We start from the raw sequence: 144,179 nt of genomic DNA, 5'->3' as shown, positions 1-144,179 counted from the left end.
TTTTACATATTTTAGGAGACTTAAACATTTCTACAGACATATTGTGCCTCATTATTCTGCCGTATCATACAGTGTCACTTAACTACATTGTTTGCTATTGTTTTATACTCATTTAAAATAAAAATGAGATCCAAAATTTGTACTGTTTTATGTATCCTCTTTGGCTATGTTTCTTATTTTGGAGTAAAGTGTCTAAAGCGTTATAACTGTGGCTATCATCATTACTTACTTTTACAGAGTACACTTATACTATTGTATTTTGATGATGATTCAGTGAGATGCCACTACGTACATGTTTCTTCTCCAAGAAGACAATCCCTGAGTCCATTTTAACAGGCCCATCTTTGTGTTTCACTCTGGCAAATTGTGTCTTCTCCCTGAGCCATCATTTTGCTGATTTAGTTGTACTAATTTTTGTTCTAAATGTTTTTTCAAATATCTTTCTAGGCCATATGTTCTGATGTCTATTTTTAATTTATACCGGTTCTGATTTTAAACACAAAGTCAAATGTATTTCAAAGAATGCAAGCACTTTGCAAGTTTAACGCTACAGCCGGTGCTAGACTTTCCAGAGGAGGAAGGAAGGGACAAATGAAGATGGGTCTGTGATTGAAGGAGTCCACTCTGTGCACTGTCAAAGGGTCATGTAGCAACTAATCTCTCCTTGCTGCATGAGGCATGATGTGTCTCAGAGCAGTCTCCAGGTTTGATGTGCCTCTACCTTGTCCCTTATTGCATGCTGTTCCTTAAAGGAACAATGTAGCTCAGGGGTTCTCAAACTTCATTGTACCATGACCCCCTTCTGACAAAACAAATTACTTCACAACCCCAGGAGGGGGGACTGAAGCCTGAGCCCACCCAAGCCCCACTACCCCGGGTGTGGGGGCCAAAGCCTGAGCCTCACCATTCTGGGTAAGAGGGCCAAAGCTGAAGCTCAGAAGCGTCAGCACCAGGAAGGAGGCCTGCAACCTGAGTCCAGTCACCCAGGGCTGAAGCCTTTGGGCTTCGGCCCTGGGCAGTGGGGCTCGGGCTTCAGCCATAGGCCCCAGCAAGTCTAAGCCAGCCCTGGCGACCCCATTCAAAGGGGGTTGGACCCACTTTGGGATCCCAACCCACAGTTTGAGAACCTCCGATTTAGCTCATAGTTTGGCTTTCTTTTAAATTTCTTTACTACTGTACCTACCTTGCCTTTTAAAGTGTGCTTCCAAAAGTCAACTGCTAGCTATTTCTCTCCCGTGTTCTGCAGAAAGCCAGCTGGCATTGAATGCTAGTGGCAAAGGAACAAAAACAAACTTTTCAATGCTATTTGAAAATGTTCTAGGAGCTGCTGCTGAAGCTGTTCTTTATAGCTTTTGTCCCACAGCCTGAGAGGATACTTTTAGGCTGTTGCTAGGTGGCAATGTTCCTTAAGTAAAGAGATACTGATAATGACTGAAACTCTTTTTTTTTTTTTTAAAGCAAATGGAAATAGTGATGTAATGTCATCATTAGGTGGCTTTATCATAGTTTTCTTGGACGCTTACACTGTGACAATCACACAGGAGTATTTATTATTTATATAGTGTGTGACAGACCCAGACCAGTGGGGTACAGGAATCTGGTAGAGGGCAAATATACTGGTCACTGGATGAGTAGTTTTCTGTTCCCTGAGTGACCAGAGAAGGGGCTGCACTAGAGTAATCAGGAACCTGCTAGAACCAGTTAAGGCTGGCAGGCTAATTAGAACACCTGGAGCAAATTAGGAAGAAGCTGCTAGAATCAATTAAGGCAGGCTAATCAGGGCACCTGGGTTTTAAAAGGAGCTCACTTCAGTTTATGGTGTGAGTGTGAGGAGTTGGGAGCAAGAGGTGCAAGGAGCTGAGAGGGTGTGCTGCTGGAGGACTGAGGAGCACAAGCGTTATCAGACACCAGGAGGAAAGTCCTGTGGTGAGAATAAGGAAGGTGTTTGGAGGAGGCCATGGAGAAGTAGCCCAGGGAGTTGTAGCTGTCATGCAGCTGTTACAGGAGGCACTATAGACAGCTGCAATCCACAAGGCCCTGGGCTGGAATGCGGAGTAGAGGGCAGGCCTGGGTTCCCCCCAAACCTCCCAATTGACCTGGACTGTGGGTTCTTCCAGAGGGGAAGGTCTCTGGGCTGTTCCCCAACCCACATGGTGAATCTCTGAGGCAAGAAAATCCACCAATAAGCGTAGGACCCACCAAGATAGAGGAGGAACTTTGTCACAAGTGCTATAACAAAAAATGGCACTGACACGCTCAAAATACGTGAAACAAATCCCCAAATCTCTGTAAAATAATCAGGGCCATCCAAAAACATGAACTGACTTAGTCCAGTTGAAAAACAAAAACTGGCCTGTGAATTTTATCACTAGTTTACTTTGAGTGATTCAAAGATATAGGGAATTTGGTATAAGTCAGGAGGCTGTTCCAATCATAAGGTGGAGCATGGAAAAAAAGCATAAAGCCTGGAGTGGGAATAGGAGACGGGGACAAGATCTGCCTCTGAATAGTAATGGTGCCTAGGGGTTAGTCCATTCATGTGGCATGGCCCTTTATGATTTTGAAAGGTCTGATAGATACACAAGGACTTAGGAGATATTGAGAGAGAAAGTGGTTCTGGGAATAAGTAGGTTTTGGGAGGAAATCCTGTTTCTTTAAGGACCCAAGAACAGCAGCAGCCCTGAAAGGGCCTCTGTCTAAGGTGCCCTGGGTTCTAATCACAGCTCTGCCACTGTCTACTGCATGGCCTTGGGCAAGTCATTTCACTTTGCTGTGCCTCTGTTTTCCCTCCTACACTGTTTCTGTCATGTCTGTTTTGAGGGCCGGAATTGTTTCTTATTATGTTTGTACAGCACCTAGCACAATGGAATCCCAGTCTCAGGGTTTTAAGCACAACTATAATACAAATAATAAGTAATAATAACACCCCAAAGTTTTCAGTCTAAATCAATGTGATGTCAATAAAATCTCTGGGCAAAGGAAGAAGGGAGGATAAGAATCTTATGCAATTGCTCTAGATTACTATATGCATTTTAAGGGTTATCTTTCTTTTTTAAATTTTTGTTTGATATTTATAAACAACTGTAGTGAGGCGGTGTGGTTCCCTACCACCCCGGAGACAGACCAGCCACGTCTGCACCACTGCACCAGTGCAACTGACCAAGATGGGACCTGATGACGACCCCGAAGCGTTTTTGGTAACTTTTGAAAGAGTAGCGCTGGTTGCAGGGTGGGCCACTGACCAATGGGCCACTCTCTTGGCCCCGTACTTAACCGGGACAGCCCAAACAGCGTACACAGGGCTGTCTACGAAGGATGCACGGGACTACAACCAGGTAAAGGCAGCATTTCTGGACGCCCTGGACGTCAGCCCGGAAACCTTTTGGCAGCGGTTCCAGAGCCAGACCTACCCCACTGGCACCAGACTCCAGTTGGTGGTCCAAGAGCTGAAGGAAGCATACAAGCAGTGGTTACAGCCAGAGGAGGACCGTGGACAAGGTCACGGAACAAATTATTTTAGAACAATTTGTACACATCCTCCCGGCGCAAGGAAGGGCCTGGGTGCTTCGCCATCGGCCAGCGACACTAGCCGCCGCCATCGCTTTGATGGAAGAATTCCTCACGGCCGAAGCGCCTGTGGGGCTATCTTCCAGAGCCCACCCCCCAGGACCAGAGTGCCCTAACCCTGAAAAGAAAGGGGGCGCTCAGACCAAAGTGAGGAGTCTCCCCCGCGGGCAAGAGGCTCACTCGGGGCTTCGGGCTAGATGCCCCAAACTCCCACCTCGACAAGGATCCGGGCCCCCTCTATCAAGTGTCCTAAGGACTCATCGGAGTCCCGCCAGGAGCCTGATGGGAGCCCCCACCCGGGGTGGTTGCCCAGAACTCAGGCCCCGCTTTGTATGCGGGAAATATGGACACGTACAGCGAGACTACCCTGAGATGGACTGCAGCTTCGGCCACGTCTGTGCGGGAGAGACCCGGGCCCGGCTGCCACAGGTCCCCAAGATCACGGTTCCGGTAATTGTCGGGGACTACCCAACCCTGGCCCTGATCGATTCGGGCTATGGCCAGACACTAATCCATCAGACCTTGGGGTGATTCTGGGGCGAGGCTGGCTGGCGTTCGAGGAGATCCTCTGCTCGAACCCTGTGCTGGAAGGAGATTGCTCCGAGGCCAACCGGAGGAGGACGAGGAGACCCCAGACCCCGAGGGAGGTACCGAGGAACCCAAGGACCCCCTCCCCCCCTGTCTGGGCTGACTATCAAACCCCAACTTAACACTGACTTTTGCCGCAATCAAAGAGCAGACCCCACTCCTAGTCGGGCCTACGGACAACTAGCCGCTGTTGATGGGGGCTGTGATCGACCCCCATTGCGCAAATCAGTGGCCCCGGTTTGAGCTACACCATGACCATCTTTACCGGGTGGTACAAGATCCCCGCACGGGAGAACCTCAGACCCAGCTGCTGGTGCCTCGGTGCCACCGATGAGCAGTAATGAAGGTCACACATGACATCCCTGCTGCAAGGCACTGGGGCCATGAAAAGACCCTCACCCGGATTTTGACGCGGTTCTTTTGTCCCGGCGTTCACCAGGAGGTGAGGAACAATTGTAGCTCCTGCCCAGAGTGCCAATTAGCGGTTCCCCTATGGGTACCTAAGACCCCTTTGGTTCCCATGCCCATAGTAGAGATACCATTTGAGCAGGTGACCATGGACCTGGTGGTCCCGCTCCCGAGAAGTGCCATGGGATTCCAGTATGTGCTGGTCATCGTTGATTATGCCACCCGTTTTCCCAAAGCCGTGCATTGCGGAGCACCACTGCCCGGACCATCGCTGGCGAACTAGTGATGGTCTTCGCTCGACTGGGTCTGCCCTAGGAAATCCTAATGGACCAGGGCATCCACTTCACCTCCCAACTGTTGCAGCAGGTATGCGAGCTTCTGGGAGTTAAACAGTTATGCACCTCCATCTACCACCCACAGATTGACGGTGGAACAATTTAATCAGACCCTGAAGGAGATACTGTGCAAGTTCCCAGCAGAGGAGCTACACCGGTGGGACCAGCTACTTCCGACCTTGCTGCTGGCATCCGTGAGGTATCCCAGTCATCAACAAAATTTTCCCCATTTGAGCTACTAGATAGCTGCCGCCAGCGAGGCCTATTAGACTTAATGCGAGAGACATGGGAGCAGTCTCCATCTCCAACCCAAGGCCTCCTGGAGTATGTTCTCCAGCTCCAGGAGCACCTCGCTCAGGCCGGAGCCCTAGCACGCAAAAACTTAAAAGCCGCGCAGGATGCCCAGGCACGAACCTATAAACGAGAAGCGCAGGTCCGTGCCTTTGAGCCAGGTGATCAGGTCCTGCACCTCCTACTGTCGAGTGAATCGAAGCTGCTGGCCCATTGGCAGAGACCTTATGAGGTGGCCCAGAAGGTCGGGGCCTATGAGATCCCCTATGAGATCCACCAGGGGATGGTGCAAGAAGATCCAGCTATTGAAACCATGGCAGGAGCAGGAAGACCGATTAAATAACCCTTACCCACTGGAACCAGAGTTGGGTCCCCATGCGCCCCTGACAGAGGACCCCTCAGGCCCCCAGCTCGGCAACATGCTCATGGAGAAGCAGCGAAAGCAGGCCCAATGTCTCCTGCAGGCTTTCAGGAGAACCTTTATGGTCCTACTCGGTTACACGACCCTGATCCATCATGCCATCAGGACCGAACCAGGGAAGGTAATCCGGGAGATGACCAGACCCCTGCCACACTGAATGTGGCACGAGGTCAAAGAGGAAGTACAGGCCATGCTAGCCCTAGGAGTCATCAAGCCGTCGCAGAGTGAGTGGCGCAGTCCGGTGGTCTTGGTAACCAAGACCGATGGAACACGGTGCTTCTGTATAGACTTCCAGCAGGTCAACGCGATCTCAAGGTTTGATGCATATCCTTTGCCCCGTGTGGATGAACTGCTTGGTCGCCTAGGGGAGGCCCATTTAATCACCACCCTTGACCTCAGTAAGGGGGTACTGGCAGATCCCGCTCGACCCCATCTCTAAGGAGAAGACGGCATTTGTCACCCCAACGGGACTTTACCAATTTACCCTGATGCCCTTCGGCCTCCATGGGGCCTCAGCAATGTTCCAACGACTAATGGATCGCCTTCTACGGCCCCATCAAGACTATGCAGCGGCGTATTTGGATGACGTCGTAGTCTACAGCCACCAGTGGGAGGACCACCTGGAACTCATAGCCACGGTCCTGAGATCCCTGCAAAAGGCGGGACTAATGGCCAATCCAAAGAAGTGTCGCATTGGGTGGCAAGAGGCAACGTACCTTAGATACACCATAGCGGGAGGATGAGTGAAACCCCTCATGGGGAAGGTTCAAGCACCGGCAGCCTGCCTGCCACCCACCACGAAATGCCAAGTATGACAATTCCTGGGGCTTGCTGGCTACTATCAGTGATTCATCCCCCAGTTTGCTTCCATTGCAGCCCCCTAGACAGGACTTTTGACTAAGGACAGCCCCCGGCACGTGCCGTGGACCAAAGAATGTGAAGATGTCTTCCAGACACTCAAGGAGTGCCTCTGCCGGGAGCCGGTCCTACACAGCCCAGATTTCGACCATGACTTTATCCTCCAGATTGGGGTCCCCAACGTGGTGCCTGTGGGTGCCATGGCGCCCGCCGGGGCATCCATGGGCACCCGCCTACTGGCTGCCAGAAAAGCAGCTGCTGAAATGCCGCCGAGAAGCAGCAACGTCAAGAAGTGCTACCGCCAAACGGCGACGCCTCTTGATGATGCTGCTTCATGGCGGCATTTCAGCAGCGATGCCTCTTGATGTTGCCGCTTCACGAATTTCGGCAGCGACGCCTCTTGACGTTGCCACTTCACAGCGGGATTTTGGCGGCTGCTTGTCTGGCGGCCACGGTCCTCGCCAGCTAGTCGTCTGGCGCCCGCCCCACGGAAAAGGTTGGGGACCACTGCTCCAGATGGATGCCTCAGAGGTAGGGCTCAGGGCCGTCCTGTCCCAAGAAATGGAGAAGACCACCTGGTCTTATATCTTAGCCGGAAATTATCCCCCCACGAGAAGAACTACGTGATAATAGAGAAAGAAGCACTCACGGTGAAATGGGCCTGTGATGCCCTGCGGTACTCAGGGCCCCATTTACACTAGTCACGGACCATGTCCCACTCCAGTGGTTAACCAGAATGAAAAACTAGACTAATGCGCTGGTACCTGGTATTACAGCCCTATGCTTTCACCATCCAGCATAGGGCCGGCAAAGACCATGCGAATGCCAACTTCCTGTCCTGCCTAGGAGGGATGGAAGAGCCTGGCCCCAATGAGCAGGAGCCAGACTTGAGGGGGTGTGTGTGTAGTGAGGCAGTGTGATTCGCTGCTGCCCCGGAGAGAGACGAGCCCCTTTGGACACTAGAGTGGGCGGAGCCAGGGAGCTCTGAGTCCGCCCCCTGGAGGGTCAGGTGTTGCCCCGGAAGTATAAAGGCCCGACCTCAGGGCTCACTGGGGAAGCAGTCGCTGGGGAGGCCAGACGCATCCAGGCTAGCTCGTGATTGGGAAAGCCCAGTGGCCTGCAGAAAACCCAAGGACTAGCCCTGTGCCAACTACCCAGTGGAGTTGCTGAGGTTGCCCCGCGCCAGCTACCAGAAGGAGTTGCCGCATCTACCCTTGGCCAGCTATCCCGAGGAACCTATTGTGCTGGACCCACCTGAAGACACCATCCGGACCCGGTACCTCAAGAGGGGGAGTCTGGAAGTAGCCCGGGGGCAGCCGACCCTAGTCTGGCTGCAGCACTGCCAGAACCCATGTCAATGTGTTGCGGCCATGATCCCCACTGACTCAGCAGCGGGTCTTCTGCCGCTGCTAGGGCCCCGGGCTGGGACACAGTGGAGTGGGAGGGCCTGCATCCCCCCTGCCACCCAACTCGCGGGTGGCAGTCTCCCCCTCTCCCAGGCCCTTTGGAACCTAGGGCCTGGGTAGGGTTACCATATTTGAACATTCAAAAAAGAGGACACTCCACGGGGGGTGTCAGCCCCACCCACAGTCCACCCCCACTCTGCCCCAGGTCCCGCCACCGCATCCCTCCTCACCCCCTAGCCCACCGCTGGCTTGCTGCGTCCCTCCTCAGTTCCCCACCTGCCACTCACCTCCTCACTCCCCTGCCAGAAACCCTCATGCCCGCCCTGAGAACCCCTGCCTGCCGCTGGCTCGTCACTTCTTGCCTCCTCACACCACCCACCCACCCACCCGTCGCTGGCTCCCTCGCCGCTTGCCTCTTCAACCCCTGCTGCCTGCCGCTGGCCTTTTCACCACCCACCCCCACCCCCCTCACCTACTCACCCCTCACCTACTCAACCCCCGCTGCTCTTCACCCTGCCCTGCTCGCCCACTCACCCCTCCTGCCGCAGGTCCCTCTGGCTCCTAGGATCAGGGGCAGCCTCTTGGGTGCAAAGACCACACCATCTCCTGCTTGATGTTTCATGGATCAGCATTCGTTTCAATGTGTTGGGAATTCTCAATTCAAAGCTGAGTGCAAAGCAGAAGTTATTTAACAGAAGTGGGAACTCTTTTTTTTTTCTCTTATCTATCACTGGCATCCTCTCTCTTTCATCTCAAAAGCTGCTTTCTTTGCAGCTCCTATCTGGAACAGCTTTTTTGTATCTCTCCTTCTCATTGTCAGACCTATTTCAGATTTCTACTAAAAACATATCTTTTCTCCTTTGTCTATACATCTTAATATCTCTTTTCCTGTACTATTCTTTTTTTATTTTGATTTTGCAGCTGTGTTTTTTAACAGTGTGGAGCTTGTAGGGATCTAGTTATTAGAAAAGATGGTGTACAAATAAAAAAGTTGTATTAAAATGTGACTCAGATTAAATCTAAAAAGCTATGATTATAATTCTAAAAAGATTTGATATGAGGTAACACCACACTGAAAACTGAAATAGAAAAATCACAGGACAGAAGTAAGGGATGAAATAATCTGAGCATAGTCAGTGCTGCTGGGGACAAGTGAATAAAAATAGTGCTGTCATTTATAATGGTTCTGTTATTTCCGACAGAGTTGAAATGAGGATGATTATTAATCAGATCTGATTTATAATACAATAAATGTTTTAGAAAATGATCCATGTATATTCTAAGAAATTTATTTGAGCATAAGCTTTCGTGGGCTAAAGCCCACTTCATCAGATGCACGCATCTAATGAAGTGGGCTTTAGCCCATGAAAGCTTATGCTCAAATAAATTTCTTAGTCTCTAAGGTGCCACAAGTACTCTTCGTTTGTTCGACTAACATGGCTACCACTCTGAAACATGTATATTCTGTTGCTTTAAATCAGTAGAAACACTATAAATATGCTCACTGTGACCTAAACATGAAAAAAGCATGTTTTATGGATGTTTTCATAAGCATGATTCTGTCACATGTTTATAACATTCTCTCATATGATTTCATCCATACAGGCAAGATCAAACCATCTAATAATAGTTTCCTGCATGGTCAATGCTACTATGTAGTAGATAGGCCCTTAATCCCATCCCTTGCAGAATTTGAGAGTCAAAACCCTAGCCTATACCAAGGAAATGTTTTGAAAAAATCCCACTGGTTAGAAGCAGTGGGAAACAGTGTAAAAGGACAAGCAGCCAGAACCATTTTAACAACCTTTTCAGCCAATTTAATTACAGTTGTGGTAAAAAATGGTTCTGATCCTCAGACCCTTTTCTATAATGGGATAGAACTGGCTTAAATGTAAAAAATGTGGTGTGTCCACTCAATTTTGTCTTGTATCGACACCAGCGCAGTTCTAAACCGTTTCAGTCACTATACCCTTTGGGTATTTATCCCACAGTTCCTGGCACAGTTCCCAGAAGCAGTGGGAGAATTTGAAAGACTGCCAGTATACTTTGGGATGGCAGTGGGAGGGCTCTTTGATCATTTGTGCTATTAAACCAATGACCTCGGTCCACACTGCTACTAAAAAGAAACAGTATGTTATACTCATATTACACGAGGATGATGACCTACTTTCCAAGTCCATTAGTAATTAAAGAGGATGTTAAACAGCAGCTACTCGCGATAAACATTTTTAAATCAGCGGGGCCAGATAACTTGCACTCAAAAATCCCAAAAGAGTTGGTTGAGGAGATCTCTGGCCTGCTGATCTTAACTTCCAATAAGTCTTGGAATACCAGGGAAATTCCAGAAGAATACTAATATGCCAATGTTCAAAAAGGACCAGCAGGATGACAAGGTTAACTAACGGCCAGTTAGCCTGACCTTGATCCCTGACAAAAGAATGGAAAAGCTGTTACGGGATTCAGTCAATGAAGAATTAAAAGATGGGAATATAATTAATACTAGTCAACATGATTTTATGGAAAATAGGATTGGTCACATAACCCTGATTTCATTTTTTATGAGATAAGTCTGGTTGATAAAGGTAACTGCATAGGTATAACTTAGACTTTTGTAAGGCATTTGACTTAATATCATATTATATTCTGTCTTAAAAAATAGCACTATGTAATATCAATATACAACTCATTAAATGGATTTTGGATCTCTCAGTCAGTTCTGAAAGATAGTGGTCAATGGGCAATTGTCATCAAATGGGGGTGTTTCGAGTGGGATTGGTAGTAGGCACAATGCTATTCAACTATTTCATCAATGATCTGGAAGTAAATATAAAATCACTTTCAGGAAAATTTGTGGATGACACGAAGATTGGTGAGGTGGTGAATAATGATGAGGATAAGGCACTCATACAGCATGATCCGGACTGGTTGTTGAAATGGGTCTGTTCCAACAAAATGTGTTTTTAATACAGTCAAATGTAAAGTCATGCATCTATGAACAAAGAATGCAGACCACGCCTATAAAATGGTGTACTACACTAGTGCGGTGAGCCAGTATTTGGTCAGCGTGTTGTGGACAAATCCCTGCTGACCTAGGGGCGGGACCCTTTCCTCCCGCCACTGTCAGGGCCCTGAAACTGGAGTCGGGTGGACCTGCGTTCCCCTACCCCAGTCCACCCTGCCTCAGGTGGCAGAACCCCAATAAAGACCACTGACTCGTGCCAGCGCTCCCCTGCCTGAGGGGCGCGCCACTGACTCTGGCCGGCACACCTCCCTCCGCTAACTCCCCATCAACAGAAAGGTGTGACCAAGGCCTTTCGGCGAGGCAGTGGCTCTCCAGCACCCCCCAGCAGCTGGGCGGCCCAACTGAGACCCTGCTACACACTGGATCTATCTTGTCCACATGCGTATTGACCCCTCAAAAAATTCTAGTAGATTTGTGAGGCTTGATTTCCTTTTACAAAAACCATGCCCCAACAAATCATGTTCATTTGTGTCTGATAATTCTGTTCTTTACTATAGTTTCAACCAAGTTGCCTAGTACTGGAGTTGAGCTTACCAGCATGTAATTGCCAGAATCACCTTTGGAGCCTTTTAAAAAAAAATGATGTCACATTAGCTATCCTCCAGTCATCTAGTACAGAAGCCGATTTAAATGATAGGTTACATACCACAGTTACTAGCTCTGCAATTTCACATTTGAGCTCCTTCAGAACTCTTGGATGAATACCATATGATCCTTATTATCAATTTGTTCCCAAACCTCCCCCATTGACAACTCAATCTGGAACAGTTTCTCAGACTTGTCACCTAAAAAGAATGACTCAGGTGTGGGAATCTCCCTTACATCCTCTGCAGTGAAGACTGATGCAAAGAATTCATTTAGCTTCTTTGCAATGGCTGTATCTTCCTTGATTGCTCCTTCAGCACCTCAGTTGTCTAGTGGCCCAGTGATTTTTTTTGTTTTGTTTTGTTTTTGGCCTGCTTCCTGCTTTTGATGTACTTTTAAAAAATTACTATTAGTTTTTGAGTCTTTGGCTAGTTGCTCTTGAAATTCTTTCTTGGTCTGCCTAATTATACTTTTACACTTCACTTGCCAGAGTTTAGGCTCCTTTCTATTTTCCTCTATAGGATTTAACTTTCATTTTTTTAAAAGATGCCTTTTTGCCTCTAACCACTTCTCTTACTTTGGTGTTTAGCCATGGTGGTATTTTTGCGGTCCTCTTACTATGTTTTGTAATTAGGGGGTATGCATTTAATTTGAACCTCTATTATGGTGTTTTTAAAAAGTTTCCATGCAGCTTTCAGGCATTTCCCTTTTGTGACTATACCTTTTAATTTCCATTTAACTAGCGTCCTCATTTTTTGTATAGTTCCCCTTTCTGAAGTCAAATGCTACTATGGTGAGCTTCTTTGATGTTTCCCACCCTCCAAGGATGTTAAACTTAATTATACTATGGTTGCTGTTATCAGGTTCAGCTATATGCTTGGACCAGATCCTGTGCTTCACTTAGGACTAAATCTAACTATTGTACAAAATATTTTGTGTTCTTGACAGCCAGCTTCAGTATATTAATATAACAACGTGGACTTGGCTGACTTCTCTGAGACCCAGGACATACATCAATCTAGCTATGGAAGAAAACTCTACATTCCTGAGTTTTGCACTTGTGTAATCCAATTTTACAAGAGTACAGCCTGCATTGTGGCCAGAGAGGCTGATAGGATCATTCCCAAATGTGTTATTTAAAGAGCACCGATGAAGTCCTGTTTGCCAATACTGTACTGTGTCAGCCACCGAAGGTTGAAATCTTCAGAGTGCAAAATTTGTGAGAATGCATTACAGCCCATTGTTCCTCTTAGTTTCCTAAGAAAAAGATCTTCCAGAAAAACTGGAGTTTTTGGTTGTGTTTGTGTAATATAAATCACCAAACTTTCAGATCTCTATTGTACCAGAGAGGTAAAATTACAGCACTGTGCAGAGTTGGAGGCGGACATAGCATAACAGGAGTATATTTTGGATAAAGAAAGTGAAAAGTTTGAAGAAAAGACAGAAATATTGAATCAGCTATATTAGAGGAATGGCAGCAGCCTATGAATAATGGAATATCTCTTGGCTAAAGTAAAGTCATGATTCACTTTTTAGGAATATGGGTTCCTCACTTTTATTTTGCTATTAGACAGGCTTATGATACTTTTAATGTACAGTCCATTTTTATTATTTATTTATTTAACACCACAGGAATACTCACCTGCCTTTCAGGGGTATTGTGAAACTCAGTTAATTGTTTGCAAAGTGCTTAGAGAACCTAAGGTAAAAAAGGTGCTTGTCATGACAATGTGTTTTCTGTTGTTGTGCACTGTCATTTTGATTTTTTCCATTCTGTTATTTTTTTTGAGTTAGGAAACTTTCATTTGGAACTAGGAGAATAGAATTAAGGTTTATTGGCCACCCTGAGAGATTGGCCTGAGTGAAGAGAGAAGTGAAATGTTAACGTTATGTTAATGTAATGATCTTTCTTCATTTCAAAGCTGAATCTGTTGAAGAGCAGCTAAGTTTGCAATGCACAAACAAAAGGGAGAACCCCTTGTCTAACACCATAAATCAATGTGCGTTGTGCTCTGAAAAGTGGCTATATGGAAATGGATCTTTCATACTCAATAATCTTCATAGAATTATCTTCTTATTTTGGTGAGGATGCATGGCTTCTATATTGCCAACTCTAAGCATTCCAAAATAACTGAGATTGGCTTAAAATTTGAGTTTGAAAAATGTTATATTATTTGCCTCCTGGTTTTGAGCCTTTAGAGTACCCTCAGATCATGATTTCAGGCTGTTCTCTGCAATAATGAGTATGATATGGGGACTGAGCCTTTAAGGGCTGAGCTTCCCAGACAGAAGAGTCTGGGCAGGGTGTTGTGAAGCTCTTTTATGCACAGCCAGTTGGAACCAGACACAGAATAAATCAGATCTCTTGCAAGCACCTAAAGAGCTGAGTGATCACTGAATATCAAAATGATAGAAAATAAAGCTAAGACTTTCACCATATTAACTTGAATCTAGGAGCTGGGGCTTTAAAAACCACTAAATATCACAAGACTCGTGCTAAAGTCATGGAAGTTAGCAACACTGACTTTTTACTTCTACTAGCATATCAGAGCATAGCTACAGGAATTTGAGCTGGACTCCATTCTTCCACATATTAAGTTCCACGTGCAGAGCCATATGAGGCTGGAGAGAAGGTATATTTAAGGGAAAAACTTGGCCTGTAAAATCTTTATTAATGATGACATGCAAGCTAGAAAGAACCTAACTTGACTTTCAAATAAACAAGCTTGACTTTCAAGATCTACAGGACTGGCAGTTAGAAAAACATCTTATTACTTGTAAATTGAGAAAATTTGTTCTTTAAATCCACGAGAAATAATAAATGTGAAACCCCACAGTGGCATTAGTACAGCTTCTTTTCTGAGTAGAACCACATTTTACCATCTGCTTCCTCACCTGGAAAGGAGTCAAAAACCTTTGAATCCTGGATTTGGAACAGGGCATAAAATGGGGAATGCACCTCTGTGGCATGCTTCATCTTTGCCCTCAACCACATGTAAGTCCCTCTGTGGAGCTCAGCAGGAAAGAATCCACAGAGTGGAGGCAGGAAGACCTTTTGTGTATTACAGCACTGGTCTTCTTCCTTTTAGGTTTTCCTTTTCTCCTTATTATCCTTCCTCTATGAAGGATGTACTTGCTTTTAACACCAAGCCTACTATGAGCATTGGATATTACATGCTGGCTGATATCCAAAGGGTATACGGCTCCATTTAATTCTAATATACTTAAAGTGCCTCAGCACAACACATGTAGAATTAATTCTGTGTGCTCTGGTCAAGCATTTTTGTGATATCAAGGTATTGAGGAAGGATTTTAACACCATAATCGTTCATGAACTTAGGGAGGAGTGAAATACTTCAGAAACTGCAAATTAGTGATCACTAATTCAGACAGACACAGCATGTTCAGTGTAACTCAAATTCAAAATTGAACACAAAATAAATAAGGGAGGTTTGGTTTGGTGTAACAAGAAACACACAGGACTCAATGAGGAAGTCTGCCACACTACAGATTATGTATTTTTACTCAAGTTCAAAGTCAAATAGCCAGAGCCAATTAGAAAACAGGGACTTCAGTGATAAACTGCAGCCTTGGCATGGTTGGAGACATTTTGGAATGCGCTCTTTCGAAGAGAATTGACTTGGTGAGGCTATTTGGTTAAAAAAGTAATAATAATTGACAAAACTGCTAAAGTCAAGAACATTTGCACAAAGCAATACAGAGTCACAGTAACACTTTCCTGCCTCAGAAAAGTACAGTCTGGCAGGCAGCCAGCGTTAGGCTGTCTGTCTGAAAAATGTTAAAGGACAAACTACAGCAATACAGTCAGTGTGTGTGGGAGGAGGAAGGGTGGAATGAGAAAGTAGGAGTATGGAAGCACTAAAATGTGTTGGACTACTCTGAGATTTATTTGTTGGGGGGAACCAGAGACATTTCATCCTCAGATATCCTTTTCTCCTCCTTTTTGTTTAACAACAGTTTGTATTTATATTATTGAGCACTGACAAAGTGCTTGGCACTGTGCAAACACAGAGGAACATACAGTTCCTAATCTCAAGGAGCTCACAATCTAAATACATACAGTGCAGACATTGTCTGTGGTGCAGACTGAGGGCACAATTTTATTGTGACAGGGAATTTTGGGCATTTTTTATTACTGTTTGTATTATGTTAGTACATAGAAAACCCAGTTAGTTCAAGGTTCTTTCACGCTAGGTGCTTTGCAAACACGTAAGAAAATATGGTCCCTGCCTTAAAAGGTAACAATCTAAACAAGACAAGGGTACAGAGAAAAACATATGTACACTGATGAGAAGTAATGTTAAGTATATATCTTTTTCATATCTGGAAGTGTATAGGGTGTCTTGATAAAAATGAAGTAACAGATTTCAGATATAAATAAAATAAGGCCCTGTGCCCCAAGGTAGCCTATTTGGTGCATATTGTAGGTAAAATTGATTCCTACAGGAGTAATGTTCTCAGAACTTATTTACAGCAATGGGTAAAAAGATCATATTGTAGCTGTCTCTAAACAGGCTAGACCAAGCCAAAAAGCCTCAACAGACATACATCACTAGGATGGAGAAAGACAAAGAAAACAACAGTCCCTCCTTTCACATCTACAATCCATAAAGTAACAATCAAACTCAAAATTTAAAATGAATGTAGTATATGATGTAAATAACAGTAACTGTCTTAGCCATGTGTAAAAATGATCTTGCCAACGAGAGAAGTTCAGTTGCCATGGAAGTTGGTTATCATAAGTGATGGCAAAGGTATATTAGAACATTGAATGCATCACCTGGCAAGTGCAGGATACAGTCTCTAACTAGAGAACATACTGTATCAAAGATTAAATAGACGCAAAAATTAAAAAATTAATAAATGTTATAAAAATCAAGATACAGAGACTGGGAGATTGAATATGGAGACAGTATACAATCTTGACAGCATTAGCCAGAGAGGTGGCCAGTGCAGAAATGGGAGTACGGGAAAAGAACAGTGACCAGATGACCACTCCAGTGGCATATATCTCTTTTAAAATGTTTACCCAAACTATGAATTAAGAGGAATGGACTCATCCACTGCCATGACTTAAAATCCATTTAAAGACCATCCATTATCTGTTACCCCAATTCCCCCTGCTGCAATTTTACTCTGAGCAGTTCTGCAAATGCTGATGAAATTTAGGAAATGACAAACTTATTTGGAGCCATTGTTGCGCAACATGACGTTAATCTTTTGCTTGTTTTAGACCGTATTTTATTTGTGTGTTTTCTTGCTCAACTTGTTTTCATTTTGGTTCACTAAGTCAGCTATTTAAGAGATTAGAATTCTGATTTTGTGGAGGCTCCACAGCTTTCACCCACAGAACCTAGCATTGCTGGACGACTTTTATAATAGTAATTATGTGGGTGGTGGGAATGGTTCAAGGTTTTTTTTTATTATTTTTGGCCTGTTATTTTGTATGTTCTGTGGCATTATGAGATCTCCCTAGGTTCTATGGTTCACAATGATCAAAGTTATTACTGATTTTATGTGCTGCTACCATGGTTGGCAAGCCTTTCTTTTTAAAAAATTCCTTTCTGCATTACAAGTAAAATAAGGCAAGTCGTGAGGCCCAGATTCAGCAAAAGCATTTAAAAATATTTTAAGTCCATCTCTATTCAATAAAGTAATAAAGCACATACTTAAATTCAAAAGGGGAGGTTGTAATACTACATTGTCAGTGGATTTCTCTTTTTGTTTTCACTTATAGAGCTATACTTGCAGTCTCCAGATGTTTCTCTTAAGTATCAACTCTCCACTCAAAATTTTCAGGCAGAGTACTCACTCTCTTGCTCTTTTTTTTTTTTTTTTTTTAAATAAAAATGTCCATCCAAAACTCATTTTACTGATGCTTCTCTAGGTTTTCATATAAGGCACTGTGAGTTTATCTGGGTAATCAGGCCTAGTCTAAGAGGAGGATGGCATTTCTCGATGTGATGTCTCATTTTGTTTTTTAAAATAGCTGGCTGGGTTTGGGGTTTTTTGGCATTTGGACTCTCATTTTCTCAGTATAGATATCTTCAGGATGTTCCACTAGCAATTAGAGCCCAGAGACTGAAATGCTCCAACATCTAGAAATAGCTGAAATGTTAGGAAGGTTGTGTTCTTATACTTTCATACTTGGACCCACAGTCCTTATACATTTAAGCCCCAATTTATCAAAGTACTTGAGCACATGGGTGAAGACTGAGGGATATATCTGTATGTAACCCTTCTGCTCAGAAGTGAAAGTAAGCCGGTCCGGCCCGGCCTGGCTTCCCCAGGCAGGCGATTTAAAACGCTTGGGGCTCCTGGTAGCGGAGGCGGCCGGAGGCCTGGGGCTTGGGCGGCAATTTAAAGGGCCCGAGGCTCTGCACTGCATCTACACAACCCCAAATTCAACCCAGGAAGGTTGATTTTAGCGCTACTCCCCTCATCGGGGAGGAGTACAGCAGTTGATTTTAAGAGCCCTTTAGGTAGGCGCAACAGGGTTGGTTGTGTAGACGCATTCATTATAAAATCGACCTAACGCGGCTAAATTCGACCTAACCTCGTAGTGTAGACCAGATCTTAGAGATACTGTTTCTGATCAAAGTTCCTTCACTGGGCCCAATGACACCAGGAGCTGATAATGATGTGCAATCCTTCTATCTGTTTAATCTAGAGGTCTCCAAACTGTGACCTTAAGGGGGTGTGGTGGGCTGGGCCAGCCCCCCGGGGGTGGGGTGGGAGCACTACCCAGCCCCTCCTGTCCCACAGCTCTGCTCTGGTTGCAGCCCCAGTTCCCAGCCCTACGCCTGACTCCGATCCTGGCCCAGGGACAAGGCTGGTGGCAGGAGCAGAAACAGAGCCGCACCTGGCCATGGGCTTGGCTGCTGGCTATGGGCCGGGCTGCTGGTCCCCACTGCAGCCTGGCTGCGGCTCGTCCTCAGATCCAGACCCATCCCCAGCTGCGGCCCCAGCCTCGGCTCCTTTACCCCTGTCCGTTTCCCCCACACACACCCAGAGCCGTGGCCCTGCTCCTGGCCCTGGCTTGGGGGAGGGAAGGAGTGCAAACAGAGAAAGGGGGGTGCTACCTTCAAAAGTTTGGGGACCACAGTCTATCTAACAAGTCTGTATAGCTCCCATCATACCCCTCTTCACTCTCAACTAGTATAGACAGTGGCTTAAAAGCATAATTTAGCCCTCTATTTGTGCATTTAGGTCCTAATCCCAGTCTTTATTTGGGCAAAACTCTCACTTATATCAAGGGGACAAGTTATGAAGCTCTTTGTATGTTTAAACTCTGTCCTTACCCAGACAAAACTCCTGTGGGAGTCAGGAGTTTTGCTTGAATAAGGACTGAGTAAAAATAGGTATGGCTTCTGAAATTCCCCCTTATCCATACACCAGACTTCACTGAAAATTGGTGAGCTGTTTACTTAGTACAGCAGCTGCTCAATATACTGTTGGTATTTGCTATTTTCAGAAGAAATAAAATTATGAATGCAATTGATAACATGTTAAAGGGATGAAATGTCCTCTTGATTTCATTGAACTCCTACTGGCCCTGAAGACACCATTTATAATGTCAACAGGAATATCTCGGCTTCATTAAAAATTACTATTAAGTTTGCTATTCCATTGTGCCTTACAACTGTAGTGGTCTCAAATGAGTGGTGATATTGTATACACTGCAAGAGTAGACAAAATGGAGTGAGTTACATACATTTTACACCTCTACCCCGATATAATGTGACCCAATATAACACGAATTCTGATATAATGCGTTAAAGCAGTGCTCCGGGGGGGTGGGGCTGCGCACTCCGGCGGATCAAAGCAAGTTCGATATAACGCGGTTTCACCTATAACGCGGTAAGATTTTGTGGCTCCCAAGGACAGCGTTATATCAAGGTAGAGGTGTATTATATTCTTTACACGCCTGAGATAATTATTTTTTCTAGACAAAAGTAAAAGCAACAGTTTAACAATGTCAAATTAGTGTGTGTAATTCAGTAAATATATAGAACATGATTTTGCTTATTTATGTCAATTGCAAGATAAAAACACAAAAGATAGCTGACACAGTCAGCTCCATTGCTGCATCTATTTGCTTCCTCATCCATGTGTAATCATTGTTTGAACAGCAAAAAATATCACATTGAGGGAAAAAATGGCATGAACAATGGAGAATTGAATTTAACAAAGAAAACTGAATAGAAAAAAGCCATAACATTTAAAAGTACACAGAAGATTTTTTTCTATGCTTCTATTTCTATGCTTTTCCTTTTAAAGATTCTAATTTGTAGTGAAATTCACCATATTTGTTAAATTGACAAAAGTCTCCATTTCTCAGTGTTTGCATGGTTCTTGACATGCTGCATAGATTACTATTAAATTAAGCAGAGGATGATACATAAACCACTGAATTAAAATTACTGGTATGCATGTTAGGACTGATTTAGGTCAAGCTTTACTCGTGCATTGACCTTCTTACATGCTGTCATAACTATAAAGGGAAGGGTAACAGCCCTCCTGTGTACAATACTATAAAAAAAAACCTCTGGCCAGAGACTCCAAAATCCTTTTACCTGTAAAGGGTTAAGAAGCTCAGGTTACCTGGCTGACACCTGACTCAATGGACCAATAAGGGGACAAGATACTTTCATATCTTGGTGGGGGAAAGGCTTTTCTTTGTGCTCTTTGTTTTGGGGGTTGTTCGTTCTTGGGACTAAGAGGGACCAGACATCAATCCATGTTCTCCAAATCTTCTGAACAAGTCTCTCATATTTCAAACTTGTAAGTAACAATGCAAGGCATGTTAGGTTTACCTCTGTTTGCTGTAACTTTGAACTTAAGGCTAGAGGGGATTCCTCTGGGCTCTTTGAATCTGATTGGGACTAAGAGGGACCAGACATCAATCCATGTTCTCCAAATCTTCTGAACAAGTCTCTCATATTTCAAACTTGTAAGTAACAATGCAAGGCATGTTAGGTTTACCTCTGTTTGCTGTAACTTTGAACTTAAGGCTAGAGGGGATTCCTCTGGGCTCTTTGAATCTGATTACCCTGTAAAGTTATTTTCCATCCTGATTTTACAGAGATGATTTTTACCTTTCTTTCTTTAATTAAAAGCCTTCTTTTTAAGAACCTGATTGATTTTTCCTTGTTTTAAGATCCAAGGGGGTTGGATCTGGACTCACCAGGATTGGTGGGGGGAAAAGGAGGGAGAATGATTAATTTCTCCTTTTTTTAAGATCCAAGGGTTTGGATCAGTGTTCACCAGGCAATTGGTGAAGGAGTCTCTCAAGGCTACCCAGGGAAGGGAGTTAGCACTTGGGAGTGGTGGCAGCAAAACCAGATCTAAGCTGGTAGTTAAGCTTAGAGCTTCTCATGCAGGTCCCCAGATCTGTACCCTAAAGTTCAGAGTGGGGAAGGAAGGTTGACACATGCACTGGTTCATTTTGAGCCATTAAAAATGTATATTTTATTCAAGAACATTGTGTTTTATTTCAATTATTTTGATTTACAAATACCTACAATGGTGTAACAGAGATGTTGCCACTTGTGTGCAGGGGAAATGGAGTATGATGTTTATTAAAAGCACTTACTTCACTCAGATACAGCATGTCTTGTACTGCTTCCAGGTACCAAAAGTCAACATAAATTATGTGTAATGCCTTTCTGAATTAAGCCCTCAGATGTGAACATTAGAGGGCACAGATGAGATGGATTTAGATTTCCAGGCAGCTTAAAGTTCTTTTTCCATGAAAAATACTGCTTCTCCTTCAAGAATATCAATGTGGGTCCCTCATGCACTGCTTGTTCCCAAGAGCATATTATTTTTGAATAGCAATGTCCATTGGGGCCACACATCTGCCCTGTGCCTCCTTGTGTGAGGGTATAAAGGGTGGAGCAGCTGTGACCTACCTTCAGTTCTCTCTTACTAACTATGGCAGTGAGACAGAACCTGGTAAGTGTGCAGCCTGCTATTCTTCCTTGAGCTTCTTGCTAGTTATTCTAGTGAAGAAACCTTTCTTCATTTCTGTTAGTTCTTTTATTCTTTAAAAAAAAAAGAAAAATAGAGGAGGACCCTCGCCCCCCCCCCCCAGCAGCAGGGCGAGGCGCTTTGTGCCATTTCTTCCCCCCCATCCCCACCAGGGAACTCTAAGCCTTCATGGCTTGATCTGTGCCCAACATGCAACAGATTCATCCCTCTCATTGGCAGGCATAGCCATAGCCTTTTCTCTTTGGAGGCGAGTCAGATTCCCAATAAATGCACAGTGTGCAAATCGTTCTAGTCAATGACTTACATGTCAAGAGATGTGTGGCTCAGGCTTCGTCAGTTTGAGTGATCAGTGCCTATCACATCAAACATGAAGACATCCACCTCCAAGGACCTCAGAGAGTCATCCCCAGGGACTAGCGCTCCAAGCTGATGGTCTGAGCAGTGAGAAGCCAGAGATGTAAAACCTGTCAAAATCAGCACAGACTATATCAATGCCGATCATCCCAGCACTAGGACGGTCGACACAGCTGATTCCAACAACTACCTGGGCAATGGCACTGACAGACCCAGCTCAGCTCCCTTGAAACTGGAAAAACAACACTGGTGCCCCAATGCATGGGTGAACTCAAGAGAAAAGGCCAAACGGGGGTGAGACATGGCCCCAAATATAAGGATGCGAGGGAGGAGAAGAAACACCATTTCTCTAAGGACAAGTCCTTTGCGAAGGGAGTGGTTCCAAGTGGACAGGCATCACATACATTGGTATTGGTAAAAACACCAATTCTGACACCAATTATGGGACTGAGGTACACCTGCCTGGAACCACCATGATGCTCTCAGAAGAGACATTGGTACTGACATGGCACTGGATACCAGAACAACAGCACCTGTTGGCATTGCCATTTGAGGAACAGTATTCCTTCTTACCAGTTTGTTCATTTTTCTCTGGGGTCAATCATGGAGGCTGCCCTGAATCATTTGCAAGTTACCTCGGAGCTGGGGTGGGAGGTCCTCCCCACAGAGCACCAAGAGTCTTCATGAAATGCCTAATGATGGTAGCAGCCCATCTGAGGAGGCAAGGCATTCATGTCTATCCTTGTTTGGACTACTGGCAGATTGCAACAGGAGACATCAGCAAGCCGAGACTGCTTTATCCCTATTCACTCTGTTGGGCCTCCTAATGAGCTATGAAAAGTCATCAGTTACCATGTTGCAGATTGAGTTTGTAGGGGTGCATATCAGAGTGTACCTGTCTGAGGGCAAATTCTAGTCACTACAAGGACTTTTTCTTTGGATGACATCACAACTAACTACAACAGTATGAACATGTGCTAAGCCATACTTTGTCAGGAATCGGGGCCTGGAGCAAAGGAATTCTCCATACAATCTAAAGAGCACAGCTGGCCCATAGTAGTTTGCCTGAATTGGTGGGAAGAGTCAGCAGACCAGTTCTTAAGGACAGCAGCAGTTCAGCAGCTGCTCAAAGCATTCAACCAAGGCTGCATTAGTTCCTCCCCTGTTCCTCCCTTGTCCCTGCCTTGCCTCACTCCTGGTAACACAGCTGGGACCTGATTTCTGACTTCAGCTTTGACCCTGGGCCCCTATTCCTAGCTTCTGACTCCTGCTCTAGCCTCTAGGCACAACCACCCTTATCCTAGTCTGACATGTATTGGCACATATGTACATGATGCTGCTTGCTAGACTTCACCTGTGGCTCCTCCAACTCTGGCTCAGGACAGTCTGTTCTCTAACAAAAAATGCAATAGACAAATGTTGTAGTACCACATTGCATCACCATGGACTTGGTGGATGCCACAAATACATGGAAAGGGGTAACTTTTTTTCAAGCCCCTCCCCAACAAAGACCAAATATCAATCAGGGGATCTTACTTAGACCGCCTGCACATCCCAAGAGCCCGGTCCCCAACCAACATGGGATTATGTGTGAATGTCCTGGAGCTCGGGGCCATCAGGCTGGTCTGCATGGTGTTCCTACTTGTCATCCAAGACTCAGTAGTTCAGATTTTCACCAGAACAGCTGTGCATTACATAAACAAGCAAAAGGAAGCTCGCTCCTCACCCGTTTTTGTGTAGGTCATTGACTTTTCTAATTGGTGTCCGCAGAATGGGGTGACACAGGCCTTTCATCTACCAGGAACCAACATTTTAGCAGACTTCCTAAGCAGATAATCAGTGACCAATCATGAATGGTCCCTGCATAGATCATCAGAGAAGACATTTTATCAGTGGGGTACCCCACAATAGACTTGCTTATCACCAAGGACAATGCAAAATGTCAACTTTTGCTCTCCAGGGGGGCCTGAGTCCAGGGTCATTACCAGATGCCTTCCTTCTACAGTAGAAAGGCATACAGCAAGTCTTTTTCTACCAATTCCTCTGATGCCCAGCATGATTTTCAAATGCAAGGGGCAAAGTCATGATTGTTCTGGTAGCTCTGTACTGACTCGGATAGTTCTGGCTGACAGATATTCTTCAAATGCCCATTCAACCTCTGATCCAGCTCCCAGAATGACAGGATTTGATCTTGCAGGATCATGGTCAGATGGCTAGCTGGCTGAGCATCGGACTACTCCTTGCAGGTCCAGAAAATCCTGATACAAAGCAAAAAAACATCTATTGGAAGAACATACAAATCCAGGTGGAAGAGGGTCTTGATATGGGCAGCCCTAAATGGCTTAAGTTCAGCCTGGGCTTCAATAGCAAAGATCCTCTACCTACTGCAACTAAAGCAAGTGGAACTCTCACCCAGGCCTATAAAAGTACATCTCACTGTGATTCCTGCTTGTGCAGTTGTTTGCTCTTTTCTTACCTCACTTAATGAAGTTTTTCTTAAAGAGCTGCTACATACTTACCCTCCATTCAGAGAACTGATTCCTACCTGGGACCTCAAGATAGTCCTCTTAAACCTCCCTTTGTGATCCTTTCAGAATGTTCCTTGCACCACCTCACTCTGAAAACAATCTTCCTAGTGGCTATCACTTCACTCAGAAGAGGCGAGTGAGCTTCAGGTACTTGTGGCTGAGCCTCCCTATACAACATTCCATACACAAGTTGGGGCTGAGACTTCATCTGAATTTCATCCCCAGAGTGGTTTCAGAATCTCACCTGAACCAATCCATCAATGTATCTGTAGTATCTTCAATACCACATTGTGCTGGGAGAAATTACACACACTAGGTACACCTCTACCTCGATATAACGCTGTCCTCGGGAGCCAAAAAATCTTACCGCGTTATAGGTGAAACTGCGTTATATCGAACTTGCTTTGATCCGCCAGAGTGCGCAGCCCCGCCCCCCATGGAGCACTGCTTTACCACGTTATATCAGAATGTGTGTTATATCGGGTCGCGTTATATCGGGGTAGAGGTGTATATCCAGGATTCTGCTTTATTACATTAAGACGATTAAACCTTTTATTCCCATGCCTCCCCCATCTTTCTGGCTATAGCTTGGACATTTGAATGCCCTGCTATCTCCTTACAAAGAATATTTAAATACATCACACAGTGCACCTCCGTTACCAGTTGGCTGCTCTCCCACTGAACATGAAGGTTCCCTCCATCAAAGCTCAAGTGATGCCTTCCATCTGCTTCAGACACATGTCGATATCAGATCAGTAAAGCAGTGACATTGAGTGACCATTGACCTTTGTCACACACTAAGCCTTGGACTTAGCGCCAACATGAGATGCCAAGTTTGGGAGAGCAATACTACAATCACTGTTCAACTCATGCAGCTGAAATTCCTCATTCCCACCATCCTGAGGGGATAATGCTTCCCAGCCGTCTATATTGGGATCCACACGGACACGTACTCAAAGAGAATAGATACTAACCCTACAGTAACTGTGGTTCTTCAAGATGCTGTCAGTGTGGATCCCATGGTGTCTCCTCCTTCCCCATTTTTTTTGTAATTCTCAACTTTCATGGGCCTTCAAATTATAAAAGAATTAAGGGAGGATCATGGTTGCTCTGCCCCTTGTACCATTGCACAGAAGCACAAGCGCAGCCCCAACTGCAGTTTAAAAAAATCTGATCATACACATGAGGTGCATACACACCTTATGTGGGACCCACACTGACTTTGTCTTGAAGAAAAAGAACATAAACATAAGAATGGCCATATTGGGTCAGACCAAAAGTCCATCTAGCCCAGTATCCTGTCTTCCAACAGTGGTCAATGCCAGGTGCCCCAGAGGGAATAAACAGAACAGGTAATCATCAAGAGATCCATCCCCTGTCGCCCATTCCCAGCTTCTGACAAACAGAAGCTAGGGACACCATCCCTGCCCATTCTGGCTAGTAGCCATTGATGGACCTATCCTCCAGGAACTTATCTAGTTCTTTTTTTAACCCTATTATAGTCTGGGCCTAAAATAACTGTGCATTGTGCAAGAATCTATATTAGAAGCCAAATTCTGGCCTTTGGTATATGCATGGGGCTTCCCTTGGCATCAAATTCAACCAGAGCTGTCTGGAACAGAGCTCCAGTAAATATTTTCAACCCCCTGGAGTTTTCACAGCATGGGGAGGGAGGAACCTCTGGGAAATACTCTGAGAATTTAAGCCCTAGTAGGAGCTGTGCGTTTGCATTCAAGAACCAAAATTAGCCCTAAGTAAATGTGAACTGTAGCCCTTACTGAAAAACCTGGCAGTGAAAGTGAGGGTTTTTTTGTATGTACGGCAGGAAAAGATGCAGCTACATTCATGTCACATCTTCTGTTTGCCAGGCCAATTGATAATCAAGTTGGGAATCTGAGTCAGTTCCTTCCTAGAGCTTCTACGGCGTGATGCAGCCACCCAACATCCCTTACCCTGAGCTGAACTGAATAGCTCAATCTAATTCGTAGGATTTCCATCCACAACATTTTCACACAGAACAATACCATTGGCACTAGGCAGTCAACTCCCTCCCAACATCTGTATTACATGCTAATGAACCCTGAAGTGAAAAGCATGTCACACACCTTATAAATTGTGGCACAACAACTTTATAACGTGCCCTCCATTAAATACAATTTCATTAAGATTCATAAAAATTCATCTGGCTCTCAAGGGACCCAATAGTAGATCATTGACTACATTTCCTTTATATTTGCTTTTACATAGCTTCCCCACTTCATGTAATGGAGGATAGAGTTGTGGTCACATTTTAGCTGCTGAAGTTGGGCATTTTATTACACTTGGCAACAAATTATGTATTTTAAAAAAAACTTTACCAACTTCTGTAAATTAAATTCTGTAGCATTTTTGTCACATGAGTGCTAATAAGATAAAAGCTGCGGGGCGAGGGGAAAGCCAAGCCAAGGATATAAATAAATCTTAGACTAATGATTGGTTGACCACAAGGGGCATGCCAATGTTACATCTCCAAAGAACATATTAGCTGAACAGGCTTCGGCTGACCTGTATTTCTGCAAACGTTTATGTAAGTATTGTGATTTTTTTAAATCATAGGGCATATTTGTGTAAGCAAATACTACTCACATTGAGTTTCTATTATTGGGCATATGCAGGTCAAAACTTCTGTCATGGCAGCAGAGAACCACATACCTCAGGGCACACAAGAGTTTCTCTAATGTCACATTAGCATACAAATATCAACAAAGGAGGATTAGTTTACCAATTTCACCCCATCGGTATAACATTAAGGTCTATCTCCCTGTGCCCCTCTCCAAAATGAGAAATTTCTATACTAACTTATTCTGGAACTGTTTAGCTGTGTAATACTGATATTGAGCTTCATTATTAAAAGTGAGTAAGATTTTACTCATTTTACACTTTATGGCAGAAAAAAATGACAAGCATTTGATGATGGTTGTTTACATTCTTGTAGCACTTAGGAGCCCCAGTCATGGACCAGGACCCCATTGTACTGGGCATTGTACAAACCCCAAATCAAAAGATGGTCCTTGCCCCTTCAGTGGCTTTTTAAAAAACTTTATAACAGTATTCATGCTCATGTACAGTATATTCTGTATATTGAAAATAGGACTCTGCCAATTACTATAAAAATACTTTTACTCCATTGTTAGTAAAAGCTTATTAGAAGCTGAAAAATAAGATTTCTTGACCAAATTTGTCCTGTATTTGGCAAACATTTCACTTTGATTTCAGAACTTCAAGAACCAGTGTGCATATCATTTGTTTTCTTCTCTGGATGTTGAAGAGTACCACCAAGAACCTGATTATTTGGTTCTGCCTTCTAACTCCATTTTCTCCTCTAAGTATTTTATATAGATTTGTAAGAATCAGATTTTTGCTTAGATACTTGTGATGGCCTTAGTTAAGATTTTGTTTAAGGTGGCTGTCTTTTTCCCAGTCACAACGTAGTTATTTTGTAGGTCTTCCCTAGAAGATTTTGAGTACATATGTCCATTATTGGTATCTTTCCATTATGAGGAAGCTAGTGATTGCTTTCCTTCTTAAGGTCTTCCTCCATACTTATCTTGAAATCATGGAGGTCAGAATCAGTCTTCTGATGTGCCTTAGGTTGTCATTTGGGAGTCATTTCTTAAATCACACAATAGCCATAAATACTTTAAAAAGTCCCACAAAGAAAACAAATTAATCAGACCAGAATTTTTTCTCCTTCACACCCGTCCCCATTGAATGCTAGATATATATTTGTATTCGTTTTTCAGTCGAAGATTCACAGAAGTCAGGGTTTGGTACCTTGCATAGAATTTTTTCTAAATATATTACTAAGCCAGGAGACTTGTACAAAGGACAGGATCAGGTACCCAGATTTCACATTTCAACTTTGAGCAAATTTGTGTTTTGAGCTATAGACCCCCTGGCATAACAATTCTAACATGCCACTATACTAAAAGCATTTACTGTATTTCTATTGGGATTCAATGCAAAAGTATCATTGACTTAAGGTTTTACATATTGTACCAATTATGGAAATCCTGTGGCTATAGCTGCATATTTTCGTAGCTGTGAATTTGCAGTTTGATTCACATGCAAATTTGTTCTTGCTCAAAATTTTCTGCATTTATTTATTTGCTTTTTGTTTTATTGCTTGCATAATTGGGGGAAAGGATTTCCTTTTAAGATTACTGGGTGAGTATATAAATGTGAGACAGTTGGTGTCAGATTGCATTGTTACTTTGTATCGTTTGCTAATGTCAGAATCTCCTAGTTACCTCTAATTTGTGTTGCTGAATGATACCTGAGACTGTACAGTACTTGTACAGCATGTTATGTCTCTGGCACTGCATTTATAATATCAAATTACTTTTTACTTTGCTATTGAATTATTTAAGCAGTACAGTGTACAAATTATATATGTATATTATGATTTCTGGTGCTGCTGTATAGGTATTTTCCCCTTTCATGCTTGATAGTTATGTTGTATTTTTATATGCTGTATTTGTACAGCACCTAGCACAATAGTTCCTTGATTGTAATTGAAACTCCTTGCTCTCATAACAATACAAATATTAATATTTATACGCAAAGTAAGCAACAGTAAAGCAATCCTGATATGGAACTTAAATCTTTGAGTTCATTGTTTTGATTATTTAAAGCCTTGCAGAATTGTTCTAAGCAAATACATTCTTACATTGTGTTATCTTACTACCTAACCTTTGATATGTGGATCTGAAATAGTATTGTGTCAAGCTTTTGTTTTGAATTATTACATAATAAAATTCTGGCCGGTAAGATGGTGATCCCTAACTGTTATAGTGCCACATATTGGGTAACGAACAAGAATAGGCTTGGTTGAAATATACTTAGGAAAATGAAAGAAATTATGAAGAATAATTTCCCATTACACACAAGGATGATCGAGAATCAGTATTCCAGTACTGACATGATTCAAACACTAGTTCCCCTCACTGTCACACCAGAAGAACAGGTAAAGATAGCCTCAGCATTTATGTTAAGGGCTGGAGGACCAAACATTTAGCAGACAAAATGGAAGGATCCATAACAGAACCATAGAAATGAAAGGCTAGAAGGGACCTCAAGGTGTCATCTAGTACACACACACACACACACACACACACACTCATTGACTATCCCCGACAGGTGTTTGTCTAACCTATTTTTAAAAATTTCCAAGGATGGGGACTCCACAGACTCCCAAGGTAACTAGTTTCAGTGTTTAACTGTCTTTATAGTTACAAAGCTTTTCCTATTATCCAACCTAAATCCCCCTTATTGCAAACAAAGCCAATTACTTCTTGTCTTACCTTTGGTAAACATGGAGAACAACTGATCACCAGTTGTGACAGATCTCAAGGTACCCAGGATTGAGACATCTTGTTACCCATTGCCTCCACCCTTAGGGAGTCCTGCTTATGATAACTGGGTGTTTGGCTCCCTCACACCACCAGCCTTTCAGCCACTCACGCACTCCCCTCTGGGCTATGCCAGCCTTGTCTCTGCCTTGCAGGTTAATAAAAGGTGCACCCAAATCTCTCTGAAGTGTTCTCCTGTGATATCCAGCCCTTGACACTGACTACTGACAAAAATCCCAGGTCCTCTGCCCGCAAAGGAGCAGTGTAACCCAGTATACCAGTTTTACCTAAAGTCACTTCTCCTGTATTAACACACAGCACTTATAATGAAACAAAAGAAGGTTTATTTAAGAGAGAATGGAGATTCCACTAGAAACAAGAGTGTTTTGTAACCATTGGTTTCCATCAAGCATAAAACACATACTATGGGCTACACTTAATAGGAAAGGTAACTATCTAATAAAGCAAAAACAACGAGGAGTCCTTGTGGCACCTTAGAGACTAACAAATTTATTTGGGCATAAGCTTTCGTGGGCACAGACTAACACAGCTACCACTCTGAAACCTATCTAATGAAGTAGGTTTTCCTCTAAGTTCAGTCTGCTGCAGAGCTGGCTGGCTTCACAGGAAGCAGGATCCAATCTTTCATGAAAAACACTCCTGCTCAGATGTCTCCTCAGTGAATGGATACAGAGCCTCTCCCCACTTTGTCATAGAATCATAGGACTGGAAGGGTCCTCAAGAGGTCATCTAGTCCAGGCCCTTGCACTCAAGGCAGGACTACATAATAACTAGACCATTCCTGAGAGGTGTTTGTCTAACCTGTTCTTAAAAACCTCCAGTGATGGAGATTCCATAACCTCCCTAAAAACCAGTTTGTCATGGACTGGATGATCCTCTGTCTGTTTATAATGGGTTTTTTTCTTCACCCTTCACATAATTTTGATTGTTGGCAGTTTGTCTTTGGTGGTCTTCCATTGACTGGTCTGTGATGGGACAACAGTAGAAAATCAAGTCTAGCATCACCTTCACCAGCTGACCAGGGAGAGGAGGCAACTCCTTTCTGGATGAATGGGCCCTCACCAAGTAGTATCATTCCCTGGTGACTCCATAAGGTCATAAACTTTGATATAGTTAGATTGTTTTTTAAATATTACCTGCACACATCATGCCATGATTATGAATATTGATAATTTACAAGCTTTCAATAGCGACCTTACTTGTTGCCTTTTATGACAAATACTCTGTAAGCAATGTATTTGTAGTGAGTTTGTCATAAGAACATAAGAATGGCCATATTGGGTCAGACCAAAGGTCCATCCAACCCAGTATCCTGTCTGCCGACAGTGGCCAATGCCAGGTGCCCTAGAGCAGTGGTTCTCAAAGCCGATCCGCCGCTTGTTCAGGGAAAGCCCCTGGCGGGCCGGGCTGGTTTGTTTTCCCTCAGCCCGCACTGCTTCCCGCAGCCCCCATTGGCCTGGAGCAGCCATAGAACCTTCACATCTTATCAAACTCTATCCCTCTGGAATAGTGGAAGGGAGTTGCAGATTCACCCTTAGCAGAGTCATCACCCTGCTCTCTGCTTAGCCTATTATTAAACAGGTTATATGTAGCATCAAGACACAGTTTTGAGAAGCTATTTCTTGCTACTATTAAGGGTGGCTTATTGGAGTTGCTACTTTTGGAACACACTAAATGAGATGCTATCCTTAGCTTCAATCATTAGGAAATGGTTCAAGAAGTAACTGTAGTTGAACCACTAAGTTCTTCTCTTCACAGACATCTAGTTTGCAGAAAGCTGGGGTAAATCTATCCTACTGTAACTGTCTGTGTTGATGCACATGAACAGTTTGAAATAAGACTAGATCAAAGTACACTAACAAAGAGGTTGCACATAGACAGAGCATGGCTGACTAGTGCAGGGTAGATTCACACCCCAGCTTGCCCTGAACTAAATGTTTGTATAGACAAGCACTAAGTAATAGTGACCAATAATATAATAAAATTATATATCCTCAGGGGAGAGACTGAATAAAAAACTAATATTCCAACACCAGCAGCTAAAGGATATGTCTACACTGCGTTGTAAACCAGCACATGTGGAACCCACACCAGTGGACGCGGTGTTTCTAAGCCCATGCCTGAGCTTCCACGCTGCATTGTTAACCCCTGATTGACAATTGCTATACCTGGATGTCTCAGCCATGCTGACGCTTCCATACCCAATTTCTTGGTGCATATTCCAGGTTCTTAGCTCCCTCACCAGCTGCAGCTGTTCTAGGCCTTTGCTCAGACTGTATTTCAGGAAAACTTGTCTGTCCATCCTGCGATACTTGAACAGAAGTTCTTAGCCTACAACTACAGTCAGCCAGCATTTCTGGGCCCACACACTCCTAGTAGCCAGAGAACCTGGATCCAGCACCAATGGAAGAACTTGTGCAGCTTATGCTTCAGTCTCTCTTTGGGGTCAGGTAGAGCGTCCTTGAGACATTTTGGTGGTGGTTTTTGTTCTATCAAAGACACTTCTTGGAGGGTAATACAGCCCTGGCCACTGAGTTGGCGCTGCATATGCCTGTTGCTATAACCAGAGATGTCCCATATGTAGACCGGCACTTTTGGAGCAAGGCCATCAGCACAGACTGGTGGGATCACATTTTCATGAAGACTTGGGATGACCAGGAGCAGCTCCAGAACTTTTCCATGAAGAAGCAGATGTTCCTGGAGCTTTGTGAGTAGCTTGCCCCAATCCTCTAGCTTCAGGACACCCATGAGGGAAGCCAGGCTATAATTGTCTGGAAGTTGGCTACCACAAACTTATAACAGTTCTGTGATTAATTGGTTGGATGTTGGCAAGTCCACTGTTTGGTTGAGGTGATCAGGACTGTGATTTCCCCCAGTGGTGGTGGGCATTAACAATGTTCCCAGTATAACTTTGGGTTTGAGAGAATGGGTTTTCCAAACTCTGCCAAACCATCATTGAGACTTATGTGCCCATACCTTGCACAAGGAGTACATACACCGAAAAGGGTTCTATTCAGGCCCTGGTTGACCACAGAGGCTGGTCCATGTACACTAACCTGGGATGTATTGGCAACCTACCAGGGTTTTTCCAAAGATTGGAACTTTACCTTCATGGCTAAGCTGGGACATTATTGCAACTGAATGACACTGTTATAAATGGAGTCACTGTCCCCACCCCTTTTGCCATGCCTTTATAAAACCCTACCCTGGTTTCAGAGTCATAGGTTTAGAACGGACCACCAGGCTCATCTAGTTTAACCCCCTGCCAAGTTGCAGGATTTGTTGTGTCTAAACCATCCAAGACAGATGGCTATCCAGCCTCCTTTTGAAAACCTCCAGCGAAGGATCCTCCACAACATCCCTAGGCAATTTGTTCCGTTGTTCTCCTGCTCTTACAGTTAAGAAGGTTTTCCTCAGATTTAATCTAAATCTGCTATGCTGTAGTTTGAACCCATTGCCTCTTGCTTTGCCCTCTGAGGGAGAACAACTTTCTCCATCTATTTTATGGCAGCCTTTCAAGTATTTGAAGACCACTATCATGTCATTCCCCACCCCCATCTCCTCTTTTCCAAACTAAACATACCCAGTTCCTTCAGCCTTTGCTCGTATGGCTTGCATTCATCCTTTTGATCATCTTTGTTGCTCGCCTCTAGATCCTTTCAAGTTTCTCCACATTCTTTCTATGCATTGGTGACCAACATTGGACACAGGATTCCAGCTGAGGGCTAACCAGCACCAATTACAGTGGCCCTATCACCTCCTGTGACTTGCATGCTATACCTCTGCTAATGCAACCTAAAATTGCATTTGCGTAGGTTTTTTCAACAGCATTTCATTGTTGACTCATGTTGAGGCTGTGATCGGCCAGAACTCCCAGATCTTTCTCAGCAGTGCTGCTGCCAAGCCAGTTATCCCCCGTTCTATATTTGTGCATTTGGTTTTTCTTCCCTAAGTGTAGCTCCTTACCTTTTGTCTTTGCTGAATTTCATTCTGTTGTCTATAGTCCATTTCTCGAATTTATCAAGATTCCTCTGAATTTTAGCTCTATTCTCTGAAGCATTGGCAATGCCGCTGCCCCATCCCAGCTTTGTGTCATCTGCAAATTTGATCAGTATGCTTTTTATTAACTACATCCAGGTTATTAATAAACATGTTAAACAACCCCGTACCAAGAACAGATCCCCGTGGAACCCCACACAAGACCTCCTTCCAATCAGACATTTCATTAATCATTACTCTTTGTGGTTGTTTAACCAATTTATGTATCCACTTAATTGTAGTGGCAGAGGACCTGGCAAAAGAAGGTTCAACAACACCCTGAGTAGCTTTAGGCTGTTGGTGGAATGTGTGTTTTCTAGTCTGACATCCCAGTGGTGGTGTTTACAGAACCATTTGGATGCCAGTGTCATCAATGTGGTGTATTGTTTTCTGCACAATGTTGGTGAGGCAAAGGAGTGCCATTTGGCCAAGAATGGATTAAAGACACTGTTAGGCTGATACTCCCAGACAGAAAATGCACCTATCATTACTAGGGCAGGATCAGGCCGGCTCCAGGCACCAGATAAAGAAGCAGGTGCTTGGGGCGGCCAATATCAAGGGGCGGCACTCCTGCCGCTATTGGGGCGGCATGTCCGGGTCTTCGGTGGCAATTCGGCGGCGGGTCCCTCACTCCCTCTCGGAGCGAAGGACCTGCTGCGGAAGAGTGGAGCAGCGTGATTGCGCTGCTGCGGCTTTTTTTTTTTTTTTTTTCCCCGCTTGGGGTGGCAGAAAACCTGGAGCCAGCCCTGGACAGGATCCACATGCACAACAGAAATCAGTGCTGCTTTGTGTGCCAACAAAAGTTTCCATGGTCCAGTGGGTGAGGGGGAATGAAATTCTGTATGTGAATAGTAATATGAATGAATGGGGAATGAAATAGTATTATAACTGTGCCATAGTCATCCTGTGGGTGTAGGCCAGATCCAGAAGGTGGTTTTTATGAATGTGTATTATGCATTTTGTATAACTTGGGTCATGTACCTCATCACAGTTTGATTCAGGGAGATGGTATGTATGAAATTTATGTATTATAAAAACTAGCCATCTACTAAATACACAATTAATTGTGTGATCATTTTGAAAGTAATGGGGCTTTTATTGATGTTATTTAAACTTGTAATGACCTTCAAAAGCACAGTTTATGGATTACTGTGATGAAATTTCTCAAAGTAAATGTAATAAACCATGATAATGACATCTTGTGTACATATGGAATGCTTTATTTGTAAGCAATCATGTAATAGAAGCTCACAATGTTAAATACCTGATAGGCAGACCAGCTGCTAACAAAACTTACAACACAACAAACAGCGCAAAATCCAGCGAACAGGGCATGTAAGGAAGTGTAATGCACAACAATGCAAAATATTCAATCTGTGTTCAGTGCCACTCAATAGCTGTAACTACTTCTGTCTGCTTGCTGTTTCTCTTCTCCTTTTAGTGCATTTCACGCTCAGAGGCCACTGCTGGACTGGCAGATGGCAGGGGCTACATTTGATGATTCTAACTACTGGTCATTCCATGTGACATAGACCACTCCAACCCCAGTATTGTCCAAACAGTGCATGGGCTCCAGGACATGATAGCACGGAGGGGACTTGGGGCAAGGAAATGGAACTGGAGCCACAAGTGCTAGCATCCTTTCAAACAGTTCTTTCTGTTGCACTCTATATTCTTCCATCAACCTTCATTCCTGCTCCAGAAACTGCACTGCCAATTTCTTTATGCTGCCCAGCCTTCCGATATGTCCACGTCTTACATCTTTCTCTCTGGTATTTCAGCTGCTGGTTGACCACCTGCTGGATCTCACCTATTAATTCATATTGGACTCACTTCCTCCTTGCCCGCTACATCACAGCTTGCACGCCAAGGTGGAAGGGGCTGCCAAGGCAAATGAAAACACACAATGGAGTGTAAGGGAGAAAAAAATCACACTGCGTCTGCTGCACAAGGGAGGCTGAAGCAACTCAAGGTGAAAAGATGCTATTTATCACTGGGTTTATTTTTTTTTTCTTGTATACAAGTTTCTTGGCTCAGACTGTCCTGTGAGCTCTACTCAGCAGCAAGACTGCAGACATCATGGTAAGATGCACTTTACAAATTTAATTTTAAATTATTTATAACTCCATGTTGATGCATGCTTGCTGCCACAGAAGCCACCACTTCAGGACCAGGTGAGAGGCTGCCACTGCACCCCTCCCCCACCCACTGCAGTAACTGGACTTCTGGTGTCTGGTTCGTTCATCTGACCAGACACTGCTAGGCCCTCTTTTTGATCAGATTTTCTGGTTTAAAAACTGGACACCTGGCAACCCTAATGCAATGTAGTCATACCCAAAGTAAGGAGGAGTGTGGAGACGAGCAGTATACACCTCTTTTACTCCTTTGATCTCTCTCTCCTTTCTGGCTGAAGTCCAGACTCAATAAGTAAGGGAATCTGAAGTGGGAGCAAAAGGAGGAGCTTGTGCTTGGCTGAGGCGTTTCTAGGGCTCCCATCCTTTCCCACCAGTAGGTGGCACAGCAACTGCACCTGATAAAAGATGAAGCAGTGTCCCATATAAGAGTCTCATATCTGCCTCCTCTCCTCTTAAGGAAGATCTGCCCTCCTATGGGAGAGAGGAAAGGGGAGAAGTCTCTGCTTTCTCTCTCTTCTTTCCAGTCAGAGCGGGGAAGAAGAGGTACATAGATGCCCCCCAGCCAGTTCCTCCTTGCCTGTAGGAGAGAGACAGATAAATAGTACCTTAACAGTTTCTGCATACACTCCCTTTAGAAATATCTTTAAATCTTCCTACATGTAGGAAATTGCAGCAGGGTTTTAAAATTGTCCAGGGACAAAACCCTGTCCCCTCCCTATTAATTTTACATTAATACAAATTCTCCATCTGTGATCAGACTCTCTACAGGCAGAAAGGAGGCTAGGAAGCTCCTCCCCGGGCACCTCACCCAGCTCTGCACACACATGCATTTCTTTGGAAGGGTACAGGCCTGCTTGCAAACAAGAACCCGTTACAGATACGTACTCTTGTTCAGATTTTTTTTTCCCTTTTGACCTTAGCAGTTAGCTAATATTAGGAGACTTGAGGGTTGTTTTCCATTAGGAGAAGAAAATGATAGTCAAGTATTTCTTTCAATGCAATCTGTTTATTTACAAACAGGGTAGCTTCATTTAAATCTCAGCAATCTACATACCTGATTTTAATTGTGATTTAAATCAGCAAGCAAGAAACTTTAACTTAAATCATTGATTTTTTTTTTAACTGTGGTTTGCATTTGTACTTTAGTTATTTTCCTAAAGAGAGGCTGAGTCTCATTAGTTGGTATCCATTACAACATGTTGACTTGCAACTGAATACAGCCTTTACACTAAATTTGGTGTTTCTTTATGCTAATCAGGAGGATACAGATATCTGTAAACATTTTTTGTTTAGCTTAATTTAAAATTTATTCCAATGATTAATTTTTACATTTGTATTATGATAGAAAATGGTGAATAATGCACTTGGATTTACTAAATTATTATCAATTTTTTACTTGTGATTTGTGTCAAGCTCTATTTGGCTAGAAATTCAAATTCAATAAAAAATGTACAAATGCAGGATTGTAATTTATTATCATTTATTATTTATTCAATAAAACTACTTTAAAAGTGCTGGATACATAAGAAAAAAATATCCAAAAGTTTATCCAAACTTGTTTTGCATTTAAAACTTTGTTAAACATTTAGTGTAGTGTGGTTAGTGAATGAACTGACTGTTTCTGGTCACCAAATCCAAGATTTTAGAACTGGTAGATCTCACCCTTTCACGGCTAGAATTGGGTGCTGGAATGGGAGACACTGGGAAACTGAGTCAAGTAGCAAAATAAATGACTCAGTTCAATATTAGCATTTTTTGGAGTGAGTGAAATGACATGGACTGGACATGGAAGACTCCATTCAGATGGTGTATCAATACTCTGTTCAGGAAGGCAAGATGATGCACACTGAGGGAGTTAGAGTACTTCTCAACAACAAGGGCAATACAAGCTATGCAGGAATGGAAACCAGTTGAGTCCTGAATTATAAAATCATGTTTTGTTACAAATCATGCTAAAGTAACTATTATCCAGTGTTAAGCACCTACTAATGACCATGATGAATAAGTTGCAAGACACACTAAACCAGGTCCCTGCTTGTGATGTCATTCCGATTGTGAATGATATGAATGCCCGAGTTGGTAATGACAACCGTGTGTACAGACATTGCATGCATAAACCCGGAACTGGAGGGATGAACAGATAATGGTGAAAGATTACTAAGTAGTATAGTATCTATAATCTGTGCATTGGGGAGGGTGTCATTTTTCCCTCATTGCGGGAAACACAAACTAACAGGGAAGTGAAATAATTGAATTAGTGAGAAACTATTGGATCATGCTGCCATCAGCAGATGTGAAGAAGATCACTGCAGGATATACAATCTCTTACTGGTGCTCTTGTAGGAAGTGACCCACTATCTTGTCATCAGAACAGTTAGCTTGTCTTTTTAGCTTTATTCTAACAGAAAGGGGAAAATGGTATATGCTGTGAAGAAACTGTCTGACCCAGGAATCAGAAGGGACTTCAAAATCCAGTTCTCAAATGGATTCCAAGAGCAGCAGGTAATGAATGATGATATGGAAGAACAAAGAGCTTGCTTTAAAGAGATCTGCTGGGAAACTGCCACAACTTTACTTGGACCCAGAGGATTAATGAGTGAAGAGTGGCTACAGCCACACATGTGGAAAGTGACTGAAGTGGGGAAAAAACGGCAAGCACAGGTGACACAAGAAGAAGAACAATGCATGCTGCAATGGGAGTATGTAGAGAAAGGTAAAGATGTGTCAGAAAGATAAGAGAATAGCTTGACAAAGTGAGAGAAACTGAAGATGCGTCAGTGAGACTTGACTCAAGTTAGCAATTTTAATCATGGTTTCAGTGTCACGGTAGTATCATAAAAGCAAAAGATGGCAGACTGTTAACAACGGAAGCAGAACAAAAATAATGACGGCGAGGACATTTTAATGAAGTACTCAACCAACCAGAGCTAACAATTCCAATCAATGGATGTGCAGAAGAATTAAATATGACACTGCTAGAAATTTCAGAAGCAGAAATAGAGAAAACAATTAAGCAACTAACAATGGCAAACCTCCTGGTCAAGAAAAGATCATTTCTGAAATGCTTAAAGTGGGGGAATATGTATGGAAATACATAAACTCTGTTATATAGTTGGAAGAAAGAATTCTATCCAGAGGAATGGAAGTAAGGTGTGATCTTTAAATTACCAAAGAAAGGAAACTAACTGGTGTGCAACAACTGGTGAGGAATAACACTACTTTCAGTATCTGGAAAAGTGTTCTGTAGTGTGGTTATCGATGGAAAAACTGAATACTATTCAAGCAGGCTTTAGGCTGAAAAGATTATGTATACACCACATCTTTAACCTGAGACAATTGATTTAGAAGGAGAAGATTAGTCCTGAATTTTATAGATTTTACCAAAGGTTTCAACTACATTCACAGAGAGTCACTATGGAAAATCTTCCGACAATATGGCTGACTAGAAAGATCATGTCACCGGCTAAGATGCTGTTGTATGAAGTTTCAAAATGCTGTGTAAGGACTAAGTGGTGAGACCAATTGGTTTCTATGTAGTCACTGGAGTATGACAGAGATCCATTTTATCACCACTCCTCTTTAACATTGTGATAGATTATGATGCAAAAAGCAACATCAAAGGAAGATACAGGAATGATGTGGAGTGGAGGGAAATGTGAAGTTCTCAACTTTTCAGATGACATTACTCTGTTGGACACAGGTAATGATGCTATGAGAAAGATCACTACCATTGTCAAGACTGCCAAATTAGGATTAAAAATCAGCCAAAAGAAAATGTAAGTCATGATTGTTGAGAGAAGAGTCAGCAATGATGGGTCACATGTAATCAATAGTGAATAGTATGGCATGGTTAATGCATTTGTATATCTTGAAAGTGCAATTAGTGCTGAGGGCTCGGTCCATAAGGAGGTGGAAGCAATAACGGGGAAGGCAAGTGGACTCTTTTTTCAAGACTGGCAAATATCTGGAAAATAAGGAGATTCACACAAGAACCAAGATAAAGTCTCTATAATGTCATTGTGATACTCTCACTGTTAGGTGCTTCTGAAATTTGGCAAATGCTAGACACCCAAAAAGGAAACTTAAGTCGTTCTGTCAAAGATGCTTGCAAAGATTACTTGGTGTCCACTGGTGGAAGAAAGTAACCAACACTGGTGTGTTACAAAGGATTGGCCAGCAGTAGAAACAGTGATTAGAGAAAAAGGATCCTATAAGATAACTATTCAGAAAGATGTCACTGTCATGGAAGCAGACTATAAGAGCAAGAAATGCAGCATTAGACATACAGAGGCAGAAAGACTGGGTTGCCGCCTGTGTCACAAGGCATAAGAGCATCTAATAATAAAATAAATAAATGTCACACCTAGTTGTTATTCATAGATAGGAAGAAGAAAACAAGCTTTCCTGCTTTTTCAATTCCCAACTGGTTTCTTAACACTAATGAACTAATTACTGAACTGAACTAGATGAATAAACTGACATAAAAATATTCTCTTTGCAGTCCAGAAGAGGCTACTGCTATCAAAAGCTGGTTTAGCATTTTAACAAATGCTGGTTCCAGGTGTTTAGCCCGTGACTTCCACCAATTCATTGGTTTTACTTTCTTTAAAACTTGATAGCAAACATGTACTGCTTAACATTATTATACATTATTATACATTATTATAACGCTGTTCTCGGGAGCCAAAAAATCTTACTGCGTTATACGTGAAACCGCGTTATATCGAACTTGCTTAGATCTGCTGCAGTGCGCAGCCTCCCTCTCCTCCCCCCCCCCCCCAGAGTGCTGCTTTACCGCGTTATATCCGAATTCGTGTTATATCGGGTCGCGTTATATCGGGGTAGAGGTGTAGTAAAATTAGGTCTTAACAGGTTGATAGGTTCTAAACTAACTCAGAAACAAGACTTATATGTAATTATGGATAGTTCCTAACATACAATGGCAGTTAAATAAACAACCACAACTGTAATAGTTTCAGGGTAACTGCATATGCTGTGGTCCATCAAGGGCAGCCATTTAAGATTTCCATCTCCCAGTTGTCACTTCTCTTGTGTGGAGACCCACCTCTCTCTCTCTCTCTCTCTCTCCTGACCAAGATTTTAAGGTGGCACATCTCCCGGCCTTACAATGTGATATCCCCAGAAAACCAATCTGCCTAAAGCTCTCTGTGCCTGTGCTTTGCTTTCTCTGAAGACTATGAACAGTGTGTTGCCAGCAGCTACAACTTACCACACAGTTCCTTCTGATCAAGCACATGTATTCTTAGAGTAAATGCATTACAGAGAAAACATAATAAAACAATAAACAGATTTGAACATAGACTATACAGACCAGAACTGGAGTCACCCATCAGTCCTATGGGATCCTAGCAGGCCAAAGTCTTTCCAACTCTTCCACAACTTTGGAGCCCCTCTTGGACAGAAGGCACTGTCTGTTTGCTGGATCAGAAAGAAGGCCCTGTGTCAGTTTAAGCTCATCCTTTTATACCAAACCCCCTTTTTTTGCCTTCTAGGCTTTAGAACAGTGGTTTTCAAACTGCAGGTCGTGACCCACTACTGGGTCGTGGAATGTAAGGCACTGGATCGCAGCGGTTATGGTCAACACCGCCGACCAGACCATTAAAAGTCCCATCAGCGGTGCTGTCCAGCTAAGGCAGGCTAGTCCCCACCTGTTCTGACACTGTGCTGTGCCCCAGAAGTGGCCAGCAGTAGGTCCAACTCCTAGGTGTGGTGGGGGCCACGCAGCTCTCCACGCTGCCCCCACCCTGAGCACCAGCTCTGCACTGGGGTAGGGGGCTGTGCCTGCGGGCGAGAGCCGAGCAGAGCCGCTTTAGTGCCTCCGCCTAGCGCAGCACGGTCCGCAGTGCAAGGACAGGCGGGAAGCCTGCCCCTCCACCCCAGCTGCGCCGCTGACTGGGAGCCGCCAGAGGTAAATCCAATCCCATGCCCCAATCCCGAGCCCCCCCTCAAGCCCAGAGCCTCTTCCTGCACCCCAGCCCCCTACCCCAGAGCCTGCACCCCAGCCCAGAGCCCCAACACCCTCCCACACTCCAACCCCCTGCCCCAGCCCTGAGTCCCCACCCAAACCCAGAGCCACCTCCTGCACCCCAAACTCCTCATCCCTGGCCCCACCCTGCAGCCCTCCCCCCAAACCATCTGCCCCAGCCATGAGCCCCTCCCACACCCCAAACCCCGCATCCCCAGCGCTGGTGAATCTCAGGCATCAACAATTTTCTTCAACTGGGTCGCCAGAAAAAAGTTTGAAAACCACTGCTCTAGAAAACCCAGCTTAAACCAGTAAAAGCAAACCACATCAGGGGCTAGTACTTCTCTAGTTGCTTAGTCTGAGTGACTCACCTTAATCAACCTCTCACTGTGTTTAGTTCCTGTAGGAGCTGTGGTAATCCTCCCCATGGAGGAACACAATCATAAATAAATCATTCATAAATTTAATAAATGGTCTCTAAAATACTGCATGGGATTGCAATATCTGTCACAAAGATGTTACATTGTTTTAAGAGTTATTGAGTAATGCTGAAACTACTGTAATGGCATTATATATGCTGCTGGAATACTCTCACTTTAAGTAGTGTGTTCAGATTTGGTCAAACCATCTACAAAAATAGATCAAACAGAAGAGGCACAGAGTAGGACAACTAAAGCGTTAGATTGGGGTAGGCAACCTATGGCACGCATGCCAAAGGCGGCACGCGAGCTGATTTTCAGTGGCACTCACACTGCCCGGGTCCTGGCCACCGGTCCGGGAGGCTCAGCATTTTAATTTAATTTTAAGTGAAGCTTTGTAAATATTTAAAAAACCTTATTTACTTTACATACAACAATAGTTTAGTTATATATTATAGACTTATAGAAAAACGTTAAAATGTATTACTGGCACGCGAAATCTTAAATTAGAGTGAATAAATGAAGACTCAGCACACCACTTCTGAAAGGTTGCTGATCCCTGCATTAGATGCATGGAAGGATTTCTGTACAAGAAGAGATTTTAAAGACTGGGACTACATATTTTAGAGAGTAAGTAAGAGGTGCTATGATAGAGGTATACAAAATTATTAATGGTATACCGAGAAAGTTTATCATGAATGCATATTTACTCTCTCTTATAGCACAAGAAAGAGATGGTTAATGAAAGTAAAAGGCAACAAATTTAAAACTGACACTAAATTTTCAAAAGTGACTAATAAGGGTGCCTCAATATTTGGGTGGCCAATTTGAGACACCTTAAAGGAATCTGATATTCAAAGAGGATGTGTTCTTCAGCACTTCCTGAAAACCAGGCCCCCTTAAGGTGTCCTCTAGTCAGACATCCAAAATCCCTAGACATTTTGAAATTTTAGGCCAATAAAAGGAATCACTGTTATATGCAACATGTACTTAAACTATGGAACTCATATACTAAGGCAAAGAGCTTGGTGGGATTCCCAACAGGATTAGACATCTTTGTAGTTAATAATTGCATCATTCACAAATATACTTGCTAGGATAAAAATATACAGGGGATAGGGGATATAAAGCCTCTTGTTTCAGGGCAAAAGTCAACCACTACTCTGCTTGGAGTTAGGAAGAAACTCTATAGGCATATTATTGCATAATTGCCCATTATGAAGTTTTTATACTTTCCTCTAAAGTATCTGGTACTGATCACTGGCAGAGGCAGGATACTAACCTAGGTCCATTTGTGTGCTCTGCTATGACAATTCCTATACTCCTACCTCATAACATTTTCTATTTAATCTGTGGTCTTTTCCAAGATACATATTGGAGGGCAGTCCCCTCAGGTCATACATCAAAAACCAGTGTCAATGGGAGAGGCACATACAGATTAAATGCAGTATATGTCCCCAAGCATACCTACAATTAAATGATAGTTTCACATTTTTAGTATATAGTGTTCAGACTGGAGAGACTCCTGCAACCCCCTGTAGTGAATGTATAAAATGGGACTGACAAAGTCTGCAGAAAGCTGTCAGACTTCCTCTTCTGAAGGAAGATTACTACAATGCAAGGCCCTTGAGGGCTATGGCTGCTGTGCTCTCAATATGCAGAGAGATTTTAATCAGTTAACCAGGGGTGGTGCAGATCCACTTGTCATACTCTACCCTTCCCTCAGACTTGCTGCAAGCCCCTCTGCGCCATGTGGGACCCCGTGCAAGCAGTGTGGTGAGCACACAGCATGTCCCCGGCATATGTTCCTTATAACTGGCCACTGTGCACCCATTCTGCTACCTTTTTGTCTCCTATACACTCATGGGAACAAGTTCTGATCCACAAAGAAGTTGTTCAGTGAAGACAAAGAGGATTCCACCCTGTGTCATTATTCGCTTGTTTCCTGATTAGCATTTTTATAAATGTGATAACTGCAAACTAGTGTCTATTAACTATATCTTTATGTTGCTAAATTCATTGCCAACACATACATAAATCAGGGCCCCCTAAAACATTTTATTAAATTTTAAATCCATTTCAGTTTAATGAAAAAGATGCTTTCACTGAAATAATAGTGCTTTTATTAAAAATAGGATTATAGAATTTAATCTAAAAATTTGCACATCTTTATTTTAATCTTGCTTACAAGGAAAAAGAAACATACTTTAAAAATCTACTGAAGTGCAGTGACTGTTTTTATACAGTATATTAAAAAAAACCTGCTGCACAAATTTGAGCAAGTTAATGTATTTTTAAAATTGTGAAGTAATGAGAATTATTTTTTTCAAAATCGGACAGAATGTCATTGTCTTGATCGTTACATTTTAATTTCCAGTTTCATAGCTTGTGATGGACACCGTTTAATACATACTGTGTCAGCATGTCTGAGCAGCTGCAGGTATGAGCACAGCATCATTTTCAAAATATATGCCAACAGGTGCTGGAAAGATCATCACACACATGAAGCTGGGGGGAGGTGGGGAAGGAGGATATGGATGTCCCTCTCTTACTGCCTAGCAACCTTCATAGATTTCCATTGCTTTCCTGGGAGAGACTTCAACCTTCTCCTTTACAGCTAATTTAAAATGGGGCTGGGAATGGGACAAAATGCGGCTAAAACATGAAGTACTGATGAAAGCTAGGACTCATATCATATATCAGTCCAAAATGTGCCATTTCTCTGGAGTGGTGACTTAAGGTCTGGTAATACACATACACCAGGGACTTGGGGTTTTGGCAAGCTAAATCTCAATGGATAGCCTCAAAGCTACTACTACAGAAATAAAAAGTAAAACAGACTCATCTACTTAAATTTTAAAATATTAGGTTCTTATAAGCAAGGGAAGGATCCTACCCATTTCGTTGCATTTATAATCATTGTTAAAATCTCCCCTCCCCCTTCTTCTTCTGCACACCATAGGAACTCATTGGCATGAAAAGTTACAAGGAATGCCTTGAAGACCCTGGGAAACTTTTATTCCCCAAATTTACATTGCCAGCTGAAGGGAGAGAGGTTCCCCCTCCCTTTTCCCTCCTGGGAATTGTTATAATTTCACTCTTTCCCAATTTACAAAGTCACTCTTCTTAGAATAGGGGTTATAATAAAATGGACTAGGACGAGGAAAGAAAAGCAAATCTAAAAATGTAGTGTTAGAAAGAACCTCAGCCCTGCCCTATAGGACAAATAAAAAAAGAGTGTTCCTTGCGGCCATTTGGTGTGCAAAAGGACTTGTTCCTCCCTCTGTTACTGCTATTGGGTGGTGGTGTTCGTCTTTGTATGAAAGCCTGTTCAGTGGGTTTGGAGGTTTATTTCTCTGGGATTTTCCTTTCTCTCTGTAACATATATTCCTCTGTCTCGTGGGTTGGGGGGGGGGGGTGAGGGAAGGTCCGCCATATTTCTGCCTTACCACGCCCGGGGAGCTGAGCCATTGAAAAGTCAGGCTGGCTGGATACATATTGTACATGCATCACAGCTCTTGCTTCCCTCCTCCTCTCTGGCATTACCCCCTCTAGCTTCCTTACAGAAAGGGAAAGGCAGGGACAAGAAGAACAGCTGCTTTGCAAGACAGAAGCAAATAGACCCCCCCACCCCCAGGCCCAAAGAAAGCCGGGAAGAAAAGTCCACTTGAAAGAAGACCTTAAGCAAAGCAAACTCAGAGATTTCCAAGAGGCAACAAGCAAAACCACCCCCTGGAGGAGCTGATGATCTCCAAGTCAGGGAGGGGGGAAGAGACAAGAAAATGTGTGTGTGGAGGGGGGGAGGGGTTAGTCGCGATTAGCATTTCAATAGGGGCTGGTTGCTTTGGAGGGAGGGGGATTTCAGCGGGTGTCATTTACAAGGGACGTTTGGGGACTGTGGCTGCAGGAGGCAGGAAAGAAAAAGAGTGGGGGTGCTGGGCTGCTCCTCTCTGCTGGGCACTGCTGCTCCGGTAGATGTTTCCCTGTTGTTTGGTGCATGATTAGAGAAGAGGAGGAGTTGGAACCAGCGAGTGTCAGAGGCAGGAGATAGGGGGGTTTGCGCTGCTGCTGGTGGGGGCCCTTTCTCTGCCTCTCTTCCTCCCCGGGTGTAGCATCTAGAGCTCTCCCGGCGTTGGCTCTGCTGTCCCCGGGTGGGGGCTCGCAGGCAGAGGGCGCGTGCCTCCCTCGCTCCGTGGTGCGGGGTGTGTGTGTGTTTTCGGGGGGTGGGGGTTGTGTCTGAACCAGTTAGGAAGAATGACTCTGGAGTCCATCATGGCGTGCTGCCTGAGCGAGGAAGCCAAAGAAGCCAGGCGGATCAACGATGAGATCGAGAGGCAGCTGCGCCGGGACAAGCGGGACGCCCGCCGGGAGCTCAAGCTGCTGCTGCTGGGTAAGTCCAGGCAGGCACCGCCTGCACCCCGACCCGGCCAGCTGCCCCTGGTGCTGCTCACACACACACAAGGTGCCAATTGGGGGTGCAGCTTTGCACATGCATGTAGGCACATAGGCAGTAGACATGCCTGTGTGTGCTGTGTCTGGATACGGGGTGTGTAGATTGTATCAATCCATTGATAAGTATGAAAGTAAAGGGAATCTGATCATGGGTGCGGGGGAGGGGAAGGGAGGAAGGACACAATTTACACTTAGTTTCCTTGCCTTAGGTCCGCGGGTGCTTCCAATCGATATGATTATGTTTATTCGGACTCCGAGGATGATGGTGGCGGTGGAGATACATTTGTGTGTGTGCACAGATATCTATAATACCCGATGTTACATGGTATATATCCGTGGGCATGTATTGCAAATACATATGTAGCTGGGTAAATAACTGATTCTGGTTCCTGTAGGTGATTTGATGTGGAAGAGACACTGGCCTTCCAAAAATGGAGAGGGGATAGGGCTTGGTGGGTGACAGAGAGATGAAAAGAGAACATAAATGGCAAATACATTTGGGGGTGGGTGTAAGGGAGAAATTGCAAGGAAGTAGCTAAATGAAAGGACTCGCAGGCGGAGTTGCTTTGCAGATTGATGGTGACAGGCTTTAATGTCTGCATTGTTCTGTGAGCCTTCGGAAAGGTTGCTGGGTGGCTGATTATATTTTTTTAGTCTGATTTTTATTTAATGAGGTAAACTGAGATGAAGGGTTACACTCAGATTATAGGCTAATTTGTTACAACAACAACACACAAAGACATGAAACTGACTAATAACCTACAGTATGTCGGAGGATGACAGGATCTTGAATATCTTTGGAATCCACCCATTGGATAAGAAATAAAATTTACAATATACGATATAATTTCCCCTCAATCTCAACATTATTGTATTATTGTAATATAATCATAGCTAATGTACAAAAAGCAACATTTCTCTATTTTTTTTTGTTTCTGCTAACATAATAGTAATAAAAAAGCTCATGACCAGTTTATTGTAATATAATGCATAGTTACTGTGGTAGACATAGTTTGTGCTTTGGACTAACGGCCTAAAAAATGTCTGTACTAGAGCCTGGTGTATGTGGGGTTATAAAACTGAATACTGTATATCACATGCAAAAGATGTGTACTGTCTGGTTTTGTGCAAATATGCTATCTTGTTTTGTATGATTGTTATTGATACGGGGTAAATTGTTTTTAAATGAGTTAAAGCTGGATCAAAATAAGTGAAACATGGGGAAAGAATACGTTCGTAGTCATTTAAATTAATTTGCAGTTTTCCTTAACTAACGCATTTTCTCTTCTCTACTTGGAATAATGGGTGTGGAGGAATGATCAAGAGAGGGGGGGAGAGAGAGATAATACTGGCAATAAAAATTGCTCTGCCTATTTTGATTTTGGCCTAGTTTTGATTGATTAAATTTCACATAGTGGTTATTTTAGGATTCATAAAAGAGGTGAAATAAAGACTATATAGCTTGCATTTGCTTTAGTTTATGGAAATTGACTTAACATATTCAAGAAGGTTTTTTGGTCATATTTGACTTGTAGCACAAGTCTGTTGTTTCTGCTTTATTTATTTTTTATTGCAATAATGCTACAGGATTTTGCTCAATATTTTAGGGAAGAGGGAAATTTATTAGGGGGGAATCACTGTGTGATCCCAGAATAGGGGTGGGGGGAGAGGAAAGTTTAAATATATGAATTTACATAGTTTCAAAGAGTTAGGCCCCAGTGCTGTTGTCAATTATGTACATGCTTAACTTAATGAATGAGTAATCTCATTGATTTCAGTGGGGTCCATTCACTTGTAAAGTTAAGTATGTGTATAACCCATGGCAACTCAGGGCCTAATTTTGGCATTATTTTAGGCAAAGTGAAGGTGGTCGGTTTCAGCGAGAATAGATGGGTCAGAAGAGCTATTAATTTATAGAACTATTGAGAAAGCTCAGGGTTTTTCTATGTAGGTACAACAGTGCAAACCTTCAGTGTTGATGTGCTGCATTAGTGTAAAGTGAGCTTGCACTGGTGTAGTTTACTTGAAACTGAGAGAAGTTGCCCTGATGCAATCCTTGCTTTATACAAAGTAATGCATCTACACCACTCCAGAAATTCCTAGTGTATACAGGTCTTTACTGTACTACTTTTAAAAGCATAGAATTTAATTAAAGGACATTGTCAACTTAAAAAATCATGCTTGTGACTGTTAATGGCATATATACTGGTGTCACAATTAACACCTAAGGTTCTGATCCTGCAAGGAGCTCTGTGCAGGCAGACTCCCCTTGAAGTCACGGGGGCTCAGTGCAGGTTCAGGGATCTACCTGCACAAAGCTGCTCGCAGGACCCAGGGCTTAAAATTACTGTACTGAAACAGATTTGTGGGGGGAAATATTTTTTCAGTTGGCTTATTTTGTGTATTTGACAGCAGTTTGTATTTAGTCACTCCCACTGCTTCTCCTGTATAGTCAGTTACTCAGTTTTCCCTGTTGTTTGTGAGGGTCTTTGATACAGCAAGGAAAGAGAGAGAAATTTTAAAAAATAGGAAATGTGATTACAAAGTCATAAAAACTGGTGAGATTCAGAGAAGGAGTAATTTCTGAAATTACATAAACTATTTTTGTTAATTGATTGCAAGTTGACTGTGTCCTATTCCCCCCAATATGTAAAATAGTGCTTCGTTTTATTTTATGTAGGCTTTGGGTAGAATTGTCAAAAACCACTTTGACCCACGTTTAGTGCCTAAGTTAGGTACTTAGTCTTCAGTCCCATTTCCAAAAGCACCCTGGGAATTAGGAGCCTAAGTGGGTTAGGTGCTTTTGAAAATGGTCCTTATGCTCCTGAGTGGCCTAGCATGACATTTTCTAAAGTGCCTTTTTCTATAAGTATTTCTTCTTAATATAAAATCATATTAATTTCTGTAATAGTTTCTGGTGAGCACAATATCAGAACAGCCTATTATTTTGACTTTATTTGTTACTTTATTATTGACAAACTCCATATAAAGAGCAGGTGTGTGATCTGTTTTTCTTCTACTTGTGTATATGTAATTTTGTAAGCATATACAAACTCATATGTATAGTACAGAACATGAGAAAAGTAAGCATTTTTCTAGGTCATGGTTGGAAAGAGAAGCATTTTCCCCCATACTTAGTTGAGATTGTAATGTTTCTTTACAATGTGAAGATATTTCTCCCTCCCAATTGTGTACTACACAATTTCTGCATCACATTCACTTATTGTGTATAGCCTTCTTTGTACATTATGTATACTAGTGATTATGAATTTAATTTTCTTTTAGATCAGTGAGTTTCAAATGTTGTAGCTTGTTTTGCAAACTTGTATTGCAATTTATGGTAAGATTAATTTTAAAAGATGACTTTAAAAGTAAATGCTTTAAGTGATTAAATATTAAAATGTCAGTTTCAGACACTAAATTGCACATCAGTCTTCTGTGAGCTGTTTTTAAAATTAGGTGAAGCATTTCTTATCATTTTAATTTAAAACAGCTAGCTTCCAGAACTGAGTATTGAAATGTATTATTAAAAGGAAAAAACAGTCCTCTCGCTAATACAAATTGGCTGTAATGTTTAGGACATTTTGGATCAAACTGAGTTCTCTAATGATTTGGTTTTAAATCTGTTGTGTTTTCCAAATTCTTTCTGGATTTCTGTTGAATATTTTGGAAAACCCTATAACTGTTCTCCAGAATTTAAAGTTAATCATCTATTCTTTGCTCTTGGCTGTAAAAACACTTTTATTATTGGCAGAGCAGAAGGAATTATGTTTTATATCAATATATTGGAAACTGTTAACAATACAATATTTTATTGTTTATCTTGTAAGTATTAAGTGCCATATGCTATGATTATTCTTTGCATACCACTCCCATTGTCAAAAGTGGGAGTTCTCTTTGGGGAGTGGTAGTCACCTGTGGGTCTAAGAAGTAGATCCTGGCCTCAGGCCTCCACTATTGGCCAAATTCTGCTCTTATACATATATAAGAACAACTACCATTCTCTTCAATGGGAACTTCTTTGCATATCTGAGAACAAAATTGATCCCTTCTGTAACTCTGATAGGTGGCTAAGTTAAATGTTTGCCTGCTGGTAAAGCATGGTTCTCCAGGTTTAGATGTTCTCTGCATTTGAGATAGCAGGTCTCTAAAATGAAGTGAGGTCTCAAAAATATAGGTGATTTTAGCAAAACACTTGCATTCTTCATATGCTATCAACTGAAACATGTGGAAATTAAGCCAGTTGAGTGAGTATAAATTGCAGCCAACCTTAACTGGAAAAACATTCTTGAACCTCCTCAGATGAGTATCCAGTAGCAGATCTATCAGGTAACATGCATTTTGATACATAAGTCAGTTAAATCAGCAATCCCAATGGAAAATCTGGGACTTTCGGATAATGAAGATGTTTGACCTTCACTAAAGTATTTGAGGAGGAGGTGAGTCCATTAAACCAAGAATGGATTACACTGGTGTATGGTAGCACTATCATCTCTGACAGATACATTCTGGATCCCTTATTTTTTTATGTAATTTAACTGCTACACATGGTTTATTGAAATAGAACCTGACACTATTGCAGTTTCTTGTACAAAACGATGCAGTAAATAGCAATCGGTGTATTATATTTCTGAGATATATGTACTCCAGAATGTGAACAGTATTAAATATGAGATTTGGGAGAAATCTCACATAATTGAATTTCCTGTTTATACATACGTTGGTCTAGCTATTGAAAGCTTGCCATTTCAGCCACACTCTGTTTATTTTTCATAGTATGCTTATTTCAGTGACTAAGATGCTAAGAAACAAATTGTGCCCAAATTCAGATTTGACTGGCTGGCCAGAATAAGGCAAACAACTGAAAGAGATTCTTAAATAGAAATTCTGTCTGTGTGTGTGTCTATATATTATATACACACACCTCTATCCTGATATAACGCGACCCAATATAACACGAATTCGGATATAACGCGGTAAAGCAGTGCTCTGGAGGGCGGGGCTGCTTTACTGCGTTATATCCGGCAGTGGGGCTCGGGCGGAGATTTAAAGGGCCCGGGGCTCCCTGCAGGGGCCGGAGCCCTGGGTTCTTTAAGTCACCGCTGGAGCCCTGCCGCCGCTACCCCAGGGCTCTGGCAGTGGGGCTCGGGCGGCGCTTTAAAAGGCTTGGCGCTCTGGCCACTGTGGGGATCCCCAGGAGCCTTGCCGCCGCTCCCCTGATATAACGCGGTTTCACCTATAACGTGATAAGATTTTTTTGGCTCCCAAAGACCACGTTATATCGGGGTAGAGGTGTAGGTGTGTGTGTGTGTGTGTGTATGTATATATATAATATATATATATATATATATACACACATTTGGTGTGGATTAGAAATTGTTGGTCCTGGGTGACCAGAAATGTAGAGGTAAGTAATTCCTCCCACAGCCAGATCCATCTAAAGGCTTCTGTTTTTAAAAAATAGATATATAAAAAGTGTGTTATAGGGTATTATTTAAGCTGCTCTGGTGATCATCAAAGATCACATAGGTTATAACTTTAGTAGCTGTTTGGCACAAGGCATTGAACTTCATTTTGAGTAGGTTTGCTTTGTCTGTATTTCTATAATAAGGTCCCTATAGTTTGAGCATGGGGTTGGAGTAATCCTTATAATCGTACGCACACAGTGCCACAGGTTGTTTTTTTTAAGTTGATGCATCTCTTTTCCTCAGTTTTCCTAACTAAAAGGTAGGGATGATAGTTATTAAATCACTTAATGATTTACTAGGTAATGATTTTCAAGTGTGTTCCACATGAAAAGCCTCATATGCAGGAAATGTGGAGTATTGTTAGTAGTACGTTTTAAGAATGAGTTAAAATTGGTTTCAAATACTATAGTTACTCCTGAGATCCCAGCCAAATGGGACTGGTTTTACAGTCCCATTTTATTTTTAATGATTTTTTTACATCCCTATTGCTTTCTGAAAGACCCACATGAATAGGAGAAACTGACTATTCAGGTAAATAGTTAAATTGATTCTACACACATTGCTGTCAAATGCAGAAAGTGTAAAAAAACAAAAACAAAAAAATCCTGAAAAAAGTTTGTGTTTTGTTTCTTTGTTAGTGTTAGGTGTGACTTGTTACAAGTAACAAGTAAAACATTTTTAGACAGAAGTGTGATTTAGGTTTTGTTTTTAATGTGCCTCTTTAAATCCCTGCTGGACATTTGCATATTTTTTTTTCAGTCAGATACTACAAAATGTGTTTACAACTAAAAGGAAAAATACTTTAATATTCATCAGGCTGTGTCTTACGAGTAGACTGGTAGATAGATCCTATTTTGGAAAAATTATTTGTATTAATATTTTATTATGGATGCAGAGCTGTATTGATGGGCATAAATATGACTATCCCTTTCGAGGAATATATGTCGTATCTGGTAAGAAGAAAGGCACAGTTTTGCTGATGTTACTTTAAAATGAATGTAGTATTAATTTTTAATGGACTATCAAGGAAGCTCTTGTTTACAAGGATACTGTGCAGTATCCTTAATTTTTCAGTTACAGTGATCTAATTCCCATTCAAATCAATGGGAGTTGGCTCATGTCCTAAATGCACATATAAGTCCCACTGACATAGTTTTATTTACATGTCAAGAGGCCAAAGGACCACAAAATGCACATCTTGCATTTAAGAACATAAACCATGTTAGAGAGACAAGGCAGGTGAGGGAATATCTTTTATTGGACCAACTTCTGGAGGTGAGGGAGAGACAAGCTTTTGTTCTTACCCCGAGCTCTTCTTCTGGGCTGAGAAAGGTACTCTGAGCATCACAGCTAAATACAAGATGGAACAGATTGTTTAGCATAAGTAATTAACACACATTATAAGACAGCATTCAAAGTGAAATAGCCAGTTAACATCTCTGCAGTCATAGGGTAAAAAAGGGGGGAGTTACAGATTGTTGTAATAAGCCATAAATGTGTCTCTGTTAAATTCATGATTTTTAGTGTCTAGCAAAGTTATGAATTTAAACTCCCAGGCTCATCTTTTGAAGGTGTTATGCAGATTTTCTTTGAGGATGAGGACTGAGAGGTCTTTCCTCTTTCACCAACAGAAGTTGGTCCAATAAAAGATATTACCTCTTCCCTTGTCTCTGATATCCTGCGGCCTACACAGCGACAACAACTCTGCAATTAACAATGTTAAATTAGTGTCGGGGGGGGGGGGAAGGGGAAGGAGAAGGAAAGGCAAGGCTGCTCTGTGAAACCTGTTGCTACAGGATATTTGGGAATGCTACCATTTTTAGAACTAATGGTCCCACCCTTGTAGGCTCCCTCAAATTATTTTTGTTCGTGGATGATGGCAGTGACAGTTTCACAGAGGAAAGCTATTATTGCTTTTGGAGTAAAGTGACGATCATTGCAAAATGAATCCCAAGAAAGTGTGAAATAGCATTATAAGGTAAATGTGTGATTACTGGTAATTAACTCTGTTACAATAACCGAATACTATAAAGACTGAATATTTTTTTCTTGCACTACTAAGTGGAATAACTCTCAGAAAAGATCTATTCTCACACTTCAACACTATTTTGTGTGAACAGCTGTTACTAATAAAATTATGGGAAGTTTTTCAACATCCACCTTTTATTTGCTGTTCTAATATCTATAAAAAGTCTGACTGGCAAAGACCAACAGCAAGAAAACAGTATCAAGACCAAGCAAGGACATGAATTTAGAAAATAAGTTGCTGAATACTGAGAGAGAATGTATGCAGTATTCTCAGTGGCAGGTCACTAAGCGTCCATGCTCTAGGGATTGTATTAAACACAGTACGAAGAAGTGAGCTTTTAATATATCAGGGACCAGGACTCAATATTTAGTTTCAGTAACAAATGCACCTACAGTATCAGAAAAGGGTTGAAAATAAATCTTACCGGGGAAATTCCAAGTACAGCATAAATAGTGTTTCAAGTTAAATCTTAAAAGAATCAACATTAATCTTTAATGTTCTAGATGCAGATTGTTTCCACAGTAAGTAATGTTATATGGAGAGACTGAACTAGAGGGGTAATTGTCTATAGATTTGTCATTTGTGGGTTTGTAAAGGACTGGTTGCATGGAAGAATAAGGCTATTGAGCTTGCATACTACAGTTTCAGTTATTTTTGTGTTTGGTAGCCATTCCTCATCTCAGTCTTTTAATAAAGGGAGGTGACTCCCCCATTCAGATATACAATATATGTATGTATGTTTGTATGTATGTATATAAACTAAACCAGTAAAATATCCCGAAATTATTGAAAACACTAATCATTCATATCAGTAAAGTGGAAAGGCAGAAGATAAAGAAGGCTTTTAGTGTGCCAGCTGCAGTGCAGATCTGTGCTGTTAGATTCTGTGAATGAATGGGATCCAAGTATAGCTCTGGGCCCTGATTGGTTGGATGGTCCTTTTTTAGTTAGGTCACAGTCATGCACCAACTTCCAATGATACGTAGCTAAGATTTCATCACCAACCCAAAGGGCAGCACATATGGCATTTCTGTTTTGTAATCCCATGAAGTACCCCTAACTTTTGGAAAATGAGCTAGAAGCTGCTTTTAATGCATGCAAACAGACATTTTATTTAGTAATAAAAAAAGTTTACAATTCAAATTAATGTGACCTACTCCAACAGAAGTTAGCTATTCCGGAGTGTGCATGAGTAGACTGTTAGTGAACTCAGGTTGCTGAAGCATTCTTCCACCATTCTCATGCCTCACAAGGTGCCTGAGACATACACCAGTCGCTAAGTAATGCACAGCGTTTAGTGGCTTAGTGCTATATAAGGTGCAAATTGAGGTACGGGAGCAGCATGGAAAGTCTCTGGCTGGAATCTTTGCACTGGATGATAACGTATATATGAGTTGAGGAAAGTTGCTTTTCTCTCTTCTTCTGTATTCCCATCATAGGAAAAATATTGAAGTCTCCAATCTGTAATCTTAATAGTAATTATTTTGCTCCTAGAGCTATTGCAACCCACATTTCTGGGTAAATGGGTGTCAGCCAGGAAGTCAGACAAAAGGTTTCCTTAGTGGTGACCATTAACTTATAAGGCTAGAAAAACTCAAACACATACAGAATGGAAAAGATGCCATCATTCCTTGTGTTTTTAGGAACCTAGCATGTTTGGAAAACTGGGCATCAAGTATTGGACATTTTTGCACAAATATATTTTACTCTGATACTGGATTTATTAAGCACTTCAGAGTGCCATTTCTACTATTGATTAGCTAGAAATGCAGTGTTACTTGAAGGTAGACACTTTCTCTTTTGCTCCATAAACATAATAAGTTTGATGTTGTTGCCAGTGTGAAAGCTGAAAACCAATGTATCTAGTAGTCCAAATGGATACTGGTAATGAATGCTGAAAACTTTGATAAAGGAATGGTCCAGGTCTCTTTAATAGGATCTTATACCACAGACGGTATTGGCATAATTGGATTGTTACAAATAAATGTTTAATGGACTGTAGTGCAAGTGGGCTGAAATCATACACTTAGGTTTGCAGTGAAAGTCTTTTGAAGATGTGTTGCAGGAAGGAACAATAATTACAACCACAGAGTTTAAAATAAATAGAAAATGACAATGAAACTCAGCTAATCCTTTAGCTTCACTGAGAGACATCAGTACGGATTCTTAAAATACTTTCCACTTCTACAACACCCTCATGTGAGGTAGCTCAGTGTTATCCCTTTTTTGCAGACATGGCAACTAAGAACAGGGTTAAGCAACTTGCCCATGGTTGTATTGTATAAAGAGCCAAGATCTCCTGAGTCCCGGTCCTTTGCTTTAACTGCTCTTGGTCATATTTAGTCTTCCACCTTTTTGGGTTTTTTGGGCGGGGGGGGGGGGAGAGAATGAGAGAGTGTGTGTGTGTGTGTGTGTGTGTGAGGACACTGACATGTTAACTCTAATCTTTGCCTAGCAGAAGGCAGTCTTCGTGACAAATTAATCCTTGCCCTTTCTGCTGATGTTGCCAAAAGAGGGTGCTTGTTTTGGGGCAGTAGTTGTAATTAGGGATGTCAAGCGATTAAAACAATCACGATTAATCACACTGTTAAACAAAAATAGACTGCCATTTATATAAATATTTTTGGATGTTTTCCACATTTTCAAATTTCGATTACAACACAGAATACAAAGTTACACAGTGCTCACTTTATATTTATTATAAATATTTGCGCTGTAAAAATAAAAGAAACAGTATTTTTCGGTTCACTTAATACAAGTACTGTAGTGCAATCTCTTTATCATGAAAGTTGAACTTACAAATGTAGAGTTATGTACAAAAAATAACTCCATTCAAAAATAAATCAATGTAAAACTTTAGAGCCTACAAGTCTTACTTGTTCAGCCAATCACTAAGAGAAACAAGTTTGTTTACATTTGCAGGAGATAATACTGCCTGCTTCTTGTTTACAATGTCACCTGAAAGTGAGAATAGGTGCTCTCAGGCACTGTTGTAGCCGGTGTTGCAAGATATTTACATGCAAGATGCGCTAAAGATTCATATGTCCCTTCATGCTTCAACCACCGTTCCCGAGGATATATGTCCAGGCTGATGATGGGTTCTGCTCAATAACGATCCAAAGCAATGCAGACCAATGCGTGTTCATTTTCATTATCTAAGTCAGATGTCACCAGCAGAAGGTTGACTTTCCTTTTTGGTGATTTGGGTTCTGTAGTTTCTGCATCGTAGTGTTGCTCTTTTAAGAATTCTGTAAGCATGCTCCACACCTCGTCCCTCTCAGATTCTGGAAGGCACTTCAGATTCTTAAATGTTGGGTCCAGTGCAGTATCTATCTTTAGAAATCTCACATTGGTACATTCTTTGTGTTTTGTCAAATCTGCAGTGAAAGTGTTCTTAAAATGAACAACATGCTGGGTCATTATCCAAGACTGATATAACATGAAATATATGGCAGAATGTGGGTAAAACACACAGCAGGAGACATGCAATTCTCCCCCAAGGAGTTCAGGCACAAATTTGATTAACGCATTATTTTTTTAATGAGCATCATTAGCATGGAATTATGTCTTCTGGAATGGTGGCCAAAGCATGAAGGGGCATACGAATTTTAGCATATCTGGCATGTAAATACCTTGCAGTGCTGTCTACAAAAGTGCCATGCAAACGTCTGTTCTCACTTTCAGGTGACACTGTAAATAAGAAGCCAGCAGCATTATCTCCCATGAATGTAAACAAACTTTTTTCTCTTAGTGATTGGCTGCACAGGAAGTAGGACTGAGTGGACTTATAGGCTCTAAAGTTTTACACTGATTGTTTTGTTTTTGAGTGCAGTTATGTAACAAAAAAAATCTACATTTGTAAGTTGCGCTTTCACAAAAAGAGATTGCACTGCGGTACTTTGTATGAGGAGAACTAAAAATACTATTTCTTTTATCATTTTTACAGTGTAAATATTTGTAATAAAAATATAATGATCACTGTACACTTTGTATTCTGTGTTGTAATTGAAATCAATATATTTGAAAATGTAGAAAAAGATCCAAAATAGTTAATAAATTTCATTGGCATTCTATTGTTTAATAGTACAATTAAGACTATGATTAATTGTGATTAATTTTTTTTAATTAATCGTGTGAGTTAACTGCGATTAATCGACAGCCCTAGTTATAATGTGTGGACCTGATCACTGTCAACTAATGAGATCCAACAACTCCTAAGGTAGGCCACTGAACAGCTGTCTGAATGATTTTTGATCACTATTGACCTGGACTGTGCTAGAGTCAGTGATTTAGAGATGAGTCTCCTTTATCCTTTAGACCATGGAGCCATCAAATCTTGTTAAAAATAAACTTTTGTTTGTTTGATCCAGGAAATTGTTGGGCACTGTCATCTTTGTTTTAGTGGAAATTGTGCAAACAATGTTTTAATAAAATTCACTCATGTCTTTTTCATGTTACATTTTTGTGAAGATTACAGTGTTTTTTCCATAATGAGAAACTGGTCCTAGGGAGCCCTTAAAATCCAAACTGATTAGTACTTTGGGTTATAAAACGTTTCTTAGAATACATTTAAGCCTCTTCCCTGCTACTGAATTGTGGGTGAGATAATGTTTTTGTTTTCCGCTTTTAAAATTGTAACTGAAAGCATACTTATTTTCTATTAGGAAGGAAGTCTCAAGGAGGGGAAAATTATGCTCTCTTTCCTCATGTTCTCTATTCATTCCAGTATTGAAATCGTAAGTAACATGGAGGACATAGTAACATTTTCTCTTGTCTGTACAAAGATAGAAATTACCTAGTCTGCTGCTTAACCTGATTTAGCAGTTCATTCAATAGGAAGGAAGAGCAAACAGGTTGAGAGTAGATTTGCCTATCTTTCTTCTTCTACCTAAGGTGTGCAGCTGATTCTTTGCTGAGAAGTGGGGGTTTGTAATGCCACTGTGGTTTGTGAGAGTTATTGGTTTTTGCATGTCAACAAGGGAGAATTATTGAGTCTCAATTGTGTATATTTTGTTAGTTTGTAATTAAGTGAATCTGATCTACTTCACTTGGTATATCTTAGTTAAAACTGATCTTTCAGCTGGTTTGTGAGCAGTTTAAACCTGACTATTTTGCCATTCAGGTTCAGAAATAATATTAGCTAGGAGCATTTTTTTTAAATGTCTGAAGTTATTTTTGGTTCTCCCCCTACTTTCTTGAACTTATTCACCCCCTGCTTCCTATCTGAGACAGAATTGTTGTTAAGAAGCAGGCAGCATTGTCTCCCGTAAATGTAAACAAACTTATTTGTCTTAGGGATTGGCTGAACAAGAAGTAGGACTGAGTGGACTTGTAGGCTCTAAATTTTTACATTGCTTTGTTTTTGAATGCAGTTATGTAAAATAATAATTCTACAATTGTAAGTTACACTTTCACAATAAGGAGATTACACTACAGTACTTGTATGAGGTGAATTGAAAAATATTTATTTTGTTTATCATTTATACAATGCAAATATGTGTAATCAAAATAAAAAATAAATTAAAGTGAGCACTATATACCTTATGTTCTGTCTTGTAATAGAAATCATTATATTTGAAAATGTAGAAAAGCATCCAAAATATTCATAATAAATGTAAATTTGTATTCTATTATTGTTTAACCGTGGAATGAAAACTGCAATTAACTGTGACTATTTTTTAAAATCTCACGATTAATTGCAATTTTTTTTTAAAAAATCATTTGACAGCCCTACTTTGAACCAAAACCAGATAAACAATGTGTTCTGAATTTGCCAACAGTCTAATTTGGCTATATTCCCAGTGATAAATGCCAAACTCTATAGTATTTGGGAAGGCAGGTAATGATTTACCTTTGAGTAGTTTTGCCCTAAGAAATGTCTATCTTCCTCAGTGAGGAGCCTTTCTCCGAACACTAGTGTTACTGTGAGTTTGCTTCTCTTTTGTATATAGTTATAGTAAAGGTTTCATTTAAAAAATCCGCTTCAAAATACTGTTTTCAGGTAATCTCTTGTCTGACATTTTTTGTATGTATGCAGACATTGCCTTTCGGCCTATGCAATATACCATATAACAGAGTAGGTGCAGAATTTTAAAATGAAGGCATGTTTTTTTTATCCTCCATGTTGTTCTGTCCATTCTTTATTTTATATATATAATAAAGTTGTACAGCCTCTGCAATGAACAGGATCTAAACAAGGAGGTCTTTTGTTCTCTTAATAATTGCGTACATAGCACTGCAATCATATAGTGCTTTACAAAATGTATAAGAAAGTCATGTCCCCTGCATAGAAGATCTTACAGAGTTGCTGTATGGTTTTTCAATTGCCTTTGCTTTAAATTTTAATTTTCTATTGTCGAGTAAATGTGTTACTTGTTGGAGTAATACGCAGCTTGATACCCCAGAAACCCTCTACTACTTAGAATATTGCTGTGTCGTATTCGTTTTACATTGACAATTTGGTCTTAGTTGGTGCCACTGGCACAATACACCAGAATAAGGATGGAAGAGATTTCAACCTAAAATGTAGATACATAGGTGTTTTCTATAGGATTTTGGATAAAAATTTCACGCTGTCAGAGCAGGTCCAATTGATGTTATATTAAAAATGCTAGGAGACACTGGACTGCAGGATCTTAGCAACTCTGGAAGCCCTTGTGCAGATAACACAGCTGGAGCAGTCACTGGGATTTGTACTGATGGGGAAGAACTTAGTTTGTTTAAAAATAAGTTATAGAATATTGTCATGATTTTTCTGGCACAAGGTCAAATATTGTCTCTTACCCTGCAAGCTACTCTAAACCTCATGCACCTGTCTGAAGGCCGACTGTCTTCAATGGGATTCTGTACACACACAGGGTTGGCGTAGGGTTGCTAGGCGTCCGGTTTTCGACCAGAATGCCCGGTTGAAAAGGGACCCTGGTGGCTCTGGTCAGCACTGCTGACCGGGCCGCTAAAAGTCTGTTCGGCAACGCAGCAGGGCTAAGGCGGCCTCCCTGCCTGCTGTGGCTCCCGGAAGCGGCTGGCATGTCTAGAAGCAGCTGGCTCCGTAGCTCCTATTGGCCAAGAACCCGCGGGCAATGGGAGCTACGGGGGTGGCGCCTGAGGCTGCGGGGAACACACAGAGTCTCCTGGCCCCTCCACCTAGGAGCTGGACATGCCAGCCATTTCTGGGAGCCACCTGAGGTAAGCATCGCCATATTCCCTCCCACACCCCGAGCATCTGCTCCAGCCCTGAACCCCTCCAGCACCCCAGAGCCCACACCCCCAGCTGGAGTCCATGCCCCTCCCACAGTCCGAACTCGGCCCCAGCCCACAGCCCCCTCCTGCACTCCAAACTCCTCATCCCCATCCCAGAGCCCGCATCCCAAGCCGGAGCCTACACCCCCTGCTGAACCCCAACCAGCTGCCCTAGTCCAGTGAAAGTGAGTAAGGGTGGGGGAGAGTAAGCGATGGAAGGACGGAGGATGGAGTGATTAGGGGCGGGGCCTTGGAGAAGGGGCAGGGGGCGGGGCAAGGGTGTTTGGTTTTGTGCGATTAGAAAGTTGGCAACCCTAGGTCTGCCTGTGTGAAGCAGTTGGCAGGATCAGGGCCATAAAGAGGAAAATGAGGGCCTGCCTATATGGGGATACTCAGGAAAGTTAATTTGAATTAACTTTCAGAGTGGATTAGTTAAACCATATTAAATGCCTGTGTAGATGCTCTTTTTCAGAATTAAAGTGGCCATAATTTGGTATAGTTTAATTTACTTTGGAAGTACCTTAAATTTAAAATTAATTATGGCCACTTTAATTCTAAATAAGAGTGTCCACACAGGGGTTTAATGTGGGTTTAACTAATCCATTTTGAAAGTTAATTCAAATTACCAGTAACTTTTCTGAATGTACTCGTGTAGACAAGTCCTGAATTGTATTTTTAAAAAAACATCATCTTAACCTTCAATACTGATTATGATAGAGGTGTAATGAGTGGGTGTTAGACCATCCTGTCATGTTTCCAGACTTATCCTTCCATGCTGAATGTATGACACTTTCATTTCCTTGTGCTCTGATTCTGTGAAGAGAAAGTATATGGCCATGCTATACAAACACAAGTATATACATTCTAAATACTTAATTCAGGACTGTAATGGGTTTTCAGGAATAAAGTGAAGTGGCAGAGATAAAACAGCTCTTGGCTGCACTCTGCCTGGCTCAGTTTCTTGTCTTCAGGAGCACTAACAACTTTTTTTAAACCTATATAAACATGCCCTGACTTGAGACCACCCTCTGCAGGGAACTGCATGAGGGCAGTTATTCTTGGGCTTAGTGTAATAGCGGTTGGTAAGTTAAATCTTCATGTGGTCATTTGTCTGTGTGGCCATTGAGCTTGCCAGCAGGCAGCATGGTATCCATTCACAAAAATGGTGTAAGACAATCTGGGACCCTGTGTACATTATGACATGGGAAGGCCCCCTCATGTATCTACAACCATAGTCATACACCTCATTTTTATGTGTGTGCAGTATTTTGTGGTACCAATTCATAGTATATTGTGGCATTTACAGTCTGCTTTGACATACTGTTTATGCTGCAGTTATAATCTCATTCTGAATAATGGCGTGGTTCTTTTTTAAAACTTTTGAGGGAATTTAGACCAAATTTTTTTAAAATGTAGGTGCCAGTAGTTAGCCTGTTGTATCCATACTGAAGCGTCAAAATGAGTGACCTGATTTTTCAAAGGTGCTAAGTACCTGTATGCCCACTGGCTCTGTGAAGGTTCATGGGCTTACCTGTGAGGAGCTCTTTCTGTGATCAGTGCCTGTGTGAGTATTGCATTGATCGGGCCCTATCCGTTGTATATAAGGAAATACCCATTCAGTTGTGTCCTATGAAAAATATGAACCCATGTTGCCAGAGATGAAAACTCCATACCCACGGCGCCTCTCAGCTCCTTAACGCTTAACTGTTTATGTAGCTTGACATGCTGTTAGCTCTTTTTTCCCTTTCCTCTTTTCAAATCTCTCCTATTACTTCCAGTAGTTTCCCCTGCCCTCCATTTCATTGCTGGAGGCTAGCGCTGAAAAACTAGATGACTATAAATATTTTTCTTGACTCTTCTTGGCTGCTTCCAGTAATGGATGTTAGTGGAATCAGCCATTTCTCTCTGTACTATGTTCTTTTCTTCTCTGTAAAAATCAATACATGAGAAGCTGTGGGGAAAAAAAATCCATTTAGGTGTTGGGTTTATCCCTCTTCAGCATAATTTATCTCATCAGCACAAAGAACTTTTCCTGCCAAACCACCATTCCCTGCCTTTTCCAGTCTCCATTTTCTAGCCTGCTTCAAATGTAAGTGGACTGTATAAGCTATTTGTCTTAGTTTCTTCTGCAGGGGGAAAAAAACACTATGTCAAAAAGTTCAAGATGGCTGACCAAGAAAGATGGAAAAAATCCTAAATGCTTGTTATCTGTATTCCCCTTCTACACATGCATAGTGAGTGTATTTGTGCCCCTCCTTGAATCCTACCTTTTGCTTTTCACACCCTTCATTCTAAGATGAAGTACCCTTAAATATTTCAAGCTCTCTTTCCCTGATGAAAATGCAAGAAGGCAGTCTAAAGAGGGATTCTTTTTTTAATTCTTGTAGGTAGTGCTACAATGGCTAAATAAAGATTTTCCCTTCTTGCCACTCTCTGTTCTGCCTCAGTCGCCTTATTAAATGAATCCTTCTGTATGGCCTCTTTCTAGAGTCCAAGTTGGTCAGGACCTTTCTCACTCTTTCATGATTTGGATGTAAAATTGAAGAGCTCAAGTCCATAGGAAACCTACTTCAAAGCCAGACAGGAAATATTTGATTATTTCCCCTACTATTTCCACTCAAGCAATGGGGAAAGATGAAGATAATCCCTATAAGCCTTTTAGAAATGGAAGATCTCTCTGACAATTGGTAATACAAATAGAGCACTCTAAACCTTTCAGAATTATCCTGTTCCTTATTTCCATCAGCAGACATGGTAGATTTTTTTTTTCCCTAGGAAAATAACCATTGCAATTTGGTTACATGTTGTTATATAGATGTCACCTAGGAGTATTTCTTCTTATCTTAAGCTAAAATATCTCGGTAACAAGAAACATAATGGGCCTGATTGTGTATTTATTCAGATACATCACCATAATTTATAACTCCATTAAAGCAATGGAGTTACACTTAGGTAAAAATGCTATAAATGACTAGGCCCCATTCCTGTTGATTTTCTGCTAAAGTAGCAGCATCATGGACCACAGGTACTGCCATTTCCCAGGCAAAATGATGACACGGGCAGATCTAGGGATCTTGTTTCATTTGCTTTACACTGTCTGAGCCATTTTAATTTATCAGAAAGTGGGTATGTCTAATCTAGATTGCTAGCTACTTGTCTGTGATCTACCTAGGTAAACTGTGACTGCCTTAATTCCACTGGCAGATTCCATTCCTGACCTGCACAGAAATCTACATTAAACCATGGATTTCCTGGATCAACACATCCTCATGCTTGAGCACTACTTCCATGTGGAAGGGGGACATACTGCCTCTGAATAGGATGGTGGGGGGCGGTATGTTGCTCTCTAATGAGGAGGAGTTGATGGTGCTGCTGCTGTCTTTATGGTCTTGTGTCTTATTCTACCTGGATGAAATTGGAAAGAGACCATTGGCTGATCAGCATTAGTTTAGCTAGTTTAGCATTATGTTGAACTAGTCTCTAGAGACCGTTGCTCAGTTGATAGTGCCCAAGATGAGTAAATTGATGTCTGAGTTGAGAGATTTCACAAAAAGGCTGAACTGGTTCAGTTTTTGGTTAAATGACTGATTATAGAGATGTTTACTCCTGAAATAGTTCATTGTGCCTACACAAAGCATTCCCTTCATCCTTTGTGGATACCTTGGGAGGCCCAAAATGTCTTGGTACTGTCTTACATTTGCGGGCACAAAAGGTCCTCAAAGCAGTGCACATATGGGAGTTTCACTCTGCAGTTGGAGAGGTGTTATAGCAAAATATATGTATAAATAAATAGACCCCCATCAATTAGTATGTTTTTGTATATAAAATACCAAAAAAGGTATATGGCACTGGTTTTGTATATAAATAAATGTGGCAGTTATCGTATTTTTTTAAGTCTAACAGGCCAAAAGTCGGATGCATGAAATTGCAGAAAGCACAGTAGCTCATAAAAAGAAAGAAACCAGGAGTCCAGAAGAGAATGCACATTAATTAAACTGCAGTAATGTCATAGGGAGCAGAAAATAAAGTTCGCAGGAACTCCCCTTGCAAAACTGGAGACTCCAGTGCTGTTTCCTGTTCACCCATAGAATTTTGGGACCAGCTTACCTGATGCAACTACAATATCAGTGCTTCCTGTAAATACCAGCTCTCCGTTCAAAACCATTTCAGTTAGGTTATAAGACCATCCTTCTTGTTTACAGTGGTGTGAGAGGAGAATCAGGCCCAAAGTCTCTTACAAGCATTCCAGGTGCTTGAACTGTTTCTGTAAATACCCAGGATGAAATCCTGGTCCCCACTGAAGTCAATTGCAAAATTCCCGTTGACTTTAACTGGGCCAAGATTTCATCCCAAAAGTCTCTAACATGGAAAAAGCTTTAGTTGCAACTTGCAGAACCCTAGTTACCAGATAGGAAATCTGTCTTCTCATCACAGCTTTAATGACTGAGTTGTTTCAATAGCCGCTGGCTGCAGCTTTATCTCCTGGATCACGTCCAAAATACACACTCCCAGAAACCTGAGCCCACAAACCTGGGTCTGCAATGGACAACTGCTGGGCTACCAAACCTGATTCAATAAGGAATTCTGCAAACTAATTTCATTAATAATTAGATGTGTTTAAAATATTTGCAAAATAAAATGATTCTAAGAGAAGGTAATTGCTCTGATGTGTCATACAAAAATAATTTATTTTTAAAAGTAATATCCATTAATTCATTTTTCAAGGACTTTAATATTTTGTAATATATTTCTATATAAGACGGGAGAGATTCCAGAAGACTGGACGAGTGCAAATATAGTGCCAATCTATAAAAAGGAGAATAAGGACAACCTGGGGAATTACAGACCAGTCAGCTTAACTTCAGTACCCAGAAACATAATGGAGCAAATAATCAAGCAATCAATTTGTAAACACCTAGAAGATAGTAAAGTGATAAATAACAGTCAGCGTGGATTTATCAAGAACAAATCGTGTGAAACCAACCTACTAGCTTTCTTTGACAGGGTAACAAGCCTTGTTGATGGGGCGGAAGTGGTAGATGTGGTATATTTTGACTTTAGTAAGGTTTTTAATACTGTCTTGCATGACCTTTTCATAAACAAAGTAGGAAATACAACCTAAATGGAGCTACTATAAGGTGGGTGCAGAATGGGTTGGAAAACTGTTCCCAGACAGTAGTTATCAGTCAAGCTGGAAGGGCATATTGAGTGGGGTCCTGCAGGGATCAATCATGGGTCCAGTTCTGTTCAGTATTTTCATCAGTGATTTAGATAATGGCATAGAGAGCACACTTATAAAGTTTGTGGATGATACCAAACTGGGAGGGGTTGCAAGTTCTTTGCAGGATAGGATTAAAATTCAAAATGATTTGGACAAACTGAAGAAATGGTCTGAAGTAAATAGGATGAAATTCAATAAGGACAAATGCAAAGTACACCACTTAGGAAGGAACAATCAATTGCACAGGTACAAAATGGGAAATGATTGCCTAGGAAGTAGTACTGCAGAAAGGGATCTGGGGTTATAGTGGATCACAAGCTAAATATGAGTCAACAGTGTAACACTGTTGCAAAAAAAGCAAACATCTTTCTGGGATGTATCAGCAGGAGTGTTGTAAGCAAGACACAAGAAGTAATTCTTCCACTTTACTCCATGCTGATAAGGCCTCAACTGGAGTATTGTTTCCAGTTCTGGACACCATATTTCCGGAAAGATGTGGTCAAATTGGAGAAAGTCCAGAGAAGAGCAACAAAAATAATTAAAACATGACCTGTGAGGAAAGATTGGGAGGAGGGGGGGGAAAAAGGGTTTGTTTAGATTGGAGAAGAGAAGTCAGTGGGGGGACACAACAGTTTTCAAGTACATAAAAGGTTGTTGCAAGGAGGAGGGTGAAAAATTGTCTTCCTTAACCTCTGAGGATAGAACAAGAAGCAGACAAAGCAGAGGAAGAAAGGGAAGTACAGTAGAGATGAAATAAAAGACTTGTTAGTCGTTGCTGGGAACCTTATGGGTATCAGTCAAACTGAGCAGAATCAGTTCGTTTCGACCCTGTTTTTTTCTCTTCTAGCTGATAGGTATCAAGTACATTTCTCAAGCCTTGCAAAAGGATAGACTTTTACAATATAAGAAGTCAGATATTAATTTTCAAAGCAAATGCCTGCCGGGAATCATCAGAAGAAAGATTTTGTCATTATTTTTATTGTTTTGTGAAAGAAATATGTTAAAATCTGACTTCAGCCAGCAACTGGAGCAAAGTTTAACAGCAGAGGAATCTAAGAGGTTCTTAATTAATTCTTGTTTTTTGGTCCATTTACTCTGTGGAAGGTAATAACATTGGAATACATATATAGCACTTTACGTCTTCAGAGTGCTCTGTACCCATTAATTAATCAATCATTTCATCATCCCTGTGAAATACGGGAAAAATAATCATTACTTATGTAACTGTAGATGGAGAAATGGAGACAGAGAGATGAAGGCCAACATTTTAAAAAGTAAGAATATAACATAAGACTGGCCATACTGGGTCAGACCAATGGTCCACCTAGACCAGTATCCTGTCTTCCGATAGTGGCCAATGCCAGGTGCCCCAGAGGGAATGATCAGAACAGGTAATCATCAAGTGATCCATCTCCTGTCATCTACTCCCAGCTATTAGCATATCCTGGCTAATAGCTATTGATGGACTTATCCTCCAAAAACTTAGTTATTTTTTGAACCCTGTTTTATCCTTCACAACATCCCCTGACAAAGAGTTTCACAGGTTGACTGTGCGTTGTATGAAGAAGTACTTCCTTTTTGTTTGTTTTAAACCTGCTGCCTATTAATTACATTGGGTTACCTCAAGTTCTTGTGTTATGTGAAGGAGTAAAAAATGTCAAGATTGATCTATCAGATCCCCTCTCAGTCATCTCCTTTCCAAGATGAACGGTCCCAGTCTTTTTAATCTCTCCTCATATGGAAGGTGTTCCATAGCCCTAAATCATTTTTGTTGCCCTTTTCTGTACCTTTTCTAATTCCAATATATCTTTTTCACCTGCACACAGTATTCAAGGTGTGGCTGTATCATTGATTCATACAGAGGCATTATGGTATTTTCTGTCTTATCTATCCCTTTCCTATGTGGAGTATACTTTTGAGTACCTCAATATTTGAATGCCCAATGGTTGACACCAAAGTTCTCACTTCCAGAAGTACTGAGCACCCTTATCTCTCATGGAACTTCAGTAGACTTACATGTGCTTAGAACCTCAAAAATCTAGTGCTAACTTTCTCATATCGGGAATCCAAAATGAAAATTTAGCCCTAAGTGGTTTGTCCAAGATCACATGCGGAATTAGTGGCAGAATTAGAATTCAGGATTCTGGGTTCTTTGTCCCATTCTCTGTCCAGTAGACTTTGCTGATAATACTCTACATAGGTTGGTTAGAGTTGGGGAAGATCTTACTGTAAACTTCCGAGATATTAAAAATACATTATTGGAAAAATGTGCTGTCTCCTCTTGTGGAATTGTAGTATATTAAGATGTGGACTTTTCTTTTAATGAAAAAGCTTTCACACCAACTACGTACATAAGAGAAATGCCAAAAAAAAGGATAGGTATTTAGAAACGTGGTCACCCTTTTTTAGCATATTCAGAGAAGGAGGAGTCCCCAGCTAACAAGCCAGATCTTTAGCCAAGTTCTTTATTAACCTGATCTTGAGTAAGTAATGTACAATGTAGTATGTTAACATTTTATTGTAACTTTGCCTTAATAAAAAAATTTCTCTCTAAGAAGTAATAAGTCATCTTTTATTTCTCTTCCAATCTCAAGAATAACACATCTTTGTTTGCACATCAATGTCAAGATGACAGGCGAGTTAAGAGATTTTGACATCCCTGATCTAGCAGGTTGGGAAAGATCTGAGTCTTTTTAGGTTATTTTACATTTAAAATTCCTTTTTAGCATTTAAAAATGTGTTTTGTCTATCCTATGCCAGTGCTAGATTTCCACAACCTGGTATAACTGCCTTCTAGCTCTACTGTTGGTCAACACAAACATGTACAAACTAGACTTCTACCAGGTTGGGGGCCAACCTGTTTGGGCAGGGAAACCCCAGAGTGTAAGCTTCTGTGGGGCTGGCTAGAATCTGGATTTTTTTTTTTTTTTTTTTTTAGATTTTTTTTTTTTGTTTTTCTACAACCATAACTGCTTTCTCTCTATGCACCTTGCTCACATAACCATGACTGTCTGTTTGGGACAGAGGAACTTGATGGTGAACTGCAAAGGAGAGGAAAAGTAAATGGGGTTGTGCTTTGTTTGTGATTCATTAAGAAGGCGTTCTTTTTAATTTATTTATTTCACGTTATTTTCTCTGGCAGATTCTGCAGACAATTGAAGAACAGTTAGGTTTATGATATCTGACTGAGAGTTTTCATTTCGATAGTTTAAAATTCTTTGACTTCTATTTGTTTTTGTTAGCCCCTGTGTAATTCAAACATCTGAATAAACAGTTGGAGGAAACATTTTTTTGTTCAGGTTTCAACATTTTCCTGCCTTTCAGTTAATGGCTAAAAGGATTGTCAGTCCACAGCCCTGAGTCCTCCAAGGGGATTCACCAACAAAACACAAAAGACAAGTAGATGTTCCTGATATGTTTAAAAAGTCAAGCAGGAAAAAAAGCAAACAAATCTTTCAGACTTTATTTATGTATCAGAAAGAAGCAAACAAGGCCATTCATGTCACCCTTAAATTTGACTAGCCAATACATATTGCCATACGATGAGCTGTTGAGTGCTTAGTGATAGGTTTGAATCTGGATCTTCCAAATGACAGTTCTAAGTCTATCAAGGTGATGTGCTTTTATTACTTTTCTTTGTGAATTATTATTTAATACATGCCCATGCCTATAACTTGGTTTATAGGTTCTTTTTCACATGTTTCTCAAAATGTTTTAGAGAGGGTTTAGGTAATCAACTAAACAGAAAAAGAAGGTTTTAAGGTTATAAAGAGAAAAAATGACTGTCTCAGAAGGAGAGCAGGAGGGGTCCAGATTGCTGGAGCAGTACAAGTTTAAGAAAATACCCTACCGCTCATGAGGGGCGGGGATGGGGAATACTCATTTTGTGTCTCACTCGCACACACAGAATGGTGAAAGAGCAATCAGAGTTATGTTGTAATTAGTTCTTACATTGAAAACTATATAATCACACCAGTTTAAATTATTTTGCTTTTTTATTTCAAAATACCTGTCAGCTAGTATGTCTGTAACAATACAGACACACAATTTTCCCCAGGAGTAGAGAGTTTAAGAAACTCCTACAACAACCCAGTTCCTGTTTCTCTGCCCCCGTTCCACCATCCCATAGAGCCCAGCCAGGGGTCCAGATGCTCACATACCCCTCTCCCCAGAGCCCTGCTATACCTCTCTCCCCCCAGAGGCCAGCTGTGCCCCCCCAGCCCAGATACTCACCCCTGTCAGAGGCCAGCTTCCTCCTCCCCCGCCCCCAATCCCAGACACTCACAGACCCTACCTCCTAGAGTCCAGGGATCCAAAGGGAGAAACAGCCTGATGCCGGGTTGTGGGCTTGCATGAAGTTTCCTGCATGCCGCCATCTCCTTCCTTTAGAGCGTGCGGGGAACTGCAACTTCTGGGAACCCTCCACTTCCCTTCCCCGGGCCTTGTCTTCTATTTGCGAGCTGGGCTCTGCAGCCAACATTTCTGCAGCCCATTTCTGTGGGGCGGGGGGAAGGAAATTCTGCATGCACAACATTAACTTCTGCAACATTCTGCATTGCGCAGTGGCGCAGAATTTCCCCGGGAATAATAGTTAGTTATAGTTTTGTCCTAAACTGTTCAGTAGAGTATCAGTAGTGCTGCATGTTTTAAACTATCTCCAGTGTTTCACTCAAAAGGCAGATGCGTTTCAGCAATGGGTGAAGTGACCCCAATGTAAAATTCTTTGTGATGAAGAATGCTATATCGAGCAAGACTGGTATTTCCTTAAGAATAAATTGAGTAGTTCTTCGAGGAGACAGACAGACAGGTGATTGTATTTAATCAGTGTTTAACCTATGAAAAGATCCTGAATAGCACCCCTTTAAGACTAAGTTATATGTAAAGAAATACAGAAGCAACGTGGTTACATTTCAGTCTTCCTAATTCAGAAAAGAACTATGGAAGGAGCAAATGTAAAACCCTATGTCAGCCTGTAAAATTGAGGGCTATAACGAGGGCCGGCTCTGGCTTTTTGGCCGCCCCTCCCTCTGCGCCGCCGCCTGCCGCAAGGGATCCTCTCCAGTCGGCGGGGAGGGAAGGAAGAGGACTGCCCTGCAGGGCGCTCTGGTTCTCCGCGCTGCCGCCCCCTACAGGGCGGCCAGGAGCGTAACAAAAAAAAAAAAAAAGCGGCCGTGCCGCCCTAGGATTGGGCAGAATGCCGCCTCGAACAATCTGCCGCCCCAAGCACCAGCTTGCTCAGCTGGTGCCTGGAGCCGGCCCTGGGTATAACAATATAAGCATTGTCCTTCATATTGAAGAACTAAGGTATTATAAAACTTGCCAGACCTGCCAGAGTTCATCAAATACTGTTAGAGCCTCACCTCAAAAGTGAATTTATCTTAGATGCAAATGTTTACTTAAATGTAAGTTGTAATGCAGAATGGAATAGAAGCCATTTCATCTACAATTATTTTACCAAGAGTGGTGGTTGCACTTTCTGTGGCTTCTATGGCATGTAACTGAAGACAGTTATTGCGCATTCTACTGATCTGTAAACTGGGAAAATGTATAGTAATGGAATTCCATTAGGTAGAGTTGCAAAGAAATTCAAATGGCACTGTGCAATGGTATAATTCAAATATTTTTTTTTTGCTCAGAAAGAGAAACATTATCACTTGGTTTAAGCAAGGAAAATGCACTTATGTCAAAACACCAAGTGACAAACAATCAGGTAGTATATCATTTTATGAACTGAAATAAGAAAACATAAGTGCATTTAAAACAATCACTACATTTAGAATTTTGCTAAACATTTCAGGAAGATCTGGTATAAAGATGAGATTAAAAAACAACCTAACAAAATGGTGAGTAAGCTAAACATAAATAGGCTTTTATGTTAGTGCAGGAAATTACTTTCAGAATTCTAGTGATTTCTACTTCTTCTGATGGTTTTAAAAGAAAACAAATTGTCTTCTTTTTCTAAAAGAGTGAAGCATGTGATTCTTTTCAAAGAACTGATGAAGAATTGAGAGGTAGCATGGTGTACCAACAACACATGCAAGCAGCACAATAACCCTGGACTCCAACTTGTTCCTATTTGAATAAATGGGAGTTTTGACATTGACTTCAAAGGGACCAGAATCAGGCCCCTCTACATGTCGTTTCCTACTCACATGATAGTTCTTTGGAAGATATTTCTTTCTATTTCTCAAATAAAAAAGAGAAAATATTAGAACAAGTTAATAATAAGCTTGTAGCTATTGAGTTGCATTCCTTCATTTAAAAAAAATGTAGTGAATTACTAGAAAATAAATTGTCAGGTTGAAAGCGTAGAATAATGTACTGTACAAATATGATAGCTGTTGAAAATTACAGATTTGGATTATTAGAAAGCGGAATTCAAATTATTTGCATTTTATAGTTTGGTGGCCTTAATACCAAGGGTTAATTATGTATCTTCTATATATTATGATTCCAATTACAAATGTTTAACACCCAAGATTTTTCCACCATTTAGTTTTTGTTTTATTATTTGTGTTATGGTAGCACCTATGAGCCCTGCAGTCACGAACTAGGTCCCCTTTGTGCTGTACAAACACAGAACAAAAGACTGTCCCTGTTGTCGTTTGTTCCCCCCCCCTCAGAATTACTTACACACACACACACACATACACACACACAAATTGACTTTTAAGTGCCTAAATCATTTTAAAAATGGGACTTAGACTTCTAAGTCATACAGGGTAAAACTTTCAAAAGTGTCTAGTTCTCTTCATTCTTTATCTGTTAGAGAGTGCCTCTTAAACTAATAAAATATACATTTGAAAAAATTTCCTTGATAGTTAGGGCCTCCTGTTGCCACCTGCACTTACCTTACTAAGCAATAGTGCCACTGAAATCAAGGAGACTACATGTAGAGTAAGGGTGGCAGAATGAAGCCCTTAGTAATAAAAAAGGGCATTTTGTGATTTATTCTCTGCTGAAAACTTTCACTTTCCCTATTGTCTTTTCCTAGCCATTTCATAATCCTACCTTTTTTTTTCCCCCTTGAGGCCTGTTTCAGTGAAAGCGTTGTCCAGTTTCTATGCCACAGAAAGCCATAAAACTTGATTGTGGGAGGATCACACATCCTGACATGGAAGCCAGAGTTAGTTTTTATTGACTCTGGCCTGAATTGAGCATAACTCGAAGATACATAGCTACCAAAGAGATTTACACCTTTATGGTTTTGGTAATGCATTTCTAGCACCTGAGCTATAAATTACACACACTGATAATCCATATTCTTTGTATGAGCTTTTCAGGTTTTATTTTTATATATCCAAATTAGAAAAATAGCTTTTCACTCACTTAAAACCTTATTTTTAAGTGATTTTTTTTATAATTTATTTTTATTAAAATAGAAGAAAAATTTCTCTCAATATTCTTTGGCTTCCTGAATTATTCTGTACAAAGTACTACAATTTGGCAGATTATGGTCAAACTGTATGATATATAAAGCAAATTCAAGTCTCTGAAAATCCCACGGTGCAAACACACATATTGGAATATTTTAAAATCTTAGTGTCTGAGTAGGGGATGAACTTAAAAAGAAAATGTATTTATGATTTTTAAAAACAGATGAGAATGTGCAATACAGAAAGCCAGTCAGGATGACAGGAAGGGAAATTTGATCATCTGAATTTAGACTTTATTCTTGAGGTAGGATTTTCCACAGTGCTCAGTGTTGGCCTAAATGGTAACACTCGTTTTGACTTCAGTGGGAGTAGTGTTAGTTCACCATTGAGCACTTGAGACCACAGTGTCAAAACAGCCAATATCCTGATTTAAAAGCACTTTTTTACTATGATGCTTTTCCAAGGAGAGAGAGAGAGAGAGAGAATAGTTCATCTAATGGTTCTTGTTGGGATAACTGTTGTGAGTCACTGGATAATATTCTTCTAAACAGTTACAAAGTAAGGGCCCAATTCTGAGCCTCTTACATCTGTGTTCTATTCTAGAACTGTTCATCCAAGTAAGGGATTATAGGTTCAGCCCCTAGGTTTTCAGCAAAAGATATAGACGCACAGCATACCATACCTTTTAAAAAAAATCCTTTTATTTCTTATTTTAAGACAGGTAAAGTATGCTGTAATCTCTCTGTAACAAACGTATCTGGGGACATGACTACAGCTCATTAGAGAGAGTTGTTGGTTATAAGCATTATGCATATATGATTCAACAGTCCCCACGTACTTATCTGGGAGAGGGTATTCGTTAATTTCTGGTTGATCTGTAGAGAAAACAACCTTGGGTCTGCCAGAATGAGATTGGAGCAGCTGGCATTTTTGCTGCATTTGTTGTATGGCAGGTAGAATAGCAGGAGGGTCAATCAGTAGGCTCCAAAAGTCTGACCATCAGTCAGAGGAAAAGGAGAGTTCAGAAGTATCAGCACATCAGGCTGACAACAGCCTGGTACTTCCTCCTCCTTCTGGTAACAGAAAACATTAAGGAGTAGTAGCCAGAGTTTGCCATAAATGCTGGTATCAGCATGACATGCTAATGCTTTGTCAGCCCCTTCTTGCTCTCCTCTGTGATGGCAACCAAGTGACTGCTTTACACTCAAAAACAGTGGGAGGCAACTTGTCTCCTGTTTACTACTGACTGATTTCTGGAGCACTATAAATAGGCAAGGTGATCTACAGACAAAAAATAAAAAGGAGTTGTGATTTTTTTTTTTTTTTTTTTAAAGCTATGCAGGGGACTTAACCACCTACTTCTTTTAAAATGAACAGAAGGTTTGTGGTTAAGTCCCCTCCGTTGCTCTGAAAATCTCAGCTCATGTCTTTGTCCTATGAAGATTTCAATCTAAAGCCTCGATCCTGCAGTTGAATCCATTTGTTCTGCACAGAACTCCATTGCTTCAGTCTAGCTCCATATGGTGCAAGGATCCATCCATGCAGATCCAAATGCAGACTAAGTGCCCATGTGAAGAGAAGATATCGGAAGAGTGTGGTCAGTCGGTGGAGGGGATGGTTTTTTTAAAACTGTATCGGAAAGTCATATAGACAGGCACTTGGGGAAATTCTAGGCAGAAGTTCTTCAATTAAGCAGAGAGAGTAGTTTAAAGGGTAGTACTATTCCTTCTATCAATACCTTTCTTTGTTCAGGGAGAGAAGAAATTGACTTTAATTACTGATTGGCCTTCATTATCCTGTTAGGTACTAACGTTGTTGGGATGGTTGATTTATGCATCTGAAAGGTTGTTTTTGTTTTGTTTTTTAAATCAGTCATCACGTCATTGTGATTTTCGTCTACCTCCATTCTAGAACTGGTCTGAGAATGAAGACAAAATCCTTGAAAATTTTTGCCATTCCCACACCCTCATTTGTCATTGGAATTCTGAAATTTTCCAACTAGTTATAGATTTGTTTAAAAAAGAAAAAGAGATATTTACAAAAAAGTGAAGTTTTTTTCCCAATTTTTGTCAATTTTGAACTTTGAAAGATTAAAAAAAAATCTAGCCAGCTCTGTTTCCTTCACACACTCAAACATATGTGCGCACTCACAGTTGCTAAAAGGAGACGATTAGGATTTGTAGGCCTGATATGACTTTATAAATCAGTTATTTTCTTTTGTTACTGTACTTCCATCACATGATATTTGGACAGATTTACAGAAATTAACAAACCCTATATAGCAGGGCAGCCTGCCCCTTTAAGGGCCTGCGGCGCCAGGGGACAACAAGCCCTAGCCCAAGGAGACAGGTGTTGGAAAGCAGCTGATCCAGCTAAGCAGTAGCTAATTTCTCCCTGCTGTAAGATATAAGTAAGGACCCAGCTATATAAGAGAAGGAAAGCCATGAGAGACAAACATTTCCCTGGGCAGCAGCAGAAGGCTGCAACAGGACCTACCTGCCCAGTTGCAGCCTTCTCCTTCTGCTGTCCAGGGAAATGCTGCCCTGTGCTCCCTCCCCCAAGACTAAGGGAGGGCTGGAACCCTGACCTATTGGGGTGGAGGGCCCTGCGGTATAAATCCAGGTCAGGATTATCACTTTTATTTTTCATATTTCTTGCGTTTGTGTGGCAGAAGCATAAAAGAGCCTGCGTACCAGGCTAAAACAGAGTTGGGCATGGTGGACAGACCCACCACATTACACTATAGTAAAGGTCAAATAAAATGGCCACCAATACAAAACTTCATTGTTCTCCCCATCCCTGGAAAGTAGATCCATGGCCAGTTTTAAAACAAAACAGAATCTCCTCTTCAGCAGTTAATCTTCTAGGTTTTGATCTCAACAATCATGGGGGAATCCTGTATTACACAATGCCTTGACAGATAAAGAGGAACTGATGATAGAACTAAAAATTAATGAAGTTTAGGTACAAGTGGTCATTATTTGATCACATTTATAATGTGCAAACAGACTAAAGACCAAACAAGTAATATATAAAAGGGCCAGTTTCACAAAGCTGAAAACAATTATGAGCCAAATCAGCTGGGAGGATGAACTTACTCAGAAAAATGTGAGTGATAATTGGGAATTGTTTAAGAATTACTAAATGCCCCCAAAAGCCACAATCCCACAATTGAGAAAGAAAGCCATCTTGGTTAATAAACCAACTTTTCTGGAGAAGTGAAGGTAACCATAAAAATAGAAGAAAGGGAAAGCTGATAGTAATGAACATAAATCAGAAGTTAGGAACTGTAGAAAATTGATAAGGGAGGCAAAAGGACACCAGGCAACATCTATAGCCAACAGAGTGAAGAACAATAAGAAGGATTGTTTAAAATACATTAGGAACCAAAAGAATCCCAACAGTGGTGATTAATACATTACTAGATAGAAATGGTAGTATTATCAGTAATAATGCAGAGAGGGCAGAGGTGTTCAATAAATATTAATGTTCTGTATTTGAGGGGGAAAACTGATGAAGTTGTCATATCGTGATGGTAATTAGGGTAAAATACAACATGATTTTACAAATGGGAGATCTTGCCAGACCAACCCAATTTTTTTGAGAGAAGATAATTGATTTTTTTTAGAGAAAGGAAATGCAGTAGATCTAATCTATCTGGATTTCAGTTAGGTGTTTGATACAGCTTCACCTGGGAAATTATTAGTGAAATTGGAAAAGATAGATATTAATATGAGGATTGAAAGGTGGATAAGAAACTGGTTGGTTAAAGGGGAGATTGCAACGGGTCATATTGAAAGGTGAACTGTCAGGCTAGAGAGAGGTTACTAGTGGAGTTTCTCAGGGACTGGTCTTGGGACCAATCTTATTTAACATTTTCATTAATGACCTTGGCACAAAAAGTAGGAGTGTGCTAATAAAATTTACGGATAACACAACAGTTGGGAGGTATTGCTAATACGAAGGAGTACTGGAATATCATACAAGAAGATCTGGAGGACCTTGAAAACTGGAGTAATAGAAATGGGATGAAATTTAATAGTGCAAAGTGCAAGGTTGTGTATTTAGGAATTAACAGGAAGCATTTTTCCCATAAGTTGGGGAAGTATCAGTTGGAAGCGACAGTGGAGGAGAAAGACCTGGATGTATTGATTGATCACAGGATGACTATGAGCTGTCCGTGTGATGCAGCCTTGAACAAAGCTAACGTCATCCTAGAGTGCATCAGGCGAGGTATTTCCAGTGGAGATAGGGAAGTGTTATTACTATTGTACAAAGCACGAGTGAGACTTCTTCTGGAATACTGTGGGCAATTGTGGTCTCCCATGTTTAAGAAAGATGAATTCAAACTGGAACAGATGCAGAGAAGGGTTACTAGGATGATCAGAGGAATGGAAATCTACCTTATGAGTCGAGACTCCGAGCTTGGCTTGTTTAGCCTAACCAAATTAAGGCTGAAGGGAGATATGATTGCTCTCTATAAATACATCAGAAAGATAACTCCTCTCCCTCCCTGGTATTTATTTAAGTTAACCCAGTGTTGACACAAGAACAAATGGATATAAAGTGGCCATCAATAAGTTTATGCTTGAAATTAGACGAATGTTTCTGACCATCACAGAAGTGAAATCCTAGAACAGTCTTCCAAGGGGTGCAGTGGGGGTAAAAAACCTAACTGGCTTCAAGTCTGAGCTGGATTAGTTTACGGAGGAGATGATACGATGAGTTTGCCTACAGTGGCATATGGCCCAGCCATGAATGCTATTAGCAAATATCTCCAATGGTCAGAGATGGCACACTAGATGGGGAGGGCTCTGAGTTCTTACAGAGAACTTTCTTAGGTGTCTGGCTGATGGGTCTTGCCCAAATGCTCAGGTCCAACTGATCGCCATATTTCGGGTCGGGAAGGAATTTTCCCCCAGGTCAGATTGACAGAGACCCTGGGATTTTTTTGCTTTCCTGTGAAGCATGGGTCACTTGCAAGTTTAAACTACACCATTACAGTAAATGGTGGCTTCTCTAATGCAAAGTCTTTAAATCATGATTTGAGGACTTCAGTAATTCAGCCAGAGGTTAGGGGTCTGTTACAGGAGTGGGAGGTGGGCTTCTGTGGCCTGCAATGTGCAGGAGATCAGACTAGATGATCACGATGGTCCCTTCTGGCTTTAAAGTCTATGAGATGACACACAAATTGGGGAATGGTAATTAGTGAAGAGGATAGGTGACTGATTCAGAGCAATCAGGTAAGCTGGGTGCAAGCAAACAATATGCGTTCTACTATGGCCAAATGTAAGTATATACATCTGGGAACAAAGAATGTAGGCCATACTTATATGGTAGGGCACTCCATCCTGAGAAGCAGTGACTCTGAAAAAGATTTTGCAGTTATGGTGGATAATCAGCTGAACATGAGCTTCCAATGCAACACTGTGGCCAAAAGCACTAATGTGATCCTTAGATGCATATTAGGGGAATCTTAAGTAGGAGCAGAGAGTTTATTTTACCTCTGTATTTGACACTGGTGCAACTACTGCTGGAATACTGTGTCCAGCTGTGGTGTCCACAATTCAAGAAGAATGTTAGAAAAATCGGAGATGGTTCAGAGAAGAGCCACAAGAATGATTAAAGGATTGGAAAACATGCCTCAGAGTGATGGACTCAAGGAGCTCGATCTGTTTATAAAGAGAAGGTTAAGGGTATCTTGATCACAGTCTATAAGTACCTACATTGGGAACAAATATTTAATAATGGGCTCTTCAGTCTGTCAGAGAAGGGTATAACATAAGCCAATTGCTGTAAGTTGAAGCTAGGCAAATTCAGACCAGAAAGAAAACATACATTTTCAACAGTGAGGGTAGTTAACCTTTGGAACAATTCATCAAGGGTTGTGGTGGGTTCTCCATTGTTAGCAATTTGTAAATCATTATTGGATGCTTTTCTAAGAGGTATGATGTAGGGATTATTTTGGGGAAGTTCTGTGGCCCTGTGTTTAAACAGGAGGTCAGACTGGATGGCCCCTTCAGGTCTTGGACTCTATGAATTGAGTGTGTGCTGTATTATTTTCTGTTATGTGGCAGTTATCATGTAATAATAATTTTAATTTTAAAAAATTATCTGTATGAAAAGCATTTCACTTTAAAATGTAAAGTAGAATTTTGGATTGACCCATTTATGTTTGAATGTTGTCCAGAGAAGTGACATATCAAGTAAATGTTTATTTCCTGGAAGTAAAAGGTACTTCTGAAAAGAAAAGAAAAATTAATCTGACATTGTCAATAAATCTTTCAGCTTTTCTCTGGGATCAGTGCTTTACCAGTGCTTTTTTTCTTTGAGGGGTTTTGGAGGAAAGCTTGTTAGCTAATCATCTGCATTGAAGTACCACAGGTACTTTTAAATAGAATACAAATTGTGTGTCTCATGTTGTTAAGACACAAACAGTGTCTGTGTTTTGTACTGGGATCTGTTCTGCAGATTGTGAGTGGTGAAAGCTTCTATTTTTTAATTTAATTTTTGAAACTTGAGTCGAGGGCACCTAGAGCTTTGAATTGGTGTCCCCTTTTTATTGTAGGTAAGTGAACGTCCCCAGGGTGAAATCCTAGTTCCATTAAAGTCAATGGGAGGTTTGTCATTGACTTCATTTGGGTCACAATTTAACACCACTAGTGTGGAGATATATAGATGGCAGGTAAACAACATGTGGGCATTGAACAGCAAATCATTTCAAATGAGACCAGAACTATGCACTGACCATAATATAGGGATTTTAGATTTTATTTTTAGTGGGTGAAAATAAAGTCATATATCATAGCAGTACAATTTTATTAACTAAAGCTGATGCTATGTGAATAAAAGAGATATTGACTGTAACTAAAGCAATTCTAATTTAGTCATGTATGAATATTTCACCCTTAGGATCACAGCATAGGGGTATATTTTCCCTCCTCCTTGAAACAAACTTAAAGGTGGATGAGTAACATTTCCTACCCATAATTTCTATTCTGTTGCAACTGACATTCTTTTGAGAAATGTTATAATGACACCTAGTATCTTTACTGGATACCAATAGAAATCATTTTTTGAATATTTATTCCTATATCCATCCTTTGGATATTATGATGCTGCAATATATGTATAATGCAAAAATGTGAAAATAAAAAGCCTGTGAGTAATTAGTCTTAGAATAGAAGTTCAGATCAAATAAATTTATACTCTAAGAAAACAGCTAGATTGCCCGGGATGTAAGAAGCTGCCAGGTAATTGTAATGATAAACAGTAGCTATCTTAAGAGGATGTTAGGGTCCTAGTAACATCAATTTAATTTGAATGGTAACATAGCCAGAAACCATTTTCAGCCTAGCCATTGGAACACCTCAGCCAAGCAGGTCAACTGAATGGAGATGGCTTTGAACTTGCCAGGTTGATTGGGTAAAACAGATGAATGCTGCCTGCATAACAATGAGAGGCAATGCTGTGCTGCCGAATAGTATTTCAGAAGAAAAATAACAGTAAAATATTGGTACAGACTTACTTTAGTATATGATGGTTTCATGAATAAACATGCAACAAAATGTGTTGTGTGCAAGTTGCAAGGCACTTCAGCCAAGAAAGTACATCCATCTGTTACTGATATCTACTAGTCCTGTGTTCAGAATGACTTGCAAAAGACTTTTTTTCTATGGAGAGGTTAAAGTATCTTGATTTATTATTTTATTTTCATGAGAAATTATTACAGCTTCAGGAAATAATTCATGGTATTTCAGTTAACATATAGATGGCATAAAAATGCCTGAAATGATACAGTGCATATTGGTAGCAAAGGTGTCCTCTCGGGACCCAGCAATTCAGTTCTTTTATTCTATTTTTTTTTCTCAATAAAAAGCAGAGGCTTTTTTCTGGACAATCTAATTATAAACTTTTAATTAAAAACTTGTTCTCTAGTAACATTACCCTTGACCTAATTTTTTTAACTAGCGGAGTGCATGTTGTATATTCGTGGGTATAAAGTATTTGACACCATATGAGTATATGTAAAACACAAAAGAAATAACTGCATTTCAATGTGAATTCATTAACTCCTTGCATGTTTATTACCAGTCATGTTAGTTTTGTTGTTCACGTGGCCAAAATTAGCCTTATGCTTTTTCTTTCCTAAGAGTATGATAGTGTGTCTGTTGTGCTCCCACAGTTCTGATGCAGAAACCCTCAAGAAGATTAGCATACTGGCTGGCTCCCATGAATCTTCTGACAGAACCTAGTTGGTCCCTTGATGACTCTGGTCCAAGGGGAGCTGCCTGCCCTAATCCATATCTCACCTTGCTAGTAAAATCAGGCAGGCTGATTGGCTGACTCCTCTGCAGTGGAGCTGGTCAGCTGGAACCATCTTCATGTGTTGCCTTGAATGCCTGTTAAAACTTCAGAGCTTAAAAATCCAAGGGGATAAGAAAACAAGTAGCTAGTGACTCTCAAGGGAAATGGCAGTTAAAAAAGCATTCTCAGGTTAAAGACAATCTTGCCTTGGGCTGCAGGAAATATGGCACAATATCTGGAACTGTGTTTCCCTGTGGGCGGATTTATAATGCTGTTGCCCTTGGAACCAGTACGGATTTGCTTGTGTGTCCAAATATGTGTGAGAGAGATAAAACTAAGTACCATTACCAATTTAGGGCCCTGTTGACTACTGGAAATTCAACCCCTATGCCCCTGTGTTGTTTTAAGGAAAGCAAAAACAACAGGGTAACTCTCAGCTTTCCCCACCTCAGTCTCACACTGTCACAAGCCTGCCATACAAGGAGTCCCTTGGTATGAACTCAAAGAGATTGGGGCTGCACAGATTTTATTATGGGGGGTTATATAATGTTAGGTCTACCCCCAGCTCTGGGCTTGTGCCCTATCAGCATTGTTGCTTGCAGTGTTATTGTAGGCATGTTGGTCCCATTAAATAAAAGCTTTTTTATTACCCCACCCCAGGAGCGCTGCCAGCTTTTCTGCCGCCCTGGACGCCAGAAGGTCCCGCCCCCAAAATGCTGCCGCCCACAGAGGTAGCGGAAGGTCCCGCCGCCGAAATACCACTGCGGTCGTCGCCCCCCAAATTGTAGCGCCATAGGCAACTGCCTAGGTCACCTAATGGGTTGCGCCGGCCCTGCCCCACCCACCATTTTTCTCTAGCATTGTTGCTTGTCATTGCTGCTTAACATCCAGTGAAAATTTGTACCTTGTACAATCTCTTTTCCTAAAGGAGAGTCAGATTGCATGTGTGTCCAAGGAGTCAATTGCAGCAAGCATCTTGCATGAGTCAGTTGGCCATGGAGGAACTGGCCTCTGAGTTCTGCAGAATCAGGTACTTTAAAATCAGTAAAATCACAGTACTGGGGTCCCCGTGGATTGGTGATTGGAAAGCCATGCCCTCTGTCTCCTTGGTGTACCCATAAATCCCTCCGTTTTCACTCCCCCAGTGGCTAGGAAGCTCTGTGCAGTTAAAGTTTTCTTTCCTATTGGGTTTTTTATGAAGGGGGTGATGGGTTTTTTAGGTCTATCTTAGTGCTTAGGAAAAATGTAAGTCTGTGGGAGATTTTCCTAGCTAGCCTAGAAATAATTCACCTTTAATAGTGAACCCAAATGTTATGAAGTTAAGCCAAATCATCCTGAGGCTGTGTAGGAGGGATGTCAGAGCATATAGTGGAGAGAGAGAGAGAGATCCTTCAGTGGAGGAGAAATGAGCAGCCTGGAGATCAGGCAAATCTAGGTATTTAGGAAAGAAATGTTGTTGGCATCGCTTGACTGCTGGTTCAGTTTACTTGAGGAAGGAAACACTAATATGGAGAAGATGCCCTTAAAAGACACAGTGGTAGGAGGAAGGAGAGAAGAATGTGGAAAAAAAAGTATCAAATGTGAGACTTTATATTTCATTTGTGCTTTGAAGACCATATCATGTTACTGATTATTTTGAAGCAGAATTCTCACTCGACACCAGTGAGAATATGGTTTAAAACTGATGTCTTTACATGGGCCTTAAGAATTCTTATATTGAAAATCATCATATGTAATTGGCTGCAAAAAGTATTTTATTTTTAGAGTCTAATCCTGCAGTTATTACACAAGCAGAAGTCAATGGAAGTTTACCCATGTAGGCACAGTAGGCCTGTGTGCTTAATTTGTGTCTGTGAGGTTTGAATAAAGTAACTCATCATTTTGTCATGTAAATTTTTCTGTTCTAATTGAGACTTAAACAAGCGTACTCAGCTGCTCACCCAGGTGAGCAAAAATGCTTATTGGCTGAATAGTTGGGGAGCTTCTGGACCTTGTCTCTGGACGGGATGAAGGAGGAGGAGGAAGCAGATCAGTTCAAGTACTGCTGCTCCTTTAATAGGATCATAAGGCTAGAGCAGCCCAGACTAATTATTTTTAAGGATGTCAGGGGAAGAGAGGAGCTCAGAGACCAAGGGCTCCTCACATGCCCAAGTGGGTAGCACACATGAGGATAGGAGCAGTACAAGAGGAGCAGAATTTATTTTTATCCAGTCTTGTGGGTAGGTGTGTGTGTATTAAACCAATGTGTGTGTCCACATTGCGGAGAGGAGGAGGTTGTACCAATTTAACTATTTCAGTTGGATGTGATGAGAAATGATGTATCTGCTAGTTCTGGTTCTACAGTCATGCTGTGCAGCTGGACATAGTGTACAGCTCTGTAACTGACAGCATATCTATGGAAGGGCTAGTTTGTAATCTAGTCCAAAGCCAGGCACTGCCCTGGAGCAGCCCGGGAGAGAAACTGGGGCTTGCGGAGTCATCACCTGCCCACCGCTCTGGGAGGAAGTAATCTGTGCGGGGTCTGTATCTGTCCGTGTCACAGCATACATTTCCCAAGATGTTGACAAAACTTCACCGCTCAGCACACTGGGTTGGGGGGAGAAGAGCTGGACTCAAGGCTCTACGCCATCTCACTCACATCTATAGGGGTGGCCCATAGCAGCTCTGTGGAACTTGCTACCTCCATACACACCCATGCTCAGGAAGCAGCAGTGTGGTGCACTGGCAAAAGAGATTAACGGGACTGTTTGTATGCCCCCTCTACTACCTTGCACCGGTGTCCAGGACAGCATCGTAAATGACTAGGTAGAGGAGTGGGTATGTCAGGGTCTGTTAGAAGAATCACAGTGATCTGAATTTGAATTTGTCTTACCTGCTAGAGCCTAAATTGAAGGGTTTTTTTAATTCTACTTTTGCATAAATAAGTCTAATATACTTACAAGTCTGAGGGTTGGCATCATCATTCAGTATGCATGGATGTCCATTTTAAAACCAAAGCATGTGTGTTCAGTTTCTGTAAGTTTTAAGTAAATTTTTGAAGAAGGAATGCTTTGCTAATATGCTGGAATATTTAGGGTAAGCATAGAATTAAGGTGAATATCTTTCCTGGGAACAGTGGCCCAAGTATTTTCAAAGAAACAAACACACGGATATTCATTAGCATCCAAGTTGCTGCTTGACATAGCTGTCTCTCTGACGTTTATTTTAAATACATATACGGTATATTATGCTGTTCTAATTTGAAAAATGCTTGCAGTGTTGGTGAAAAAATGTGTAAGTGCTGTAAACTATACTACTGTTGATACATGGATGAAAATCTCTTGATATGAGTGGGAGGTGTAAGGCTAACGTGTCCTCAAGTAGACTTTTTATAAGCACAACACATGCAGATTTTAAATAATAAAGGTATATGCTTTGTGCATTGTATTGAACAAATAATAGTGATTTGTAGTGTGGTTTGAAATGGAGTATGTCAGAAATTGCTAGTACTAATATAGAATGCTTCTGCCTGTCTGTTCATAATCCCTCTAAATAACAGAAAATGAAAGAGATTCGAGAAGAATGTTAAACAATAAACTTCCTCATTAGAAACATTCATATTCTTCCTAAACGTAAACTTCAAGTGTTGATGCTATCATTCCCTTCTATAACTTTCTATTATAACATAATGTGTAAATGCTTATTTTGAAATGAATAAGTAGTATTTATAATACAAAGACTATATAATCTGCTTGAAGATTTTACAGATAACATTACCTCCTATTCACCTCCCACCTCAGTCATCTGATGATGACTTAGTTTTTCTTGCATTTTTAAAATTGCTTTTCAGATGAATAAACTGTATATTAACCAGTATGTAAATATATTTGGTTTGGTTTCATTTGTTAAAACATTATTTGAAACCCTTTCACTGGTTAGGGTTCCTTAATGGTTCAAACCAGTATACCAAACACAGAAAGCTCAAGGACTATATTTAATGCCATATTTGGCTTTGATGATTTGAAATTACATTCATAGTGGGAGTTATTTCCTGCTTCTCCTCCTCCACATATTTACATAACTCCCATCAACTCTAATGAGTTAATAAAGTTAATGAGAATTCACAAGCACATTCATGGCTGATCCTGCAGTATTTTAGGCAGGTAAAACTCATATTGAAGTTAATAGCAGTTTCACTTGCATAGGTTCTAGAGAACCTGACAGGAGAATAAATCCCATAGGGCTATCTGATCTACATATGCAACTCCTACTAACATGGGTAATTATGTGAGCAGATCAAGAGCAGTATGTGGCTCATACAAGTAAATTAAGAGTTTCAACACTCCTCCCTTTTTATCTGGAGAAGGGGCTGGGTCATTCTTGTTAGTTGGGGGAAAAAGTTAATAGCAAATCCAGCATGTTTCCTGTAATTTCAGTGGTGTATCACATGATTATTAATTACTATTAATTAATACACTGCCAGAAGTGTACACGGTGCTTTGTAGACAAATTTAAATGACAGATCTCTCCTCAAAGGAGATTACAGTTTAAATTAGCTTTAAAAACAACAAGGGAAAGTAAACAAAGGGTTGGGTGGAGAAGATATCAATCTCTCTCACTGCCTAGGCTTTTATATCATGCTCATCACCATGGTGATAACTGAACACCTCTGGGAACAAGGATCACAACAGTGAAAGATTTATGCCTGTGAGTTTACTTAACTGGGTCTGCTGTCTTAAGGCCGTATTCTGCTTTTGGATGGGTGTGCACAAATCCAATTGGAAGCAAGTTGTAAGAAGTTTATATTCAAGTTTTCAAAGACAATATTTAGCACTTACTCTGCATGTGAGGCAGAGAAGGGCTTATCTTAATGTGTATATTTTGTATGAGTAATACCCGGGCATGAAAAATTTACTAGACGCTTACTATTTAGAGGAAGAAAAGGTGGAGCTGTATATGTTGCGGGGAGAAAGAAGACCACAGTGAAATGATCTGCACTAATCTGTCCTATCCGTGCTCCAGAACCTCCTGGCTGCTGTGAGGGGAGGGAAAAGAGGCCTCTGCTAATCTACCTTTGCCCCAGCTTTAATTTTTTGGGTTTACATATCATGTAACTAACGCCAGTGCCTACCTCTGCTGTTGCACATAGCTCTCCCAAGAAGTACCAGCATGAAATAGGCATGATTCTCAACAGCTTCACTGCTGCCAACAGAATTCTGAATAGCATTGAGAAAATCAGTTCTCAGGAGTGAAACACACGTTGCAGCGCTCTGCTTTGTGAGAATGACATTGTTGGTCAGCATGTTTTCACTCTCTGTACGCATGTAGTGGGAGTATCCCCAGGCCTTTCATACCCTCTGAAACCAAGGGCCAAACCTATTGCACCAAGGAAGTTCCAGGAATCCCCAGAGTTAGCAGAACTAGCCTCTGCCAGCTGAGCGGGGGGTGGGGCAGTCTCCTCACCCTTTTTGAACTGTTCCACAAAGCTTGATAATATGGCAGCTGCACACTTTGGGAGCTCCAGGAGTTCTTGTGCCTATATGATGTTTCTTATGGGACAGTGCACCCCTCACCAATGCTGGGCTGTGGCTATGTGCTTTAGAGTTTAGCCTTCAAGTTAAGCCTTAATGACAAAAGGACAGAGCTGGACTTGTGAAAATTACCTGATATTAGTTTGAAGAGAATTGGAAATTATTCTTGTCTTCATAGCTCCAGAATAAAAATAATAAAAACAATTTTTCTTCTTTCTTTTTAGAATTAAAGGTGAGGGAAAGGAAAAAGTGATCTTCCCCCCCCCCCTCATTTAGTCTAGTAATGGATCGTGCATTTTTCCTTAACAGTCAGGTCAGTGTCCTAATTTAGGCATTCTTGTAGCTGTCACTTTGTGCACCTTAATTGTGTCACAGATTCAGTAAGATGTGTATTAGTTTTATTTCACTGGATTTAGTAGCTACACTAGAAAGCTAAGCAGAGTTTATTATCTGCTCAAACATAGCCAGATTAAGTGCTGCTGTAAAAGGATTACTCTGCTTCAGAAAGCATTCACAAACTAACTCTATTCAGAGATATTTTTTTGAAGAAAGTGAGAAAAATCAGCTGACATGCTTTGATATGCATGAGTTCATGTGTATGTATGTAATAGAGAGAGAGTATGCAGTAAGATTTGACTCATAAGTATGTGTAATGAATAAGGTTTTTGTAAATCAGATCTTACAAAGAAAAGTATACAGTTACTTAACTGACCATTCTTTTTTGTTTCTTATGAATACATTTGTTGGTTCACATGAATATTTCAAAATCATTCTGCCTTATATTCTGGAAACAGTTCACAGAAAACTGACTTTGAGGTTTCAAGTCACTTGTTTCATTATAATTTTTTGCATTCTAAGCTGTATTCACAGACTCCTATGAGCTATTTTTTTTGGAAGGAATCTTTGCATAGTTGCCAGAGTGTTGTTTTTTTTTTTTTTTTTTAGATGAGTCATTCTCGTGGAAAGTGATATTTTGTTATCTTTCATAATTTATTGATAGTCTTCTTAGATATATGTTTATAAATTATTAAACAATACAAAGTAGCTAAACAAAATCTTCTGACGAGTAGTGAAATGATATGTTTTCTAATCCAACACAGAAAATTGAATTTGAAGACATGGATTGCAATAAAGTATATATTTTAAATAAGGGTATTTGGGAATTCACTTTAAAGGGATCCCATCAGGAATAGTGTGGGACCTGTGCCTTGGCTTACACACCTCCCCCTCCCCTTGCCTGGCAGCTGCGTGGTGTACACACCCTTCCCAGGCTTTTTGATAACATCTGCTTCAGTGTTGGGAACATTAAAGTCCCAGAGGTAACAGTTAAGATCTGTTTCCTATCCAAAGAGTTACATACTTCTCTGTCTTAAGTTTAGAACTTCACTTTGTAGGTGCTCTAGCCTACTTTTTCAATAGAAGTACAAAAACAAAGATGTAGTTTTGGCATGGGACTGGAGGGTTCTGTTTCTGACTGTTCCACAGGCTTCTATTTGACCTTGGACAAGTCACCTGATCTTTCTGTGTTCTAGGCCTTGTCTGTACTTAAAATTTAGGTTGACGTAGGTATGGTGCTCAGGAGTATGAGACATCCACACCCCAGAGCATCATAACTATGCTGATATAACCCCAGAAATGATGCAGCTAGGTCATTGGAAGAATAGTACTGTCACTTGGGGAGGTGCTGTTCCTACAGCATTGGAAAAATCCCTTCCATTGCTGTAGGGTGTGACTACACTACGGGATATGTCAGCATAGCTATGGTGCCATCGCTATGCCACTATAGTCCCTGCAGTGTACACATGGTCTTGGTTTCCTATTTGTATTATTGGGATAATAATACTTCCTGAACAAATCTGGTTCTTGTGAGGATTAATTTATTAATGCTAATAAAGCACTTTGATAAACTCGCATGGAAGACACTACAGAAGTGCAAAATATTTATAATATATAAATATATCTGTGGCATACACTCTAGCTTGAGCACCATTATCAGGCCAGTCATACAGATATACACTGGTAGAACACTCAGTCCTGTCTCCAGGCAGATCTCAATCATCTAATTCCTTAGTTCATATATTCAAATTTATATGGACAAGATGAAAATGGTACCATGAATCTCTTAATGTGTACAGACTTTGTAAATATGACCTTTCATAATACTGCTGGAGAAGTGGAAGAAACTTATTGCATCAAACAGTATGACTCATTGTGCCAAAGGTATTCTTGACATCCAGTTGCACCTTCTACATCTTATGACTATCCTCCTTCTGCTGAGCCCCCTGAATGATCTGATAAATTATTACAATGCACTTTGAACATCCTAGCTCTCTAGAAACCCAATGTGTGTGTGTGTGTGTGTGTGTGTGTGACCGAGAGAGAGTGAGTGTTTATATTCTGCCACTGGGAAGAAAAAAAAAAAGAAAGGATATGTTTGCCTTTTCTCTCTAGCTAGATTTTTACAAGCTGAGACGCTCTAAAAGAGTTCTTCTGGCTTAAGGATATCCTTAAAAACAACCTTATAATTGCAATCAAGTATTTTTCATTTTATCTTGTCACACTTCTCCATTGCTTCCACAGCTCTTTCCTCGTACAAGTTAATCTCTCTTTTGTACTTTCTGGGGTTTCCACACTTCTCTGTGCATTAATTAGGCAACTATCCACAACAGTGTTTTTCTGAATGTTTATTGGATGCCTACTCTACAATCTATAGTAATTTTGCAGGTAGAAAATTTTGTGTAGTACTTTCAAGCTGTATTCAGTCGACGGGGGATACTGGAAGCCACTCCGTCACTTTCTCATTCTCCCCTTCCAGAATACAGTATTTCTTCTCATGACTGGCTCCACACCAAACCAAGCTGCTGCAGTTTCTTGATTCATAATCAGCTTCTGTGAATGGTGACTGACCATTTAATTAGAGTAATCCCGTAATATATTCCTAGAGTGGTCTTTTCTCATTGAGAATCCCTTTTTCATCATTTTCCACTTATCTATTTTAGATCATTATAAAGCCTCACCCAACAAAATCATGACATTTTTGTTGAAAAAAGGATACAATTTAAGAAACATACAGAGTGTGGAGTATAGTTTAACCTATTAACAAAGATATTTTTGATATTAGTTTAGAAAATTATTTTGTTCTCTGAGAAATGGACAACATTCAGTATGATTTTACTTTGAAAATGGTTTTCTTGTTATTTCAGTTAGAAACAAGTTTAAATCAGAGGACACGAGAGCTTATGCCACCTTTTCATTCAGTTACTGTATACTGCCCCATGAGCAAAAATGTTTAGGTACAGCAATGGGGAAGCTATTGGACAAGTAAACCTTCTCTTACTAGTGAGGCTCCCTAATCTCAAGTCTTTTTCAAGTAATAAAGCCAAGTTTTCATTAGCTAAAACACAGGGGGGTACGGGTGGAGTTTGAGAGCTGTTTGCCGGGGTGAGAAGAGGAAGAAGGGGGCGCTGATCATACGGACATTTTTAACTGCACTATCTACTACCTGTTAAAACTGAATAATGTGTCTAGTTTCCCCCCTAGGTTTCTTATCAGTAAAAAGATAGTACCACTTCGTTATTCCAGCTTTGTATTTCTACCAGTGTAAGACAGGAGTAATGCAGCAAACTGGGCTTGATATTTGGGTAGGCTGTTATTGCCACACAAAAACTTTGTGCTCTCAGTAAGAGTTGCCAGAGGAAAGTGCACATCTGTGGACCTGTTTTCCTGACCAGAGCCCTCAGTTTTGTACAGAAACAGGATGAATAGGGAAAGGCCAGTGTCCTGCTCTTCTGCAATTGTAAGCTGGTAGTGAGGGGTATACCTACTTGGACCCGTATCCTGCACAGACTTAAGCACATGATTAACTTTACTTATTGAGAGTACAGTTCTGTTGAAATTACTGGGTTTACTTACAGTGTGTAGAGCTACACATGTGCACAAATGTTTGCAGAATCAGGGCCTTGATCTAATGACTATTCACCATTCACTGCAAAATCTTTAAATCCCTGTCAAGGTAATTTTGAACATTCAGTTTGATGGTGTGCATGTCAGCATGTGTTCCACTTACTCTTTAAGCGGCCAGATTCTGCCACCCTTATTGAAGTTGAATAGTACCTTGTTCCACAGATAGTCCTACTGAAGTCAATGTACCCATTCATTGTGAGTAAACTCTCGCTTTAAATGACATCATAATTTTCAAATTAGGTTTTCCCACCATGATGATAATTTCAAATTGGGCGTGAGAGTGAAGGGGAGCTGAGCTGAAAAGCACTGCATGCACACCTCTTTATCCCTTTCTTTTCACCCTTTCAGATATCTGTAAATACATTAAGCATTCTGTTGATTACCTGAAACACTGCTTATCCAATTTTAGTGATTTGTCTCGCAAACATTCACTACTGGGGTTAGCACTTACTCCTGCAAGTGGTCACATTCATAGAATCATAGATTAGGATTGGAAGAGACCGCAGGAGGTCATCTAGTCCAACCCCCTGCTCAAAGGAGGACCAACACCAACTAAATCATCCCAGCCAGGGCTTTGTCAAGCCGGGCCTTAAAAACCTCTAAGGATGGAGATTCCACCACCTCCCTGGGTAACCCATTCCAGTGCGTCACCACCCTCCTAATGAAATAGTGTTTCCTAATATCCAGCCTAGACCTCCCCCACTGCAACTTGAGACCATTGCTCCTTGTTCTGTCATCTGCCACCACTGAGAACAGCCGAGCTCCATCCTCTTTGGAACCCCTTGCTTCAGGTAGTTGAAGGCTGCTATCAAATCCCCCCTCACTCTTCTCTTCTACAGACTAAACAAGCCCAGTTCCCTCAGCCTCTCCATGTAAATTGTGTTCCTCAGCACCCTGATCATTTTTGTTGTCCTCTGCTGGACTCTCTCCAATTTGTCCATATCCTTTCTGTAGAGGGGGCCCCAAAACTGGACGCAATACTCCAGATGTGGTCTCACCAGTGCCGAAATAGAGGGGAATAATCACTTCCCTCTATCTGCTGGCAATGCTCCTACTAATGCAACCCAATATGCTGTTAGCCTTCTTGGCAACAAGGGCACACTCCTGACTCCTATCCCGCTTCTCATCTGCTGTAATCCCCAGGTCCTTTTCTGCAGAACTGCTGCTTAGCCAGTCAGGCCGCAGCCTGTAGCGGTGCATGGGATTCTTCTGTCCTAAATGCAGGACTCTGCACTTGCCCTTGTTGAACCTCATCAGATTTCTTTTGGCCCAATCTGCCAATTTGTCTAGGTCACTCTGGACCTTATCCTCCAGCATATCTACCTCTCCCCCCAGCTTAGTGTCATCTGTGAACTTGGTAAGGGTGCAATCCATCCCATTATCCAGATTATTAATAAAGATGATGTTGAAAAAACCAGTCCCAGGACCAACCCCTGGGGCACTCCGTTTGATACTGGCTGCCAACTAGACATTGAGCTGTTGATCACTACCCATTGAGTCTAACAATCTAGCCAGCTTTCTATCCACCCTATAGTCCTTTCATCCAATCCATACTTTAACTTGCTGGCAAGAATACTGTGGGAGACCGTATCAAAAGCTTTGGTAAAGTCAAGATATATCACGTCCACTGCTTTCCCCATATCCACAGAGCCAGTTATCTCCTCATAGAAGGCCATCAGGTTGGTCAGGCATGACTTGCCCCTGGTGAATCCATGTTGACAGTTCCTGATCACCTTCCTCTCCTCCAAGTGCTTCAAAATGGTTTCCTTGAGGCCCTGCTCCATGGTTTTTCTAGGGACTGAGATGAGGCTGACCGGTCTGTAGTCATTCACCTAAGTACTGCTCTGTTTTGTAGGAGTGGGGCCTGAGTCAGTGTCTCCCATAATATTCAGATGATCAGAGTTGTACTCTATATTTTTTCATTCACTTTCATTAGAATTTGCACAATGCAATGCACGTACCCTAAATTCCTAATCACACCACAGAGGACTTTCTCTTAAAACAGTAAATGTACAATTCAATAGATGTAGTAGAAAATGAACAATATTTACCATTCATTTAAAGCTTTATTTTTGTTCATATATATTTAAAAATGCCTATTACAACATTTCTGGGTGCAGCTTTTTTTTAAAAAACATGAAAACAGGATAAGAATCCAAAATAGAAAAGCTTTTTCAACTGAACCAGCTTCAGTACAAATCATCCAGTAGAACACCACCATATCTCAGTCAGCAACCTTCAGCCCTTCCCCTCAGTAAGGGCCTGATACAAAGACCATTGAAGTTCATGGAAAGACTTCCCTTTATTTCACTAAAATTTTGGATCAGACCCTCAAAGACCAGGAAAATGGAAGACCCTGGTAGAGCTCTATAAGTCTACAGACTAAATAAGCCCAGTTCCCTCAGCCTCTCCTTGTAAGTCATGTGCCCCAGCCCCCTGATCATTTTTGTTGCCCTCCGCTGGACTCTCTCCAATTTGTCTGCATCCTTTCTGTAGTAGGGGCCCCAAAACTGGACACAGTACTCCAGATGTGGCCTCAACAGTGCCAAATAGAGGGGAATAATCACTTCCCTTGATCTGCTGGCAGAGCTCCTACTAATGCAGCCCAATATGCTGTTAGCGTTCTTGGTGACAAGGGCACACTGCTGACTCATATCCAGCTTCTCGTCCACTGTAATCCCCACGTCCTTTTTTGCAGAACTGATCATGGGACTCTCTGAGCTCCACTAGGCTTCTTGACCTGGGCTGCTCCTCCATTGGGCTTGAATGTGCCCACAGGCTTGGCTCCTTGGGAGGATGCAAAAGGGTGGGGACAAGTCACAAATGCATTAGAAGGGATGTCTCTCATCATAAATTGTGGGTACCCGTGATTCTTCCTCCTTTTTCACATGAGGGATTAAATAGTTAACAATGTGATGTTTAAATTACCGTCATTGGACATATGAACTAACGCCTCACCTGAGATGAATGGGACAGTCCACACCTCTTAGAGTTATTGTTCCAACTTCTCTTCAGACTTATCTCTGCATTGGTGACACCTGTCATATTTTGAGAGACAATACTCTGTTTTAAAATGAAAGCTGAGATTCTGGAGAAGATAGCAGCAGCTTCAGAGAGGTGCAGGTCAGTGTATGGTCATGTACCGACTGAGTCCTGCATGTGAACAGAGTTTAGGCCCTCGGGGGCTTACAGAGAGCTTGACCCAGTTAAATTAATGCTGCAGGGGGATGGCCAGTGTGGAATCTGCTCTAGGGCAGCTTTGCTCTGCCACACTCCTGCTTTCCTCCTTTGACACAACCCTGCCTCCCATTATGTCTGGCCTCAAGTATTCATGGCAGCAGAGTCAGTGCAGGAGATACCACCAGTGTTGCTCTTACCAACTTTCTTTCTACACAGGGGAATTCTCCAGTTGCTCTAAATTAATTTGGCTGAGTTGAGAATCCAGCCCTATACCAGTATTAATTTTTACTATTTATTACATTGATAAGTATGAATTCAGGCTTCTAAGGCTACGTTAAATTTCTTAACTTTGCTCTTTAGTGAATAAGGAGATACTATGGGAAGGCACAATGGGTATGAGTTTTGGCCAGTTTACCAGTCTTCCCATAATGCTAAGTATCTATGTTAAAAGGCCAAGGATAAGAAGTCTAGGTTTCATAATGGTATAATAAGAATAAATTTAAACCCCTTACCCTACCTGGAATTAATGCTATAATTGTTTATGTAACTTGGTTTAGCTAAGCCTGGTGATTCACTGTTTCCAATTTTTCTTGTTTTGTTACCAGTGATTTTAGTTTTTGGGGAAATATCCAAACAAACTCCACAAGGCTGCACATTTGTATCAGCTTTATTTTATCCAGTTTTCCTTTCTCATGAACAAGGATCTTTTATAGAAGAATCTGACTTCACATTGAAAAAATGCCATACTAGAAGCTTTCTCTTTCTGAGCGCCTCTTGTCATCAACAATGTAAGACACCACGTTTCTTTTTCCTTGCTCATAGCAATCCAGGAGTGTAGTGGGGTGGTTACCCCGCTCTTGCCTGAGAGGTTTAAAACAGCCCTGGCAGAGGGCTGGGGCAAAGGGAAAAGCTACTGGGCTGATTGGGGAAGTAGCCACAGCTGGACCACGCCCCAATCAGGCCCCAGCTGGCCCTATATAAGAGGCAGGGAGCCAGGCACTCAACAGTCTCTCTCTGCCCTCAGAGAGAGAAGGGCCTGGCTGCAGGGAACTAGACACAGAGTACCTGGGTGAAGCAGGGCTGGGGAGAGGCTGGGGAGCTCCAGCCTGGATACCCCCAGGCTGTGTCCTAGCAGAAGGCCAAGGGATACTGGGGGTTGCAGAGGGCAGCCCAGGGCTAGGCCAAGGCAGCAGGTCCAAACCCAACCTTACCTGTTATGAGTGGCCTATACTGCAGTCTGCTCCAGGGAGCGGGGGCTAGTTGGTGACTGGCAGTGGCCTTATTCTGAGGTGAGGTAGGGATAGTGGATGGGGGTTCCCCAGGGAGGAGCGACCTTAGTACTGAGGGGTGTACTGCCAGGTGGCAGCACCCCAGATAAAAGGGCACTGGAGTCTGGGAGGGACATGGGGCCAGAGGACAGGCGGATCACCGGCCTGCAGGGGGCGCTCCAGGATGCTGGAAGAGCTAATTCCCGAGATGACCAGCAGGAGGCACCACAGGGGTGAGTCCGCTCCTCTTACAAGGAGAAATCGTTAATCGCAATAGTGTATAAATCCCTGTGCACTGTGCTAAAAAAGGGGCCTTTTTGTTTCATAATAAACTTCATGGAATCACAACGCTTCCTCAGCTCTCGTCCTCTAGTGCCCCTCCTCTACTTGCGCTACATTGATGACATCTTCATCAGATGGACCCACGGAAAGGAGGCCCTTGAAGAATTCCACCTGGACTTCAACAATTTCCACCCCACCATCAACCTCAGCCTGGACCAGTCCACACAAGAGATCCACTTCCTGGACACTACAGTACAAATAAGTGATGGTCACATAAACACCACCCTATACCGGAAACCTACTGACCGCTATACGTACCTACATGCCTCCAGCTTCCATCCAAGACACATCACACGATCATTGTCTACAGCCAACCCCTAAGATACAACCGAATTTGCTCCAACCCCTCAGACAGAGACAAACACCTACAAGATCTTTATCAAGCATTCGTAAAACTACAATACCCACCTGGGGAAGTGAGGAAACAGATTGACAGAGCAAGACGGGTACCCAGAAATCACCTACTACAGGACAGGCCCAACAAGGACAATAACAGAACACCAGTGGCCATCACATACAGCCCCCAGCTAAAACCTCTCCAGCGCGTTATCCACGATCTACAACCTATCCTGGAAAATGATCCCTCACTCTCACAGACCTTGGGAGGCAGGCCAGTCCTCGCTTACAGACAACCCCCCAACCTGAAGCAAATACTCACCAGCAACTACACACCACACCACAGAAACACCAACCCAGGAACCTATCCCTGTAGCAAACCTCATTGCCTACTCTGTCCCCATATCTACTCTGGCAACAGCATCAGAGGACCCAACCACATCAGCCACACCATCAGGGGCTCATTCACCTGCACATCCACTAATGTCATATATGCCATCATGTGCCAGCAATGCCCCTTGGCCAAACCGGACAGTCCCTCCGCAAAAGAATAAATGGACACAAATCGGACATCAGGAATGGTAACATACACAAGCCAGTAAGTGAACACTTCAATCTCCCTGGTCATTCTATTACAGATTTAAAAGTCACTGTCATTGAACAAAAAAACTTCAGAAACAGACTTCAAAGAGAAACAGCAGAACTAAAATTCATTTGCAAATTCAACACCATTAATCTGGGCTTGAATAGGGATTGGGAGTGACTGGCTCACTGCAGAAGCAGCTTTTCCTCTCCTGGAATTGACACCTCCTCATCTATTATTGGGAGTGGACTACATCCACCCTGATTGAATTGGCCCTGTCAACACTGGTTCTCCACTTGTGAAGTAACTCCCTGCTCTCCATGTGTCAGTATATAATGCCTGCATCTGTAGCTTTCACTCTATGCATCCAAAGAAGTGAGGTTTTTACTCACGAAAGCTTATGCCCAAATAAATCTGTTAGTCTTTAAGGTGCCACCAGACTCCTTGTTGTTTTTGTAGATACAGACTAACACGGCTAGCCCCTGATAGTTGAATCATGTATATGTATGTCCTGTGTTAACAGATTTAGTGATTTCTTCTCTTTTCTTGGAACTCTTTAATATTCCCATCAGAGTCCTGTGGATTTCCATTTTTACCCCTTTACGTGCACACTCCGACCCTTCTCAGTCTGTATTGCAGTCATCATCCTTCCAGCCATGAAAGATTTGACAGACTCTATTCTCTTCAAAGCTCATTAAAGCTGCTCCTTGAATGGCCAGAAGACAGCTCTGTGGCACAAGGTGGGGCAGTTCTTCTTGAGGGCACTCTCTGCTGATTTGGGAAATGAGAGGAGGATTGGAAGCAGCCCAGATGTTCCTCATGAGCAGGGAGTACTACCAGCAAGGCCAGTTTTGTGCATCTGTGGTAAATTCATATAGTGTCTGATCCTACTTCCTTTGAATCCCACTTTAAAGATGGGGCATTGAGGCACAAAGGGAGTAAATTCATTGCCCGAGGACACACAGGAAGTCTGTGGCAGAGCTGAGAACAGAGTCCCAGTCTAGTGCCTTAGCCACAAAACCATCCTTCTTTGAAAACTACTTTGAAATTGATGGATGTGCAATATAATGATCATGACTAGATATGAGAGGAAACCCCAGCACATCATCACCCAATTAAAGACCCCTCTGGGGAATGGTGCACAAATAGATCCACAAAGTTGGACAAGGTATAAACTCCTTAAGCCTTAGACCCATCTGTTTACTTACATATTTGAATACCTATATACTGTAATTTCCATAACCTCATTTTGAAATTGCATATCACCTGAAATACTGTCCTGTTTAATCTAGTGAAAATTGCATGGTTAGCAAACTGAACATAATCTGTTTCCAGCTGTATAGGTTTCATTGCTATCCGAACTCTCAACAAAGAAAAATGAGAGCTAAAAGCTTCACCAATCAAAACCAAGCAAAATAATAATATTGCAAATGTACGTATTCTTCTGCCTGTATTTATGCTTAGGTTACTGTATAGTCAATCTAAAGGAAGGCAATTTCTCTTTTAGGGTAGCTCCACCTTTACCAGATGTGTCAATTGCTTTGTTCTTTTTAAAAGATTTAGTTAGGCTTGATCCAAGTGTTTTCTCAATGCATTTGCTTCTAGCAGAATTGTTGAATAAGAACTAATAACTGCTAATGAACATGCAATATAGATTAAATGAAAAGGTGTGTGCCTTGCAGCATTGGCCTTAGGCAGACATTTGTACTGCACTACCATGTATTTTGTATGTGCTACACATTTTGCAGAAAAGCTGTTAGAAATCTTGTATTGTTTTTAAAAATGACTTTGGTATGGTATTTTATTTCTCCCCACCTATAAAGCCAAGTGTCTTAGTTACCATGAATCCACTGTATAGGCCTCAGAGAGAGAAAAAAATATATAATTAGAACCCCTTAACAATTACCTAAGAGAGTTTTTCAATGTTATAATTCTGTGATTTTTTTCAGGTCTAATATTTCGTAACCTCCCATCCAAGTGATGTGTTTCCTCTTTGGAAAGTATTTCCAAAAGTATTAAAAGGTTGACTTGTTGTTTCACTCCTAACCTTGATTTCTGTATTAAGATTCTTTTCGTTACTGTAGAAATATGTCTGCTGAGGGGTCAAAAATGAGGTTTGCATGCATCACTACCTTTTTGAGGTTGTGGATGGAGGGAAACTTTTGCATTAGTAATTTGTTTTTTTCAATGCAGAACATTTGAGACCCGTAGTACTGTGTACCTTTTCTTTTCTTTTCTTTTCTTTTCTTTTCTTTTCTTTTCTTTTCTTTTCTTTTCTTTTCAAAAAAGAGAATTCTTTTAACTGCTGTTGAAAAATGTACCTGAAAAAGAAAATATTCAGAAACGAGCATTTTTATCTCAAGTTTCCATGGGGCCTGATTAAGGAAGGGTAAGGGATGGGACGGACATCGTGTACAGTTTTTCTTGCCCTATTTAATTTTTTATACAAAGAACATGTATATTAAGCTATAAAGCTTATTTTCTTTAAGGTAACACAGTAACCGGTATAGAAGGACCACACACACACACATATACACACATACATATATATATATATATATATAGTTTTGTGTGTGTTTAGTTCATTACAAAAAATAGTTATGCCAAAAGTCCCTCTGCAAAGCTCTAGCTCTGATATTATTTTGGGATGGACACTGATTTCCAGTCTCCTGTATTTGATTCCCAAGTCACTGGCAATATAGGTAAGCATTACAGCATGTGTGTGTTATCCATGGACTCACTCTTCTTCCCGGTGGTAGGAGAGGCTTTTTTTTTTTTTGGTCTAAATCCCTTTCTAGAAGTTAAAGTTACATACAGCACAGTAAACAGTTCTGATAGAAAGTAAAATATTTGTTTTGAGATTTCTAAGGCATACTTTTAGTTCATGCAGGTTGGTCTTAGGTTTGAGCTTGTGCATTAAACCTTCCTTAGTGTAGTTTAATATTTTCATTGTAGCTACTACATAAGGTGGCTGTTCATAGTATTTAATAGTGCAGAGTGCTCATGACTGTCTAGTTTTAATACTGCAAAGGTATTTCATGTTATGCTAGTCCAAAAGAAAAGGGGTACGAAAAATAGAACATTTGCTCCATACTGATTAAGACAATATGTCTTTTGTCTGGAAGTCTGTGGTAGAATTACATCTGCTAATGGTTTTTATTAACTGACTCTTTTTTCCTCTAAATTTTAAGTGATGACCTTTCACTTCTCGGGGATGAAATTGCTGCAGAGGCAGCACATTCAGCCCTTTTAGGAGTTATCCTGAAATCCTCCAAAGAAAATCTCATCTTCTTTTCTCTGGAAGGTTTGATGGTTAGTTGGTAGCCATGACAAAGGGCATGATGGGGGTAAGAAGAGGGACTTCGGGGATGAGAACCATTCAAGGGAAAATTAATTGTCATTTCATAAAGATATTTGTGTAAAAGCAGGACAACATTAGTTACATAAAACTGCCAAACACAGAGGTATTTCCTCATTTTTCTACCTGAGGAAATGATCATAGGTACCAAATGTCTTAATAAGAAAGGCTTGTCTTTGCAAACTAGATGACTATTTGTCTTTTATAAAGCTCCACTAGTGTGCTTGGTGCTGTACAGACAGAAGACAATGGTGGACTGAATTCTCTTTTCATGTGAACTGATTTTATACTGGCCTAATTTCTTCAATAGAATTATACCTGATTTACACAGAAATGAGAAAAGAATTGGAGCCAGGGTCTCAGCTCCAAGAGTTTACAATCAAGATCTGTCAAGGGTGTATTTCACCTTCTATTATTGTTGGTTTGTATTTATAAAGCATCCTAAGTGTGTATGGTTGTGAGAACAGTCAGGTTCTAGGACCCTGCATAAAGATGCAGAGCTATTTTTGCTGATGCACCTAAACCAGGTAGTTCCTGTAATCTCCAATCCAGCAATAAAAGAAAGGTGTGAGCCTTCCACTGCTTCAAAATAAAGTGAGGGAAGGTACAGAAAGAAACCTCAGGAACAGGCAAATGCAGGAGAAAACAGGCAAGCGCAAGAGAGGTTTCTTATGTTGTTTACGGTTAATAATGAAGGCCAATACCAGGAATGGGGTGATTTTGTACCCCATTCAGCACATGTGCTGATGAGGGCCTTCCGCCTACCCCCAATGGCACTTTACTAGGGTTGCCAACCCTCCAGGATTGAACTGGAATCTCCAGGAATTTAAGATTAATCTGTAATTAAAGATTTTGTCATGTGAGGAAACCTCCAGGAATACATCCAACCAAAATGTATTTGGGTTTGTTTAGTTTGGAAAAGAGAAGACTGAGAGGGGACATAATAGCAGTTTTCAGGTATCTAAAAGGGTGTCACAAGGAGGAGGGAGAAAACTTGTTCACCTTAGCCTCTAAGGATAGAACAAGAAGCAATGGGCTTAAACTGCAGCAAGGGAGGTCTAGGTTGGACATTAGGAAAAAGTTCCTAACTTGTCAGGGAGGTTGTGGAATCTCCATCTCTGGAGATATTTAAGAGGAGGTTAGATAAATGTCTATCAGGATGGTCTAGACAGTATTTGGTCCTGCCATGTGGGCAGGGAACTGGACTCGATGACCTCTCAAGGTCCCTTCGAGTCCTAGAATCTATGAATCTATAAAATTGGCAACCCTACACTTTACACATGTGTAAATTCAGTCACTGCTCCAAAATGTGTTGTCAAGCTCTTATAATCAAACTCTTTTCCACATAAAAGAGATCTAGACATATTTTACGTGGAAATATCTACCTGAATTCTTGAACCCTGTTTGTGGTTAATGTTACCCTGAATGCACAAGGAATTTTTAAGCATGTAATTCCCCCATGTGTAAACAGGAGATAAGAGCCATCTGTGTCCTTAAAAGATTCCACCAGTGAGTAGTTTTGCTGTATTCCATTCAATGCTGCAGAGAAAATCTGGTGGAAGTCTCTCATTACATTTTTCCCCCCCACGTCCACATAAAAATGTAAATAAAAATGGCTTTAAATAATTTTTGAACAGCTGCTTTTGTTGTTGGGTTAAATAATTTGTAGCAATTATGTTTAAAGACTTTGTTCCCACTTCAAAAGAATGCACAATAATATACAGGAACAGAAAAAAGAACGCGCTAGCACATCTGCCACTTTGTGAGAGTCACTGGGGCTCTGATCCTTCAAACATTTACACATGTGTTTAAGTTTAAACACATTAGTACATTAGTAGTCTCATTGGCTTCAATGGGACTACTCGTGAGTAATAGTTAATTGAAGTAGCAGTTAAAAAACAAATGTGTCAGTTTAAATAAAACTCCCAAAATTCATGTTGACAGTATAACCTCAACTCTCACTGCTCTCTTCCTTTTGGAGGGAAGTGGAAGGAGGGGGCAACAGATGGAAGAAATCCCAGAAAATCAGCTGCCATTTTTCTTTTTTTCTAGTACCTAATCTTTCCATCACTTGAAATTTTTTTTTTTATATAAAACTACTAATAAAAGTTGTACAGTTGAAGACAAAAACTTCAAAAATAAGAGTGCAGTTTAAGCTCCTATAATTGTTAAGGCCAATCTTGGTTTCAAATTTTACCCCAAAATCCAGTAAGCTGTGCGTGCTATACCATGTAGGCTGATTTGAATTTGAGTTCTCATTTTCTTGGTCCAGCAGGAGCTTGGGTGCTGTGTGAGGTAGCCTCCTAGCATTGAAGGGTAATGGGGATCAAGGATGTATTTACACTCCTAAAAGTATTTAAATTATATCTATCATATTCTGTATGAATAAAATATGCCCTATCAGTGGGACACATTTTGTTTAATGCCTACTTTGGAATCAGTAGACTATAGTAAGCCTTCTAGTAAAAGTTCAAAAATTGCATCCGTATGTTTATATGGATAGACATTTGTGTAATGGAAAACTGCAGTGTATGTGTGTGTTTGTGCACATACACTTCATTTCAATAATCCACTTCATAAACCTCATGGTCTTTCCCCCCCTCTCCTTGCTATCTCTTTGTGAGCAGTTTGTCAATGTGCACTGTCATCTCCACATTTAACTCTTGTTAAACACATTTTAAAAGCAAATATTCTAAAGCTGCTTTCAAATGTATATTGGATAAAAAAGTTTTTTTTTTTATTGAACCATCCCAGATTGAAATGGACAGTATTGTACGGTCAAAACAAATTCCCATGGGATCTGAGGCTCTGATGTATGAAAAGATTAGGGTTCAAGAGAATCTGGCTTTCCATCTTTGAATGTCATGAGAGAGGGCTGAGAGGGTTCTCTGAAGCTCATTGCCCCTCACTGGTCCAACATACCAAGAGTTTGCCGACCTTTCTAATACTCTGCAAGGCCTGTCTATTCCCACAGAGGTTGTTCTGAAGGGATTTATGGTCCTTTTATGTGGGGGAAAGTTAGGCATTGTGCCACTTAGTAAAACTTTTTGTTTTCAAAATATTGTGCTTGAGTAAGAATGTTTTGATTTAATGTATTATTACAAATTGAAATAGATAAAAGTAAATATAGAAAAGAGGAGAATGAATGAGGACACCAGTAATGAAGATAAGGGGGGACAGACTGCAGAATAGATGAGTATACCAATGTGGAAGAGGAGGAGCCTGGTGGCATGATACCCACAACTCCATGTGCCTCTCTGGAAGGAGGGGGAGAGAGTATTCCATTAAGTCAAATTTGCTGTTCTTAGTGGGGTAGAATTTTATGGGGAATTCGTTTTATTGTTCTCAGTGTAAGGAACTGTGGCCTTGTGAGCAATACTAATGAAGTTCTATTCTCTGTTCTGCAAGAGGTTTCCTGTATGACCTTGGGGAAGTCATTTAATTTCTCCTGGGCTCTGTTTTCCCATCTGTAAAATAGGGATAATTATACTTCTCTTCCCCAGAGAAGTGTTGTGAGAGTAATTTAATTAATGTTTGTGAAGTGCTTGGATACCACAGTAATGAGCACCATGGAAAAGACAGTGCATTTTTAAAAAACACACTTGTATAGAAAAGCTTTATGGATTCACCTACTCATTAATAAGTGTAAATAATAAAACAATTTGTCTTTTAATTGTTGGAATAATAAGAATATTAACATGCTTGCCTGGGCCACATCTGCCAGAGATAAAGGTGAGGATAAAATGTTTTTATTTTCTGTCTGTTCTAAAACACAGCCCTTTCTTCTGAGAAAACAAGTAAAATAGCTTCTGTTGACCCTCCTGGTGTGCTCAGCCAATCACAGACAAAGAAAAATGCCCGGTGACCTTTCCCAGCAAATACATATATTGCCCCCCGTCACCGTAATATCTTGATTTTTTTCCATTTGAAATCACCCTGTTCTTGCTGTGCAGTTTACATATGCTAAACATTTTGTACTAATTTAAATAACTATAAATATATGCTCAAAAGGTCATTGGTAGATTTGTCATGGATCCACAGGATTGATGCGACACCCCCAGCTTCGGAACAGTATCTGGAGAAACCCCTTTGATGTGCCAGACCCTAAGGGGACTCTCTCTTCCTTTAGTGTAGGCCATGTGACCTCACCACCTCTGTGAGACTGAATCTCTGGGCTTCAGCACTCCTGCTTCACTCTGTGAGTGCTGTTCAGCAAGGCCAACTGAGATACTCTCCTGGTTAGAGACTTGTACACTTTTGGAGGTAAATGCACCTCACCAAGCATTTACAGTAACACTTAACCAGCGTTTTCCAAATGGTAGGGTTTATTAGCCAACTGGGACACAGCACTGAAGGCTTTAGGTTTTCATAGAGTAAAGAGGGTTAAAGAACAGTCCATTCTGGTCAGTCCAGAGCAATCCACCAAGCCAAGCTGTGGTGAACTCCGTTTCCAGGCTCTCTGCTTCTCTCTTTCTCTCTGACTTCTTCCTTCCTTAGTCGGGCTCCCAGGTGAGAGAGCTCTCAAGCTTCTTCCAGAGCCAATGTATCCCTGATCTCATACTTTCCAGTCCTTTGTTCTTGAGTTGGGAGTCTCTGCTCAGCTTCTCTACTGAGAGTGTCAGTCTGAGTCATTGGAGCGTCTCTCTGGACGCCTGGTTGATCTGGGTTGGTTTTAGCCAATTCCTTAATGACTCTATTCATTCCACCTTGACAGAGAGGGCCAGCAGTTGATGCTCTAGAGGTTTTGGTGTATACATCTTTTAGTTGGTAACATTTGGAATCCTTCTCATATTATACTCTTACTTATTTTGGACCCAAAAAGGCAACTTTTTATTAATTAAGCATTACTTTAGTTGTGAGTGGATGCCTTCACTGTTTGGATATAGGATTGGCCTTTGTTAGTGTTGTCTGTAATTAAGAGTGATTGTTATTTATTAGTGGTTGAGTGCTGACAGGTTGCTCAGCTCTGTACAGAATAAGTTGCTTAATTTGTGCAACAATTTCATGTTTGTGTTCTGTGAATATTTGGTTTGACGATGTGTCCTTATTGGATGTCTTGCAGGTACGGGAGAAAGTGGCAAAAGCACATTCATCAAACAGATGAGAATCATCCATGGATCAGGATACTCTGACGAAGACAAAAGGGGTTTCACAAAACTCGTGTATCAGAATATATTTACAGCAATGCAAGCTATGATCAGAGCTATGGATACACTCAAAATCCCATACAAGTATGAACACAATAAGGTGAGATTTCTGTTTAAATATGCAGCTGAATGCTTTCCACTTTTATATACTAGGGTATGTTTGGAAAGGCTTTTAAACTCATACAGTTGCTTCCTGGTATTTAAGTTATGCTGTACTTAACGTTTTAGATGAAAACATCTTGCAGACCGCAGATTGTATGGAAGGTTGATGTGTAGGACCACATCCTGACTCCTGGCTCTCTTCCCTTTGCACTGCTCTGGCTGCACAAACGGGCCAGAGAGCATCCACCTGATATAGGGAGCGTTTTTGGGCTGACTGGGGGCATTGTCAGGATCAGGGTGGAGTTTGATTGTCATGCTCTGAGATTGTTGGAACCATCTTCCCTCCTATTTCCCCACCCTTGGTTCTATGCAGAGCATGGCTCAGCCAGACCTGGAGATCTGCCCCATAATATTTAAAATACTGATAAAATAGGGTTTTATCTATAAGTAGGGCTAAATTGTTAAACAAGCTAAACTTGTTTGCATTTAAGAACGAGGAGTACTTGTGGCACCTTAGAAACTAACAAATTTATTTGAGCATAATCTTTCATGGGCTAAAGCCCACTTCATCAGATGCCTGCAGTGGAAAATACAGTAGGAAAATATATATACACAGAACATGAAAAAATGGGGGTTGCCATACCAACTCTTAATGAGATCAATTGATTAAGGTGGGCTATTAGCAGCAGGGCGGGGGGAGAGGAGAGGGAACTATTGTAGTGATAATCAGGATGGACCACTTGAAACTTGTTTGCATATGTTACTTGAAAATGTTGTTTCAATGTTATATATCTTGGAAACTCAAACTAATATCAAAATGGGTGTGAGTGCATGTATATGTGATTGCTATTAAGTCATGCTTATTGACGCAAACTGACAAGCAAACAAATTAAATTGAGGCTGATGACATCACTGGAACGCACAACATTTGTGCTTTATATGAAAAGGGAAAATCTATGTAAGCATTTGTCAGGTTTTATATAGCTAAACCTGAGTTCTTTATGACCCTTTTTGTATTTACTTTTTAAAAGAAAAAGATATTTTAAAAATTTTAAACACTTCAATGAAAGGTAGTAAAACTTCCCGTATTCATCAGAACATAGGGGAGGTTTCATGCCTAGTGGTTAAAGAACAGGACTGGAACATAGAAGCTAGGGGTCAAATACATATATGCAGCTCCTGCTGACTTCCCCTGGAAGTTGCATAACCTGTATTTGAGAATTTGCCTCCTGGATTCTAATCCTGGTTTTGCTACTGGCTCACTATTTAACATTGAGCAAGTCTCTTAAGTAGAGAAGAGGTTTGTTTTCCAATAAGGAGAATAAAATTGGGATAACATTTGTTTACCTTTGCACAGATTTTTAAAGTATTTGAATGAAAAAGTATTATTTTTAAGGCATAAAATTGCTTATTCCTGTATTTTTCTTTTTAAAAAAACAAACTCCTGAATTTTATCTAATAGGATCTCTTTGTAGCTGCTGGGAATGTTGAAAAACCTTAGTGTTTTGCTGCTACAGCAAAGAATCAAGAGATTATTTGTTATATCCATAATCTCCCAGGGGTTTTGTTATCAAACTCTCTCACCTTTCAGTGAGAGTTTCTTTCTTGCAATGCTGGCTAGATACGGTCCTAATGATTCAATTATTTTTTCTCTGAAGTGTATGCTCTCCTCACTCTGACTCTTGTGAAGTCAGTTACTCTGTTTATTTAATCGTGCGGTACAAAAGTGAGATTAACTCTTACCAGTCACTCAGATATTCTTTTTCTGTAGTATTTGTTGTTTAAGTATCCAAAACGTCAAAGAGCAAGGAAATCCACAGACCTAAACCTCTATTAACCAGAAACAACAGGATTTAGTAAAGTAGTGTTAAGGTGGACACCCACTGTGTTGAAGTATATGAGGTTTAATTATTAAGGGTGAACTGCAGATACAGCATCCAAAATATCATCGACTTCAGCAATAGGAGGTATTGAGCCTGTTGTGGCTTGCTAGTGTAGACAAGACCAAACTGTTTTTAATCCGAATTTGGAAACTCTGTTATAGTAAATCATAATCTCTACCTAAACTAGTTGTTTTCTTGTATGAGTTCTAGTTGGCTGAATATGTTATGTCAGGTGAGTTTCATGAAAAGCACATCAGAGCCTGTGTGTTGTTCATGATTATTGTACTTATCCTTATGTAAAATCTAGGTACTTTTAAGGGCTAGATTCTAATCCCCTTACTCTCCTGGAATAGCCACAAGTGGTTCCATTGACTTTGATGGGGCTATGTGTGAAGTAAGGCACTACCCAGCGTGAATAAGAATATATGGATCTGATCCTAAATTTGTAGGGACAATGCACAATTTCCTTAAGGACTCTTTGCATATAAAAATATAAGTGAAATTACAGTTGTTTCAAAATCATGCCTAACTATTGAGGGACACGATCTACCAAATTTACATTTTGCAGAAAAGGTCACTTTAAAACAATGAACTCAGATCAGACTCCACTTTAAGTCTGCTGAAAACAAACTCGTTACCCTTGCATCCTAAAAAACACAGGAAGGGCACTTCCTATTAACTTGAATATCATATCAGGAAATCCTATCTCTAGAGAATTTCTTGAAGTTTGAGTAACAGCCTATTTTTAGCTCACCACTTGTTTTGCCCCCTCTGTTTTGAAAACTGCACAGCTTCCAATTCACAGTAACACTGATTGTGCTTAAAGATACGAGAATAGAATGGCCCTTGTTCATTAAATGCTACAGACTGTGGGTTTGATCTAGAAGGCATAGCAGGGGTATTTTCAGTCTCAAGGGTTTCTCCATCCTTTGTTCAGGAGGCTCAAAATCTAGGGATGTTTTGGACTTCTGACTGCTCCTGCAATATCAGGTGATGCTGGGTGGGGGGGAAGCTGGCTTTTCCTTCCCACCCCTGCAGTGTCCACCTAAATAGGCAATTGGGACCTTGTTATGATAATCTAGGCCCCTGTGACTTCTAGACTGGATAACTGTAATATGTTCTATGTCGGCCACTTGGAAGAGGCAGCTGATGTAGAACATGACTGCCTACCTATTAAGCAGTGCTAGCCACAGAATACATATTAGGTCATTTCTTCAGGAACTGCATAGACTTAACTGGTTCAATTAAAGAAGGTGATTCTGATCTTGGCTGTCTGTAAGTCAGGAAGTCAGCTGAGAGCCTCAAGCTAGGTATCTAGAATGAAATGTCTTAGAGCTTGTGTAGGAGATTCTTTCATGCCAGGCTTTGACACCAGAATTCTTTCCCCCTGCTAGTCTGACAGAATTTGAGTTCTTTTGAGGTATAGGGTATTGGGTGCGGCTTGTTTCTTCACTCAGGATATTGCGTGACATGGGGAGTGGTGATTTACGGGTTGGCATTTAGTTTGTTTTTGTAGAAGGCTTATTGTTTTTCCTTTATATCTTGATACTAAAAGTTGAAGTAATTGTGGAGGTTTTTAAAGTTTATAACAAGTCAAGATGCATGTACAATCAAGCTCTTTTTATAAATTAAAAATAAGCCTGAGTTTCACATGCAAAAATGCATAGGCAATTACCAGGATTACATACAGAAATAAGGTTTTTCATCCATACATGTCTCATCAGGAATCTAAATGGCAACATGTGCCTGAAAATCCAGTGTGAGCTACAACAGTAATCATTGCATATGCAGCTAGAAATGTTCAAGTTCACTCACATTTTTTACATTCAGAATGTAGGCCTGTCTGTCAGAAATTTGGCCATGTGTGTCTAGGCTCCTGTCAATAGTGCTGTCAGCTACAAAGTTCAGCATAGCATTATTAGCCATTATTCTCACCTCTAACTTCTTCTCAGAATCTTAGTAGTGGATTAGAAGCCATTGCTTCAGAGACACTAGTCCTGAGCCTTCCCTCCTGTTGTGTATTTCCTACATGTAACCAGTGGTAGAGGGACAGGGGTGGGAGTGAGCATATCAATATGGATTTTTTATTTTTCTCTCCCACCATTATGGAAGCACTTGCTTGGGAAACTACTAAACAAAAGGCTCAAGTCACTATTCTGGAGGTATACAGTTCCCAAAAGACAATTTTCTATTTCTATTTCTCCCTAACAGACAGGCACAAGAGAGGCAATAGACTAGTTCTGGATTGCTGGCTGGTGTGCACAGACTCTCATTCACAGGTAACAAGTCCATGTGAACCTAACTTGCCAAATTGCTATAATGAAGTGTCCGGCAAGAAACTGTTGATTCAAAGAGGCTGAAAAGACAAAAGTGAGAGCAGGCCTTGCCAGCAAAGCAAGGAGTTTGTACTTGTTCCTAATTTCTGCTGTAGGTTTCAAATATCTCTGTGTTCATTTAGCCAAGGTCATGACCTGAGACTCTATTACAAAAGGCAACCTGTATATTTACTTAGGGTTACCATATTTAAAAAATAAAAAAAGAGGACACTCCACAGGGCCCTGGCCCCACCCCTTTCCCCACCCCCACCCCTTCCCCAAAGTCCCCTTCCTCCCTCCCAGACACGCGAAAAGGGCTGCCCAAGCGCTAGCGGCTTCACGGTTTGCCGGGCAGCCCCCAGACCCTGCACCCCTGGCCGGTGCTTCCCCAGCGCAGCTGGAGCCCGGGAGGGGAAGTGCCCAGCTGTGGGCGCAGGGTCTGGAGGCTGCCCGGCAAACCGTGAAGCCGGTAGTGCTCGGGCTTCGAGCAGCCCCCATGCCTCCGGACCCTGCGCCCCCGGCCGGGCGCTTCCCCTCCCGGGCTCCAGCTTCTGTGCTCCTCCCCTGACTCTTCGGCTCTGTTTAAAAGCCGAGCTGCCTGAGTGCTCCGGCTTTGGGCAGCCCCCATGCCTCTGGACCCTGCGCTGCCGGAGCAGAGCAGCTGGAGCCCAGGAGGGGAAGTGCCCGGCCGGCGGCTGGGGTCCAGAGGCAAGGGGGCTGTCCGAAGCCAGTAGCGCTCGGGCAGCTTGGCTCTTAAACAGAGCCGAAGAGTCAGGGGAGGAGCAGAGCAGATGCGGGAGGGGAAGTGCCCGGCCGGTATTTTCCCGGACATGTTCGGCTTTTTGGCAATTCCCCCCAGACAGGGGTTTGATTACCAAAAAGCCGGACATGTCCGGGAAAAAACGGACGCATGGTAACCCTAATTTACTACCCTGTTATAAAAGGAATGTTTCAAAATCCAAAATCAAATGAGGCAAATTTTTTAAAGTCAAAATTCTATGTGCACAATCTGACTCTGCAGTATTCACCCCAAGCTATTGTGCATCCAGCTGTCTCATTGCTGCTTCAGATCCAGACAGCTCTAGCCACAATATTTTGGAACAAATTAATAAAAATTGTAAAAGATCTGGAGTAGGTATGGATGCCAAATTAGATAAACTCATCTCTCAAGTAAATGATTTGGAGAGCCAGGTGAACACTGTTGAATCCCAACCACCTCAAACAAAAAACACTGCTGATGACAAGGAGGGCCTAGCTCAGTCAGCTCACCTGACATGCAAGAAGAATAAAGTTTCAGTATGTTCAATAAAATTGCTCATCGACTTCTAGACAGGGAAGATTCTGGGGGACTACTGGCCTTTTAAAAAAATGAGATTCGTGTGATATTTAAATGAAGTATTCAAGAACAGCCTATCGACCTGGAATGAGCTTGTGAAGTTGCTCTCAAAGCAGAAGTGCCATCTGCATGATTTTCTTCAAAGTCTCAAACCTGAGGGACTGAGATAGGGTCTTAAAAGTAGGTTATAGAAAAGAAGGCTTTATACTGTTAGCATTCGTTAATATTCAGCTTTAGTAGTCTCAGAAATCCATCTCAAGGCACACAAAAATGAAGAAATGTGTCCAATAAAGAGAAGCTTTACAAACAAAGATAATGAAGCACCGTAGTTCTACACTCTGGTTACCTCTGGATGCAATTTCTTGGCAAGGAATAGATTTTCTGGGAGCCAGCCACTATGAAAACCTGTGTAACAAGATTTTAAATTAGCATCACACCTAACAGCATGGGTGCAGACAAGGAACCATGGACTGTACCCATGATAGATTCTCAGGAATCATACTGTGCTGTAAGATGAATGCTGAGGGCTCTGAGTAACCACTTCACCCTTCTTTCCACTTGGGAGACAGCAGTGAGAGGAACATCAGGGTGTCTTTTTATTTAAAAAAAAAAAAAAAATCCCCCCCAAAAACCCAAGAACTCCTCTCTGAAACACTTGCTTCTCCAGCAGCAGGGGGCAGTGCTAAGGGCTGACACACTCCACAGCAGCATCCTGATGTTATTAGAAATCTCATCCTCACAATGTGAACACTTGGCTTTACACTGGCTTGTTGACTGATTGATTAGTTCTAACCACACCTGAGTCGTCCTTCATTTCCGTGCTCCATTTGCTGCCATACTTCGTTGTCCTACCACTGCACTTCTACTCTCTCTCTTTTAACAGTGCTTCCCCTCTGCCTCATTCATCTCAATGGGAGAGCTTCCCTCTTTCTTCCATTCTTCTTTCTCCCACTGTCCTCATCCACTCCTTACCATTTCCCTCTCTCTCACTTCTACCTAAACTATGCTTAAAAAGATAACTTTATTTCTTTACAATGAATCCAGGGCCTTATTTTTAAAATCAAGCATGTGCTTAAGTGCTTTGCTTAAGTGGGGCCTTAGTTTCACTGTCTCACATCTCCATTTGTAAAATCTCAATAATGCTTCCTTTCCCATACTCGTTGTCTTATTTGTGCCATGTCTAGCACAGTGGAGTCCCTATCTGAGTTGTAGGTTCTGTCATAATACTAATAATGATGATAAAGGCACCTAAATAAACATGGACAGATTTACGGAGATATGGAGCACCCTCAGATCCCCATTGAACTTAGTGGTACTCACTAAATTTTGGCCTTTCTCTTTTTACTCCTTTTGGGGGACAAACTTACTCCAGTCTCAAAATTCTGGCCAGCTTTTGCATAATATATACAATCATCTAAGCACATTGTGTATTTTTAATACACAAACAAGGGGGTTTGCCTATATGCTCTATGAATGTCAGTACAATTTTGCTGCAAGACTTCTGATTGAGTCTCATATGTACTGCACTGTGTTTTTCTTTGTCAATTTAAAAATTAATAAAAGTTAATTAAAATTTATTAATAAAATTTAATAATAAATTAATAATACATTTAAAGAAAACCTTCCAGAAGAACAATACATTCATGTATGTGTTTTAACAGTACCTTGGCTTACACACCACTACTTTGCGCATGGTAATCAGCCACCAGGTCGAGCATCAGGAGAATATTTTGTTTTTATTATAAAGGACCTTACAAACAAAAAAACGTTTTCCTCTTCCTGGTGAAATCCCAACTACTAAAACAGAGAGACCATTTTAGGCCCCAATTCTGCAAAGAATTACGTGCATACTGAGCATTTAGGTAACCCCCCCCCTAAATGTAACAGAATTACTCCTGTGCTTCAAGTTAAGCTTGTTTATAAGTTTTGCAGGGCCTTAATTATGAAATATATATGCCATAAGTAGGCCCTTACCAAATTCACAGCCACGAAAAACGCGTCACGGACCGTGAAATCTGGTCTTTTGTGTGATTTTTACCCTATACTATACTCATTTCAGGTAGGAGACAAGCGTTTCTCAAATTGGAGGTCCTGACCCAAAAGGGAGTTGCAAGAGGTCATAGGGTTATTTTAGGGGCATCATGGTATTGCCACTCTTACTTCTGTGCTGCCTTCAGGGCTGGGCGGCCAGACAGTGGCGGCTGCTGACTGAGAGCCCAGCTCTGTAGGCAGCAGTGCAGAAGTAAGGGTGGCAATACCATTCCATGCCATCCTTACTTCTGGGCTGCTGCTGGCGGCAGCTCTGCCTTCAGAGCTGGGCTCCCACCAGGAGCCGCCGCCCTCCAGCTGTGACGGCAGCACTGCCGTCAACAACAGCGCAGAAGTAAGGGGTGCAGTACCGCAAACTCCCCATCAATAACCTTGCGACCCCATCCCAACTTCTTTTTTTGGGTCAGGGCCCTTATAATTACAACACCATGAAATTTCAGATTTAAATAGCTGAAATCATGCATTTTATGATTTTTAAAATCCTATCACCGTGAAATTGACCAAAATGGACTGTGAATTTTGTAGGGCCCTAGCCATAATATAGTGTATTGCAGAAAGAAATGTTAGTCATAATTCTAAATGCTCAATGTTAGCAACTCATTTTGTTGTGCAATAAAATGTTTTCCTCTTCCTTTTTTATTTAGCATTTTATAATAATCTCTTCACTTTAAATATTATAATTTATAAATAAAGGACTGTATTTAGGCAAGAGGAAATTAGTATGTACGGAAGGACACAGCTGGCTGGGAGTGATGTCTGTTTTCTATCTTTCCTGTACCATATTTTATTTCATCAGCTAGTGTGGAAAGCAGGAGCTGGTGGCTGCTTGCTTGGTGATCTCTGTACATTTCATATGATCTATCGGGCTGTGAGAAAACATAATTCCAAAATCCTTAGTTTCCTCAGTAACTATCTCTGCACTTGTCTAAATCTCAATTCTAATGTGTGTGGCACATAATTCTATTTAAATAATCATTGTATATGTCTGCTCACATAATCACACATTCATGCAGACACTCTGTCAGACAGAGGGATGGAAAATGGGAAGGGTAATCAGGCCATCTACTGTATGACATGTGAGCTTGGGGTTTTTTACCTGAGAAATGTAGTTTTGTACTCTACATTTAATACTGAAGTATTGCTTTCTGAAAAGTATTGCTTTATGTGCCCCCAAAATGGACACATCGATTAGCAGTAATACCACTCCATAATTTTATTAATTAACACTATTTGAGTCTTAATTGTCCCGCAGTTAATTTTGAAAATAACATTGGATTCAAATAAATATTTTCTTGATTTGTTTTTCTTGAAATTAAATCTTTCTAAAAGGGTTTCAGATAAATTGTATCCATGCTATGTAACAATTCTGCAAGTTTGGTAGACATTGGAATACTTTATTTCTACTATCATACAGGACTAGTGATAAATTAAAATAAGATTTACTGAAATGTGTTAAGAAATCTACAGCATTTGTTTGGAGGTTTTTGTTTGCCACTTTCTCTCTTCACTTCCTATATGGTAAAAGTTTTAACGGCTCTGAAATGAAGAAAACTTCCTCTTGTACAATTCTACTTTGGTTGAGAAAAATGGTTAACCCTGAGCAACTGAGATTTAAAAAAAAGAAGTTATTGAAGTTACTTTCTCAAGTTAGTTTGAATTTTGAGTGTATGTTTAATATTCACACTGGAATGTAGTGAATGATGGGTGTGTGCACTTAATGACCCTGATTCTTCACTGTAAGATCTATAGTTTTTACCCCTTGTCAGCATATATAACTCTACCAAATTGGGTCCCAAGCTGGTGAACACCTAGACTCATAAATAACTTCACACTTTACACTGGCCATGTGCCTAGGATGTGTGTTTGAGGATTAGGGCCTCACGATATTAGCATTTTACATCCATTTTACTCTCTGCATTCACTTCGCACAGGTGTAAATGTCTACTTATGTGAGAGGCATGGAAGATTAAGGGCCAGTGTGTTGATTTTGAAAGAGAGATTTCTCAAAGGATAACTAAGACATAACTGCTGACAGAGAAGTATATGAGACCATAAGACAATTTTTGCAGACTGTTTTAATGCTATATAAACCTCGTAAACTAATTAACAGACTACATGAAAGTAAGGCATGTGCATAAGTGTTTGCAGGAAGCGGGCCTTATTTGCAAATTCTTAAGAAGATTCATTCTGTACCCAAATAATCAGTATTTTAAATTTGTGGATGATATTCTGTATACAGAACAAAGAGGCTGAATTTCTGTGGTAAGTGCTCTAACTAGTGTCTCCCTAACATGCACTATATATAGTTTGTCTGTGTGTGCATTATAAATACAGGGTCCAAGACCCTCAACTGCAGCTGAGGAGTTCTTGACTTGGCACTCAGCAGTAGTGCAAATAGACTGCTGGCTTCCTACGGTCCCAAGGGACTAATACGTTAGCTGTGGATCACTGGAGTAAAAGAAAGCCATGGTCACATCTGCTTCCTGTCCAACCCCGCCTCCAAACACAGCCCATATGCCAACACCGGGAGTTGGCAGGTGGTATGATATGGCAACTAGCTGTACACCACTAGAAGATCGCCCTACACTGGGACGAGATACCAGCAACATTGCTTTATGGCTGCGTTGATGTTTGTGCATCATTGTATTTAAGCAAATAAGGCATGCCCTTTAGGATCAGAATAGGCTCCAATGGTTTTTTATATTTTGTTCTCAGTTAGATTTATTCCTCTTAAAAGCATGATTTCACCATGCTCCTCTGAGAGATGGTGCATCTTGACCTTGGAAGGACATTGCTCTAGATGAAGACTGTTTCCTAGCTCTACCATTTGTAAAGCAGTGGGGAAAAATAGGTCACAGTGGCAGCTCATCTTATAAAGAAGAGGTTTAGAGCAAGTATAAAATATGATGTGCTTTTATGCTTCTCTTATGTGTGTTTATTCACATATCACTATTATGAGGTGGTCCAGTGGTTCAGTTTATCATACACTGCTAGTTCTACTTAGCTAGGTGCCTGCAGTTGGAGAAATATGGTAGCATCAATTATGCAAGGCTCCTTCAAGGATCATTTGAACAGAAGTCTGCTGAATACTAAATAGACATTTAATAGCTTTTACACTGGCAGGGTTCATTTAGTAATCTCTCAGACAGAATCAACAACTCATAATTGTGCAGAAGCAGGGCTTGTGCCGGTATTTTAATAAGTGCTCTGACGAGTGTACATTAGTATTGAAGTACCATTGACTTTAGCTTACATGTTAAGGAAGTGTCAATCTACCTTTCTAGGATCTAAAAAAAAAAATCTGTTAGAGGGCCTGGCAGTCCCCTCACTGTCACTCATTACAGTAGTAATAGGGTCATTCCATGTTGTTTGATATAAATTTCTGTGTCCAAACCAAGGCATCCTGCTTTAATCTGTCATTTAACTTCTGAGACCAGAAGTATCCACTTTGTCAGCCTTCTGTAAAGCCAGCTTGCTTGCTTGCTTTCTTAAAGGTACATGCAGCAATAAAACAAAAAATAAACAAGGGTTGGGGAAATTTTTAACCTAACAAAACCACAGTCCTATTCAGACAAGTGGTTTTCTTTTTAAAACCTATTATGTCATTTTTGTGCATGTGTTTCCTGATTTCACTGTGGATGCTTTTTTTTTAACAAAAGCTTTTAGTTTGTAGAGCTGGTCAAAACATTTCATTCAGATCTTTGTAGACAACCAAGGTCCTTTTTTCAAAACTGGAAACTTTTGCAAAAAGCTTATGGGTTTTTGCTATTACAAATTGCAAATTACAGAATTTTACGGGATTTTGAGTAGGGTGGTTGTTTTTTCCTTCTCCCCAATTTTTCTTTTTGCCACTCTGCAACTTGTCCAAACTGCCTCAACCTTTGAAAAGTTACAAATAGCAACAGGCAACAATTCTTTCAAAAGAAAACAGAGTGCAAAAATCTCTGGATATAATTTTTTTCTATGGCATTCAGTGGCCAAATAAATACATAAATAAGAGAAAACGTTCAAAGAAAATTTCATGACAAACGTAATGGCCAAAAATAATTTTGGAATGGAAAAATTAAAAAGCTGTAAAGGAGAGATTTTGTTTGTTTTTGACTAGTTCTGTTGGTTGGTAAGCAGCTTTCAGAGATCATCATGGTGTGATTCCCTTGTAGAGGAGTCAGTTAATTCCATGGTGATAAATTGAGATGCCACAAACATTGGATTGCGATGTCACTAAAAGATTCAGTCAAGGAGAGGAGTTTCCATGGGATATGTGGAAAAACACATTGTGGGGTCTTTACTGAGTTCATGGGGCGTGACAAAAGGGAAACGTGATCTTAATGGGGTAGTGCTTATAGGGTAGCCAAGGAGTGCATGGGAGATTTCTACTAGGGGTATGGCTTGCTAACCACACATGAACTGAACCCTGTAGTGTTCAGAGAAGAATCTGAACTTTTAGGATCACATATCCAAACTGAGCCGCTGAGCATTTTGAGCTTGAATGGCACTAATCGGGAATACAAAGATAAGAAAACAAAAAAATCCCATACCCTTTTATTCGATTAATTCTAAAAGGTCTCATAAAAAATAATCCCTTTCCTCTTAGCAAGGAAACGCACATAAATAAAATTGCGCCCAAGTGGGAAAGGCATCGACTGCACAGCAATTGATGAGAGCTGCCTAGCTCATGTCCTGCTTGTGTGATAAACGATGACATTGCATGTCTGCCCTTGCCGTAGGAGGATACAGTCAAATACGACATTGCAAAATATTTTAAACAGTAACTCCCTCTTGCAAAAATTAATACTGCTAAATAAAATTGTTTCTTCCTCTCCCTATTTAAAGATACAAATTTAGAAAGGGTAAATAACCATCTACTGAAGCAATAACTAGCTTGCTGTGTAGTTTTTCTTTTCTTATTCCAGCAGTATGTATACTCTGACTGGTATGTCATTGGGAGTCTTCTGCTTGTCCCTCTTTGGACACTCTTCATCTTTTGTGGTCTTCCTGTAGAGCTTCCTGTGTACTGCACTTTGATGATACTGTGTGACTCAGCAATATGGGTAGTGTTTTACGCATCTGACAAATAATAAAACTGCAACAGGGCTATGTAGTAAGAGTCTCCACTCTAATCCACATCAGAATGCTGTATCCTGAATTTACAGGAAGATGCACTTCTGTGATCTAGCAGACTGTTTCTGTTTCTAATTTCTGTAATCTAATACAGTAGAACAGACTATGGGGAGGCAGCCTTTTGTGGCTGCATCCCAAACAGATGTTATAAGCTTCTGGCTGTACTGAAACCAACACCATCTTCAGAAGCCTTGATAACATAAAATAGAATGAAATTGTGGCAGTTCAGACATTTTTAGTATAATTTTTGTGTCCTGTACTGTTGCAGTAAAGTATATGGGAATTAGATTTTATTATCTGCTTTCCTCTCAGGAAAGAAATTTAAAATTAGGTTCTTCTCATGAAACCATCTCAGTGAGAGAAGATTTAAAGAAATATATTTGGGGGAAGGTTTGGAGCAAATGTTAAGAGTGTTACAAATAAAAGGAGCTTGACAATTGACATATAGGCTGAAATGTTGAGAACCTACTTCTAATGTAAGGATTAATCTCAAAAGATAAATTTGTTCATTAGTGCTTCTCCAGTGTTTAGATGGGCTCATTAAATCATTATCCTTTGAACATGACATAATTATTGGACTCTTTCAAGGTGCCAAGTAAGCTTCCCCCCTACCTTTATTTGATTTTTTTTTAAAAATAGAGGCCATTCTAGACTTGGTGATTGGATCCCTTTGATGGAGTCAGTCTCTGGTCAGTCACCTGTGGTATCCTGCATCATTGATCAGGTGCAATTGCCTTTTGTTGGAAAAAAGAATGGGGTGAATAAACAAGAACTGCCTGGAACTGGAAGGACATAACAGTCAGAAGCAGGCTGACAAGCCTATCATGTACATGGCAGTTGTTGAAGCCTGATGGGGATCTCAGCAGGATATTTGTTGAGCTCAGCAGCACATAACTTGGAACTGATCACATGGGTCTGACTCTCCAGTGACTTATATCTTGGGTAGTCACTTACATCTGTGTAACGTGATGGCAGGGTGGTTGTAAAATGCTTCCCTTCTGATTTTACTCCCACTTCGAACAGACGTTGACTATACAAGGTGCAAAGCAGAGGGGATTGAGGCCCATATGTATTAAAAATAAGAAACACTGCATTCAAGTAGTTGTAGGGCTGAGCCAGCAAACAGAACTGCAGTGCTATGATGTGGGGTTAGCAATCAGAAGCCAATAGTTTTAGTAACATTACACAGAATAGTGAACAAAGGAAATACTAATGGAGATTAGCTACATTTAGAGAAGCTGCGAGTGTGGCTTCTGATGATGAGCAAATATTTTATGCACATTTTTACCACACAGTGTTTTTGTATCTCAAACTTGATTTGATAAGTACTTTATAGACTAGGAGGTATTTGATCAATCAGCTGCCACGTTGTGATGTTTCAGGGATCCCCCAGAGCTCAGGGGTCCTGTCACCACCTGCCCTGTAACTTTGGGTGCCTTAATGCTTATGCTTAAGTATAGATTGGATGAATGGACTATAAGATGGATAGAAAGCTGGCTAGATTGTTGGGCTCAATGGGTAGTTGGCAGCCGGTATCAAGCGGAGTACCCCAGGGGTTGGTCCTGGGGCCGGTTTTGTTCAACATCTTTATTAATGGATGGTGGGATAGATTGCACCCTCAGCAAGTTCGCGGATGACATGAAGATGAGGGGAGAGGTAGATATGCTGGAGGGTAGGGATAGGGTCCAGAATGAACTAGACAAATTGGAGGATTGGGCTAAAAGAAATCTGATGAGGTTAATCAAGGACAAGTGCAGAGTCCTGCACTTAGGAAGAAAGAATCCCATGCACTGCTACAGGCTGGGGACCGACTGGCTAAGCAGCAGTTCTGCAGAGAAGGACCTGTGGATTACAGTGGATGAGAAATGGGATACGAGTCAGCAGTGTGCCTGTGTTGCCAAGAAGGCTAACGGCATATTGGGCTGCATTAGTAGGAGCATTGCCAGCAGATAGAGGGAAGTGATTATTCCCCTCTATTCAGCACTGATGAGGCCACATCTGGAGTATTGCGTCCAGTTTTGCGGCCCCCACTACAGAAAGGATGTGGACAAATTGGAGAGAGTCCAGCAGAGGACAACGAAAATGATCAGGGTGCTGAGGCACACGATTTACATGGAGAGGCTGAGGGAACTGGGCTTGTTTAGTCTGCAGAAGAGAAGAGTGAGGGGGGATTTGATAGCAGCCTTCAACTACCTGAAGGGGAGTTTCCAAAGAGGATGGAACTTGGCTGTTCTCAGTGGTGGCAGATGACAGACAAAGGAGCAATGATCTCAAATTGCAGTGGGGGAAGTCTAAGTTGGATATTAGGAAACACTGTCTCACTAGGAGGGTGGTGAAGCACTGGAATTCATTACCTAAAGAGGTGGTGGAATCTCCATCCTTAGAGGTTTTTAAGGCCTGGTTTGACAAAGCCCTGGCTGGGATGATTTACTTGGTGTTGGTCCTGCTTTGAGCAGGGGATTGGACTAGATGATCTCCTGAGGTCTGTTCCAACCCTAATCTTCTATGGTTCTATGAATGCTGTGCAGCTGTGGCTCAGAGCCCTGACACCAGTAACCAGCCCACAAGCATAAAGGTCTCACCTTGGCTTCTGCCAGCCTAGTTACTCCTTGCAGATTGACACCAACAGTCCTTCCATTCCCGCGTCTCCCCAGAGCCATCCTTCCTGAGTTCTTAACTACCAGGCACTCTGACTTTTCTGGTTCATCACCCCGAAGGCATGAAATATGCCCCCGAGTTATCAATTCACTTTGGGGTTCACACTCCGTACAGTTTGCACACCAGAACCTGTTTGGGGTAAATAGAAACAAAGTTTGATTAATGGAATAATCACAGTATCAAGGATGAAATAGTAAGGAAAAGCAAATACATACAATTTACACAGAAAATCATTATAAAGAGGCAACTTCAGGCTTTACACTTCTATATTAATAAATTCCTTTTTCTAATATAAGCTACCTATTGCTTCTGAATGCAATAGCACCACACCCCCTGCTATAGAGGGAATACAGCGTTTCACATGCAGCTTCCTGCTTAAAAGCTGCCTCAGTTTCTGGATGAAGACTTCAGTTTCAAGCTTCCTTTAAAAGGGCTTTTTAAATTTTTTTTTTTTTACACTTATGATTAGAAAATTCTGGCTGTGATGTCTCAATGTTGTTATTCACTGTAATGGTACAGAATTGGGCCCTTGGTTGCTTAACTTTTGTTGCACATGTTAGTCTTGACCTTTTAACCTCACTTTCCCTCTCTGCAAGTTGGGAAAATTTCCTACCTCTGTAGAAATGCTGTGAGGATTAATTGGTTAATGTCTGTAAAGCTCTTTTGAAAATATTAAGTTCTGTACATGTGATAAGTTTCGTTGTTCTCTTTTTTTTCACTTTTTTTATTTTTTTTAATTAAGACAACCAAGCAAACTCAGTGTAAAATCCTTACATTATTAGTTCATGGAAGAAAACATCTTCATCTAGCTTTTAAACAACGTAGAGAGGTTCCTTATTTGAGCCTGTTATTCTTTCTTTATGTATCTTAACTGAATGGAGATGTTACTCTGGAATGGCACAAGGTATTTCCATTTCCTGGTCCCCAGGGCTAAGTGTACTATTATGGTCTCGAAACCCTGTCTGATGGCAGAAGTGAAAGGCTCAGGGCCAGATCTTCAGCAATGCTCTATACTTTGAGCTACTCAGCATGTACAGAAAGATGGAAGCTGGCTTAAACAGTCAGCTGCAGAATCCTTGGTTGTATATCACATGCTTCCAGGCTCTGCATCACCCTCTTGCCCCTAATCCTGGTGCAGGAAGTATACTGAAGGTATGCGGAGGAGTGGCCAGTGGTGTCCCCTAGGCTGGCAGAGTGACACCCAGAAAGTCGTTTCCAGCTGATGTAAGCTAGAGCAGCCCTGAGACTGTTCAAACGTATGTTGTGGCCAAACCATCCTACAGAAGTTCCCAGGGTCAGGGGAGTAAAAAGGTGTCATACCTCCAAATTTGTTTCCCTCCTAAGGTCTGTCCTGAATGTAGCTGGGTTGAACCCAGCAGTTTGGCCCTAAGAGTGATCTAGCATGGATTGAGGGTGCTCACCACCTCACAGTAAGTGCTTAGGACTCACAGAGGACCGCTCTGGATTTGGCCCCATGTCTCCCACATTACAGGAGAGTTTAATCTAGAAAACATAAGTCACTCAAAACCAGACCCTCTGCCTTCAGTTTTTTAATGTATAATATACACATTTGCTTTTAGATGTTACTGATTAATCAAAATGTATCTGGCTGAGGAACAAAACAAGCTATTTCTCTGAGATAATCAGAAAACAGTTTGTCCTTACTGTTACAGTAAGCAACTGTCATTCTACCATCAGTATCTATCAGAACTGATTTATTTGTTTTTATTTTTTGACTCAAATGTTGTCTTTGAATATATGCAGATCAATAAAATCTTGCACCTCCTTTTCATCCAAGAACAGAATGTGGCCACAAGACTAAGGTGGATATCTCTCTTTTAAAGAAATCTCATAATTTTCAGTTCAATATTGACATTGCACAGATAGACCATTATCTGTTCCTAATGCTTTTTCTCCTGTCATTGTTTTTTAAAGCAATACATTGTCAAGTAATATGTGAAATACAGAAATAACTTGTTTTTTAAATTTTGTGGACAAATATTTTTAGGAAGTGAAACTCCATATCATACAAATCAATTGTCAGTGATTTAGCTGTACTTCAGCTTCTAAACACTGCAATTTATAATGCAATTTACTTAAAAAAATCCTTAGTATCACTATTCAGTATATAAAAAACAAATGGTAAAACTACAAACTTGAACAAATCCAGTTTCTCTTTGCTTGGTCAAGAGACAGGAGCTCCAGTAACCTTCCTTTCATATGGTGAAATGAATGCTGTCTCGTCTGGCACTGGCTCTTCTCAGTATTTAAAAAGAAAATCTCCATTCTCTGCTAAAATGTTTGTCTGTATTCAAAAGCTTTTTAAAATAGGTTACTAAATTATACTAACAGTTTCAAAACCCAAGGAAAAGCTTCCAGTTGTTCCTTTGATGTCAGTGTTTTTATGTTTGAGGCTGGTTTTGACAAGGGGATGTAACTGAACTGCTCATTCCATTTTTAGTTGGAGATCTTCTCTAATTTTCTATTTAAGGTTAGCAAAGCTGAATCCTTTGATAAGCTCTCCAATAATTAGGAGTCATTTGTAACTTGCAGCGCTTGTGCTCAGTTATTTTATAACAAATACAATTTAATGGTTTTTCTCCCTCTAGCTCCCTCCCCTCTCCTGCCCCTCCCCTTTTTTTATACAGTGCCTTTAAATCTTCTAGAATAGCTCTTTGGATTATATGAAAACAAAAAGATAGTGTTTGTGGGCTGAAAAGAACTCAAACATAGCTGAAGGGGGGAAGTTAAAAATCCTTTCCCTAGATTCACAATTCCTTTAATAAAATGGTAGTAAACACAAGAGGATTTATGCTTGAAAGACAGATTGCCATGAGTTTATTCAGGCTGTTCCCCCTCCCTCTCTCTCTCTCTCTCTCCTCCCTTCATTAAATCATTTTTTATCTCACCTCATGACAGAAAAAGACTGACTCTGTTGGCCAATGTGTTCCCTGCCCCCACCACTTTTAGTGTTGTATGTGTACAGCATATGTCACCGATTCATGTGACTTGCAGACAGATAGCATATTCATACAAATGTAATCTGCAGTCCATAGGTCAGTCAAGTTTGATGTGTTGACAGGGAGGGTCTGCAGAACTAGCACAGTCAGCTTCATCTTGCAGAGAAAACCACTAAATTAGGAATCAATTAAGATATATTTTATGATTACTCCATGTGCTAGTACGGACTGTTTGGTTTTTTTTTTTTTTTTTGTCCGCCCCCCCCCCCCCCTGAATTTGCATGTCAGGTTAGCAGTGAGTGAAGGAAGTTTTCATGCTTGTCCACCTCAGTAAAACAGCTACCATGGAAAATTTAACTGAAACTGAAATTACTCTTAAAATGCTAGGGCCCTATGTGGTCCTCACTATGCGGGCAGCAGGTCCATTAATAACTCCAGGGACAGCTTAACGTCCCAACACAGCCCATTATGTGAAAATCCTCTTTTTGTATAACAGACTGAGCAGTTTCAAGAATCCTAAAACCTTTAATTCCTGGTGGAAATGGGAGCGACTCCATTGATTCCAGTGACCTGGGGCTGTACTTGGCCCAAAATTATTTCAGGCTGTCACCAGGGAGATATGTGACTAAGCCTTAATTTATGATGGGCCCACTGGTTGAACTCATACTCATGCTGATGAGCAGTTGCTCACATTGATATAGGATTACTCACATGCGTAATGGCTCAGCATGAGTGAAGGATCTGTAATCATGCTCAAAATATTTGGAAAATTAAAAGGACAGGCCCAAAACTGATTCCGTCTGTCCAAAAATTAAAAAACAAAATTGCAGTGGATTTCTAATTGTTCTGGGAGTGAGGGGCAAATCTCAACCTTCCAAAATGTGTATCCAGCAGTATTAAAATCCCAGCACTGTAACACAACAACAAACAGAGGATGCTGGACATGTTGCATTTGTGGATTGGTTTCAGATCTCCCTGATGGCTTAACTGTTGTGATCTTGCAGGTGATTATAATTGACAAGACTTGTGTTCTGCTATTGCTTGTGAGGGCAGAAACTTGGTCAGTTCTAAAGCTGCTAATGCAAGGCCAATTTTTGAAAAAAGCTCCAGGGGTAATCCTGGCAGTTACAGGCTGGTAAGCCTGACTTCAGTACCAGGCAGATTGGTTGAAACTGTAGTAAAGAACACAGACACATAGATGATATGTTGGGGACGAGTCAGTCAACATGTCTTTTGTAAAGGAAAATCATACCTCACCACTCTACTAGAATTCTTTGAGGGGGTCAACAAGCATGTGGCCAATGGTGACCCAGTGGATATAGTGTGCTTGGACTTTCAGAAAGCCTTGACAAGATCCCACTGCAAAGGCTCTTAAGCAAAGTAAGCTGTTACGGGATAGGAGGGAAGGTCCTCTCATGGATCAGTAACTGGTTAAAAGATAGGACACAAAGGATCAGAATAAATGATCAGTTTTCAGAATGGAGAGAAGTAATAGTGGGATCTCCCAAGGATCTATACAGGGGCCTGTGCTGTTTAGCATATTCATAAATGATCTGGAAAAGGGGGTACACAGTGAGATGGCAAAATTTGCAGCTGATACTAAATTATTCAAGATAGTGAAGTCCAAAGCAGACTGTGAAGAATTGCAACAAGATCTCACAAAACTGAGTGACTGGGCAACAAAATGGCAGACGAAGTTCAATGTTAAGTGCAAAGTAATGCACATTGGAAAAAAATAATTCCAATTATACACACAAAATAATGGGTTCTGAATTAGGTGTTCCCACTCAAGAAAGAGATCTTGGCGTCATTGTGGATAGTTCTCTGAAAACATCTGTTCAATGTGCAGCGGCAGTCAAAAGAGCTAACAGTGTTAGGAACCATTAAGAAAGGAAAGGAGAGTACAGATAACAAGGAAATTTAATGCCACTATATAAATCCCTGGGACACCCACACCTTGAATACTGCCCCATCTCAAAAAAGATATATCTTAGAACTGGAAAAGGTACAGAGAAAGGCAACAAAAATGATTAAGGATATGGAATAGCTTCCGTATGAGGAGAAATTAAAAAGACTGGAATAGTTCAGAGTAAATAAGAGAAGACTGAGGGGGGATACAGTAAAATACAACCATGCATGTTATGGAGAAAGTGAATAAGGAAGTTTTATGTACCCCTTAATATAATACAAGAACCAGGGGTCACCCAACGAAATTAATAGGCAGAAATCCCGTGCACAGGATATCCCTAAACCTCTGACTGTCAGAAGCTGGGTCTGGATGACAGGGCCATCAAAAACTGAGAATTTCTTTATACATTATTGGCCATCTCATTTAGCAAAGTGGAGAAGAGGGAAAAAAATCAATAAGAAACAAATGGAAAATAAATTGAAATTCACTTAGCAGTGTCTTAGACACGAGAATGATCATATTACTTTTGTTTGCTTCAATATATTTAATAGTATTTTTCCTCTAGATTCTGTATATGCCTGTCCTGTCCTTTACTCTGTCTGTCTGTCTGTCTGTCTCTCTCTGTGTGTGTGTGTGTGTGTGTGTGTGTGTGTGTGTGTGCAGGATCTGCACTACTTGGCAGGAAAAATATTAGCAGTTCAAATCAGGAAGACGTTGAACTAATTAATTTTAGCCCTGCTTCCAAAGAAGTAATTGCTGAAACTTCTTTAAAAAGTCTACAGAGGTAGTAATCTTGCACCTTCTCACAGATGTGAAATACTGCCAAAGAACATATTGGCCAGGATGTAGTTGGTTGTGTCTGTCTGTCTCTGTCATTCTTGGCTCTTTTGAGTACAGAGAATAAGTTGCCAGGTGTCTGGTTTTCAATTGGAAAGTCCAGTTGAAAAGGGAACCTGGAAGCGTCCAGTTAGATGTACTGACCGGACACTAAAAGGTTACTGCGGTTGGGTGGGGGGGCAGAAGTGGCAGCACCCACAGCAGCACATATGCACTGGCTCGGGCAGCCCTTGAAGAGAACGGTTTGCAGGGCTGTGGAAGAGGACAGAGTGCAGGGGCCCACGGCGAGTGGGGTAAGAGGCTCCCAGTGACATGGAACGTTCCCTGGGACGGAAGGAACATGAGCTGACCCACCAGCTGGCTCTTCCACTGCCCACACTCTCAGGCAGCTTCAGGGTGGGGAGGGCTCAAGCAGGCGGGGAAGAGGCTGCCATGCAGGAGGGCCGCATCCTAACTTGCCAGTGGGTTTGCCTGGCTGCTCCCATGTGGCTGCAGCGCTCTTCTGACCTGTACTCCCAGGCAACCTGTTGGATCTGGGATTTGCAAGTCCCTTGGGGCTGCTCACTCTGGAGTTGAGGGCAGGAGAACAGTGAACAACGGGGAAAGAGAGGAGAGTAGCAAGCAGGAGCGGGTTCTGTGGGAAAGAGATGGAGCATGGGTGTGCCTGGGGGAAAGAGGCAAGGGCAGGGCTGGGGCCTTGGAGGAAGAGATGGAGCAGGGCCTCAAGGGGGAAGAGGCAGGGTAGTGGGAGTCCAGTTTTCAGACATTAGAAAGTTGGCCATCCTACGAGAGGTTAACATCCATGCCATCTATTTGAGGTGTAGATACTATGAAGATGGACATTGGGCAATCAAATTAGGATTACCTACCTAACTTTATCTACCTAATTCGTAGTCCTGTTTGTACCACCTACTCTGTAGTTCCTTGGCCTTTTTTTTTCTATTTGATTCGCAGCTTTTGCATTCCTTATTAGTTAAATAGCAACTTTCTATAGTCATTGATTGAATTAAACCTCCGTAAAGTGATCACAGTAAATCAGGTGGAGACTATTATTTTCAATGCAAATTATTTGGTTCCTGAGGCTTAAAATAAATGGTGAGTCAAGATAACCAGTCATTTGAATTAAGTGGGAAGGAAAGTCATTTTCTGGTCATTTGGCCATGATATGTTGTTGTTGGTTGCAGCAGCATGCCTTTCACTTCAGTCTTTCATACTCAGTGCTTACTGCTTTCTATCCACTTGATAAGGCCTTGATACTTTTTCCAGACACCTGTAGTAAAACCTACTAGCTGGAAATAAATGTAAACAAATAACAATAAGACTACAATTCCTATGTCCCTAAGATCCTGGGGCGACACCCATGTGAGAAACCTGGCACTCCAGATACCTCAGCTGCTAGGAGGGGGAGGGGTTGGAATTTATTTATTCATTCACTCGTAGTATCGCCCACTATATGCTAGGCTGGAATTTCTACTCCAATAAATTTTTGGCATTCTACCTGAGGGATCTATTCTTTATATTAGCCTCTAACTGTTAGGTGACTGATAAATGTGAAGTTCCAGCCCAGTCAAGCTGTAGGAGAGAAAAGGAGCCGCCTTTACCATCTCAAGCTGCCTGGTTTTTGCAAAGGGGCTGAATGAAGTGTCGGGAGGGGGGAACGCAGGTACTCTACCCTTCCTCCGGTTGCTGCAAGAGGGGGGAGAAGCTCTGATTCTCTATCCCTCCCCTGGTTGCCACAGAGTGGGGGAAACTCTTTCAGAGACTCTTATTTTTGGGGTTTTCTTCTCCTTGAATAACTATAGTATCTATCTCTGCTGCTTTCCCAAGCACTGGCAGCAGCATAAAATTCACATGATTCTTCAGTTTCACTACTGCTTCTGGGGTTCTAAACAGCCACTATTAAACTGACTGTAGAGTTGTAAATTTCTCTTTGCTACTGCTTGACAAACCTACGAACAGCTTCCACAGGCAGATGAGCTTCCTGGCTATAAACTCAGAAAGACAGAAAGACTGATTCAGCTTGGGGCCAATTTGAAACCAAGTTGTTGGGAGAAGGCCTTTGAGAAGAAATGACTCTCAGGCCTTTTCTACACTAGGAAATTAGGTCAGTATAACTACATCACTCAGGGGTCTGAAAAATCCACACCCCTCAGCGATGCAGTTAAACCAGCCTAACCCGTGGTGCGGACCTAATCTCCCGTTGACCTAGCTACCACTTTTCATTACGCATGCCATGTCCTACTTCATTGTGTATGCTCATTGAGTTCTTGGGTATTGTGTTGAGATTACCAACATAGGCCTTGGCTACACTTGCGAGTTGCAGCGCTGTAAAGCCACCCCCAGCGTTGTAACTCACTCCCCGTCCACACTGGCAAGGCATTTGCTGCACTGTATCTCCGTGGTTGCAGCGCTGCATGTACTCCACGTCCCCGAGAGGAATAGCATGTATTGCGCTGCTGCTGCGGCGCCAGTGTGGCCGCCCAATGCGTTTTGACTGGCCTCCAGAAGTATTTGGCAGTATCCCACAATGCCTGTTCTAGCCACTCTGGTCATCAGTTCAAACTCTACTACCCTGGCCTCAGGTAACCAATCATGTGACCCACCCTTTACATTCCCCAGGAATTTTAAAAATCCCCTTCCTGTTTGCTCAGCCACATGGCGTGGAGTGCTATCAGCGAATCTTTCCAGGTGACCATGCCTCCACGCGCCAAGTGAGTCCCAGCATGGAGCAATGGCGAGTTGCTGAACCTCATCAGTGTTTGCGGGGAGGAAGCTGTCCAGTCCCAGCTGCGTTCCAGCCGTAGGAATGACGATATCTTTGGGAAGGTATCAAAGGACATGATGGAAAGGGGCCATGACCGGGACACCCTGCAGTGCAGGATTAAAGGAGCTGCGGAGTGCCTACCACAAAGCCTGCGATGCAAATGGCCGCTCGGGTGCTCCCCCCGCGACCTGCCAATTCTACAAAGAGCTGGATGTGATACTTGGGGTTAACCCCACCTCCACTCCGAGCGCTACCATGGACACTTCAGAGCCGGTGGAGGGAGAGGGGAGGGAGGAGGAAAACGGGAGTGAGGGTGCTGGGCCGGATGGAGACACCCCGGAATCCCTGGAGCCATGCAGCCAGGAGTTCTTCTTGAGCCAGGAGGAAGGGAGCCAGTCGCAGCGGCTGGTACTTGGTGGAGGACAAACAGAAGAGCAGGTTCCTGGTAAGCGGGGTTTTTTTTGGGAAGGAATTTTTTCGGTGCGGGCTCTTTGGGAGAGGAAGATTAGGCATGCATGCCTAGATGTGGAATAGTGCATTGCTGTGGTTTATCACATCGCGGTAATCGGCCTCGGTAATCTCCTCGAATGTCTCATCCAGAACGTGTGCAATGCGCTTGCGCAGGTTTATCGGGAGAGCCACCATGGTCCTTGTCCCAGCCAGGCTAACGTGTCTGTGCCACTGAGCCGCGAGGGACGGGGGAACCATTGTTGCACACGGGCAAGCTGCATATGGGCCAGGTCGGAAGCCGCATTGCAGTAGAAGACCCTCCCTTGCTTCCCAGGTCACCCTCAGCAGTGAGATATCGCCCAGGACGAACTCCTGTGGAAAATGTTGGGACAGCGTTCAGTGTAGGTGCCCCCTGAAGCTGTTGCCTCTCCCCAAGGCACAGAAACCCAGAGGGCAGTGCAGCTCTGAAACAATCAGTCCCCCTTACTCACCATTTTGAGGCACCCGTGGGATATGTGTGCTCTGTTTTGGATGGGAAAATTATGCTATTGTGTAGACCCTGTGTGTTTTCTACTCCTTAAGTGCGGGGGGAATCATTACTCTGTCTGGTATAAACAATGCTGCCTCTGTTAAATGTTGCATTTTGCCTATATAGCTGCATCAACCTTGAGACCTCAGCCATCCCTCTTATCGCCTGCTCAGAGACTGCAAAGACTCAGGAAGAGATCGCGAAAAAGCAAAGAAGACATGCTGCAAGAAGTGATGCGGCAATCTATTAAAGAGAATGGGAAAGCACAGAACTGGAGGGGGAGAGAAAGCAGGATCCGCCAGGAAAACGCAGCGCACCGGTGGCAAAGCACGGAGCACTGGCAGCAAAGCACAGGTGAGCTCATAAGCATCCTGGAGCGCCAAGCAGATGCTATCCAGGAGCTCGAAGCCATGCAGAAGGAGCAGTACCGCAAGCGCAAATGCCACCCCCCCGCCCCCGCACAGCCCTTGTCCCAAAACTTTCTGTTGTGCCCCACTGTGACCTCTAACCCACTTTCCCCAACTTCCATGTTCTTCACACCACCAGCTGCCTCCAACACCAGTATCTTCACCACCCAGCCCTGAAAACCACGACCCATACCCTCTGCACTCAACCCCCATCACCATGCAGTATAGCTATCCTGAAGTGCAGCACTCACTGCACAGCACACCAGACAGGGCATAAAATCACAGATTTGTGTATCGTTCCCCACTCCACCCCCTTGTTTCTTTTCAATAAATACATTTTTTTTTCAATAAATGGATTTTTTGGCTATGAAAACATTATTTATTATTGCATAAAGTAAAAGACTCCTTAGCCCAGGAAATAAACAGGCACTGCAAGTCTGCTTAGCAAACACTGATTCCTAAAGATTGGAACTATCGCACTTCATTCCCGTGCAGGGCACCAGATATCACTGCTGGTTTTCAGCCGCAAATTGCTCCCTCAAGGCAGCCCTAATCCTTGCAGTCCCGGGCTGGGCTCCTGTAATAGCCCTGCTCTCTGGCTGTGCAAATTCAGCCTCCAGGTGTTCAACCTTGGAGGTCCATGCCTGAGTGAAGCTTTCACCCTTCCCTTCACAAATATTATGGAGGGCACAGCACGTGGATATAACCGTGGGGATGCTGTTTTCGGCCAAGTCCAGCTTCCCGTACAGAGATCGCCAGCGGCCCTTTAAATGGCCAAAGGCACACTCCACAGTCATTTGGCACTAGCTCAGCCTGTAGTTGAACCGTTCCTTGCTGCTGTCAAGGCTCCCTGTGTAAGGTTTCATGAGCCACGGCATTAACGGGTAAGCGGGATCTCCAAGGATCACAACGGGCATTTTGACTTCCCCTACCGTGATCTTCCGCTCTGGGAAAAAAGTCCCGGCCTGCATCTTCCTGAACAGCCAAGTGTTCCGAAAGATGCATGCGTCATGCACCTTTCTGGACCAGCCTGTGTAAATGTCAATGAACTGCCCACAGTGATCCACAAGCGCCTGGAGAACCATAGAGAAATACCTCTTCCGATTAACGTACTCGGATCCTAGGTGGGGTGGTGCCAGAATAGGAATGTGCGTCCCATCTATCGCCCCTCCACAGTTAGGGAACCCCATTTGTGCAAAGCCATCCACTATTTCCTGCATGTTACCCAGAGTCACGGTTCTTCTGAGTAGGATGCAATTAATTGCCTTGCAAACTTGCATCAACACGATTCCAACGGTCGACTTTCCCACTCCAAACTGGTTTGCGACCGACCGGTTGCTGTCTGGAGTTGCCAGCTTCCAGATTGCAATAGCCACCTGCTTCTCCACTGGCAAGGCAGCTCTCAATCTCATGTCCTTGCGCCGCAGGGTGGGGGCGAGCTCCTCACACAGTCTCATGAAAGTGGCTTTTCTCATCCGAAAGTTCTGCAGCCACTGCTCGTCATCCCAGACTTCCATGACGATGTGATCCCACCGCTCGGTGCTTGTTTCCCGAGCCCAAAAGCGGCGTTCCACGGTGCTGAGCATGTTCGTGAATGCCACAAGCAATTTCGTGTCGTACGCGTTACGTGGCTCGATAGCATCGTCGGCCTCCTCACTCTCGCTGTCACTTTGGATCTTAAGGAATAGTTCGACAGGCAAATGTGACGTGCTGGCGAGATAAGTCAGCATACGCCTCAGCAGTTCGGGCTCCTTTTCCCGCAGACAACAGATCGCGCTGCACAGAAACCGTTGAAAGATGGTGCCAAAGGTGGACGGAAACAAAGGGATTTCTGGGATGCGAAGCAATGCATCACGGTGCGTTGGGACAGGGCCCAGAATGCCCCGCACCCACGCCCCCTTCCCACAACCCATGGCGCCAGAATGGAAAGAGGTGCTCTGTGGGATAGCTACCCATAATGCACCGCTCCCAATGGCGCAGCAAATGCTGCAAATGTGGCTATGACAGTGCACTGGGCAGCTGTTAGTGTGGACAGACTGCAGCGCTTTCCCTACTCAGCTGTACATTCGCAAATGTAGCCAAGGCCAAAGGTACTAAGGTTGGCTGGCTGGCTGGCTAAGCAGCAGTTCTGCAGAAAAGTACCTGGGGATTACAGTGGACGAGAAGCTAGATATAAATCAGCAGTGTGCCCTTGTTGCCAAGAAGGCCAATGGCATCTTGGGCTGTATTAGTAGGAGCGTTGCCAGCAGATCATGGGAAGTGATTATTCCCCCTATTCGGCACTGGTGAGGCCACACCTGGAGTATTGCATCCAGTTTTGGTCCCCCCCACTACAAAAAGTATATGGACAAATTGGAGAATCCAGCAGAGGGCAACAAAAATGATTAAGGGGCTGAGGCACATGCCTTACTCGGCTTATTTAGTCTGCAGAAGAGAAGAGTGATTTGATTGCAGCCTTCAACACCTGAAGGGGGGTTCCAAAGAGGATGGAGCTCTGCTGTTCTCAATGGTGGAAGATGACAGAACAAGAAGCAATGGTCTCAAGTTGCAGTGGGGGAGGTCTAAGTTGGATATTAGGAAACACTATTTCACTAGGAGGGTAGTGAAGCACTGGAATGGGTTATCTAGAGAGGCGGTGGCATCTCCATCCTTAGAGGTTTTTAAGGCCCACTTGACAAAGCCCTAGCTGGGATGATTTAGTTGGTGTTGGTCCTGCTTTGAGCAGAGGATTGGACTAAATGACCTCCTGAGGTCTCTTCCAACCCTAATCTTCTATGATTCTATGTATGGCTACTTTGTACACAGAGGAGGGAGCCTTCTTGCAGCCTCTCAAGTAGCAAGGATAATTTGACCCTAGTTTGCTACAAAATGTGAATAAACATAGTCCGGCTAGGGCTAAATTTAAAACATAGCTGACAGTGAACCACAGTGCACACATTTAATTTTAAATTTACAAAAACTTCCTGGCAGCCCATATCTCCAAACCCCCAGTGTGGGGAGAGGGGAAATAGGTGAGGTTTGTGTATTCAGTCTCAGAAGCAGCCAGCCTCCATCGATAGTTCCCTTTAATTGAGAGCCCGCAGTCTTATATTTTTGGAATTCTTAATAGTTGTGTGTAGGTAACAGGCTTCAAATGTAACATTTTTGGTGGAAAGAAAGGACAAGAGATTTACCCCCGTCATATCATTTTGTGGTTCTTCTATACCCCTGGTAGCTAAAACTGTATGTCATTAAAGCATTGCATGAAATCATTAATCTGCCCTACTTGAGAAATAAGTATTACGGAGAGACTAAATACAATTTATTTAACTAGTGCAAATTTCCTTCTAGAGCCTGTTAGTCTGCCTGCTGAATTCAGAGCATAATCGTACTGGATCCAAAGGCGATGTTGCTAATCCTCCCTAATTGTGATATTAAAAAGCATCTAAAATACTATTGTACCAAATATATGGATTCTTCTTCATGCCAATTTGCATTTATAGTTGCACTTTAAATTGAATTTTGCTTTCAGAGTGCTTAGAACAGATGTGCAGCATTACAATAATGGCTTTTTTAATCTCTATGAAGATTTTGTGAGTACAAGGAGATTTTAGATTAGATTGTCATCTAGAAGATTGTGGAATCCTATCTCACAGGAAGTCCCATCAGTTGTCGAGTTCTAAACGACTCTACCCAAACCATTGGAACACATAGTGTAGGCAACAATTCTGCACATGTAGGGAGATGGACTAGATAAATGCTTCTCAACCTTACCCTGACCCCAGTCCCACAATCCTTTGCAATCGCACATTTCTAATTTGGTATATAACAATAGTAAATGTAGCCAGATGTTCTGCTGGATGCATATGTTATGTAGATATGTTTTAGATTTATATTGCATACAAGGTGGAGGCTGCAGGGTGGGATATTGCAACCTTGGTTCTCCCTGTAATGAGCACCACCATGCTTAGCTATGCAGATGGACCCGCTTCTGCATACTGTGGAGCCAGGTGAACTATGTCTGTTGAACAGAGGGGGCTTTGAGGTTTAGGCATCAGCTCCACGGCATTTTTAAACAGCCTACCCCAGAGTTTATTGCAATGAAGGGGGAGGGGCAGAGGAGGAAAGAGGAACTGCAATGGGGACAGAGCAAAGTCTGCTGAAGGAAGGTTATTGGGACTTGTATTACAGCAGCATCCAATCCGAATTGGGGCCTGTGACATTCCAGGGTTCCATCCAGACCAGTGAACCTGGGGTACCTCACAATGCTTTGCTGCTGTAGCTTCCAACCTAGGCTCCTCACAAACAGCATACAGATTACACTTATGTATAGCCACAGCCCTGGTCCAGCAACTCTGACCCCAGCAGCCTGTCAGCAAACACCAGCCACACTCCTTCCTGCAGCCTTGTTACTTGCAAGGTGACCCCAACACATTCCCAGTCTTCCCCCCTCCCTCCCAAAATGAGTGTTCTGCACTGTCCAGCTCTCTCCTGGACAGTCCAAATATATTCGGTCCATTGCCACTTTGAGGGGATCAATATCCCACAGTTTGCTACCCACACAGTTCACAACACTGTTTTAATTAAAGAATAGAACAGGTTTATTTAACTACAGAGAGTTAGGTTTTAAGTGACTATAATTATAAGGCATTAAAGACAGAAATGGTTACAAGAGAAATAAAGATAAAATGCTTCCTAGTACTAAATTTAACAAGCTAGACTTAGCTCAAGGCAAAATTCTTACTACACGTTTCCAGTAATATTGCTGACTAAACTCTCAGGCTAGGATCTGTTCCCAAAGTCCAATAAATGTTTATTTTGTCTTCTTAGGTGAAAAGGAGAGAGATGGATGGGGAGAGGTAATGTGGAGTGTTTGCCTGTCACTTTTATAGTTCAGTTACCATTTTGAAATGTCTTTGAGGGTTACCCCCAGTTAAAGTTCATTCAAACTATATAGAAGACGACATGCTGTCTGGTGGTGAAAGAGGATGAATGTTGTTTATTCTCACCTCTCTGCTAAAATGCACATTTTCCTTGTCTCCTGTCTTCCCCCTCTCTGAGGACCCTATTTACAATTTATGTATAAATTGAGGTAAACACTAGGGCTGTCAATTAATTGTAGTTAACTCAAGCAATTAACTCAAAACAAATGATCTTGATTAAAAAAATGAATCTCAATTACACCTCTACCTCTATATAACCCTGTCCTCGGGAGCCAAAAAATCTTACCGCATTATAGGTGAAACCGCGTTATATTGAACTTGCTTTGATCCACCGGAGTGAGCACCCCACCCCCCCGGAGCACTGCTTTATCGCGTTATATCCAAATTCGTGTTATATCGGGTCGCGTTATATTGAGGTAGAGGTGTAATTGCACTGTTAATAATAGAATACCAATTTAAATGTATTATAGATATTTTTGGATGTTTTTCTACATTTTCAAATATATTGATTTCAATTATAACACACAATACAAAGTACAGTGCTCACTTTACATTACTACTTTTGATTACAAATATTTGCACTGTAAAAAAGATAAAATAAATAGAATTTCTCAGTTCACTTCATACAAGAACTGTAGTGCAATCTCTTTATCGTGAGAGTGCAACTTACAAATGTAGATTTTTATTTTGTTACATAACTGCACTCAAAAACAAAACAATGTAAAACTTTAGAGCCTACAAGTCCACTCAGTCTTACTTCTTGGTCAGCCAATCGCTAAGACAAACAAGCTTGTTTACATTTACGGGAGATAATGCTGGCTGCTGCTTATTTACAATGTCACCTTGAAGTGAGAACAGGAGTTCACATGGCACTTTTGTAGCCAGCATTGCAAGGTATTTATGTGCCAGGTATGCTAAACATTCCTATGCCCCTTCATGCTTTGTCCACCATTCTAGAGGACATGCTTGCATGCTGATGACTCTCATTAAAAAAATATGTTAATTAAATTTGTGACTGAACTCCTTGGGGGGAGATTTATATCTCCTGCTCTGCGGTCGTGCCAGCATTCTGCCAGATATTTCATGTTATGGCAGGCTCGGATGACGACCCAGCACATGTTGTTCATTTTAAGAACACTTTCACTACAGATTTGACAAAACGCAAAGAAGGTACCAATGTGAGATTTATAAAGATAGCTACAGCACTCGACCCAAGGTTTAAGAATCTGAGGTGCCTTCCAAAATCTGAGAGGGACAAGGTGTGGAACATGCCATCAAAAGTCTTAAAAGAGCAACACTCTGATGCGGAAACTACAGGACCCAAACCACCAAAAAAGAAAATCAATTTTCTATTGGAGGTATCTGACTCAGATGATGAAAATGATCCTGTGGCAGTCCGCACTGCTTTGGATCGTTATCGAGCAAAGCCCGTGATCAGCAACTAGCACCGACACTGTCTCGAGTGCCTCGATGAAGCTCATGTTGTCGCCCGCTGCTCCATCTGCCGCTCAGTTCTGCCTCGGACTCGGGAAGCTAGAGAACTTCACCTTCGCAAGTTTCTGATGGAGGAGGCTATGCGCCGACATGTGCAGTTGGATCTGGGACCAATGGATCTGTCAGAGCAGCACCTGACACCACCCTACCAGCTTCCTCCCAAGACCGCATCCACCAAAGCCCCACTGTGAGTGTAAGAAGCATAGGCATGGGCATAAGGGTGGCTCCTTGATGGGGCCAAGTCGGGTGAGAAGTCATGCATCCACCCAGCTGCTCTGAATCCTAAGAAGCCCCAGACGGAGCAAAAGCGAAACACCACCACAAGCCGCAGGTACTGCCTACCACCACTGATGGTCCAACACCATCTTCACTGCTGGCACTGTTCATACTGCCGGACCCATCCGGACTGTCACGCCTTGTTACCCATATGCCTGGTTTCTTGGTACCACTGATGCCCACTGCTGAGCTGATGCTCCCATATGCCAGTTCCCTGTGGCGCTCTGGCCACTCGGATGCCTCACTGCTTTCCTCTCCAGTGGATGACCCTCTCCTACTCCTCCTGGAGTGGCACTCCCCTTCCATCCACACACTGCTCATACCGCTTTGATCCACCGGCGGCCGCGATCCCCCCCCCCCCCCCGAGCACTGCTTTACCGCGTTATATCCGAATTCGTGTTCTCACATGTTACTAGAGCTTGGTAGTTATATCTGCTAACATCCAGGGTGCCTCATAGCACAGAGCCAGCCCCTGGTAGGTCTAAATGAGGAACTCTACATCAGTGGTTTTCAAACTTTTTTTTCTGGGGACCCAGTTGAAGAAAATTGTTGATGCCCGCAACCCAATGGAGCTGGAGATGAGGGGTTTGGGGTGTAGGAAGGGCTCAGGGCTGGGCCAGAGGGTTGGGGTGAGGGCTGTGGGGCGGGGCTGGGAATGAGGGGTTCAGAGTATGGGAGGGGGCTCTGGGGCAGGGGGTTGGGGGTCACGTCTCTGGGCTGGGGGTGCAGGCTCTGGGGTGGGGCCGGGAATGTGGGGTTTGGGGTGCAGGAAGGGGTTCCGGGTTCGGGGGCTCAGGGCTGGGGCAGGGATGGTGTGCAGGGTTGGAGCTCAGACTTACCTTCAGTCAGTGGTGCAGCCAGGGTGCAGAGGCAGGCTTCCTGCCCGTACTGGCACTGCAGACCGCGCTGCACTTGAAGCGGCCAGCAGCAGGTCCAGCTCCTGCCCGCAGGCACCGCACCCCATTTGCTGGTTCTCTGCCAATGGGAGTGCGGAGCCAGTGCTCGGGGCCCTTTGGCCCCCCTGCCTACAAGCCAGACCCGCTGCTGGCCACTTCCAGGGCGCAGCACGGTGTTGGAGCAGGTAGGCTCTAGCCTGCTTTAGCTGGGCAGCAGTGCCGACAGGACTTTTAACGTCCCAGCTGGCGGTGCTGACCAAAGCGACCCAGAGCCTGACATGCCGCAACCCACACTTTGAAACACACTCCTCTAATGATATGGACAAAGGCAAGTCTTCACACTATTACTACTGGATCTTTCTGCAATTGTCATCACAAAAGAACACAAGATACGAGTGCTTTCGTCCACTTCCTTTGCCAGTTTAAGATGTTTGTCTTGGTTTTCAAAGACAGCAATAGGTCAGAACTTGGCTATGTTAGCACATGCATCTCTGTCCCTGAACCACCAAGATAGCTGTGCTCCTCGGGGACAATACAATACACACAACCCAGGACAAAACATGAGAGAGCAGGAGAGAAAGCATTCTTGGTTGATAGGATTTGCCTATGGAACAAGTTTCCAGAGGAGGTCACATTAATCCATGATTTGATCTTCTTTAGGGTACACTGCAAGACCCATCCTTTTTGATAAGGATTTTCCCTCATAACCAGAATGATGAGGTGGAAGGAAGGGGGTGCTGAAAATAGGATATTGCAAGAGGAACTTCTTATAACCAATGAATCGAGATAATCAGAGAGTTATTGAAGTCCACTGGGGCCTCACTATGCAGATCTAATTTAACTCAGAAGTACTTAGATTCTACAGTCATAGGTTAGATAGAATACCCTACTCTAGACAGATTTTAAAAGGAGACTAAAAATATATGAGCCACCTAGTTTGTTTAAAAATAAATTATTATAAAATTGTGATGGATGCAGTTCTATATCGCATTGCTCACACTCTTAGCAAGAAGAGACAAAAGACTATCTATTAATGTATACCGTATGGTAGTCTGCATAACCAATAACCTAATTCCATGTAAAAAATTAATCAGCAAGGATAATTGCAGAAATCATAGCAACTACTGGAGTCCGGATATGATATAAACCAGGCTGTATAATGTACTAGAGAAAAATTATTCCGTACACCCCAGAACTACATAATAGATTTATGCAGCTTTGGAATCCTGCAGTTTCTGTGAGTCAGTAAAAATTCCCGCACTGCCAAAGTGTGAGCTCAATTTAAAGTTTTTTGTTTCTTATGCCCAGAGAAGAAGGTGGTTATTCCCAAATAAGTTTTTTTTTGGTAATAATTGTGTGTCCAGGACCATAAAAGTTAGCTGGCTTCCAATCTGTATTAAAAGAACAAGGAATAGTTTACCAGCATGAAAGCAAATGAAGATTTACATGTTTGTGTCTTGAACTGAACTCTGAACTTGAACAAATAGCAAAGGAAGAGTTCTAGGAATTCAGCACTGCTGTAGTTAGTGAGGCTTTGATTTTTTCTTCTTAGTTAGTGGGGGGGAGGGGGTTATCAATCAACCTGAAAGCTCTCTTCTAAAAAGATGCCCAACAAATGTTGAGTATTATTGTGAGTTATGTATGTGAATTCCCCCACATATTTATAGGAGTTTTAGACTGCTTAATATGAACTCTAAAAGAGAGAGAAATGTGACCGCTAGTAGAAGGCAAAATGGTCACAAGAGCTTGTCCTTGGAGAAAATATAATATAGCATTTAACAAGAACTTGTTACTAATGAATAACATACCAATATATTACCAGTATTCAGTGCTGACCTAGGCACTAATGAGTTAATTTTTTTTCCTGGCAGCTTTCACTTTTGATGGCTTGTCTCATAGCTTTGCATGCTTCAGAAGATTTCTGTCTGGCTCCAGTAGGCAGAAAGCTGTCTTGCTCCAGCAGCCTGTCATTGCATTAATATAGTTATATACATTTCCTTGGATATTTTTTCATGCACTGCTCTTGTTTTTAATCAGCCCTGTATTCTGAATAATATTTTAAGAAATGTCTCTCCAGGCTAACTATGCTATAGACCAAGGGTTCTCAATCTTTTTCTTTCTGAACCTCCCCCACCCCCACCCGCCAACATGCTATAAAATCTCCAGGGCTCACCTGTGCCACAGAGGGTAGCCAGCAGGGCAGTTTGCCTCGGTCCCTATGCCACAGGGCTCCCCCATGAAGCTACATTGCTCAGGATTCGGCTGCAGCCCTGGGGGTTTCAACCGCATACGGTGGGGCTTCGGCTTTCTGCCCTGGGCCCCTGCCCTGCTTGGTGGTCCCCCTGAAACCTGCTTGTGGCTCCGCAGGGGGCCCCGGACCCCTGGTTGAGAAACACTGGTATAGTCAGCTACAGTGTGAGCTCCTCTGAATGCACGATCATTAATTTCAATCTTGATCTACAGGCATGACTTTGCTGTGTAGAAGCATTGAGTATGTTGAGATTATGGATTGGGGATTGTGGGGTATTGATTCTACTTGCAACAGTTTCACATAGCATTGGGGAAAGTACTTGAAAAGAAAGGGTTGTATTGAAAACTTTACAGTTCAGGAAAAAGCCTAAAGATTTTTCTTAATCCTCTTCCCCTCTAGGCTCTAGACTACAACAGCGTTTAGTTTCTGGCTCATACCACTGATGTAACTGAACATCAATTTGTTTGGCCCTGCCTGGTCTGGAAGATGTAGCTAATAAATATTTTAAGAAATGGTGTATGAAGGCACATGTAATGCTAGTTTTCTAATGAAGCTTTGTGTTTCATTTTCTATCAGAATTTTGAAATTGTTCATGTTTAAACTTTAAGGAGACAGTGGTGCACAATACAGTATTTCTGGCACTTATCCTGTGCATTAAAGCTTGGTCCTCTGCATTCTCTTATGTCAATTCTCTGTTGTTTTCACACTGCATATTACAATTTTCTCAAGTCATGTCTTCGCTTTTAGAGTCACTGCTACTGTATTGACTTTGAAGTGCTCTGCATTGTCAATAAAACAGCCACTGTGTTTCATTTAAGGAAATGGTGTTTAAGGCAGGTTATTTCCCTGATGTGTGATTTTTGAAAATGAAAAATTTCAAACTTGTACAGACATGAACCAATAGAGCAGCACATTTCAGATTTGTGAAACAATGCACATTATTTAATATGAACACACGGGGTGAAAGCCACTTTGTAAGCTGTAGGGTGACTAACACTTAGTGACTAGCTGGAATATATCTAGACCTTAGTTAAAATTCTGTTTCTATAACAGTAACAGAATGCTTGCATATGACAGAATTTCCAAGTGTCAGTTGTTTCCCCACCCCCATTTGTCCCTAGAACATAAAGGCTTTATAAATAAACAAACAGAAAGGCTGGGAAGCAGGAGACCTGGGATGAAATCCTGGTTCTACTGAAATCAATGGGAGTTTTGCCATTGACTCCAATGGGGCCAAGAGTTGACCCTTCGGTTCTGTTTACCGACTCTGCTACGGGCTTGCTGTGTGGCCTTGGGCAAGTCAGTTTATGTCACATTGCCTCAGTTTCTCCATCTGTAAAATACAGATAATGCTTAATCACCTCTATCAAATGCTTAGAGATCAGCAGATGAAAAAGCAACCATGAATGGGGTTGGTATGGTTTTATTATTAAAATTTGCTAAACATTTAGGAGGCTCATTCTTCTACCGCTGTACCTGGACAGACAGTGCTGAGAAAAGGAAGGAAGAGTTCTGCAAAGTGAGTCCTATAAAATGTGGAAACTAGGTCAAATTACATAGGATGAATATAAACAAATAACACAAGTATGTAGGGACAAAATTAGAAAGGCCAAGGCACAAAATGAGATCAATCTAGCTAGAGACATAAAGGGTAACAAGAAAACATTCTACAAATACATTAGAAGCAAGAGGAAGACCAAGGACTCAATGAGGGGGGAAAACAATAACAGAAAATGTGGAAATGGCAGAGGTGTTAATGACCTCTTTGTTTCGGTTTTCACCAAGAAGATTGGTGGCGACAGTGAATGCCAGTAAAAATGAGGTAGGATCAGACTTTTTCAAGTCAGCAGAGCCTGATGAAATGCATCCTAGAATACTCAAGGAGCTGGAACTTGGAGTAGAGGGCGGGCCCGGATTCCCCCAAAACCTCCCAATTGACCTGGACTGTGGGTACTTCCAGAGGGGAAGGTCTCTTGCATCTGAAGAAGTGAGGTTCTTACCCACAAAAGCTTATGCTCCCAATACTTCTTTTAGTCTCAAAGGTGCCACAGGACCTGTTGCTTTTTACAGATTCAGACTAACACGGCTACCCCTCTGATACTGCGGCAAGAAAATCCACCAATAAGCGCAGGACCCACCAAGATAGAGGAGGAACTTTGTCACAGTACCTGGAAAGATAATGAAGCAAATAATTAAGCAATCAATTTGCAAACATCTAGAAGATAGTAAGGTGATAAGTAACAGTTAGCATGGATTTGTCAAAAACAAATCGTGTCAAATCAACCTGATAGCTTTCTTTGACAGGGTACAAACATTGTGGATGTAGGGGAAGCCGTAGACCTGGTATATCTTGACTTTAGTAGCTTTTGATAATATCTCTCATGACCTTCTCATAAACTAACTAGGGAAATTCAACCTAATTGGAACTACTATAAGGTGGGTGCATAACTGGTTGGAAAACCATTCCCAAAGAGTAGTTATCTGTGACTGACAGTCATGTTGGAAGGGCATAAGTGTGGGGTGCTGCAGGGACCGGTTTTGGGTCTGGTTCTGTTCAATATCTTGGTCACTGATTTAGATAATGGCATAGAGAGTACACTTAAAAAGTTTGTGGTTGATACCAAGCTGGGAGGGGTTGCAAGTGCTTTGGAGGATAGGATTAAAATTAAAAAATGCTCTGGACAAACTGGAGAAATGGTCTGAAGTAAATAGGATGAGATTCAATAAAGAGAAATGCGAAGTACTCCACTTACAAAGGAACAATCAATTGCACACATACAAAATGGGAAATGACTGCCTAGGAAGGAATACTGCAGAAAGGGATCTGGGGATCATAGTGGATCACAACTAAATAGGAGACAACAGTGAACGCTGT

At 41.7% G+C, this 144,179-nt stretch overlaps 1 protein-coding gene across 1 annotated transcript; it reads left to right on the top strand.

Moving 5' to 3' along the window:
* Positions 1-45,818: 45,818 nt before the first annotated feature.
* On the top strand, positions 45,819-110,407 carry LOC117878933 (guanine nucleotide-binding protein G(q) subunit alpha-like). The gene is made up of 3 exons (XM_034773678.1): positions 45,819-46,756; positions 106,061-106,245; positions 110,342-110,407. The coding sequence occupies exons 1-3, from the start codon at positions 46,621-46,623 to the stop codon at positions 110,366-110,368; spliced, it is 348 nt and encodes a 115-aa protein (XP_034629569.1). The 5' UTR covers positions 45,819-46,620; the 3' UTR covers positions 110,369-110,407.
* The last annotated feature ends 33,772 nt before the right edge of the window (positions 110,408-144,179 follow it).

The sequence above is a fragment of the Trachemys scripta genome, chromosome 6 (assembly GCF_013100865.1).
Source record: "Trachemys scripta elegans isolate TJP31775 chromosome 6, CAS_Tse_1.0, whole genome shotgun sequence".
Taxonomy (NCBI): Eukaryota; Metazoa; Chordata; order Testudines; family Emydidae; genus Trachemys; species Trachemys scripta.
Note: the sequence above shows the minus strand (reverse complement) of the source record. Positions and strands in the feature narration are given on the sequence as shown.

Bases quoted from the DNA above. Each gene is read 5' to 3' on its own strand.
- LOC117878933 (XM_034773678.1), top strand. From the start codon at position 46,621: ATGACTCTGGAGTCCATCATGGCGTGCTGCCTGAGCGAGGAAGCCAAA. The intron at 46,757-106,060 runs GTAAGTCCAGGC...GATGTCTTGCAG, and splicing joins GCTCAAGCTGCTGCTGCTGG to GTACGGGAGAAAGTGGCAAA. The intron at 106,246-110,341 runs GTGAGATTTCTG...TCTCCCTAACAG, and splicing joins ACAAGTATGAACACAATAAG to ACAGGCACAAGAGAGGCAAT.